The sequence below is a fragment of the Ostrea edulis genome, chromosome 8, assembly GCF_947568905.1.
Source record: "Ostrea edulis chromosome 8, xbOstEdul1.1, whole genome shotgun sequence".
NCBI classification, from domain to species: Eukaryota; Metazoa; Mollusca; class Bivalvia; order Ostreida; family Ostreidae; genus Ostrea; species Ostrea edulis.
In genome coordinates, this window is record NC_079171.1 from 8,210,789 (window position 1) to 8,354,967 (window position 144,179).

General features: G+C 35.2%; 2 protein-coding genes and 1 long non-coding RNA gene across 6 annotated transcripts; all 3 read left to right on the forward strand.

Moving 5' to 3' along the window:
* The first annotated feature begins 48,597 nt into the window (after positions 1 to 48,597).
* On the forward strand, positions 48,598 to 67,372 carry LOC125661093 (uncharacterized). Its single transcript, XM_048892983.2, has 5 exons — positions 48,598 to 48,811; positions 59,704 to 60,027; positions 61,843 to 62,007; positions 64,716 to 64,832; positions 65,373 to 67,372. Exons 1-5 carry the CDS (start codon positions 48,763 to 48,765, stop codon positions 65,495 to 65,497), a joined length of 780 nt encoding a protein of 259 aa, XP_048748940.2. The 5' UTR covers positions 48,598 to 48,762; the 3' UTR covers positions 65,498 to 67,372.
* Positions 67,373 to 74,252: 6,880 nt separating this feature from the next.
* On the forward strand, positions 74,253 to 107,132 carry LOC125661095 (uncharacterized). Of its 4 annotated transcripts, XM_056148100.1 has the most exons (6): positions 74,253 to 76,568; positions 101,153 to 101,491; positions 103,412 to 103,591; positions 104,824 to 104,940; positions 105,296 to 105,440; positions 105,871 to 107,132. In XM_056148100.1, the coding sequence occupies exons 1-6, from the start codon at positions 76,445 to 76,447 to the stop codon at positions 106,019 to 106,021; spliced, it is 1,056 nt and encodes a 351-aa protein (XP_056004075.1). In that variant the 5' UTR covers positions 74,253 to 76,444; the 3' UTR covers positions 106,022 to 107,132. The 4 variants fall into 4 exon arrangements, 3 of the variants coding, with proteins under 3 accessions (XP_056004075.1, XP_056004076.1, XP_056004077.1); XR_008798244.1 differs by lacking the exon at positions 105,296 to 105,440 and having other exon boundaries at positions 102,271 to 103,591; XM_056148101.1 differs by lacking the exon at positions 105,296 to 105,440.
* On the forward strand, positions 81,568 to 89,465 carry LOC130049890 (uncharacterized). The gene is made up of 2 exons (XR_008798245.1): positions 81,568 to 82,027; positions 86,706 to 89,465. It is a non-coding gene; the product is annotated as an uncharacterized LOC130049890 (long non-coding RNA).
* Positions 107,133 to 144,179: the final 37,047 nt, after the last annotated feature.

Genomic DNA, 144,179 nt, shown 5'->3' on the forward strand with positions numbered 1-144,179 from the left:
TTATTGTTAAATAATGATAAAAGTGAAGCAGATGAAATTCACATGACTGGTAAATAATTAGAAGCTGCTCTTTTGCACTTAAGACTTTTTGGAAGAGTTGTCTTTTCTTTCTAAGAATAAGAACATCTAATTTTCTTAACATGTGTGTGGTCAATGATTAATTTTGTTTCATATTTTCATAAAAAAAAATGTGTATGCAACTTTCTACCAAGTATGAAAAGATAATTTGTTTTTAAAACATTGTAATAAAACATGCATTTCCCATATACTTCAATGTTAAATTCTAGGTGAAATAAATCAAGCAGTAAACAAAATTTTGAAATTGCCTATGGTGGATTATTTTTATTTGATGAACCCTTCAAAATGATACCATTATTATGAATTTCCCACCGTCCATTTATTAGATATGATGCATGGTCATTATACATTGAATACCTTAAGTTTATTATGAATCATGCTTTTTGTAGGTACGTATATCGATACTATGTCATTGACAGATGAAGATAACGAACATTGATCAGTCTCATAAAAGCAGTACAAAAAGAGAACTAGGCAAGCACGCATCCCTGGACATACCAGACGTTGGATGAGATGCCTAGGAGGAGTAAGCATCTCCTGTTGATCATCAACACATTTTGCATATATATATATATATATATATATATATATATATATATATATATATATATATATATATACAGTAAGTTTAAGTAACTTATATACAGTAAGTTTATAAGATATTTAACCCATATATTTCTGATGTTTTATCGGGGCGGTTATCGATATTGAACCTACACTTCTTAGACTGTACCTGATTCATCTGTGTCGACATCACTCCATTAACAAAAACCAAAACAAATAGACACCAAAAATTCGTTTCCATTCCGCCACAGAATCACGACAAAGTATCGAACGGATGCAGTACCACAGAACCACGACAAACTCTGTACAAATATCCTCTCTATCTAACAGATGCAGTATCACAGAACCACGACAAACTCTGTGCATAAGTGCCCTCTTTAATTACCTATTGTAGTTATTAACAGAAAAACGATTTGTAATGATGTTCTAACGACATACATTACCGCGACCTTTCACGGCGGACTCTTACTGACCATTGACCGTAGTCGTTGAAGATAATCGATTTAGGTTCCCTCCATGAATATTGCTTCTGTTGGATTTTCTGAGCGCATGGCATGATAATGAAAAGGAAGAACAACATTTCGTGTTTTATTGTAAAGAACTCTCAAGTCGTTACATATAGATGAGTGCAACTGACATAAATGACCAGATAAATGAATGTATATGGAACGGTTTACTGAGAACAAACGAGGAAATATCACCATGACCTTTGTATATTATTTACATGAGGGAGTTTTGTGTAGTACACATCAATAAAAGAAATGAAAAAAACACCCTCAAATAATAATGAAAGGTGGAGGTAACGAATAGCAATCAACGTCATAGCTCCTGTAAGTGGTTCGAAATAGAGAGTTCGGCAAACACAGACACCTGGACACACCAGAGGTGGTATTAGGGACCTATGAGTAGTAAACATTCCCTGTCCACCATTCACACCCACTGTGACCCCTATATATTGATCAGGCAACCGAATTTATCCATAATCAAAAAAGTGTGCTAAAACGTTCTAACAATCGCTATGAAACACGTCAGACAATATTTAACCAAATGATAGGTTATAATGACAAATTAAATCGTTATAACAACCATAGAATTTTCTAAATAATAATGTGTCTCGATATGATATAAAAATACCTTGAGGTGACACATTTTGTCTTTTGATACATCATTCTGCCAAAAATAACCCTTTCATAGAAAATGTGTGCTTTGTTTCAGTCGGAAATAGGGACTAAAGGTACGTAGTCATTTCTTTATTATTGATATGGAATAATTATTTATTTTTCTTAACATGACACCCGTACTGCTACATAAACAGATATAAACACAATAATATTAATTTCAGGTATAAAGTTATATTTCAACAACGACCTCTTAAGAGAAGTTAGATGTACTGAAATCCTATTCTAATCCGGATCCCCATAATTTGAATCAGAAATTAGAAACACAAAAAAATGATATTATAATGTTGTTCATCAGCCGTATTCCGTTTGTATTGTCGGAATTTTCATGTGCACCAAAATGTGCTGACCAGGTTTGTATTCATATAAGGTTATACATGCAGAAAAAAAGATTCTATGAATGGTAAAGATACCAAACATTGACTAATCTCGTAAACTCATATAAACAATACAAAATGGAGAGATGGATAAACACAGACCCATTGATACACCTGATGTGGGATCATGTGCCAAGGAGGAGTAAGCATCTACTGTCAACTGTCACACCCACCGCATGCTATATATCTTGATACGTTAAACGGATATACCCGTAGTCATTTTGACCTTTAGATATATTGACGACATTTTTATCTCTGAACCATGCTTATCTTTATTTAAATGTTAATTTTATATACCCCATGTACTTGAACATTCTATTAAACATATATATCAAAGGCAAATTATTCACTTTGATTTACAAGATGAATTCGGCTTATGGTGTTTATCTCTGTCAATTGACATGATACGCAAAAGTATGGTCTGCACATAATCAATTGCTTGAATCAAAGCAGACTACTGACAACTAAGTCAATGCTCTACAGGTTTCAATTAGGTCATTATCATGCTTTCGTCATTATAATTATGCTGAATGATGTGCGAAGTACTTCTTAACAAATGCTAAGTCGTTCTTTACATAAAGACTTTGACCAAGGATTATTCCATTTACCTCATCAAAAATGAGACTCACGTCAGATGTAACCGGACTAAAGAAGATGATCACTCCTATGTGTCCATGTGCCTATACTAATCCTACCCTGACTTTTGTATTCCGTATAGAATTGATGAAATGCATCAATGATGTTTATCTTAAATTTTTATTATGAGTTATGAAATTGATCACTGTTCGTTATCTTCACCTTTCATCTTCGCTTTTTCTTTGCAATAAACTATCAGCAGCTGCATGTGAAGAACCACAACTTTAGACCACTGGTTAGAGATCAGGTGGTAACGGGATGGTTCCTTGTTGTGACAACTTCTGTCATGATAAGGGACCTCGGTTATTAAGGTCATATCCGAATGACCCTTTATCTTTACTACCAAATACCAAGTGTTTGCTGAAGGAGCAACCATTCCTTATGTATAAACCTTAAGTTTGATGCGGCCACGGGATAACTGGGACTCAAACTCACGACTTTCTGGTTATGAAGCGAACGATTTACCACCCCCTGCGTTACCGTATAGGGAAAGGCAATCACTAAAATGTGATAAAAGACTTCGCTTTCAGAGGTGGGTTAATGCTTTTGCCGGTGAACGATTTGTTTTAAAATTAAACATAACGGAGTTTGCAAATATTTGATATACTGTTATTGTGCTGTCATATAATTTTTATCTCCATCGGGTTCTAAATTCAGATTGAGTCATTACCCTTCCGTTCATGCACCGTGTTTCATAGCCAAGTATTTGTTTTTCGCTTGCCTATTTCACAGAATCACAAATGTAAGTAGTTTGTATTTTTATTACTAAATAAAGTACATACTTTATTCATTATACCCGGATGAAAAAGTAATGATAAAGACCATCGATCAATCTTATCAATCCTCCATTTTTTTTGTATATTTATTGAAGTCCCGCTCGAGAATAATTCTCATGTATAATCTAAATAAAATCTATCTGGTGAAAATACAACAAAAACAGGCCACGACATCATTGTCGGTGAAGGGCTGGAAACTGCAGACCTGTGCTCGTCAATAACGACCTTTGAGCAGGGAGGAAGCTTTACCTAGCCACACCTATTGTGAAACGGAGCCTGAGTTTTTGCGGTATCATCCGAATACCGCCCCATTAAGTCGTTTCGAACGACAAACAAAGGGTACCGAAGACCTAACCAGGATGCCCACGGGAATACAAATCCTTTAAGAATTTTATTTTTATGAAACCTGTCAAAATGAAATTGACAGTAGGGAAACACGGAGCACTAGTCACACCAGAAAATGGGTGTATTTGATAACTATACACTGTAGCGTGGTTCACCTCTTATTTTTGGTCGTCTCCACATGCGTGTTTTTATCACAAGTGGGTGATATTTTGGGTGTGTAGTATTATGTAGTGTATATCAATATGAATGGCATAAAGAATAAACACTGAAGATCAACAGAAGTATCCGTGACTGTGTGAACTTCCTGTACAAAGGCGCAACAGTTATGTGTGCTTTCCGTTGATACTTAACATTACAAGGATCGCATTGACTATTTACTGCAGCGTTTGGTGAAAAGATGTGTATTTTACATCGAGAAAACAAATACATTTGTAACGAAAGTATTTTATCATATAGTAGCAGCCTTACAACTTAACAATGCTGCTATCAAATTTTACCAAATGATGTGTGTGTGTGTTTTCAATGTCCTCAACCAGTTAACTATAGTGTACACACGGCTACATATGTCCTAAATCATAGTCTAGCGGTTATACAAGAAAATTCGTTTGGAGTGTTTCCGGTTATGAGTTTCATCAAGAAAGCAGAAGCGTTAACTGAGGATTTGATAATTAAATGCCATGCAGAAGTGTTTGACATTTACACCATCCATTGATTTTCTACATATTCATGACTCATAACATAGATAAGCTGCTTATATACACCTTGGAATTGTACACTCTATCTTCTTCAGTTCTCTGCACCTACTACACATACAGTTTACAAGTTACCTGGGTCCATGTATGATTGACACGTCTTTGGTTCTGGATAAACAGCTTATTATATCATTATGGGTTGGAAATTATAGCCCGCCCGACCGCCCGAGAGGGTCTGTTTCTCAGGCGGACGGGAACAAAATTTTAGATGACAGTCCGGTGATCGGACTAATTTAAATAGCCAGTTCCTATTTTTAAACCGATAATTTCTATTTTTAAGTTGTTTTATTTTACCTCATTCACAAAAAATGTACATATGTTATCCGTTGTTAGATTAGGTATAGTTGTGAATAAGGTACATGTAAGACGTAGGCATTGTAATCTATTCGTTTATTGGTCTGTCTGAATGTTATAGCCAATCAGCGTTCGCAGTACAAATTACGTTCGGCATTATTACAAACGTGCGAGTGCGAGATCCGCGAGATGATGTTAAAGTTTTTGGGGTTATCAACCCCAGAAAAGCATACGACCAAAACAAAAGATGACGTACGATTGTTCTGGGATGGAAAGTGGAGTTTAGATGGCTGATCAGTGACGAAACACATGGGAAGCTGTATTGTAAACTATATCGGGAGGTGTATGGACCATTAGCAGTTAATAAGAGCGCATCCGACAGAATAAAGCGATATGCAAGTGGTAGGTTCAACAAACCTTAGACATGACGCACTTACAACGCATGAAAAGTCAGAAGGTCACAAATACGCTGCTGAATTTACAGATTCTAGAAACAAGCCACTAGGCGAAAGCTCTGCAGAAAAAATGCTCCATTCATTAAACAATGCTACTATTTTAAAACTTGAGAAACTCTTTTGAAATGCACATGCCATAGCCAAAAAAGTCTAGACCTATCACAGATTATGTGTGGTTATGTGAACTTGATGAACAGAAAGGTGTTGATATCGGTAGTACTTATAAGAACCACAAAGGTTGTAAGGAGTCCATGGTTTCCATAGCTGAGGTTGAAAGGGACAAGATAGAGGAAAAATTAGCTCAAGTTAACTTCTGCACAATTATGTCCGATGGGTTCACAGATATTTCAGTGTCTAAAAATGACATAGTGTACATTCATTTTTGCTCACAGAGGTGTTCCATATTGCTTTTTTCTTGGGCTGGTTGAATCTGAAACAGCAAATTCAGAAGGAATTTACAATGCAATTAAACAGGCATTGCATTTTAAAAACATTTCTGTAGAAGATATTCTTAAGAAAACTATTGCATTTGCTGGGTATGGTGCATCGGCGAATATAGGATATCTCAATGGTGTAATAGCACATTTTCGCAGAAATATTAGTCAGTCCATCATCATCGTCCAGTGCATGTCTCACAGAGTGGAGCTGGAGACATATTTCTTAGTATGAAATTTTGATGTTTATTAAATATTTGTATCACATGTTATCAGATTTGTTTTATTCCCCTCCAAATTTTAATATTGGATACCATTGTTGCCACTTTCCAATCTTCAAAATTTTTGTGAACGTTCAGAATGATTACATGATTATGACATTGTTAGCAGGCTTATAAAAGAGGATTTATACAGATGAATAGTTTAATTTTTAAGCATGCAAGACTTAAAAATTACATCCTTTGGGTAATGGCATTATGCTTAGGTATTGTTTCAAATACTTTGTAAAGGGTGAAGATTTCCAGGGGCCTGTGTTAGAAATATTAATATTAAGCTTTATTCATAGTACATTCATAATAATGAATATTTTTTATCCGGACTGGCAGATTTTGAGCAGGGCTGGTAACTTTTAAAAGTAGCCAGCCCTGTGACTGACTGCTTTTTTCAGTGAATTTCCATCAGTGAGCATCTTTTTTTCTTTAATCTTGATGAATATATTCATGAATATACATATAAGAGTACAATGCATGTGCATTGAAAAAAAAATATCTAAAGTTTAGACATTTTTTTTTTGCATGAAAAAGAATAGAGATGAAAAACGCTATCAATATTTCTCTCCCCAACACGACTAATATCTTCAAATACCTTCGTTACAAATAAAAGAAATAAATTTCAATAAATTCTAATTCATACATTAACTGATTATTACAAATCCAGAATCGTACATACTTAATTGCTATTGTGAAATTTATAAATTCCTTTCAAAATTAAGGATCATCCCCCCCCACGCATAGCTCTTATCCATAGACGAATTTGACTCCACTTTTTTGGCACACTGTTGTTCCCTATAACACCTTTAAAACTTCATTGTTATTTCGGATTTCAAACATTTCGGTTGAGCATCACTGAAGAGACATTTTTTGTCGAAATACGCACCTGGTGCATCAAAATTGGTACCATATAAGTTTTACACTATGACTCCTGGGTCGAGGCCTCTGTTGCTGGACTGCTAGTCTCCGAGGGTCTGTACAGCCCAGGAGCTAAGTACTTCATTACTAGCTTGAAAATACCGATGTATATTTATTTGCTGTTAAAAAATTTATCAATTCATTTCAAAATTAAGGATTATCTCCCTCACGTATAGCTTTTATTTTTAGACGAATTTGATTCCACTTTTTTGGAACTCTGTTTTTCCTATAATAGCTCTAAAACTTCATTGTTATTTTGGATTTCAAACATTTCGGTTGAGCATCACTGAGGAGACATCATATGTCGAAATGTGCATCTGGCGCATCAAAATTGGTACCGTATAAGTTTTATATACTATTCTAAATTACGTTACATAATTGCTGTACATGTATGTATCTACCAGCTGGATGTGTATTAAACAATGTTTTCCTCTAAATCGTAAGCAACCCATTAGATTATGACTTATCCCCTAAAGCATTACTTCACCCGTTTGGATAGGAATTTTGGTAAAATAAAAACACCAACATTAAAATACTAGATTATTTTAATTCCAACATCCACACACCGTCCCCAGAGTGGTCAACTTATTTCTAACGGTTTGCTGATTGAGCCGATATTGACCCTGGCAATAGAGAGTCGTAAAAACTCTTCAAAATTCAATCTTCTGCTCTCGGAAAATCAGCTTGTGTCGTCTTGCCGCTTTCAATATGGGTAATTGTGTTTTTTTTTCCGTGTGCTTTAATCATGTCTACAGCTGACTACATTCCCCGATTTTCGTCAACGGCAGTTAATTTATCATAAACATGAAAAACGCAGATCTACCTACCTGTCAAAGCGGTGTGTTGTTCTCTAGTAATGCATAACCGGAAGTAATCCAAACGAATTTTCTTGCATAACCGATACATTATGATTTAAAACATGGGTAGCTATGATACAAAAATACGGTTTAGCACGTTTCATGGCTAATTAATCCAAATTTGCTTGTTTTGATAGTATTTCTAATGGAATTAGAAGCTGGTTTGATGCACCTACTTTATAAGGAATTTAGATAGTAAACATAGTTCTGGGGACACTATTGTATACGTTTTCTTGCAATGGGCACACACCCCCTGTCAACACCAAACACTACTTTTGTTCTTCAATTGTTCCCTTTACAAAGAATTTAAACAACCTAAATTTACTTGTGAACGTAATTTTAAAATGTAATTACACTAAAAAGGTAGTATATATTGTATAACTTGACTTTATTTGGGAATACACCCCCCTGTCCACACAAAACACACTACTGTTTTAGTTCTTATTTCCTAGTAAAGCTTGTTTGAGAATTATATTTTAAATGATTTAATATATTACCTGCCCAATTTTCCTTTAAATCCTGTTCACTCACCGACCATACATCTTATTAGGTAGCTTGAATCAGTCAGGTGGTATATTGCTACTCATGCCTCGTCAACATCCTCTGTAGTAAACCTTTGAATATTTCTATTTATATTTGAAATAGCTCAACGGTTTTATAAAAAAAAAAGTTATATGGGATATGCATATTTCTCAATGTTGTTGAATTCCCGAGGATAAGACTAAATCTTCTGAAATAAGTATTATATCAAATAACTCTTACCCATCGAATTAAAAAAAACTCGAAGCATGATTATACTGAGAATGGATGTATAAAAAAGGGAAGCTGGCTTACACGCTTTTTGCACACAACGCATAATGTTAGTACTATGTAGGAAGTCGTTCAATACTTATGAAAGGGGAAGATAATAAACATTTGTACAAAGATATTATACATTTGCTATCCAAACCCATCCACTTGACCTTTTCAATATTGATTCGCATTTTGAAGTGGTTTGGAAAGGAGTATATTTTGTTGTGAATGAAATTACTAATTGAAGAGCTCTAAATATGCACGATTTTAGCCTCTCTGTTTCATTCAATACATTGTCTAATTTGTGTATACATGTAAATACTGGGCCTTAGATGTATATTCTAATTTTGTAATTTATGATACGCGGTAGTCAAGACTTGGGAATACTTCAAATTTTGTAAATTTATAAATCTGCTTGATGAAAGGCGAAGATAACGAATATCGATATATCTTTTCAAACAGAACACCGGTTCTATAAAAGCATCTATTGTGTGGAAATTTGTATTTTTGTCAAATTCCAAATGATAACAATTCCGTTCATCAAGTGTAAACGGTCATTTTGGGGGGGGGGGGGGGCTGAATGTTTTGTGGGTTTCAACATTTACGCTTAAAAGTTAATATTTTGCAAATTGTATGGTCGATTTGATGATCTGGATTGCAAATTCAACCTTTCATTATGTCGAATGATGTAATCCATGTTTCCTTCTAATTAGCAGGCCGTTCTTTACACATTCATTTTGACTAAGGATTACCCCGTGTACCTGGCCCCAGGATCATGAAACATCATGAAACATCTTAAGCTTAAGTCAAAATCTTAATATTGTAATGAAATGATTGAGAAGTCGATCATTCAAAAATAATAAAATTGCTATTCAATATTGTTTCATTGGATTTCTAGTGTCTGCAAATTAAGAGTTTCAGTTAAAAGTAATGAATGTTTTACATGTGATTGAAATTTTGACTTAAGTCTGAGTTTGTTACATGATCCTGGCGCCGGCTCAAGATGTAGGTCTCATGGCGGGTGTGATCCATCAACAGTTGATCCTTACAATGTACCCCTCTTAGGCATATGATCCCACCTCTAATGCATACCCAGGGATATGTGTTTCCCAAGCTAAATTTATAGTTTTTTTTCAAGGAATTCTGTAATTGATCACTGTTTCCTATCTTCCTATGAAATTTTCAAATATCATCACCTGCATATGCCGTTTATATCTCTTAACCGATTCGATATGTAAAATAAAACCTTCTTTGTATGAATAAGTTTCTAAATCGAGGCAGACTATTGACTTCACATGGATTTCAAAATTCTCCTTTAAATTCAGTATTTTCAAAATACTATGGTCGTTAAAACGATATAGCTTGTCAATACATTCTAACTCTCGTGTTTCAGACTGATAGTTAAGGCTGTATTGTGACTTCGGATTATCCCGTTTACCTGATCAAGCACATTTAAGCATCCCCTGTCGGCCGGTCACAAACACCGTGAACCTTATATCTTGATCAGATAAACGGAGTTTTCAGTAGTCAAAATATGTGTGCCAAGAACGGCCTAACAATCGGTATGAAATATCATATAGCATTTGACCCCACGATAGGTGGTATTGGCAAATTAGATCGTTATAACGACCATATAAATTGCGAAATTCTGACTTTAAACGAGACTGTTGAAACCACTTTACCATCAACTTGTTTGTCAGTAGTCTTACTCAATTTTAGAATTGATCATGTACAGATCAAGCTCATGCATATCGAATCTGTTGAGGGATATAAACAGCAAATGGAGGTCATAATGGAATATTGCTACATAAATATTGGAAGTTGACGATATAGAAGCTGAAATCACCCCGTTTGTCATAAATTCGAGATGCTAGTTTGCCGTTGATGTCTACTTTCAATAAAATATCTAAGTATGAAACTGAAGTGGGCGACTCTGTGGTGTATTTTATTTCAAGTTCACATGGACATATCGAATCAACATATGAATGTAAATTATTATTCTTAATAGGTAATGCGTCGTCGATATATCTAAACATCGAATTAAAGGCCACAGTAAGATATTGTTTTATTCCCACGTAGAAGTTTTTGAATATTATCAAATCAGATGAAATGGTTAATATATACGATTAGAGTAGGTGCTCAATACCCCTTGCTTGCACTAAGAAATTGCTTAAGGGGCTCGTCTTTTACGTGAGATGATGAAAACATTAATCTCCTTTCAGAACATGTGCTACACGATCAATATCCCCCCTGCTCAATGGCCAGAAGCACCGGACATTTGCCTAATGTTTGCAACCCTTCACGAGTTATGTCCAAGATACGATGTAGATACGATATCGACGATATCGACAAACCATACATGATGTCGTACAAATATCGATAAGTATCATTTCTGACTATGTCATGTCGATATCGAATCATGACCGTTATGGTTATATGGGGAGTAAAGTAGGTTTGATTTATCTTCCTGTCAATGTCGAACCAAGATCATTTTAAAAGTAGTGTTCAAACTGAAATAGAAATCATTTTTTCCTTCTGTCAATATTGTCGACGACATCGTGTCGATATGGAATCATGGTAGTTTTTTCTAATGGTTTTATTATGACTAGATAGGCATAAGTTATCTTTCTGTCGATATCGTCGATATCGACGATATCGTGGCGATATCGAACCACGATAGTTTTGCTTAATGTATAATTTACATTATGCTGTGTGGACTATGACTATCAATTCAAACACATTTAAAATATATATTGTCGATATCGATAAATCAATACGATATCGTTGTGAAAATGTCGATATCGACAATATCAAAATCGTACGTAGACATTGTGTTGTGTATACTACAATTATTAATTCAAACCCAGTAAGAATACAAATTATCGACACTGATATGACATCGTTGTGAGAATATCGATATCGTCGATATCGACTCCGTAGGCAGACATTGTGATGTGTATGCTAAGACTAAAATTCAAACGCATTTAAAATTTTAAAAAAAATGTCGATTTCGTTACGATATCGTTGTGGGAATGTCGATATCGAGGAAATGGACAACGTAAGCAGACACGACGATACAAACTTAATATTAATTTGATATTGTCTATATCGACGATATCGAAATCGGATTAGAACTTGGACAGCGATACCCTTCATCGGCAATAGTGACGACTCCATCAGAGTTAAAGATTCTCGAGAGAGAGGTTAAACAGTAGACAACCAATCATTGAACAGTGATCAAAAACGGCAGATTGACTGGTCGACACTTTCCTATCTTCATTATGTAAGAAGAGTACTTCGTAGTAAAAACAGTGTGAAAATATTTGTTTCAATTGCTATGAAACAAATCAGACATAATCTTAATCATGACATATCGTATGACATTCGGCAGGCTGACTTCTATTCTGTCCTTGTGTACATGTATGTGTAATGTTTTTTTAAAAGTCGTATTTCTTTCTTCTTGAAGATATGAGACAATCTCAGAAAAAAACCAAGCTGTTCAGAAACGGAAACAGACAGTAAGGATGTGTTAAGTCAATTCGTTTAGTAACTCTATTCATATATTGCTATTGCTCTTCTTCTGGCCTTCGTTTTGTGACTTTATTTTAGAGGCAACATCACTTGTACTACAAAGCAATGTTTTTACATTCAACAACAAACACTATCTTCAAGATAAAGGTACCGCTATGGGAACCAAAATGGCTCCAACATATGCCACACCTACACTCGGCTATTTAGAGGAATTATTATACCAAAAAGTTAAAAAGTCATTTGATGAACAATTCGGTCTATATATAAGACAAAACTGGAAAATATACTTGGATGATTGCTTCATTATTTGTAACAAAGACATTACGGATTTGAATAAATTTAAGAACATTCTAAACGAATTGGATATCAATTTCAAATTCACAATGGATTACAGTACATCTTGTATACCATTCCTGGATGTTTCTGTTATCAAAAAGGACGATAAAATAATTACAGATATTTTTTTTACAAACACACGGACACTCACTAGTATTTACACTTTTCGTCCTCGCATCCAAGACACACAAAACGTGCCATACCTTACAACCTCGCCAGAAGAATATGTACCATCGTTAGTGAAGAACCTACCAGAGAACAACGTTTAGGGGAATTAAATAGTTATTTACAAAAACAGAATTATCCAATCATACTTATAAACGACGGAATCAAGAAAGCCAGAGAACTCAATAGAGAAAATCTTATCAATAAATCCAAAATCAATCCCACAACAAATTCACACATTTTACCGTTTGTTACAACACACAACCCAAGGAACTCTAATGTTACACCTATCGTTCGGCAACTCAACGACCTACTAAAAACAGATGAAAAAATGGGGGAAATTATGAAGAAATATACTTTTATCAACAGCAAGAGACAACCGAAAAATCTTAGGAGACTGTTATGTAAATCTAATTTTCAGGAAAAGTCTAACAAAAAAAATTTCACCGTTACCAAATGTGACGATCGGCGATATGGAACGTGCCCATACCTAAGAGAAGGAAATTCGTTCAAATTTAACAACAAGGAATTTACAGTAAATTCAGATATGACGTGGTCCACCAGAATTTTAATTTATGTTATAACATGTGCTGGCTGTGGAAAACATTATATCGGTAAAACTGGAACTACTCTGCGAACTCGTATACGAGTTCATAAACAACACATTTCAGCCCCCGAATACAGAAAAATTAAAGTTAGTGAACACATAGATGTGTGTAACCACGAAAAATTCAGTGTATTTCCGTTTTATAAACTGTATACAGAAATTACTATTCCCGACGAGAAAAAGAAAGACAATTTATTAAGACTTTAAAACCGGCTCTCAATATCTTACTATGAAATATGTTTACTGTTATTATCTATGACGTCATAATATGCTTAACTTAAAAACCGTTTCCCTTCATTCGTTTATGACGTCGTTATGTACGTGAATTGTTAGGACGCCTTTATGACGTCAGACCATTTCAAAACTATTTTAAAATGTAACGCCTGAGGATTATAAATGAAAGCGCTTGCGTTAAATTTTTACCTTTTTTGTACTGTGTATTCTATTTCTTTTAATATTTTATACCGGACACTGTGATTTTTTAAAAACGCAATTTGGATATATAATATATATATATATATATATATATATATATATATATATATGTGTGTATAATAATCAGATAATTCAATTTAACCTTTGTTCAACATCACTCTTATTCGGTACAGATATTCCAAAGCTGATATTTTGACTGATTTTGACTACGAATAACCCCGCTTACCTGATCAAACTATAGAGTTCATGGCAGATGTGACCGGCTGACACGGGATGATTACTCCTCGTAGGCCTGATCCCACCCATGGTATATCCAGAGATCTGTATTTGCTCAACTCATTATTTTGTATTGCTTATAAGAGATATAGGACTGACTCATTATTGGAGTCATGAGGTTTCACGTTTTGTTATAGGATATATCAGAATGATCATTGTTTGTTATCTTCATCTTTCATTGAACATATGTTGGAGTTCCTCATCGGTTATATCTGCCATAGGCTTTGGTGATCAGCTCTTGCAGCATTATGTCGGGATTTCCCTGGGAACAAATTGTGATCCATTATTAAGTGACCTGTTTTTGTTGTTGTATTCTCACTAGGTAGATTTTATTTAGATTATAGATGAGAAAGAACAAAATGTTGATAAGATCTTCAAATAGGAATTTAGATATATTGACGACATTTCATCTATCAACGATGCTCATATCCATTTGTATGTGAATTTCATATATCCCATGTTGATAAAAAGACATAAAGGATTCCTTTGTATCTGCATCATATCTAGATATATTATTGTACTTAAACGTCAACGGTAAACTAACAACGCAACTTTAGAAATCTGCGTAGCATTATTCCATCACCCTTTGCATGGAAGGTGAAGATAACGATCAGTGATCAATCACATAACCCTTATAAGCAGTACAAAATAGAGAGTTGGGCAAACACGGATCCCTGAATATACCAGAGGTGGAATCAGGTGCCCAGGAGAAGTAAGCATCCCCTGTCGACCGGTCTTACAAGGGTGCCAAAAGCCTTGTCTAAAGTCAGCATTTCGCAAATTCCATGGAATTTATAATGAGCTAATTTATTAATACAATCTGCAATAAATTCGAATATTGTCTCATTAAGATGTAAACCTCAGAGCGGCTGTAATCAGACAATAAGAGATGCGTTTTCGGGGTCCGTGGTTGTCCAATCTGTATTCTTTATGGGAATCATAAGATTACTCCCTGTTCATTATCTTCATTTTTCAAACAGATGACCTGGTTGAAGACTCAGCGCCGTATTTTGGAGGAGAGCAGCAGTTCACGGATGGCCATGGTAAGTATTGACGATAGTGCATTGTGTAGTGTAGAACCTGATAAGCATACTGAAATAATTTCAAACAAGGTTTTGATCGGGCGACATAGTAAGATATTCCTTGATTTAATCCCCAAATTTCTTAATCTTTAGGATTTTCCAACAAAAAGCATCCTTTACCAATTTACGACTATTTGCACCGAAAAATATATATGGTTCATGGCAGGTGTGACCGACTAACATAGGATGCTTACTCCTCCTATGAACCTTACCCCGCCTCTGGTGTGTCCAGGGGTCCATGTTTGCCCAAATATTTATTTTGAATTCTTATAGTAGTCATGAGTGTGATCACTGTTCGTTATCTTCACCTTTCATTTCAACATTTGTAAAGGAGAAACTTCACGCATACTGTTCCATAACATATTTGAAAAGAAGTTTAAAGCAATTGTGGATTCTAAGCCACCCCCCCCCCCCAAGTTTAGTGAATTTGAAATCGGAAATATTTTCCCCAAAGGAACAATACCAAAAATTGTTTGACTTTCCACTTTACACGACTTTAAACAGTAATGGTGACGTCTCCATGTCAGTGAAAAATTCTTGAGCAGGACAATATAAAATAAACCAATAATCACCATCATGAACGACCACTACTCATAATGAATTCAAAACCAGACTTTTGACATCATAAACAGCTGCGTCTGTAATAGAATTGGAAAACAAATATCTTGCAATCAGTCATCCAAACCAATACTGCTAAACACCATCTGATTCTACGCACGAGTTTCTTTAAAGTTCATAACAAACAGATGTTGGAAATCCTTGCGTGGGAATGTTAAGGCAGGTTATGAAAATCTTTACTAAGATAAAATTCGCGAAACAATGTGCGGTCATAATTGAAATAAGTATATCAATAAATATATATCAAGTCAAGATGTAATTTGTATATAAGTTTTATTTGTGCATGAAATAAACCATGCAGCTACTACAATCCAAACAAATATGGAATGTTACACTGTTGTCGTCTATTTTGTTTGTTTGATCTATATGAAAGTAAATTGATGACGTCATAACTATAATAGTGCCGTAACCTTTAATTCGAATATGTCAACGAGATTAGATATACAAACAAACAACGGTCTCCTCTGTATCTACTCCATACAGCATATTGTATTGCACATAAATGTCAACGGTGAACTTTGCACTTCGGTGTATGACAAAGTAGATGATTCTCCATCGTCAACTTCCCCTATTTATCTAGCAATAGTCCATTATCACCTGCATATGATGTTTCTATCTCTCAACGGATTCGATACGCAAGAGTTTGTTCTGAATATGGTCAGTCTTTCAATTGAGACAGGCTACTGACAAACAAGTTGATGGTGCATGGGTTTCAAAAGTCTTGTTTAAAGTCAGTATTTCGCAAATTATATGGTCGTTATAACGATTTAGTTTGTTAATACAATATATCGTTTGGTCAGTTGTTGTCTGACGTGTTCATACCGATTGTTCAACCGTTCTTGGGACACTGCTTTTGACTACGGATTGCTCCGTTTACATGATGAAGATATAGGGCTCAGGACAGGTGTGGCCTGCCAACAGGGGAACCTTACACTTGATCCCATCTCTGGTAGATCCAGGAAACCGTGTTTGTCCAACTATACATCTTGAATTACTCATAGGAGTTACGATATTGATCACTGTTTGATATGTTCACCAGTCATAGATAACATATATCCTGTGGATTCGTTCATCATTGAGGTCATTTTCGGGAACATTTTTGTTTTAAGAGTATTTTTTAAGCACTGCTGTATTAAATTTCAGCTTATAGGTATATATGCAGAACAGGAATATCATAATAGGTTCCATAGTCTATGCAGCTAGTGATATTCGTAACTAATACTCAAGTGATAAGCCTTGTAAAGCTCTTGTCCTTCAAATGCAATGAGGTCACTGAGTTAAATCATAGGAGTTGTGAGACTGATCACTGTCCGTATTCTTCACCTTTTCATTGGCATGTTCTTTTGCGTGGGTTATTTAACCTTTATGAAAGATTTTGGAATTATTCCGCTTTAGCTTAGTTGGTGGTCCATGTGATATATCCTAATCAGTTCTTAAAATATATCTTCCATCCTGTTCTTTGCCGTGACAAAATTCATTTTGATTTATCATTTTATTACTGTTCAGATCAGACAGGAGCCTGTGTACAAGATGCCATTTTTAGAAGAAGAGGTTCATTGTGTTTGTTCGCGAAAGTTGTTGTTTCCCTTTGATAATTTTTCATTCGTATTGACACGTCATCAGTTCTGGGTGAAATACCATAAATCGAGATATATGCTAAACGCTCAGTGTTGTAACAGTGAGTGTTCTTTAAGATGGCAAAGCTTGTCGAAAAATGGGATCCGTTTAAGGTCATATTAAATAAATTCGTGATTCTCAATTTTAAATGTCCATCGTTTGGCAAAGGAGCAATCACTACTTATGCTAACGTCTTAGGTTTGACACATCCATGGCACGAGCGCAACTCGTACTCATGACATCCCGTTCTCAAAGCAAACAATCTACCTCTGGGCTACCGCGACCGGTAGAAAAGAAAAGAAAATATTCATTGAATTGTTTCATTCTACACTGTAGTCACGAACATGCGTCGTTATTTTTTGACTTTATGATGAGTGAAAATGATAGGTAGCAATAGATATGCATGGCAGGATTATATCGTAATAAGTTATGTCATTATATCAAAGAATATAAGTTATGCCATTATACCGAAGAATATAAGTTATGTCATTATACCGAAGAATATAAGTTGGTAACGCCATTGGTAATAAGGAAGCACATTGGAATTACAGTTGAAATTAAAGAAGGAACAAAATGTTGATAAGGTTGTTAATGTCCTCAACTAATTTGATACATTGAGACGTGTTAAGTGTAGGGTGATTTTTAATCATGACAGATTGACAAAGAAGTTTATCTTACAAGAGTGTCAAAAGTCTTGTCTAAACTCAGCATTTCGCAAATTCCATGGAATTTATAATGAGCTAATTTATTAATACAATCTGCAATACATTCGAATATTGTCTCATTAAGATGTAAAGCCTAGTACGGCTGTGATCAGTCAATAAAGGATGCTTATTCGTGTGTCAATTCAGTATTATCTATGGGATTCATAAGATTACTCACTGTTCATTATCTTCATTTTTTTTCCAAACAGATGACCTGGTTGAAGAATCAGCGCCGTATTTGGAACATACATACTGGAATAATTTCAAACAAGGTTTTCATCGGATGACATCGTTAGATTCCCCTTTATTTAATCCCCAAATTTACTAATCTTTTGGATTTTCGAAGAAATGGTAGTCTTTACCAATTTACGAGTATTTGCGCCACATAATATATAGGATCACGGCAGGTGTGACCGGTGAACAGGGGTGCTTACTCCTAGGCACTTGATATTATTTCGGGTGTGTCCAGGGTTCCGTATTTGCCCAACTATCTATTTTGTATTGCTTATAGTAGTTATCAGATTTATCGCAGTTCGTTATCTCCACCTTTCATTTCAACATTTGTGAAGACGACACTTCACACACACTGTGTCACAGCATATACAAAACATATCAGTGGTGTAACAGTGGGTGTTCTTTAACATGGCAACGCTTGTCACAACATGGGACCCGTTGTAAGGTGATTAGATACATTCCTGATTCTAAATTATCAATGCTTATCGTTTGGCGAAGGAGCAATCACTGCCCATGTTAACGTTTTAAGTTTAACGCAGCCATAACACCAGCACAACTTGAACCTACAACCTCCCAGTCACAAGGCAAACGATCTACCACTGGGCTACCGCGACCGGTAGAAAAGAAAGACAGTGTTCATTGAATTGCTTTATTTTACACTGCTGTCACGAACATGCGTTGCTATTTTTTGACCTTATGATTGTATGGGTTGTTTAGCCTTTACGAAATATTTTGCAGTGATTATGTTTTAGCCTAGTTGGTGGTCCATTTGACATATAATCAATTCTTAAAATTTATTGGCCATCCTTTTCTTTGCTGTGACAAAATGCATTTTCATTTATCATTTCATTTCTGTTCAGATCAGACAGGAGCTGGACTACAAGGCCAAAATTTCAGAAGAAGAGGTTTGTTTTGTTTATTTCTCTTCCCTTTGAGAATTTTTCATTCGTATTGACACGTCACCGGCTCTAGGTGAACTACAACAAATCTAGATTTTTGCTTAACGCTGAGTGGAGTAACAATGATGGTTCATTAACATGACAACGCTTGTCGAAACATTTTAAGGTCATATTAAATAAATTTATGATTTTCAATTTTAAATGCCCATCGTTTGGCGAAGGAGCAATCGCTATTTATGCTAACGTCTTAGGTTTGACGGATCCATGACACGGGCGGAACTCGTACTCAATTGAATGTTTGGTCCAGGCAGAAAAACAGTTTGGAAAGTATATTTTCATAAACTACATAATTAACAAATTTTAGAATATAAGGTAATTACTTGAAGGATGTAGATACAACCCAACATATACATGTAGCTGTTTTAAATATGTGTTTGATATAATTAGCATTTGCTACCTCCTGCGAAAGCATGTTCATCACTTCTAAGTCAAACAATAACATGCCAAACAAAATGGTCGTGAACATTCTTAAATAGTTCTTAGAATTGCTCTTAGATAGCGAGGAGTAATCAATCTCATAACTTTGATAAAGAATACAAAATTAAGAGTTGGGCATTTAAAAGAATCATGGACCTATAGGAGCCTCCAAGGCTGAGTGGTTAGAGCATCGCGCTCAAAATCACACGGCCTCTCACCTCTATCGACGCGGGTTCGAATCCTGCTCGCGCCGGTAAGTGAGAAAGTTTCCCAGTTTACTTTCCGAAGAATGATGGTCTCTTCCCAGGTATATTGTATCTGGGTTATCTCTTCCATCAATAAAAATTAAGTGCCACCATATAACTGAAAGATTGTTGAGTGTGGCGAAAAACATCAATCAACCAATCAATCAGATATGACCTTAGAATCATATACCCTGTATTGTGGCAGACGTTGGCATGATAAAGAACCCTCACTGCTAAGCCCACCAGCACCTTGAGTAAGTTAAAATCTGAGGTTCTTCAAATGTGAAAGTTTCCCGAATGCGACAAAAACAAAAGCAAATCATATTTCTATGGTTTCTTTGTGTTTCTTAATTTCAAGATGTTTTTCTCTTATTTTGCAGCGAGCGTTGTTGTACTACATGCAACGTCTGATCATGAATTGACAGGACGCTTTATTGACAGATTTAAACGCTACATACCAAACGTAAATATTTATTCTTACGAGGAGTTTGCCCATCTTGGAAGAACAGTGTTCGGGAACTTTGAAGAATATTTAGAACATAATCAATTACTGCTTGTGATAGTAACAAAAAATCTCGATGAGGAAATTGTTGATTACTTGACGGAAATTGCTTTGGTTGACAGTCAGACTAATAAGGATAAGAAAGGAAGAGTTATCCCCATATGGGGAGAGGAGAATGCAAAACGTCTGTATAAAAAATTTACTCCTTTACATGGATTCGATTATCATGGTAAAGGTGATTTTTCTAAATTAGGTAAAATCATAGAAGAGCTTCAAATGCACGAGGACGAAGAATTCGATGATCTCAAATAGGATGATGAGGGCAAGATGACTGTATGGTCTAACGATCTGTGAATGAAGGACGTTGTACACTTAAGGCATTTCATGCATTCTTATTTCAAAAAGCACCTGAGTGACTCGGGTGACTTAGTGTCATCAGTCTGTGCTCATCGTTGTCTGTCAACATCTGAACAGTTTTGTTTGATAACTACCCTTTCAATTCTTTTCAAATTTACAATAAAAAAATGTTTGAGACAAGGAACACATACACCGTCAATTTCAGAAGTCCTGTATTTCTCGGACCTTAGGGGTGAAACTAAAACTTTTTTTCTTTACAGACTGAGTCATTTATCAATTAATATTTCAACTGAACTTGGAAGTTTCACACAATTACAAAAATTAATATTTTTTTGAATAGTTTATATTCCGACCGTGACGGTGAGGTTTATCTATGGCAGTAAGCTGTAAGATTGTATGTATTACACTAAGCTGTTAGATTTTATGTTTTACAGTAAGCTGTAAGATTTTATGTATTACAGTAAGCTGTAAGATTTTATGTATTTCAGTAAGCTGTAAGATTTTATGTATTTCAGTAAGTTGTAGGGTTTTATGTATTACAGTAAGTTGTAGAATTTATGTATTACAGTAAGTTGTAGGATTTTATGTATCACAGTAAGCTGTAGGATTTTATACATTTGGCAGGGGATTGAAACCAAATATATATGCAAAAGGAGCAGATATTCCTTTGCCACAATTGTGAATGTCATTACCCAAGCGTTATCGATTAAAGTTATCATAGTCATGACTGTGTATTGTCTTTATCATTTTAAAAGATTTATTTAAATTTGCTGATACGAAAACTAGTACATCCTGCATTGTCAATCTTGCAATACCAGTGGCAGATGTTCCAAATCAAGGGAGAATGAATAAATATAGATTCGGTAGCCCTTGGGACTAACGGTACCTTTAACTAATACCCAGGTGAGAGATCAGGTCTGGGAGCCTCGTATTGTGTGTAACGCTCAGTGGTCATTGTATATTTATCACTGACAGAGGAATCCTGTGGTCCCATACTGATATCATATGTGGGCTGGTGTTTCTGATGTTTCATACAACGTTATCTTTGTTTTAACGTCAATTCCAAGCTATGTTTTATAAAATATGAATTATTTTTCTCTATGAAACATTGAAGATTCATGTTTACTCACGGTCCATATCGTCTTCTTTTTTTACCTTTTAGTTGTCATACTAATGAGCGTCCGTCTTTTCACCATAATTTCCTGTTTTGTTTCTTGTTTTCTTCTTTACAAACCTGGATCACTTATCAATTAATATTTCAACTGAACTTGGAAGTTTAACACAATTATAAAAACTAACATTTTTGAATAGTTTATATCGGGATAGTGGCAGTGAGGTTTATTTAGCGTACTAATGGCTGCCACGACACGGGCTCCCAGTTACGAATGTCTGATCCGAAGGACGCGTGATTCTCGCTTCTGAATTCCAAGCCTTTTGCGAAACATGCAATCATTTTACTCCCGGTTATGAAGCGAGCGCTCCATCACTTAGCTATCGCGTCCGGTCACTGATGAACAAAAATAATGGCAGATGATCAGAATATTACAATGGTCAACACAGGGAAATAAAAAAAAATCACCGCAAGATGGTGGACAGGGGATGTAACTTGCGGCAAGGTGTATTTCTTATTTTTGTTTTGTTTACGTTCTTCTCAAAATGTCAAGACTTACCTCAAGACAAAGTTATCGCTCTTTGACAACAATGCAATCCTGCAAAACACGTATACACCGTGGATTATTTATAAACAGCCAGGAGCAATGGAGAACCAATTGTACATAAGTTGGAAACGTGTGTGAGTTCTATGAAAAATTAACCATGCAAGGTCAAACCAGGGAAGCAAGGAAAAAGAGAGCATTTTGACAATTTCGTAAAAGATTCAAGATTTTTTTTATTATGGATTGTGATTATACAAACTAACATGATATTTTCATAGATGATATTACTCCTGACGTCAGACACATCAAAGTACAGAAGAAATTGATAGGTAATGATTGTTCGTTAGTCAAAGCTGTTGGCATCGTTGAATATTATGAAAAGTCAGAAAAAACAATTGAAACTCATTCGTAATTGAGAATCATTTGAGTCAGTCTCACGAAAGAGGGTCAGTCAGCAAAACGCCCTTCCGTCCTAAAGCACAAACAAATAACGACCACACAAGAGTTAAATCTGAAATACAAAACAAAAAGGATACCAAATAAATGAGTATGCAGTAAATGCAGATGTCATCCGAAAGTAGGACCAAATTCAGGGAAATGTCCCGCCATAGGAAGTGGGTGCAAACATTGACATAGGAAAAGGATAAGGAATGAAGTGATGGCGATAAAGAATGAATGCGAATCTGAAACCATTTGATATTCGTATTACAAATTCAATATTTCCTCTAAGAACCAGCCCATTTCAGCACACGACACACTCCGTTCATGTTGACCATGAACGGATCGTGAACTAATTCAAAACACGTGACTTTGAGAGCGTAATAACTTTCAACATGCTACATGCGTTGCGAAGATTTCGCAAAAGTCACACCTTTTACTAAGATTGTGAAATTACGTGGATTATCACCCCAATCATATGGTTTCCTAGCTTCACAATACAGTGCATATTAGATATAATGTTTCAACTAAGTGCAATGCTGATAAGCATGTGTGATGGCATGTCTACTTTTTCATGTATGTCATAATACGACACGACAGAGGCGGGCCTAAGAATTTCGCTTTAAGCAACAACAGTTTCAAATACTCTTGTTTGCGTCAAAAATAAGAAGTGCAAAATTACATTTGCGAGTTTCAAATCTTTTCCGCTATTCAGACCGAAGAAAGAACCTCTGTAACATCCCCGAATCACTTAAAATCAGGATAAAATGTTAAAGTTCTTTTTTTTTGTGAAGTTTTTTTTTTAAAGATTATTTTCCTAAAATACGCATTACATTTGATGAATTAACAATTAATTTTGTTCATTCTATGTGCACTATATTTTGACGTACAAGTTCACATTTTAGGACGCTATTCCAATGAGGAAACTTCCTCCGAGAAATATTTCATGACATAGATTGAATGTAAAGAAACGATCGTCCATAAAATAAATATAGATATAGGAATTGGACAGCACGTTTGGACTGTTCATGGTCAAAACAATCGGATTTGGATTTCAGTCAAACTCTTTAGGAATCGCTAGCATTCAAGGGCACTTTTGGACTGTTCTTAGTCAATATGAACAGATTTGGATTTTAGGCAAATTCTCTATAAATCGCGCTAGCGATTAACAGAATGTGCCTCAAATTCAACTCCGTGCATATTGACTATGAACAGCTCAAAAGTGCTGTACATTTCGTGATTGTGTTGATAAAGTAATTGCAATTTTGATAGGTCGAAAAATTCGTTTGATTTCTCTATTAAAGAAAGAGGATACGTGTGATGTGAATTATACTGTGATAATAACCCATTGAATAATTGTATATCTGTGTTTCTTATACTACTGGTATAATGACATGACGCTCAAAATTTGCAAAATCTTGTTTCTTATTAACATAATTCCATCTTACATTTACATTATGTAGTTGATTCAAATTAGAACAAGTATATAATGTTTGTATTCAAACCCAGCATTTTTTTTGTTTTATTTTGATTATTAGAAGATGGGTATAACGTTTTCCTTCTTAACCTTGACAGAAACTTGTTTTACATTACATCGTGTTGTTGATACATTATTTAGTTGTCAAAAATTAAATTATTGAGTGGTTTATTGTACCACCCATGGACACACATCTTTGTAGTCTTTCTTCTTTTTCAATTATTGGAATTATTTTGATAAATCCTTGTGTAATAAACATTGATACATTGTGCAGTTATCTTTTTCTTCCGTAGCTGTGTGAGGAAAGGTGAAAACAACGAACAGTGATTAATTTCCAAACCTTTAAAAGTAATATAAAATAGAAATCTGGACAAACACGGACCCCTGGATATGCGAGAGGTCGGACCAGGTGACCGGGAGGAGGAAGTATCCTCGCTTGACCGGTCACACCCGCCGTGGATTTTATATCTTGATCTAACAATCCGTATGAAACACGTCGGACAGAATGTGACCCAATGATAGGTTGTATTGGCAAACTAAATCGTTATAACGACAATGTACTTCGCGAATTGCTGACTTTAAACGAGACTGTTTAAATCCCTGTAACATTAAGTTGCTTGTCAGTAGCCTGTCTGCCTCGATTTAATAACTGACCCTACACAAAACAAGCTCCTGTGTATCGAATCAATTGAGATATATGAACCTCATATGCAGTTGATAATGGAATACTGCTACATAAATATGAGAAGTTCAAGACGAAGAAGCTGAATAATTGTTGATGTATATGCAATTACAATTAAGTAAAAGTCACGGGAACACATTTTCAAGGTGTCTGTTTTAAAGCCTATTCTACCAAATCGATATATTTAAGCTATCAATGGGTAAAAACTCTTCCATTATTCATATCGACTATACAGCACAGTACGTCGTGATAACATTCCAGGTAATGTCACACGTTTGCTCACAATATGACTCTCGGGTCTTAATTATTACAGTAAGTTGTCGGAATTTATGTATTACAATAAATTGTAGGATTTTAATTATTACAGTAAGTTGTAGGATTTTGTGTATTACAGTAAGTTGTAGGATTGCATGTATTACAATAAATTGTAGGCTTTTAGTTATTACAGTAAGTTGTCAGATTTTATATATTACATGAAAAGAAAACCTGTATCGGGCTTCGCCTCGCCCGATACGGGTTTTCTTTTCACACCATGTATTTTTCCGTATCAGGTCACTAACTAACTCTGTAACTAATAATATTCCATTTCAACGTTGGATGTATTATTTCTATCATTTTGAAAAATAGTTGTAAACAATTTTTGATATATATTATTATACATATAGTGATATTATGTATTCTATATAAATTATGTACATTTCTTACATAGAATGATAATGATGATAAAATATTATTCAATCCAGTAGGCCCATGGTACCGTTGATGACAATTATGCGGACTATTCCGAGGATATTTTATCCCAACTGACATTATGTATACTTTCAAATAAATGATTCAATTATAAAAAGAAGACTTAAAATCCCTGTGTTCCGAGCTTCTCTTGTATTATAACATTCCGGTAGACTTAACAAATCACAACCCCGTGCATCCTATTCGCCTGATCCTTGGCAGTGTCCTGACCCTGTTGTTTGTAAAACAGATTTCATGAGAAGCGGTCCCCAAGATTCTCACACAATTACTTCATCTATACAATTTACACTGACCTGGTGTACACGAACGCATCATGATGTAGTGCTTTAAACGATGACTCACCTGTAATACCATATTAGATAAAACTGATTTTGCCTCCTGTTTTAAAATCAAACGTTATTTAAAACCGGTGCTCTGTCTTGTAAACAGTAGAAGAGCGTGTCATTTTGACCTACTTAGCACATTTGAAATGAGAACCAGTATATTTTTAGAATTTAACACTATTGTAATATATCGCGGAACAGTCTTAGCGTGTGTATTATTTGTATACAATATCGTGAAAATGTGGGAAAATACACGAACTACCTTTATCTCAAACCTGACTGATCGTTACTATTGACGAATACTTTAGATACGAGCTTCCAGATTGTCTATACTTTAAACCCCTAGGTAACTAGAGGCATACTATTTTGATATGCACTTTAAGGGGCATTAGCCGTAAAAGTGATGTCAAACTAATTCCCTTTAAAACTCTCTCAATGACACGCGAATAAATAGATGACTAATTAACACAATTATTTTGTACACAAAGAAGAAACACCTAACAAGTCTAGGTAAGATAATCACTTTTAGTGCAAACAAATATAAAGTTCTTGTTTTGCAAGACAATAATTATCTAATCATCAAAATTATATATTCATGTTCCTGTTTTGAAGTTGAAGAAAATGTTTGAAATAATTAAATACTAGTATTATTACTGAACTATGTAATGCAGAACAATTTTCATTAAATATAGTTTATGGTGACAAACTTACTACTATCACGGGGGTATTACTGCTTGATTAATTTATTTTATGTAAATGATTATCTAAATGCAATGTGTCTCTGTTCCCGTTCTGTTGGCTCTGTGAATTTATTTTCCGGGGAATAAAATTATTTATTTCTATCAATAGCTCATATTTATGGTGTATGCTGAAATTGTCCGTTTCGCTTTATATTATCTTGAATAACTTCATCTTTTTAGCTGAAAGCTCAAGTGAGCTTTTCTGATCGCCCGTTGTCCGTCGCCTGTCCGTCCGTCCGTCTGTCCTTCTGTAAAATTTTCATATTTTCAACTTCTTCTCCAGAACCACTGGACCAATTTCAACCAAAATTAGCCAAAAGCATCCTTTGGTGAAGGGCATTTAAGTTGTTTTTTTTTTTCAAATGATGGGTAATGTCCTTTTGAAAGGGGAGATAACCACAACCATGCAAAAATTAGAGTGGGATCATTTAAAAATATTATTTTCAAGAACCACTGAGCCAGAAAATCTGATATTACATGAAAGCTTCCTAATATAGTGCAGGTTTAAATTTGTTCAAATCATGCCACCAGGGGGGGGGGGGGGGGGGTGATGGGGCCATAATAAGGGATCAATGTTTTACATACAAATATATAGGAAAGATCGTTAAAAATCTTCTTTTCAAGAATCGCTGAGCCAGGAAAGCTGATATTTAATGAAAGCTTTTTGACATAGTGCATATTTCAATTTATCAAAGTCAAGGCCACCTGGGGTTTAATGGAGTCAGAAAGGGGATCAAAGTTTTGATACAAATATAGGGAAAATCTTTAAAAAATCTTCTCAAGAACCACTGAGTTACAAAAGCTGATATTTACATGAAAGATTCCTAACATAGTGCATATTTACGTTTGTTCAAATCATGGCCCCGGGGTTAGGATGGAGCCGCAAGGGGAGGGGGTCAATGTTTTGCATACAAATATGGAGAAAATCTTTAAAAAATCTTCTCAAGAACCAATGAGCCAGAAGAGCTGCGATTTACATGAAAACTCTCTAACACAGTGTTGATTCAAGTTTGTTCAAATCATGTTCCCGGGGTTAAGTTGGACCACAATAAGGGCTCAAAGTTTTAGATAGAAATATATAGGAACAATCTTTAAGCATATTATTCTCAAGAACCAATGAGTTAGAAAACCTTAGATTTACATGAAAGCATAATGCAAAATCAAGTTTGTTCAAAGTATGGGCCCCGTTGGTTGGATGGATAAAATGAAGAACTGTTTTAATTATTAAGACGCTAGAAAGCAAGTATATCAACATATACTTATACATTAACTCGGGAGTATATAATGGAAAACTCTTCCATGTGTGTAATTTTAGGGGGTGGGGGAATTATGATTTAAACGGGGATGCGCAGTGTTACACTTAGAGTTGTGATGCGCTTTGACTTTTGAAAAGTGAAGACGTTGAGGACCGACTTTGAAAGATATTCTGTGGATATTACAGAGTTAACAGAAGACTGAGATGGAGGAACATGAAGAACAGGACGGCAGTCGTCAGGTGTAGGCAAATTATTTATAGACAGGACAGCTCGACAGAGGACGCAGCTCAGATGATCGATGAATATCCGGAAAGAACTGAACATCGCAGAGAATGTGGAACTGCACGAAGGTAAGGGACGGTTTGGATTTGGATATGTAATTGTTGATAAACATGAGCTCACTGAACGCTTCTTTTGACTCGATAATTTTTTGTAATAGGTTTTTAACGACGCCTCGCTTCGATGTTCCGACATAAACTTGGAAACCGACATCAAGCACTATGGCTGCTGTGGCACGGAAGCAGTGTGGTGTGTAGGTCTTAATGCACTTTGACGACTTATCGGCCATACATCCTGTGAACGACCTTTTTGTTAAAGCCTAATGTCTTCGTCTAGCAGTAGGTACAATTCCGCATCACCGATGACCAAGGTGAAGTTGTAGCAGACGAAATTGTAGACATACATTAGGCCTAGTAGGCTAGTAACTAAAGACATTGTTTACAGTTATGCTTTTATCAATTATTGATGAAAGTCCACTGCTTGGAATACAAATAAAACCGTAAATACATTTTGTGGTGTTGATTTCATCTATTGAAAGATTTCTGTAGTAAGTGAAAGCGATTGCTAGATGTATATTGCCTTAGTAAAAGTAGTACCCGTTACCTACTTTTAACAAATGTTCATACGCACAGCCGTGACCTCTGTTGACCCTGTAGTAGATTTATCCAGAAATAAATACGTATTGCTCGTAATAGTGTTATGTAGGAGAAAACAGTTGCAAATGTAAGTATATAGAAATATATAGGGAAAGTGTTCAAAACTTTTCTTGTAAAGAACCATTGGGCGAAAGAAGTTGACATTTACATGAAAGCTTTCTGGCATAGTGCATATTCAAGTTTATAAAAATCATGGCCTCAAGGGGTAGGTTGGGGCCACAATAGGGACTAAGGTTTTACATGCAAATATGTATGGAAAGTCTTCAGATATGGGCCAAGGTGACTCAGGTGAGCGATGTGGCCCACGGGCCTCTTTTTAAATCTCATTCCTTCATTCTTTTTCCCGTATATTATACATTTTCCTCAATTTTAAGATTATTTTGGCATATGTGATTGCAGAAACTGTCGTCACACTGAGAGTAGGTAGTATGACGTCACACTGAGAGTAGGTAGTATGACTATATCACACTGATAGTCGATACTATGACTACGTCACACTGAGAGTCGAAAGTATGACGTCACACTGAGAGCCGTTGGTATAACCTCACAATGAGAGCCGTTAGTATGATGTCACATTGAGAGTCATTAGAATGACGTCACACTGAGAGTCGATAGTATGACTGCTGTCACACTGAGAGTTGGTAATATGACGTCACACTGACGTTCAGTATTATGTCCGGATTGTAATCTCCGTGTTTTGACTTTTAAACTTGTGTCGGGAATGAAAATATGTACCATGTCATCATCAGTGCTACTATCTGTAGAGATATGGTACAGGTTTATCATCAGTGTCACTATTTGTAGAGATCTGGTACAGTTTTATCGTAATTGCTACTATCTGTAGAGATATGGTACAGGTTTATTGTCAGTGTCACTATCTGTAGAGATCTGGTACAGGTTTATCATCAGTGTTACTATCTGTAGAGATCTGGTACAGCTTTATCGTCAGTGGCACTATCTGTAGAGATCTGGTACAGCTTTATTATAAGTGATATAGAATATTTGCTATTGTATGTTTTTCACACTGGACATTGTACGCTCGTCTTTAAACACGTGGTTTCTGTGTGATAATTCTAGTTGTGGTTGATCATTGTTATGATTTTAGTCGGGGTCGACATGCTACCCTGCCGAACATGCATCGTTTTTAAGCTTTCGTTTCATTCATTAATGTATCATACATTAGTATTTAGTTCAGTACATATACTATTACATTTTGTCTTCATTCAAGCTCAGACAGGTAGATTTAGAGGACAGGATTCCCATCTCTCATTTATTTAACAATGATGAAAATCTGTTATTTTCATATACAAATAGTGATATGTTGGGGAGGGGGTGGGACTACTGCTCCACCATTATTATTAGTGAATATTAAGAATGTACGCTTGTAATTTTCAATTGAACCTATGGTACATAGTAATCGAAAGTTTGGCCTTTGAGTTAATTTAGTCTTGACATTTCCCTTACCCCCACCCTCCCCGGCCTTTTGGATTTTGAAAATGGGGCAAACATTGTTAATGTTAGTTGATAATATTTGATAAGTCAACTTTTAACTTCTCCGATTGAGTATCCCTCCTTTGAAACATGCTACGACTGTCACTTAAAGTGATCTACTTTAACATATGTCATACAAGCTTTGAACATTGTAAATCGGAGTATCCGTTATAAGAACTAAAATACAAAGTGTAGCTTCAAAATGATACAACAGGAAAACGTGATACCAATCAAAGAGATATAGCTTTATATGTGCCCAGTTCTCCAATCAGTTCTATTTGATTTATCTGACCTGTAGTTATACATAATGCTGTATGACGTGTTATACATCAGTTGTTAGACAATGCTTGGCTTATTGGTTTTGACAACGAATAATTCCGTTTACCTGATCAATATATAGGCCTCAAGGCAGATGTGACAGGTCGACAGGGGTGTTTACTCCTCTTACACACCCGATCCCACCTGTGGTGTGTCCGGGGGTCCGTGATTACCCTACTCTATTTTGCATTGCTTATATTAGTTGTGAGGTTGATCACTGTTCGTTATCTTAACCTTTCATTGGTCGTATTCCTAACACAAGTGTTAAAATTCTGAATGCGGGAAACATCCCAATGATTGCCGTGTATTAGAGTCAGCTAGTGTATTTTTTAATATAAATATTATGATATTGTCTTCCTTACAGTTATTTTTTTCCGGTCTGCTCAGTTTAACATGGTTCAGCTTTCTCACTTGTTCATCGACATAGATGTTAAATGTTTCAAGTTTAAAAATTCGACTTTGTATTTATGATTAAAACGATTCCATTTATCACAACACTGTACATGAATTATTAAGTAATGCATTGAAGAATTTTAGGAAGCCAATAAGGAATATGATATCTTGAATAAAATACAGTGACCAATCTCGTGGGTTTTTTTTTAAGAATATAAAGAAGATTAGGACAAAAACAAAGCCCTCTAAAAGATATTCTCTAGTGGTATTCAAGCCAGTTAACATCAAACAGCACACCGTGTATGACTGACTGACTCTACTCTAGAGAAGGGAAAGAACCTCCACACTGTGGATGTCTGACTAATTGTAATCTGGGGAAGAGGGTGTGGCATTTCAGACTCATTCATGCCCGTTGAAATTGACCAATACCGTGTTTTTGAAAAAAGTATCAATTCTAAGCCTTTTTATGATTTATTTTCATGCCGTAAAATATATTTCTATAATAAGTAAGCACGCTTTAAATGTTTGTATACCAATCAATATTGAACATAAATATGACTTCTTCTTTATTTAAGTTTCAATAAGCTGTCAACTTGACATTTTTAACTGATATAAAGTCGACATTTTGAAAATTCTATTGTCGTTATAACGATATAGTTTGCAAATACAAGCTACCATTGGCTCAAATGTTGTCTGACGTGTTTCACACCGATTGTTAGGCATACTGATTTTAACTACGGATAACTCCGTTTACTAGATCAAGGTATTGTGCTAACGGTGGGTGTGACCGGTCGACATGGGATACTTACTCCTCCTACGCAACTGATCTCATCCCTGATTTGTGAAAGGGTCCGTGTTTGGTAAACTCTCTATTTTGTATTCCTTAAAGAAGTTGTGAAAGTAGATATTAATAGCAAACTAACAACTCAACTTTATGATAAACGGGATGATATCAGTTTCTACATCGTCAATTCCCCATATTTATGTAGCAATATTCGATTATCACCTGCATGAAAGATGACGATAACCAGCAGTGATCAATCTCATAACTCCTACAAAACAAGACAATACAAAACAGATGGTTGGGCAAACACGGAACTCCTGGAGACACCAAAGTTGGATCAGGTGACTAGGAGAAGTAAGCATCCCCTGTCGACCGGTCACACCCGCCGTGAGCCCTATATCCTGTTCAGATAAGCGGAGTTATCCAGTAAAAATCAATGTGCCAAGAACAGTTTAACAATCGGTATGAAAGACGTCAGACAGCATTTGACCCAATGATAGGTTGTATTGACGAACAAGATCGTTGCATATGGTGTTCCTATTTCTTCCATGCATAAAAAGTTGTTCAACGTATGGTTAGTTTTGAAATCGAGGCAAGCCTCTGAAAATACATTGATATTACAGGGATATTGATCTACGATCTTGTTTAAAGTCAGCATTTCGCAAATCATATGGTCGTTATGACGATATAGGTTAACAGTTCAGCTTAACATCGGCTAAAAGGATGTCTGACGAGTTTCATACCAATTTAATTGTTGGGTCTCTCTCTACACAAATATTTTGACTACGGATTGTTCCGTTTACCCTATCATTGTATGGGGCTCATGACGGTTTTGAACGGTCAACACAGGGCATGCTCTCCTCTGGGCATCTTACCCCACCTCTGTTATATCCAAGGGTCCATGTTTGCTAACTCCTAATTTTGTATTTTTTATAGGAGTTATGGAATTGATAGCTAATCGGTGTCTTCGCACTTTATTCTAATGGAAAATTCAATGAACATATATATGCAAGACGAAGATAATGAAGAGTTTTCAATCTCATAACTCCTATAAGCAATGCAAAATATATAGTTGGGCAAACACGGACCCCTGGAAACACCTGGCCTGGAGGTTATAACACTTTTTGAGTACATTCTCATACTCAGACTCAAACTATGTTCTGTGAATCGTACATATACTCAAAAGTGAAGGTTACAAAAATTTTATAAAATCTTTCTCACACTCAAATGAAGTACATGCTCAAGATTTTTCGAGTATGTTTCAAAGCTTGTTCAGAGTTATACCCAAAACAAAAATAGCCGAGTTTGAGTATGAATACGATAAAAAAAATTATAACCTCCAGGCCAGAAGTGGGATCAGGTGCCTAGGAGAAACAAGCATCCTCCATCGACTGGTCACATCTGCCGTGAGCCCTATATCCTGATCGGATAAACGGAGTTATCCGCAGGCAAAATCAATGTGCCAAGAACAACGATTAAAATTGTCGCTAAGCAATTGATTTTTTTCTGACATCAGTATCATAGCCGACACATAAGGTGGGTAAACATTAGACCTATTGACTAAAGAACAATGGGGGATCATCCCTTAACGATAGAGGTGGGCAAGGGTGACATCCTCATGACCTTGAGGAGAAAAAGTCACGCTGGCCTACTTTAGAACCTCCATATTCTGTAGGAGGTGATGATGGAGTTCAAGGACGTCAATGGATGGATGGCAAACGATGGGGGCGGGGGGTTGAAAACTCAATACAAAAAACTGCTTCTATCTTGGGGTTTTCATCTCCTTGGGAATTCCAGTGATGTGTATGTATGGATTACGCTGTGGAGAATTGCAAAGGTTCATTAATCGGTGCCTTTCCGTTCCCATCCAGGTTTTTAGAGATGATTAACACACAGTACAACAAAAACGTGGGTTCCGACTGGAACTTTGATAAAACATTTGGGAACAGTGATCCCCTACATTGTTGGGCCATCCATATCAAAGGTGAAGATAACGAACAGTGATCAATCTCATAACTCTCATAAGGAATACAAAATAGATAGCTGGGCAAACACGGACCCCTGGACACATTAAAGTAAACATCCCCTGTCGACCGGTAGTAAGTAGTAATGTTTTTTACTTTTGTGTAAAAACATAATGAGTGAGATTATGAGGAACGGCGTATAGATTTTAATGCCACCTGCAACATACACAGATATGTACACATCCACGTTCAAAAATTGAATAAAAATCTCTAGTAGTAAACTAGTTTGTTCATGGACCCTGGGTATTAGCCATAAAAAACAAATATTGACAATGAAATGTCCTTCCAACAGCAGTGGTCTCCTTTACACATCGATGGTAGAGTTGTTGTATACATTTTATCAAATGGGAATTTAAAATCCGCCTCCAAATATATTGCATAAATGTTTTGAATTTCATTTATACAGGATTTTAATTTTCTGTTGGGTGTAAACGTTACATATAGATATATATGATGCATGAACTCCACTCCCCAATAATTAAAGAAAAAATTAGAAACATTTTTGATGAATTTTATTTTTCTACTATTAGATACAGCTCTTTCATTTCGGCCTCATAGTCTGGAGTAATTAAGTGCAAAAAAAGCAACAACAAAAAAACCAAACAGTTGGCAAAAGGGTTTCGTGTAAAATGTTAAATTGAAGATTTCGGTGAGTAGAACTCGGCCCGGGGTGTTGTCCGGGGTCGTTGAGTGCAAATAAAATAATTTCCCGAAGGGTATAGCGTAAAATATCAACATGAAGGTATCAACGAGTAGAGTTCGTGTATTTTAAAGTTTATAAACGCTAGTAATATGATGAAGCATTGCTCTCCACAAATACAGTGTGTCCGGGGGCCTCTAGCGGCCCAGCGACCCGGGCTACCTGTGACCAGCTTATCGATACCCAGGAGTACGGCCACGAAGATTTCGGATACCGGGTCACCGAATCCCTGATTTCCCGCCGTAAAATGGCTGAACTATTGCCAAAACGGTGTAAAACAATAATTAATCAATCAAATTATTTCTCAAAAACTGGAGAGGCATAGAATCAAGTTCTTCAGGAAATTTTTTCGGTGAAATATCACACGTCAGAAAGAACAACGTTATAAGAAATTCAAGCATAGTCTTACTTCATTGTAAAATTATATCTTATTTGATATTTTTGTGTAAGACAAACCAGGAACGTAGTATTGATTATATTTTGCCGTTTATATTCAAGTAGGGGGTTAGAAAATGTGGACAAATGATAACAACAAGATAAGTTGACGTATAAAATAATGAATGGGTTGACACCGAGACAATTACAATCCATTACCCCCTCACAATGAAGACCTACACCCAGACAACACTAGAAATACTTACAATCCATTGTTCCTTCACAATGAAGATATACACCCGTACAATACAATAAATACTTACAATATATCGTCCCCGTCGCAATGAAGACTTACACCCGTAAAATACTAAAAATGCTTACAATCCATCGTCCCCGTCAGAATGAATGCATACACCCTTGCAATACTATGTATTTTTAGAGTATATCGTCTCCCTTACAATGAATACCTTCACCCGTACAATACTAGAAATACTTACAATCGTTAGTCCCCCTCATAATGAAAATCTACACCCGTACACTACTAAAATACTTACAATACCCACTCATAATGAAGACCTACACCCGTATAATACTCGAATTACTTACAATATATCGTCCCCTTCACAATGAAGACCTACACCCGTACACAACTAGAAATACTTACAATCCTCCCCCTCCCCGATAAAAAGGAACACCTGTACTATACTAAAAATACTAATAATGTATCGTCCCCCTCAGAATGAAGACCCACAAACGTACAATAATAGAAATATTACAATCCATTGTCTCGATCCTCAAAATGAAGACCTCCATGCGTACAATACTAGAGATATTTAGAGTCGATTGCCCCCCTTACAATGAATACCTCCCTCCCTACACTACTAGAAATGCTTACAATACCTTCCCCCACTAAGAATGAAGACCTACACCCTTGCACTACTAGAAATACTTACAATCCCTTGCCCCCTAAGAATATCGCCCCCTCACAATGAAGACCTACACCCGTACATTACTAGAGATATTTAGAGTCGATTGTCCCCCTTACAATGAAGACCTCCCTCCCTACACTACTAGATATACTTACAACCCCCCCCCCCACTAAGATTGAATACCCACACCCGTGCACTACTAAAAATACTTACAATCCCTTGCACCCTCACAATGAAATCCTACACCGTATAATACTAGAAATATTAACAATATATCGTCCCCCTCACAGCGAAGACCTACACCCCTACAATACTAGAGATATTTACAGTCTTTCGTCTCCCTTACAATGAAGACCTACACCCGTACAATACAATAAATACTTACAATATATCGTCCGCCTCACAATGAAGACTTACACCCCTAAAATACTAAAAATGCTTACAATCCATCGTCCCCGTCAGAATGAATACATACACTCTTACAATACTAGATATCTTTAGAGTATATCGTCCCCCTTGCAATGAATACTTAAACCCGTACAATACTAGAAATACTTACAATCCTTAGTCCCCCTCACAATGAAGATCTACACCCGTACACTATTAAAAATACTTACAATACCCACTCATATTGAAGACCTACACCCGTATAATACTAGAAGTACTTACAATTTTTCGTCCCCTTCACAATGAAGACCTACACCCGTACACTACTAGAAATACTTACAATTCTTTATCCCCCCCTAAAAACGAACACCCATACTATACTAGAAATACTAATAATCTATCGCCCCCCTCAGAATGAAGACCAACAACCGTACAATACTAGAAATATTTACAATCCATTGTCCCCTCAAAATGAAGACCTCCATGCATACAATACTAGATATATTTAGAGTATATCCTCCCCCTCACAATGATGACCTACACCCGTGCAATACTAGAAAAACTAACAATATATTGTCCATCTCACAATGAAGACCTACACCCGTACAATACTAGATACATTTAGAGTCGATTGCCCCCCTTACAATGAAGACCCCCCTCCCTACACTACTAGAAATACTTACAAGCCCCCCCCCCCCCCCCCCCCCCCACTAAGAATGAAGACCTACACCCGTACACTACTAAAAATACTTACAATCCCTTGCACCCTCACAATGAAAACCTAAACCGGTACAATACATGAGATATTTACAGTCTTCCGTCCCCCTTACAATGAATACCTACACCCGTACAATACAATAAATACTTACAATATATCGTCCCCCTCACAATGAATACCTACACCCGTACAATACAATAAATACTTACAATATATCGTCCCCCTCACAATGAATACTTACACCCGTAAAATATGAAAAATGAATGACTACACCCTTACAATACTAGATATATTTAGAGTATATCGCCCCCTTTACAATGAATACCTACACCCGTGCACTACCAGAAATACTTACAATTCATAGTCCCCCTCACGATGAAGACCTACAACCGTACACTACTAAAAATACTTACAATTTATCGTCCCCCTCACAATGAAGACTTACACTTGTACACTACTAGAAATACTTACAATCCTTTCCCCCCCCCCCCCCCCCCCTAAAAAGGAACGACTGTACTATACTAGAAATACTAATAACATATCGTCCCCCTCAGAATGAAGACCCACAACCGTACAATACTAGAAATATTCATAATCCATTGCTCCTTCACAATGAAGACCTGCATGCGTACAATACTAGAGATATTTAGAGTCTATCCTCCCCCTTACAATGATGACCTACACCCCGTGCAATACTAGAAATACTGACAATTCAACGTCCCCCCCAGAATGAAGATCTACACCCGTACAATACTAGAGATATTTAGAGTATATTGTCCCCCTTACAATGAATACCTCCACCCGTGCACTACCAGATATACTTACAATCCCTTGTTCCCTAAGAATATCGCCCCCTCACAATGAAGACCTACACATGTACATTACTAAAAATACTTACAATCCCTTGTCCCCTAAGAATATCCCCCTTTACAATGAAGACCTACACCCGTGCACTACTAGAAATACTTACAATCCCTTGCACCCTCACAATGAAAACCTAAACCGTACAATACTAGAAATACTTACAATACATCGCCTCCTCACAAGGAAGACCTACACTCGTACAATGCTGCATATATTTACAATCTGTTGTCCCTCTTACAATAAATATTTACATCCGTGCAATACTAAAAAATACATACAATCCACAGTCCCCCTCACAGTGAAGACCTCCATCCCTACACTACTACAACTACTTACAATCCCTCCACTCAGAATGAAGACCTACACCCGTACAATACTATGAATGCCTACAATGTATCGTCCCCCTCCCAATGAAAATCTACACCCTTGCAATTCTAGAAAAAATAACAATCTATCGCCCCCCTCACAATAAAGACTTACATCCGTTCACTACTAGAGATACTTACAATTCATTGTCCCCCTCAAATGAAGACCTACACCCGTACAATACAATAAATACTTATAATATATCGCCCCCCCCCCCCTCACAATGAAGACCTACACCCGTATAATACAATAAATACTTATAATACATTGCCCCCCTCACAATGAAGACCTACACCCGTATAATACAATAAATACTTATAATACTTTGTCCCCCTTACAATGGATACCTACACCCGAACAATACTAGAAATACTTACAATCCTTTGCCCCCTCCCTCAGAGCGAAAAACTATACCCGTACACTACTACAAAAACTTACAACCCCTTCCCCACCCCTCATAATGAAAACCTACACCCGTACAATACTAACAATACTATCAATCTAACGCCTCCTTCACAATGAAGACCTACACATGTACAATACTGGAGATAGTTACAATCAATTGTCCCCCTTACAATGAATACTTACATCCGTACAATACTAAATAAACTTACAATTTATTGTCCCCTCACAATAAAGACCTACACCCGTCCGTACAATGCTGAGAATACTTACAATCCCTTGCTCCCCTTCAGAATGAAGACCTACACCTGTACTATACTAGAAACCCTCATGATGGATATCTACATCCGTGCAATTCTAGAAATACCAACAATTTATTGCCTCTCCCCATCAAAATGAAGCCCTACACCCGTACAATACTAGAATACAATATATCGCTCCTCTCACAATGAATACATACACCCGTACAATACTAGAGATATTTACAATCCATAGTCCTGCTCACAATTCAGACCTACACCCGTACAATACAATACAATAAACACTTACAATATATTGACTCACTCACAATGAAGTCTTACACCAGTACAATGCTACAAATACTTAAAATCGATCGTTCCCCTCACAATGAAGACTTTCATCCGTACACTACTAGAAATGCCACAATCCCCCCCCCCTCAGAATGAAGACTTACACCCGTACACTACTGAAGATATTTACAATCTATTGTCCCCCTTACAATGAATATTTACATCCGTACAATACTAGAAATACATACAATCCATAGTCCCCCTCACAATGAAGACCTCCATCCCTACACTACTAGAACTACTTACAATCCCCCCCCCCCCCTCACAACGAAGACCTACACCCGTACAATACTAGAAATACCTACAATGTATCGTCCCCCTCCCAATAAAAATCTACACCCTTGCAATTCTAGATATAATAACAATATATCGCCCCCCTCACAATCAAGACCTACATCCGTACACTACTAGAGATAGTTACAATTCATTGTCCCCCTCACAATGAAGACCTCCACCCGTACAATACTAGAAATACTTACAATCCCTTGCCCACCCCTCAAGATGAAGATCTATACCCGTACAATACTAGAAATAATAACAATATATCGTCCCCCTCAGAATGAAGACCTACACCCGTACACTATAAGAAATACTAACAATATATCGTCCCCCTCACAATGTAGACCTACACCCGTACAATACAATAAATACTTATAATACATTGTCCCCCTCACAATGTATACCTACACCCGTACAATACTAGAAATACTTATAATCCATTGTTCCCTCACAATGAAGACCTACACCCGTACACTACTAGAAATACTAACAATGTATCGCCACCCTCACAATGAAGACCTACACCCCTACAATACTAGAAATCCACACCATTTAGTAAATGTAAATATAAGAACTTATAATGCAAATATATTTATTCTACGTCTACCACACGCCTTTAGAAGAAACTTTCAACTATTATTTAAGACGTTAATATTCTTTCAATATTTGAAACACGCATTTACCCCCAAACATTATGTCCTTAGCGGATTCAATATTTTTTAAAAGGTGGAGTAGGTTCTAGCATTACTTTTGGTTTTCTAGCAGAGAGTCCACTATCATAATGCGTTATTTTAACCTTTTAAACAGCAGCATTACAAATCAAGTCCAGCGATTATCAGTACTGTCAGTACTTTCATTTTAAGCAAATGGTTTTGACAAGAGGGGGATTCCGGACCTTCATCTGGATCCGCCCATGGTCCCATATATTCCAGATGAGGCTAAGTCAACCAGTTTGCGAATGATTTGCAGTTCTTTAAGTTAGAAGTATATTAATATTAGCTACATCGTCATACATTTAAGTTAGAAGTATATTGATATTAGCTATATCGTCATATATTTCTATCGCTTGAATTTCGTGCCATTCATGCATTGTTATTTTTCATGTTTTAACTTTCTGCATTATTGCTCAACTGTCCCCCTATGTTAATTGTAAGTATCCCAGTTGATTTTTCTTCTTCTGTTCGTCAGCTCTTGTCAACAGACTCTTGTAATGATGAGAGAAGAATTCATGTAAGTGCATATACACTTGTTTTCCAGTCTCAACAATTCAAATGATATGTATTTACTCATTTTCGTGTTTCCTTGTTCAGGTAGGGAACACTTCCCCTATATAGCGATATATTATCGCTAAAACGCGATTTTCCCTCTCTAGGGAGAGTAAATATATCCCGTACAACCGAGAAAAACACCCGTGGAAAACATCTCTTCGTGTTTCACGTGAAAAGAAGAAAAAGTGCTAAAATGTGTGATACTTCTGCAAATATATTAATCAAAACCAAAACGCTCACGATGGGTATTGGATTTCAGACTTCTCTCCTACGCAGCAACTTTGATATGAACTTTCTTCACTATGTTGTCAATTTCATAGAAACAATTCGCTTCATGTTTAGTGTGTGTCGCTCTTATTCAACGTTGCACAGGATTTGCCATTATTTTCAATATATCGTTATAGGGGAAGTGTTCCCAACCTGTTGTTATGAATAAAGTTTGAAAGTAAAACGATAGGCCATTTAAAGGGATAAAGGCCAGAGTTATGGCATACGCGAACCACATTGATAGGTTCAAGCCCAGTATTCCGACGGTCCGATAGTCCGACGGTCCGGTAGTCCGACGGTTCAATATTCCGACGGTCCGATAGTCCGACATGTTGACCATCACCAAAAATTTTAATTAATAGAGTTAAGATTTATTCATGTTAGGCATTATTTTATGGAAATTACTAGAAACCGCCAAAATCGACAAGGCCTGATTATAAATCAGACAATCAATTTCCGACCAAAATCATTCAAGTGTGAACCTACGGCGAAGTAGAAAGGCCATATATAAATATATCATTCGTTCGGACGAAATAGCTATTTGTTCGGACGAAATGGAAAATCGTTGGGACAAATTAGGAATCTGTTCGGACGAATTAGCTATTTGTTCGGACAAATTAGTAATTCATTCGGACGAATTAGCTATTTGTTCGGACAAATTAGTAATTTTTTTTGGACGAATTTGTTATTAGCTATAAGACAACCCATTGCCGTAGTCAAACATCGTAAAGTGTTGTTAGGGGAGCACAAAACTTAGATTGGGGCACATGCTAAAATAGGATTCAATTCCAAAATTTTCCATATAAACGTCATGAAGATGGCGACGGTAACCTACATAATCACCCCAACCCCTGAAATAACAAGCTAAAAATGGTAGGAATCCCTACACCCTGCTCAGTCTTAAAAGTTTGAAGTAGGCCTCAAGTCCCCCCCCCCCCCCCCCCCCCCCCATCTCCGGGCAAAAGTTTATTAAATGAACATTTTTTGTATAACGGGACATAACACAATCAATAAGGAAATCAATTTTTGTATGGGACGACAATAATGCAATTATGCGCCAATCGGAGCCTATTTAAATTTTTCAACGCAAATCTGGATATCCGAATTTTATACCAATTTTATGGTATTACCTTTCTTTATAGCAAATAACAATTTTTGAACAGAAATTTCTTGCACTAGAATTAAGGGGAGGATGTTATCAAACAACATTTATTATAAAGATGAGGATCTCGTTTGGGGTCCCAGAAGTGTAAGGAGGGGGCACACACAGTCTCAAATACATACTCTTGTCCCCACCCCTACATTTGAAAGTATTAAGGGGCACGAGCAAGCGCGTGGCCTCGTTTTTGAAAGGGAGAAGCTGGGGGCCAGCCAAAAACGATTGGTTGGGGGGGGGGGGGGGGGGGGGGGGGGGGGCAGCCGGACCAAAAAGAGTTTTAACATGTAAAAAAAGAAAGGAAAAATTTTAAAAAGTGGAGAGGGGATCACCCCCCCCCCCTCTGTCGCTACGTCCCTGACGAGTATCCGCTGTCAGCCCTCCCTACAAGCCTATATATATCTTTATATATATGTATACCTACATGTATTTACATAGCTCTCTATAAAGTCAAGATGAAAATGTTCCTTAAGTTCAGCATACATACAGACAGACAGACAGACATACAGCGAGTAGGAATGAATGAACCCACGGGTGATGGAGAAAGGAACGAAACGTAATTAAGCGTGGGTTTCCGACGATGCCTAAATATATACATGTAGATGTAGGTGGGTACCTGTAAAGTGCGAAACGAAACGAAATCTACCGAAACGAAACCCACCGAAACGAAACGAAACAGATTGTATAACCGAACTCTTTTATTAGAAATGGTATCTTAGGCTCCTGTGGAAATTACCACATATAAATAAAATTCGCCTCCCATTTGATGTAGGCTTTCAGCTTGACTGATACACAGTTTTGAAAGCGGGAAAGGGGGGGATGTGGTGAGTAAGCAAAATGTACATATCCGAAGTTGATCAAATACCATGTGCAATTAACTTCTGATCCATAAATTTCAGAATTTAATCAAACTAAATCTAAAAGTTTCATTGACAAGTGAAAATAAGTTCAATAAGACACAATTAATTTGTTTAAATGGAGATTGTGATCAGAATATTAAAACTTAATTGTTTACAGTTAAAGAAAAAAGTTACGAATTATATGTTCCAATCTGAATTGAAATTAGACTGGTATATTCGACTCGTCTTCGGTACACCTCAATACAAGGAAGTGTATCATAGAGAAGTGGGATTTTTTTCTTTTGCCATTATTTTGACTTGCACAGCAATTTATATTTTTAGCCTAAATTTCAAATCATAATACATATTTGTGCATGTGTCTGCTTTCAGTGTACTTTTTGGGGACTTTGAGTGATTCACCACCCTTTGAACAAATGTATTTTGAGAACCTCAAAGGAATCCTAGATTTGTCAAGGTATCACATCTTCCTATAATTGAATGTAATGATTATGTTTTCAAGATTTTAAAGGAGATTATTCTGTCTACAAAGCAAGATCATTTTATCTGTCCTTAAATTTTTAACCAAGCTATACACTGCATGCAGATAATTTTGTTTCTTAAAAAAATGTTATAGTATTTAAACATCTTTTTATGCATGGTTGTATATGTACATGTAACAGAACTTATGAAGTACATGTATATGTGTTCAGTGTTTTATTATGTAAAATCTACTTAGGGGTACAACTACAATTACAAATTGTGTACATGCATACAAAGGCACAAACACAATTTCTACCTCAAAACTTTCATCAGATACAAGTCAAAAAATTTAAGATTATAAGAATTAAGCTAATAATTATACATGTAGCATATCTTAGAAATATTTTCTTGAAGAGATACATTATTGCTTATGCTTATCACTTTTGCCTGTCTTGGTTGAGTATATAGTACACTTGCAGATGACACACACTGTGTCATGGAATACTGAATCTTAATTACTGACAAATCGTATAATTTCATAATATTACATTTTTTGTTACATACTAAATAAGTGCATGCTGTTTTTCCTTTTATAAGCCATGTTTTAATTGCTGCCCATCAAATAGTACTGTGTCTTGCATGTGTAAATTGTAAGTATTCAATGTCTTAGTATAAATCGTTAGTATTTTGAAGCATGATGTTACAGTTAGTTTATTATGTCTCCCCTCTTCCAGGGGGATCGAGACATTGTTTTTGTATTTTCTGTCTGTCCATCTGTCTGTCACAAATTCTTGTGAACGCTTCTCCTCCTATATGGCTTATCCGCTAGACTTGAAACTTTGTACAATGCTTCAATGCCATATGGAGATGTGCATATTGTTGGGACAGGAGGATCCAATTATTTTCCTAAAAGTTATAGTGGATCTAAGAGGGGTGGAAGATGTTTAAATAGTTTGTGAATGCTTCTCCTCTGATATGGATTATCAGAGTTAGACTTAAACTTTTCACAATACTTCAATGCCATTTGCAGATAGGCATATATTGTAGGGATAGGAAGATCCAATTGTTTTCTTAAAATCTTGGGGTGGAGAGTATAAAATAATTTGTGAACACTTCTGTATGGCTTATCGGAGTTCATAAATGCTTATATGCTTCTGCATATGCTTTCTCCTCAATACCATACAGTACAATAAGGGGCAGTTTCATTTGGAGAACTTCCAATTTGGGGAGCTCAGGGAGACATTTGTATTTCCTAATAAACAATCTTTAGTTTCAAATTGTGGTTATGGTATTTTTGTTTCTCTTCTATAAAATGTTAATTATATTAAATATCTATTTTGAAAAAAATCATAAAATATATATGTAAAGTTATAATTAAAATTTTTCTTTCTGGTAAAATAGGCATAGTGTATATGCAGTGTAGGTAGAGATAAATCACATAGCAAAGAAAAATTCCAAATTGATTTTAGCTCACATGAGCTGAAAGCTTGAAAGAGCAATTCTGATCACTTTTTGTTGTCATCAGTCCATCTGTACAACCTTTTCAACTTCTTCTCCAGAACCATAGTGTTAATTTCAGCCTAACTTGCCACCCTTCACAGGGGAGATAATAACAAAATAGGGTGGATTCATTAAAAGTCTTCTCAAGAACCACAGGGCCAGAAGAGCTGAAATTTACAAGCAAGCTTCCTGGTATATTGTACATTCAGGTTTATTAAAATCATGACCCCCCTAGGGATAGGATGGGGCCACAATAGGGGATCAAAGTTTTACATGCAAAGGTATAGGGAAAATCTTTTAAAAATCTTCTCAAGAACCACTGGGCCAGGAAAGCACAAATTTACAAGAAAGCTTCCTGACATAGTGCAGATTCAAGTTTGATAACATCATGGCCCCCGGGGGTAGGATGGGGCAACAATTGGGGATCAAAGTTTTACATACAAATATATAGGGAAAATATAGCATCTTCTCAAGAACCAATGGACCAGAAAGTAAGACAAAAATTTATATTTACATGAAAGCTCCCTGACATAGTGCAGATTCAAATTTGTTAAAATCATAGCTCCCAGGGGTAGGATGGGGCCACAATAGGGGATCAAAATTTCACATACAAATATATAAGGAAAATCTTTTGATTTTTTTTAAAGAATCACTGGGCCAGAAAGTCTTATTTTTATGTCAAAGCTTGCTGACATAGTGCAGATTTAAGTTTGTTAAAAGTATCCCCCCCCCCTCAGGGGAAGGGTGTGGCCACAATAGGGGATCAAAGTTTAACATACAAATATATAGGGAAAATCTTTTTCTCAAGAAGCCATTGGGATAACGAAATTTACATTCACATGAAAGCTTCCTGACATAGTGCAGATTCAATTTTGTAATAATCATAGTTACGGAGGTAAGTTGGGGCCACAATAGGGATCAAAGCTTTACATGCAAATATACAAGAACAATCTTTAAATATGGGAAACTCATGTGAGCAATGTGGTCCATGGGCCTCTTGTCTTTAATGCTATTGATACTAAATTGAAACAGAATATATATCTAGAAGGAGTAATTAAGACAATCAATCAGTATTCATATTTCATACTGGAAAATAAAATTTAGATAGCTTATATTGATCATTGTGAATTTTTTTTTTTCTTTCAGAGATTCATTTTGAGGAAATAGCTGGTATGCAATGCACATTCCTAAATGAATTCATCAGTTTACATTAAGGATCTACCTTCAAATCCTGTAATATGGGGTGCTCTAAAGTGCATGTCACAGACTAAAGTTATAAAAATGACTTCCAAGAATTTTTAAAAAATTGTTATATACATGTATACTGATATTGAATTAAATTTTATAAAATTTCAGCATCTGATTTTATGTATATATTGACATATTGTAAAAGTTTTTCACTCTAAAGGTTTAATTTCTTTAATATTTAAGACTTTAAAAAAAACTTTTCAAGATACAGTGGTGACACATTATCTTACTTTCTGATCAATACATATAGATAAGAAAACTATGTATATTTCAATAAATGTGGAAAATTTTCAACCATTGAATTTCCATGTATGAGTACTAACTTGTACATAGCACTTCTTAACCAACTTTGATACTGTATAACTATAACTACCTGCTTGCATGCATTGCAGAGCACACCCGTAGTAATAATTCACATTTGCTGATGAATTGCTTTAGCATAAAGAGTAAAATTAGTACGTTAAGTTCTAAATTTATGAAAATGCATATTAGGCTTTTCACAGATATTTCTTAAGATATATAGAAAATATGTATATATTTATATAATTGTATAAATCCTGCTAATCTAGCTTCTTCCTAAGTGAGGTGTATGGCACACCATATTTATACAATGTATCTACTGGATATTCTTTTAAGGATTTCATATATAATTTATGAAATATCTTCTATTTCTGATAAGATATCTAATAAATCTTATAAGATATATATCTCATATAATATATAGTTTATAAAATATTTTAGATATATATTATAAATTATGAAAGATATCTCCTAAGCTTTATAAGATATCTTGTATATCAAATGATATAATGTTTAACAGATATCTTATAAAACATAAAATATCTTAAATGTTTTATAAGATTTCTCGCAAGCTTTATAAGTTATCTTACATATCTTATAAGATATCTCATAAACAATTAAAAAAAAATATAGCTCAAACTTTGATATATCTTATACATGCAAGATATCTTATATGTTTTATGATATATATCTTATAAAAGTAAATTCGTATGATACATTATAAAGTTAACAAGATGTCTTATAAAATTTTGTTTTTGAGATATCTTATAAAATATCTTATTAAGTTTGAGATATCTTAAAAGACATAAGATATATGTTTTAGAAGATAACTTATAAAATATATAACATATTTTATCATCTTTTATCAGATATCCAATTATAAAGGATACAATTAATATATTTCATAAACTTTAGAAGATATCTTGTAAGTTTAATAAGATATCTTATAAAATTTATGAGATATCTTTAAAGAGGAATAAATCTAAAAATAGCATGCTATAGAAGTGTAGTAATAGAATCTAACAATAACATCAATTTCATTTTTTCTGTGACATTGATGATTAACTTATAATGTGATATATTATTTTGTGCAGTTTATATGAGTCGCAATTATACTATAAGGGAGAAATCGCACATTTTCTTCACCAATTCTATTTTCAATGCAAAATATTCTCTTTTTGTAACCAATGCTGAAGATAACTTGATTTGTTAAAAATCCTTGACAAGAGAAAAAAAATTGTTTTGTCCTGTGACTTGCCCACTCTACAAAATCCTAAATCGGGGAGGGGGAACTTTTCTCCTAAGTTCGAAAAAAATTCATGATTTCTTAATTCGGAGGGGGGAGGTGTTAGAAACTTACTACCAAAGATAAATTTTTATACAAATTCTCCATGAATACATGTATATATGTTTGCAGTTCTGTCTTTACCCAAAATACCACTATAAATGAAAAATGGAAGAAAGCAGTCTCTCCAATTTCTTTATTTGCATATGTTATAAACAATGGAATTATTACCGTTGCCCCCCCCCCCCCCAACAAAAGAAGAAAGACCCCCCCCCCCCTCATGACACGACAATAAGACTAAATATCTGGCAGTTAAACTACAATCTAAATCTTTAAATGACTTTAACTTCCTGAGCTTTTCACTATTTCACAATCATTGCTGGTATGGCAGTACTTAATTGAATTTTCTAATTTGCATTGATGATACATGTCTATTACAGTATATAGAAAATGACTATAGCTTTGGCAGATTTATTTCCGGTTTCCTTCACTGCGGAATTTGACCTCACCTCTAACCTTTTAATGGTCAAAAAACCCACGTGGTGTAAATTTAAATAACAATAACGTTAGTAGGGGTGGAGTTTACAGGTAAATTTTATATGTCCATACTAACGACGGTCGACGTAGAGTATGTAGGACAGAAAATAGAAGCATGAGTGGGATTTCGTGTATGAATATGGATATATTTTTGGTTTTGGTTTGATCACTGTTTATGTGAACTAGTAAACAACAGATGGATTTCAAAGTAGCCGTAGTTTTCCAGTTGTGCACTCTACTACAAGGTACGTTTTTAATTCTTGTTCAGATGACGATACTGATAAATTAAGTTCGAACTGCCTTTTACAATGACCTGTCAAGGCGTTTAGATTTTGACCTCGTAACATATCTAATATTCTATACGGCGTTTTTCGGTGGCGGATCCAGGGTTGTGTGTGTGTGTGTGCCTTTATAGCTTGACACACAATCTGACTTCAGCAATAAAGGACGAGATCTCGTGGTTGTTTCAAGGTAACTTTAAATTTCGAGAGATTTGTTTTTGAAATAGAAAAGCGGGTGCGTTTATTTCTAAATAATATAGCAAAAATATTTACTTCTGTTTTAAATGATAGGTTGTTAAAATGGTCTTACGGGAATAATTCTGTGTCAGATGCTCAGTTTGGTTTCAAACCAGGTTTTGGCACTACAGACGCTATATTTGCATTGCAAAGTGTCATTAGTAGAACGTTATCACGCAAAAATAAGTTAATTTGCTGTTTTGTTGATTATGAAAAGGCTTTCGATAATGTCAACCGAAACAAGTTATTTTTTAAATTATCACGCTGTGGCATCACTGGTAAATTACTTACAATCATCAAATCACTATATAGTAACTTAAAATCCTGTGTTAGATTTCAATCCGAATTATCGAACTTCTTCTCATGTACAAACGGATTAATGCAAGGTGAGGGGTTGTCCCCCTTTTTGTTCTCTCTCTATGTGAATGATTTTGAGAATGCATTTATTAATAGCTTATGTGATGGAATTGACTTTAAAGATATATCACTGTTTTTGCTAATGTACGCTGATGATACTGTACTTTTTTCTGAATCAGCCACAGGATTACAAAACATGTTAAATACTTTATCAGTTTATTGTAACGAATGGGACCTAAAAGTTAACATTCAAAAAACAAAAGTTCTTGTCTTTCGTAACGGAGGGAAAATAAATGCCGCCAGCAAACGGTTTTACAATGGTAGTGAACTAGAAGTTGTTGACAGTTTTAATTATCTTGGTCTTACTTTAAATTTTAATGGTAAATTTTTAAAGTCTCAGTGTATTATCGCCGAGCAGGGTAGAAAATATAGGTACCATATTCTTCGAATTTGTGATAATCTGTCACTGAATATTGTAACAAAACTTCATGTATTTGATACTTATGTTTCAAGTGTTTTGAATTATGGTAGTGAAATTTGGGGTTTTAACCCAGGTAACGATGTTGAAAAGGTACATGTGGACTTTTGTAAGCGAATTTTACATGTAAAGAAGTGCACTCCAAATTATATGGTTTACGGGGAACTTGGTCGTGTGCCAATGTATAATTTACGTATGATAAAAATTATCAAATATTGGTTGAAAGTTATCAAAACCGACAATTGTATCCTTCAATCTATATATGATGACATGTTGATTTGCAATCACAAGAACTGTAATTGGCGCTGCCAAGTTAAGCATTTATTATTATCGAAAGGATTTGGTGATGTATGGTTTAACCACTATGTTAATAATGAAGTTTTATTTCTAGAATGTCTCAAACAGCGTTTAACTGACAACTTCATGCAGTCACGAGATGAATTTTTTGTTAATTCACCCAAATGTATTCTGTATAGACACCTTATTGATAATGTTACCATTCAATTTTACTTGACAAAATCTATTCCGGAAAATCTTATTAATCTTTTAGCAAAATTTAGATTGTCTGCTCACCAGCTTAGAATTGAACAAGGTAGATACAATGGCACAGCAAGACAAGAATTTTGTAATTTGAACGAAGTTGAGGACGAATATCATTTTATTTTAATATGTCCTTTGTACAAAAACCTCAGATCTGCATATATAAAAAATATTATTGGTCGCATGCTTCTATGTTTAAACTGGTACAATTGATGTTAATTCATAATAGAAAACAAATCTGTAATCTGGGTAAATTTTTAAAAGGTGCTTTACGCTTACGATCTAGCCAAACTATCGTCTAATGTATATGCTGGTTTTTGTTGGTTTCTTTTTTATGTAAACTTGTCTTATAACTCTCTTCATGTATGTCCATCCTCTAATAACCACTCCACTTTTCATACTGTATACATCTTTTTTATTTATACTTTGTAATTGAATATGTATTATGCTGATGAGCCGTAAGGCTTAAAGCCAATAAACAATACAATACAATTTCTAGACTTGCAACACGCAGGAAAACAAGAACTTTTTTCGATTATACTATGACTCAGAAATGTACAGCTACTTGGTTTTCAATTCAGCTACTGATTAAGTCACTTAATCACTCGATATGGAACTATTTACACAAGCATGATTGGTTTCGATATCATTTTTGATTGGACATAAATAACTCCTGAGACGAAAGACGTGCTTTCTGCTGACAATAAATGTCCATTTCGATATTTATGTAGATTTAAATTCATGTCAATGCAGTGTAGTTACATTAGTTATACGAACAGGGATCAGTCTCAGAATTCCCAACCGGAACTCCTTGAATGTCTTGCGCAGTCGATGAGAGAAATTGATGCATTGTTAAAGTTTTATGACGTCACGGCATCTTGCACTACGTTGCAATGTATCGAGCAGTTCCGATTGCACAATTCTTACCAAGAGTACTAATACTGACACCTGTATTAAAGGTGGGGGCAGAAGATAACTCCGCCGTGAACTCTTGATCAGATATTTAACGCTGTAATCTGTAACGAAAATTGATATGTAGAACGGCTTAATACTAGGTAAATAATTCACGAGACAGCATTTTCTTTTTACGGAAGATTGTATCTTTTTTTTTAATCAAATAATTATATTGACCAAGGAATTTGCGAAATGCTGACTTTTAAAATTTCTTTGAAATACATTGTGTATACTTTATTCCTTCGCCAATGTGTATGCTATTATATTCCATTTCAACGTTGAATGTGTTATTTCTATCATTTTGAAAAAAATAGTTGTAAACAATTTTTGATATATATTATTATACATATAGTGATATTATGTATTCTATATAAATTATGTACATTTCTTACATAGAATGATAATGATGATAAAATATTATTCAATCCAGTAGGCCCATGGTACCGTTGATGACAATTATGCGGACTATTCCGAGGATATTTTATCCCAACTGACATTATGTATACTTTCAAATAAATGATTCAATTATAAAAAGAAGACTTAAAATCTCTGTGTTCCGAGCTTCTCTTGTATTATAACATTCCGGTAGACTTAACAAATCACAACCCCGTGCATCTTATTCGCCTGATCCTTGGCAGTGTCCTGACCCTGTTGTTTGTAAAACAGATTTCATGAGAAGCGGTCTCCAAGATTCTCACACAATTACTTCATCTATACAATTTACACTGACTTGGTGTACACGAACGCATTATGATGTAGTGCTTTAAACGATGACTCACCTGTAATACGATATTAGATAAACTGATTTTGTCCGCTGTTTTAAAATCAAACATTATTTAAAACCGGTGCTCTGTCTTGTAAACAGTAGAAGAGCGTGTCATTTTGACCTACTTAGCACATTTGAAATGAGAACCAGTATATTTTTAGAATTTAACACTATTGTAATATATCGCGGAACAGTCTAAGCGTGTGTATTATTTGTATACAATATCGTGAAAATGTGGGAAAATACACGAACTACCTTTATCTCAAACCTGACTGATCGTTACTATTGACGAATACTTTAGATACGAGCTTCCAGATTGTTTATACTTTAAACCCCTAGATTACCAGAGGCATAATATTTTGATATGCACTTTAAGGGGCATTAGCCGTAAAAGTGATGTCAAACTAATTCCCTTTAAAACTCTCTCAATGACACGCGAATAAATAGATGACTAATTAACACAATTATTTTGTACACAAAGAAGAAACACCTAACAAGTCTAGGTAAGATAATCACTTTTAGTGCAAACAAATATAAAGTTCTTGTTTTGCAAGACAATAATTATTTAATCATCAAAATTATATATTCATGTTCCTGTTTTGAAGTTGAAGAAAATGTTTGAAATAATTAAATACTATTATTATTACTGAAATATGTAATGCAGAACAATTTTCATTAAATATAGTTTATGGTGACAAACTTACTACCATCACGGGGGTATTACTGCTTGATTAATTTATTTTATGTAAATGATTATCTAAATGCAATGTGTCTCTGTTCCCGTTCTGTTGGCTCTGTGAATTTATTTACCGGGGAATAAAATTATTTATTTCTATCAATAGCTCATATTTATGGTGTATGCTGAAATTGTCCGTTTCGCTTTATATTATCTTGAATAACTTCATCTTATTAGCTGAAAGCTCAAGTGAGCTTTTCTGATCGCCCGTTGTCCGTCGCCTGTCCGTCCGTCCGTCTGTCCGTCTGTAAAATTTTCATATTTTCAACTTCTTCTCCAGAACCACTGGACCAATTTCAACCAAACTTAGCCAAAAGCATCCTTTGGTGAAGGGCATTTAAGTTGTTTTTTTTTCAAATGATGGGTAATGTCCTTTTAAAAGGGGAGATAACCACAAACATGCAAAAATGAGGGTGGGATCATTTAAAAATATTATTTTCAAGAACAACTGAGCCAGAAAAGCTGATATTACATGAAAGCTTCCTAACATAGTGCAGGTTTAAGTTTGTTCAAATCATGCCCCCCCCCCTCCCCCGTAGGGGGGGGGGGGTGATGGGACCATAATAAGGGATCAATGTTTTACATACAAATATATAGGAAAGATCGTTAAAAATCTTGTTTTCAAGAATCGCTGAGCCAGTAAAGCTGATATTTAATGAAAGCTTTTTGACATAGTGCATATTTCAATTTATCAAAGTCAAGGCCACCTGGGGTTTAATGGAGTCAGAAAGGGGATCAAAATTTTGATACAAATATAGGGAAAATCTTTAAAAAAATGTTCTCAAGAAGCACTGAGTTACAAAAGCTGATATTTACATGAAAGATTCCTAACATAGTGCATATTTACGTTTGTTCAAATCATGGCCCCGGGGTTAGGATGGAGCCGCAAGGGGAGGGGGGTCAATGTTTTGCATACAAATATGGAGAAAATCTTTTAAAAAATCTTCTCAAGAACCAATGAGCCAGAAGAGCTGCGATTTACATGAAAACTCTCTAACACAGTGTTGATTCAAGTTTGTTCAAAACATGCTCCCGGGGTTAAGTTGGGCCACAATAAGGGATCAAAGTTTTAGATAGAAATATATAGGAACAATCTTTAAGCATATTATTCTCAAGAACCAATGAGTTAGAAAACCTTAGATTTACATGAAAGCATAATACAAAATCAAGTTTGTTCAAAGTATGGGCCCCGGTGGTTGGATGGGGCCACGATAGGGGATCAAAGTTTTACATACAACTATAGAGGGACAATCTTTTTAAAAATCTTGTCAAGAACCACAGAGCCAGAAAAAGCTGATATTTACATGAAAGCTTCCTAATATAGAGCAGATTTAAATTTGTTCAAATCGATCCTCCGGTATGGTGTGGCCACAATAAGGGATCACCGTTGTATATACAAATATAGAGGGACGCTCTTTAAAAGTCTTATCAAGAACCACTAAGCAAGGAAAGCTGAGATTTGCATGAAAGCTTTCTGACACAGTGCTAATTCAAGTTTGTTCAAATCATGGTTCCCGGGCTTAGGTTGGGATAACAATAAGGGATCAAAGTTTTACTTAAGAAATAAGGTATCATTTAAAAATATGTATCGGGATATAAATACGGGTTGGTCACGTGATCAAATTCCATAAAGCCCGAAGGGTTTTATGGAAAATTTGATCATGTACCAACCCGTATTTATATCCCGATAAACATTTTAAAATGATACCTTATTACTTATATTTACATATTTGGTCGGTAACATTGCTGAATTATCTTAACAACACGTTTCCATACATTTCAAATTGTTGACGTCCACAACGAAGCGTCATAGATGTTCAAAATGACGACAACACAAAACAAAGTTCTATAAACTGAAGAACTGTTTTAATTATTAAGACGCTAGAAAGCAAGTATATCAACATATACTTATACATTAACTCGGGAGTATATAATGGAAAACTCTTCCATGTGTCTAATTTTAGAGGGTGGGGGAATTATGATTTAAACGGGGATGCGCAGTGTTACACTTAGAGTTGTGATGCGCTTTGACTTTTGAAAAGTGAAGACGCTGAGGACCGACTTTGAAAGATATTCTGTGGATATTACGGAGTTAACAGAAGACTGAGATGGAGGAACATGAAGAACAGGGCGGCAGTCGTCAGGTGTAGGCACATTATTTATAGACAGGACAGCTCGACAGAGGACGCAGCTCAGATGATCGATGAATCTCCGGAAAGAACTGAACATCGCAGAGAATGTGGAACTGCACGAAGGTAAGGGACGGTTTGGATTTGGATATGTAATTGTTGATAAACATGAGCTCACTGAACGCTTCTTTTGACTCGATAATTTTTTGTAATAGGTTTTTAACGACGCCTCGCTTCGATGTTCCGACATAAACTTGGAAACCGACATCAAGCACTATGGCTGCTGTGGCACGGAAGCAGTGTGGTGTGTAGGTTTTAATGCACTTTGACGACTTATCGGCCATACATCCTGTGAACGACCTTTTTGCTAAAGCCTAATGTCATCGTCTAGCAGTAGGTACAATTCCGCATCACCGATGACCAAGGTGAAGTTGTAGCAGACGAAATTTTAGACATACATTAGGCCTAGTAGGCTAGTAACTAAAGACATTGTTTACAGTTATGCTTTTATCAATTATTGATGAAAGTCCACTGCTTGGAATACAAATAAAACCGTAAATACAATTTGTGGTGTTGATTTCATCTATTGAAAGATTTCTGTAGTAAGTGAGAGCGATTGCTAGATGTGTATTGCCTTAGTAAAAGTAGTACCTGTTACCTACTTTTAACAAATGTTCATACGCACAGCTCTGTTGACCCCATAGTAGATTTATCCAGAAATAAATACGTATTGCTCATAATAGTGTTATGTAGGAGAAAACAGTTGCAAATGTAAATAGATAGAAATATATAGGGAAAGTGTTCAAAAATTTTCTTGTAAAGAACCATTGGGCGAAAGAAGTTGATATTTACATGAAAGATTTCTGGCATAGTGCAGATTCAAGTTTATAAAAATCATGACCTCAAGGGGTAGGTTGGGGCCACACTAGGGTCTAAGGTTTTACATGCAAATATATATGGAAAGTCTTCAGATATGGGCCAAGGTGACTCAGGTGAGCGATGTGGCCCACGGGCCTCTTTTTAAATATCATTCCCTCATTCTTTTCCCCTTATATTATACATTTTCCTCAATTTTAGGATTCTTTTGGCATCTGTGATTGCAGAAACTGTCGTCACACTGAGAGTATGTAGTATGACGTCACACTGAGAGTAGGTAGTATGGCGTCACACTGAGAGTAGGTAGTATGACTATATCACACTGATAGTCGATACTATGACTACGTCACACTGAGAGTTGAAAGTATGACGTCACACTGAGAGCCGTTGGTATAACCTCACAATGAGAGCCGTTAGTATGATGTCACATTGAGAGTCATTAAAATGACGTCACACTGAGAGTCGATAGTATGACTGCTGTCACACTGAGAGTTGGTAATATGACGTCACACTGACGTTCAGTACTATGTCCTGATTGTAATCTCCGTGTTTTGACTTTTAAACTTGTGTCGGGAATGAAAATATGTACCATGTCATCATCAGTGTTACTATCTGTAGAGATCTGGTACAGGTTTATCATCAGTGTCACTATCTGTAGAGATATGGTACAGGTTTATCGTCAGTGGCACTATCTGTAGAGATATGGTACAGGTTTATCGTCAGTGGCACTATCTGTAGAGATATGGTACAGCTTTACCATCAGTGTCACTATCTGTAGAGATCTTGTACAGGTTGTATAATAGAGATCTGGTACAGTTTTATCGTAATTTCTACTATCTGTAGAGATCTGGTACAGCTTTATCATCAGTGTCACTATGTGTATGATAGAGATCTGGTACAGTTTTATCGTAATTGCTACTATCTGTAGAAATCTGGTACAGCTTTATCATCAGTGTCACTATCTGTAGAAATCTGGTACAGGTTTATCATCAGTGTCACTATCTGTAGAAATCTGGGACAGCTTTATCATCAGTGTCACTATCTGTAGAGATCTGGTACAGGTTTATCATCAGTGTCACTATCTGTAGATATCTGGTACAGCTTTATCATCAGTGTCACTATCTGTAGAGATCTTGTACAGGTTGTATAATAGAGATCTGGTACAGTTTTATCGTAATTTCTACTATCTGTAGAGATCTGGTACAGCTTTATCATCAGTGTCACTATCTGTAGAGATCTGGTACAGCTTTATTATCAGTGTCACTATCTGTAGAGATCTGGTACAGCTTTATCGTCAGTGACACTATTTGTAGAGATCTGGTACAGTTTTATCGTAATTGCTACTATCTGTAGAGATCTGGTACAGCTTTATTGTCAGTGTTACTATCTGTAGAGATCTGGTACAGGTTTATCGTCAGTCTCATTATATGTAGAGATCTTGTACAGCTTTATTATAAGTGTACTTATATATTATTAATATCAAAATGATATAGAATATTTGCTATTGTATGTTTTTCACACTGGACATTGTACGCTCGTCTTTAAACACGTGGTTTCTGTGTGATAATTCTAGTTGTGGTTGATCATTGTTATGATTTTAGTCGGGGTCGACATGCTACCCCGCCGAACATGCATCGTTTTTAAGCTTTCGTTTCATTCATTAATGTATCATACATTAGTATTTAGTTCAGTACATACACTATTACATTTTGTCTTCATTCAAGCTCAGACAGGTAGAGTTAGAGGACAGGATTCCCATATCTCATTTATTTAACAATGATGAAAATCTGTTATTTTCATATACAAATAGTTACATGTTGGGGGGGGGGACTACTGCTCCCTCACTATTATTAGTGAATATTAAGAATGTACGTTTGTAATTTTCAATGGAACCTATGCTACATAGTAATCGAAAGTTTGGCGGTTTGAGTTAATTTAGTCTTGACATTTCCCTTACCCCCACCCTCCCCGTCCATTTGGATTTTGAAAATGGGGCAAACATTGTTAATGTTAGTTGATAATATTTGATAAGTCAACTTTTAACTTCTCCGATTGAGTATCCCTCCTTTGAAACATGCTACGACTGTCACTTAAACTGATCTACTTTCACATATGTCATAAAAGCTTTGAACATTGTAAATCGGAGTATCCGTTATAAGAACTAAATACAAATTGTAGCTTCAAAATGATACAACAGGAAAACGCGATACCAATCAAAGAGATATAGCTTTATATGTGCCCAGTTCTCCAATCAGTTCTATTTGATTTATCTGACCTGTAGTTATACATAATGCTGTATGACGTGTTATACATCAGTTGTTAGACAATACTTGGCTTATTGGTCTTGACAACGAATAATTCCGTTTACCTGATCAATATATAGACCTCAAGGCAGATGTGGCAGGTCGACAGGGAGTGCTTACTCCTCTTACACACCCGATCCCATCTGTGGTGTGTCCAGGGGTCCGTGATTACCCTACTCTATTTTGCATTGCTTATATTAGTTGTGAGATTGATCACTGTTCGTTATCTTAACCTTTCATTGGTCGCATCCCTAACACAAGTGTTAAAATTCTGAATGCGGGACACATCCCAATGTTTGCCGTGTATTAGCGTCAGCTAGTGTATTTTTGAATATAAATATTATGATATTGTCTTCCTTACAGTTATTTTTTTCCGATCTGCTCAGTTTAACATGGTTCAGCTTTCTCACTTGTTCATCGACATAGATGTTAAATGTTTCAAGTTTAAAAAATTCGACTTTGTATTTATGATTAAAACGATTCCATTTATCAAAACACTGTAAATGAATTATTGAGTAATGCATTGAAGAATTTTAGGAAGCCAATAAGGAATATGATATCTTGAATCAAATACAGTGACCAATATCGTGTGGTTTTTTTTAAGAATACAAAGAAGATTAGGACAAAAACAAAGCCCTCGACATGCCAGATATGTGAGCAGGTACCTAAGAAGAGTACGCGTCCCCTATTAATCTGCCCCTTGATGAGGCCAAAATCAGTATGTAAATAACGGTTTAAGTGTTATAAAACACGTCAGGCAGTGTTATGCATCAAGACAGGTGAAATGAATCAAATAGAACCGGGCACATGTATGGATACATTACGAGGAAATCACCCAGTGATCCATTGAATTGTTCAGATATACTTTCCCTGTTATGATGCCTTGTGGTAACTACAGCAGAATGACCTCTGTCAAAGTATGGGTTATATTGTAAGTGATAGGCGATGATAACGAATAGAGCTATATTTCATAACTCACATAAGGAACACAAAATAGGAATGTCGGGAAATACGGGTCCCTGGATATACCAGAGGTGGGATCAGGTGCCTAGAAGGAGTAAGCGTCCCCTGTCGACCTGACACATCCACCCTGAGCCATATGCCTTTATCAGGTAAACAGAGTAATCCGTAGTCAAGATACGTGCACCATGAACAGCATAACAATCGGTATGAAACATGTCAGACGGAAGTTAACCAAATGATAGATTACATTGACAAACTAGATCATTAGAACGACTATAGAATTTGTGATATGTTGACTTCATTCGATACTGTTGAAACCCCTGTGACATCAATTTAAATTGTCAGCAGCCTACCACGATTCAAAACTCCTTTTAAAACTTGCATGGTTTTCTTACCATCCAAAATATCTGGAAGCTAAAATTACAAAGTATTACTGGGACATTTTTGACAAAACATAAAATACGTTAGAGAATATAATTGAAAACACAAATTGTTTATTATTCAATTTTTAACGCAGGGATCATTTCTGAAGTCGTAAACCTAGAAGAGTTGAATAAAGGTTTCTGCCATAAGGACAGTAAGCCAGTGCGTGTTGCCTTAAGATGTGACATCCACAATGCTACAGTCACAAATGAAACATCTGAAGACTTATTTGTCCAATGTTCAAAGATGTTGAAAGGTGACGTACATTGTCATTCTGGAAGGCATGATAGAATTAATGGAGTACTCGAATATAACTTCACGTTTGATCATTCATGGCATGCTGGAAAATTACAGTGGATAAATTACACGTGTGACAACGGAACGCAGTTTTCGGAAAGCCTTCGTTTGTACCCATGCCGTAAGTATAATATCTACATGATTCTAACGATTGGATACTGAATTATCAGATACTAAGTATATAAACGTACATATTCTTACTGGAATATGAAGATCTATCTTCTCGTGAAAGGTGACGGACCGCCCCGTTCAGTGGTCTCTTACGAACAGAATCAAGATGCCGATGGCGATAAACAATACTGATAAGAATAATAATAAGAGTATACACTGGTTGCTAATTACGATATTATTGATAATTGTATAAGGTAATGACAATACAGAAAATTACAATGATATAAACATGCTACTACAGTGATGAGTTCGTATTACTTTAATGGTAATATCATAATGAAGGCAATGACATGAAAATATTGTAATGAAAATATGACAATGGTAATTGTAATCATATCATAATACTATTTGTCATACAACAGTACTGTTCCCAGGTTCATAACGATATGAACTCGTAGCACAGGTTCATAATTATGTAAAGTTTATACGGTACCAATTTTGATGCACCAGATGAGCATTTTGACAAATAATGTCTTTTCAGTGATGCTCAGCCGAAATGTTTGAAATTCAAATAACAATAAACTTGCTAGAGCTATTTTAGGGGAAAACAGAGTGCCAAAAAAGTGGAGTCATATTCGTTTAAGAATAAGAGCTATGCATGGGGGAGATAATCCTTAATTTGGAAATTAATTTCTAAATTCAACACAGCAATTAAATATACATCCGTATTTTCAAGTTAGTAACGAAGCACTTAGCTACTGGACTGTAGAAATCCTTGGGGACTAACAGTCCACCAGTTGAGGCCTCGACCCAGGGGTCATAATTTAAAACTTATACAGTACCAATTTTGATACACCAGATGCGCATTTCGATAAGTAATGTTTCTTCAGTGATGCTCAACCGAAATATTTGAAATTATGCAATGAAATAATTTTCCAGTTTATTCATATCGTGACGTAGCAACGCCCTTACAAGCGAATTGAAAGACCAAATTTCTGTTGTGAAATAGACAGTAAATTAGAATGTGCGCTTAATGATAGATGTGTGATGAATAGAATCAAGGCTCAAGAAATACGAAATCCAGTAACTAATTTCATAAATTCCACATGCCATAATCACTTGTTCAAAATCTTCTCTAAATGCAATGGTGATATAATAATGAAAGTGCTATGATGATGATAACATAATGATTATGATATGATGCGGGTTTTTTGATCATATATTGATAATGACACAATGATAATGGTATTAATAAGAAAGGTGAAGATAATGAACAGTGATCAATCTCATAATTATAATAACTCTATGATGATATAAGAATGATATGAACACAAAGATAGTATTATAAGGGATTATAACGATGATATGGACGATAATACCAATGGTGGTAATATTATGATACATTCGATAGAGATACTTGGACGTTATAACGACCTAGCTTGCCGATGCAGCTTATCATTGGGTCATATTTTCTCTGACTTTTTTCATACCGATTATTAGGCCTTGCTTGGTACATTGATTTTGAATATGGATAACTCCGTTTACCTTATTAAGATACACGGCTCGGGGCGGGTGTGACCGGTCAACAGGGAATGCTTACTTCTCCAAGGCGCCTGATCCCACCCCTGATGTGTTAATGGGTGCGTGTTTGCCTAACTATCTATTTTGTATTGCTTATAGGAGTTATCAGATTAATCACTATTCGTCATCTTCACCTATCATGTAGTAAAATTATTATATTAAATTTATGATAATATAATGTTAATACTATAATAATGAGAATTTAATGATACATATTGATAATGAATCTATTTGTTATTTCAAGTGTCGGGATTTACTGCATATGGAACCCACAATGGCACACATGTAAACATCGAATGTAAACACATCCTCTTCAATATGTCAAAAGGGATCAGCATCGTCGATAACAGTGCGGGCAACCATTTAATTACTTGTCTAAATCGGAATCAATGCCATCCGCAATACAAAGGTAAGTCATGCAGCTAAATATCACCAAAAAGTCAGATTGATCAAACTAGTGAAGTCAATTATAAGTCATTATCCGGGTATTAAAGTAAGCAGCATTATTAAGTCAGATTTAAGTCACTGCCTATTAAAAGTGTGTTATCAAATCAGAAGTAAGTCACCGTCTCTTCAAACTTTGTTATCAAATCAGAAGTAGGTCACTGTCTCATCAACTCTCTTATCAAATCCGAAGTTGGACACTGCCTCATCAAACTCTGTTATCAAATCAGAAGTAGGTCACTGCCTCATCAAACTCTGTTATCAAATCAGAAATAGGTCACTATCTTATCAAACTTTGTTATCAAATCAGAAGTAGGTCACTGCCTCATCAAACTCTGGTATCAAATCATAAGTAGGTGACTGTCTTATCAAACTCTGTTATCAAATCAGAAGTAGGTCACTGCCTCATCAAACTCTGTTATCAAATCAGAAATAGGTCACTATCTCACCAAACTATGTTATTAAATCAGAAGTAGGTCACTATCTCACCAAATTATGTTATCAAATCAGAAGTAGGTCACTATCTCACCAAACTATATTATCAAATCAGAAGTAGGTGACTGTCTTCTCAAACTCTGCTATCAAATCAGAAGTAGGTCATTGTCTCATCAAATCTGTTATCAAATCAGAAGTAGGTCAATGTCTCATTATGAAACTCATCAAGTCAGAAATAGTTCACTGTCATCATCCAATCAGAATTAGGTTATTATCTCACTAAAAATCTGACAACATTAAGTCAAAAATAGGTCACTGTCATCATCAAGACAAATGTAGGCCACTGACATCATCCATCAATTAGTCAGACGTAGGTCACTGTCTCATTTTTAAACTGACATCAAGTCAGAAGTAGGTCATCATCTCATTAAAGATCGGGCAGCATCAACTCAGAAGTAGGTCAATGTCATCATCAAGACAGATCTAAGTAATTTTATTATATACCCATCAATGTATCGTTCTTTGAATTTCACAGAGTGTGATCCTGTTTTCCAGATCACCACACTGTGGTTTTCTGATATCGTATCAGTATCATCTGAAACTGATAACGTCACAATGACGTCACAATGCATCACCGTTACGTGTTTTTTGTGTTAAAAATATTGACCGCCTCACAAACAAAACTTCGTGCACAAAATATAATTTCACTGTATGTCTGTATTTTGGATAAGTTTGATTACATTTGTTATCTTATAAATGTGGATTTAAAATGCATAATGGGTTGTATAATAAATCTATCATTACTACAGTAACTTGATCCGAAGAGTTCGATCACGTCTCATTGACAGGTGTGGATCATCAGATCAAACTCGACGCTTCGCGTCTCTTGTGATATGATGATCCGTTCCTGTCAACGAGACGTGATCCGATTCTTCGGATGAAGTTACTGTAGTAATAATATATATGTCTCATTATCAAAGTGTAATCAGGTCAGAATGAAGTCATTGTTTTATTATGAAATTGCTACTGCCAAGTCAGATGTAACTTAATGCCTCTTTATTAAACTAGTTGAAAGTCATATGATTACTATATCTAATGATTATGATATGCTTATAAAACGATTATGATTTTAATATCATAATGATATAATGATAATGTAATAATGACGATATTATGATGACAATGTTAAAATGATAATATGATTACGATATACATATGATATATTATAATGAAATAATGACAATACTATAATGTTAATTATACCATGATGATACTGATAATAATGGTGATACTTTACCATTCAGTCATCTTTCTGTAACCGTTAGTCATATCTTTGTAACCGTATAGTCACCTTCCTGTAACCGTTCAATCACCTTCCCGTAACCGTTTAGTCATTTTTCTGGAACTGTATAATCACATTCCTGTAACCGTATAGTCACCTTCCTGTAACCGTATAGTCACATTCCTGTAATCGTTCAATCACCTTCCCGTAACCGTTTAGTCATCTTTCTGGAACTGTTTAGTCATATTCCTGTAACCGTTCAGTCACCTTCCTGTAACCTTATGTCATATTCCTGTCACCATATAGTCACCTTTCTGTAACCGTTTAGTAATATTTTTGGAACCGTATAGTCACCTTCCTGTAACCGTTTAGTCATATTTCTGTAACCGTATAGTCATCTTCCTGTAACCGTTCAGTCATCTTCCTGTAACCGTATATTCATCTTTCTGTAACAATTTATTTACCTTTCTATAACCTTTTAGTCATATTTCTGAAAACGTTTAGTGACATTTCTGTAACTGTTCAGTCACCTTCCTGTAACCTTATTGTCACCTTCCTGTAACCATTCAGTCATATTCCTGTAACCGTTTAATCATCTTTCTGCAACCGTATAGTCATCTTTCTGTAACCATTCCGTTACCTTCCTATAACCGTATATTCATCTTTCTGTAACAATTTATTTACCTTTCTGTAACCGTTCAGTCACCTTCCTGTAACTTTATAGTCACCTTCTTAAAACCGTTTAGTCATATTTCTTTAACCGTTTCGTCGTGTTTCTGAAAACGTTTAGCAACCTTTCAGTAACTGTGTATTCACCTATAACTTGATTGAATGGTATAACTTTGTGCCGTGGACATTCCTCGCTATCTTCACTAGCGACGGTTTGTCTCATATGGACGGTTGTCAGCGTGAGTAACGGGTAGCGAGGGGTACTTAGAGCGTGAATTCCATTTCAGGACACCCCAATGGTATACATGGTTTCATTAGGGAATACAAACCAGGATCGGGTTTCCTATGTACTATGGATGGTCAGAGTATTGAAGTTGATCTTCACGTGGATAATACTATACAGGGTACGAAATGTTGAAAAAGAAACATTTTACGATCATTTACTTTGTTGTGTGATTTTTAGTTTTCTTTTATTGATGTTTAGGTTTGTTCTATTGTGTTTGCCTTTATTTTATCTATTTCTTTTATTTTATTCCACTGTCTTTTTAGTTCTCCTGTTGTTGTTGTTCTTTTTTTTTTTTTTTTTTTTGGTTTATTTTGTTGATATATATATTGCTGCTTGTTTTGTTATATTGTGGTTTAGATGTTTATATTTTGTTTCATTATCAACCACTGAAATTCACATTAAGTTAATAACTCGACATACGCAAAATTCCACTTTGATGAATATATATATATATATATATATATATATATATATATGTGTGTGTGTGTGTGTGTGTGTGTGTGTGTGTGTGTGTGTGTGTGTGTGTGTGTGTATGTGTGTGTGTGTGTTTAACGAACGTTCAAGTTCACGGTATATATATTACTTATGCCTTCTACTATATAAACACATATAGTATCTCGTTATTGAACTGTATATACACTACTATTATATTCCACAGGAACAGCAAAAACAGGATCCCAGCCCGAAGGAAATGGAGGTGGTCATCTCGTTTCCTACCTACTGGGTATATTTTCTCACTTCTGTGTCACTGTGATGCTCAAGTATACTGTTATCAATGTGTAGAACTACAGGCACCAGAAAAGAAATAATGAAGGATTCCTACGTTATCTATTGAATGAAATTTAAACACTTGCAATGGACAGGTGTCGAAATCTGTCCATAGGTGATATTACAGAATCAAGTCCCCGTATCTCAGCGAGCATGTCAGGATACCCCCCCCCCCTGCTTAAAAGTTTACTGTGTCAAATTAGCACACCTTCACTAGCAATGGTGAATTCTCGAGCTGAACGTTAAACAATATATAAACAACCAACTATCATAAAGCTATATATCTAATATATATTCCTGATTAAAATATGGAGCTCACGGCGGATGTTAGCAGTCGTCACATGATCCTCACTCCTACTAGGCACCTATTCCTACCTCTGGTAGACCCATAGTTCTGTATTCCTTATAGGAGTTATGAGACTAATCATTGTTCGTTATCTTTACCTTTCATATCTTAATGTAAAATAGAACGTGTATAGAGATGAGTGTGTGTGTGTGTGTGTGGGTGTGGGTGTGTGTGTGTGAGTGTGCGATGTCGTTGTATTTGTGATAGAAGTTCTGAGAGACGTTGTAATATATGATAAGAATTTTACAATAACATTTTGTGATACATAATTTCAGAGAGACATTAGAATCATAATTTTGTTAAAATGATATTTGTATTGGTTATATAATTTCTGAGAGATGGTAGAATTATAGGTTTGTTATAGTAAATTGTATGCAAGGTGATGATAACGAACAGTGATCAATATCATAACTACTATAAGTATGTGTAATATAAGTTATGAAAGACGTTATAATTTATAAAAAGTTTGTTATAATGTAACAGACATACGGTACCAATTTTGATGCACTAGATGCGCATTTCGACAAATAATGTCTCTTCATTGATGCTCAACCGAAATGTTTGAAATCCGAAATAACTATGAAGTTTTAGAGTTATTTAGGGGAAAACAGTGTGCCAAAATTGTGGAGTCAAATTCGTCTAAGGATAAGAGCTATGCGTGAGGGACATAATCCTTAATTTTGAAATGAATTTCTAAATTTTGTAACAGCAATTAAATTTACATCCGTATTTTCAAGCTAGTAACGAAGCACTTAGCTGCTGGGCTGTAGAGACCCTCGTGGATATCATATATTCTAACGTCTCTCAGAACTTATTTTACAAATACATTTTATTATAACAAACTTATAATTCTAACGGCTCTCATATATATAATAAAATTTGATTCTGTGATATAATTTGAGAAACGTTAGAATTATAAATGTGTGAAAATAAAATGTTGTATTGTGTGATATAATTTCTGAAAGGTGTTAGAATTATGGGTTTGTTACATAAAATTTTGCATTTGTGATATAACCTATGAGAAACCTTAGAATTACAAGTTTCTTACAATAAAATTGTGTATGTGTGATATAGTTTCTAGGAAAATATCATAATTTTTTTACTATAATATTTGTATTTTTGATATGATATTTGAGAGACGGTAGAATATATAATAAGTTTGTTACAATAAAATTTTGTATGTGTGATAAAAATCAAAACTATAAGTTTATTACATTGAAGTTTTGTATTTGTGATATTGGTTCTGAGAAACATCAGAATTATAAATATGTTGCAATAAAATTGTATATGTGTGATATCAGTTCTGATAGACGTTAGTAATTATGATAAGTTTCTTACAATAAAAGTTTGTATTTGGGATACAATTTCTGAGAAAATTAGAATTATTTGTTTTTGGCAATATAATTTTGTATTTGTGAAATAAGTTCTGAGAGATGTTAGGATTTATGATAAGTTTTTTTTTATAATAGCATTTTGTATGTGTGGTATAGTTTCGGAGAGACGCTAGAATTATGATTTTATTACAATAAAAGCTTTACATCCACTATGATGGTGTTTTTCATATAGATAGCACATGATTTGTATTACACACAATGGACACATAAGGAACAATTATCTACAATTAGGAAAACAGCCCTGATCATTTCTTCGCCGTTGCCTAAAAGACACGGGTCGTTTAGATTCAATAAAACAGTGATATTTTCAAATGCACATTTCATATAGATACGTTAGATCATAAACAGTAAATCACAGACAGGGCGGATCAAACTTACAATTAAATATAACACAACATATGAGGTGGATCTAACATATAATTAAACATTAGACTTCAAACAGTGCGGGTCTTAGCCAACATACATGGCGGATCTAACTTGCAATCAAACATTAGAAAAAAGACAAGGCAGGTCCAGCTTACAACTAAATATTAGACCACTAAGCGGGCGGACCTTATTTACAACTAAACATTAGACCACTAACAGGGCGGATCTAACTTACAACTAAACATTATACCACACACAGGATGACTCTAGCGAACAATTAAACATTAGACCACACACAGGGTGGATTAAGCTGATAATTAAACATTACACCACACACAGGGTGGATTTAGCTGATAATTAAACATTACATCACAAACACGGTGGAATTACCTGACAATTAAACATTAGACCACACATAGGGTGGATCTAACTAATAATTAAACATTAGACCACACACACGGTGGATTTAGCTAACAATTAAACATTAGACCACACACACGGTGGATTTAGCTAACAATTAAACATTACATCACAAACACGGTGGAATTACCTGACAATTAAACATTAGACCACACATAGGGTGGATCTAACTAATAATTAAACATTAGACCACACACACGGTGGATTTAGCTAACAATTAAACATTAGACCACACACACGGTGGATTTAGCTAACAATTAAACATTAGACCACACACATGGTGGATTTAGCTAACAATTAAACATTAGACCACACACACGGTGGATTTAGCTAACAATTAAACATTACATCACAAACACGGTGGAATTACCTGACAATTAAACATTAGACCACACTTAGGGTGGATCTAACTAATAATTAAACATTAGACCACACACACGGTGGATTTAGCTAACAATTAAACATTACATCACAAACACGGTGGAATTACCTGACAATTAAACATTAGACCACACATAGGGTGGATCTAACTAATAATTAAACATTAGACCACACACACGGTGGATTTAACTAACAATTAAACATTACACCACACACAGGATGGATTTAGCTAACAATTAAACATTAGACCACACACATGGTGGATTTAGCTAACAATTAAACATTAGACCACACACAGAGTGGATTTAGCTAACAATTAAACATTAGACCACACACAGAGTGGATTTAACTAACAATTAAACATTAGACCACACTTAGAGTGGATTTAGCTAACAATTAAACATTAGATCACACACACGGTGGATTTAGCTAACAATTAAACATTAGACCACACACAGAGTGGATTTAGCTAATAATTCAACATTATACCACACACATGGTGGATTTAGCTAACAATTAAACATTAGACCACACACAGAGTGGATTTAGCTAACAATTAAACATTAGACCACACACAGAGTGGATTTAACTAACAATTAAACATTAGACCACACACAGAGTGGATTTAGCTAACAATTAAACATTACATCACACACACGGTGGATTTAGCTAACAATTAAACATTAGACCACACACAGAGTGGATTTAGCTAATAATTAGACATTAGATCACACACACGGTGGATTTAGCTAACAATTAAACATAAGACCACACACAGGGTGGATCTAACTAATAATTAAACATTAGACAACACACACAGTGGATTTAGCTAACAATTAAACATTAGACCACACACACGGTGGATTTAGCTAACAATTAAACATTACATCACACACACGGTGGATTTAGCTAACAATTAAACATTAGACCACACACAGGGTGGATCTAACTAACAATTAGACATCAGACCACACACACGGTGGATTTAGCTAACAATCAAACATTAGACCACACACACGGTGGATTTAGCTAATAATTAAACATTAGACCACCCACAGAGTGGATTTAGCTAACAATTAAACATTAGATCACACACAGGGTGAATTTAGCTAACAATTAAACATCAGACCACACACAGAGTGGATTTAGCTAATAATTAGACATTAGATCACACACACGGTGGATTTAGCTAACAATTAAACATAAGACCACACACAGGGTGGATCTAACTAATAATTAAACATTAGACCACACACACGGTGGATTTAGCTAACAATTAAACATTAGACCACACACACGGTGGATTTAGCTAACAATTAAACATTAGACCACACACACGGTGAATTTAGCTAACAATTAAACATTAGACCACACGCACGGTGGATTTAGCTAACAATCAAACATCAGACCACACACACGGTGGATTTAGCTAACAATTAAACATTAGACCACACACAGGGTGGATTTAACTAACAATTAAACATCAGACCACACACACGGTGGATTTAGCTAACAATCAAACATTAGACCACACACACGGTGGATTTAGCTAACAATTAAACATTAGACCACCCACAGGGTGGATTTAACTAACAATTAAACATTAGACCACACACACACACACGGTGGATTTAACTAACAATTAAACATTAGACCACACACACGGTGGATTTAGCTAACAATTAAACATTAGACCACACACACGGTGGATTTAGCTAGCAATTAAACGTTAAATCACACACAGGGTGGATCTAACTTATAATTAAGCATTACATGACAGACAGGGCATATCTAGCATTCAATCAAACATTAGACCACAGACATGATTTATGAAACATCGGTCGAGAGGCGATGTTTGCTCATCCTACGCACGAGATCCCACCCCTGATGTGTCTAGGTGTCCGTCTTTGTTCAACTCTCTTTTTTGCATTGCTTACGGGATTTACGAAATTGATAATTGTTTGTTATCTTCACATTCCACAATTAGTTTCAACATTCATCGCATTTAGTGTTGAGAGGGAGGGTTGTGTTGGTGAAAAATATGTGAATATGGTTTTCTTGTCAAACATTGATCTCGCGCTAAACATTTGAACTCTTTGTTTTTCTCAAACCCCATTCTCTGAATTTTTTATTTGACTGGCGTCATGAGAAAAGGGCCCTTATCTTTCGACGTCACAATTCACAGAAAACGACGTCAAAGTTCGTGAACTTGAAACGTCAAAATCGCGGCAACGTAAAAAAAATAATATGTTTGTTGGTTGTATTTGTTTACATTCTGGATGCATTAATTATATAAATAATCACATGGCAGTTCCAACATAGACTCTGTATATGTCCGAAAAGAATTCTAGTTAGATATAACATGTCATTAATTGTACTGAACGGGTACAAATACCTGTGTTTGTTAATACGTACGGGTTTCCATGCTGAATCGTACCGATATTTGTTAATTATCGTAGTACATATTGTTCTTAGTTTTGATGCACCTTTAATTTTAGATTAAATATATACATGTATTTATATCCATACAGTATTTAATTTATCTCACATTTACAGATATATGCACAATCCTGTATACTTGTACCGTACACACACGTAAGAACTCATCGGAAGAAACAATTTATTTTCCGAAACATACTGATATGTTATATGGAGTTGTAAAATTAGATTTCTGATAAGCCACCATTTTAATTCAAATTGAGACAAACATTTCAGGTCAAATAATGATAACACAGTTACTAATTATTTAGTGGAAGTTTTATGTCTAGAACCCAAGAGGTGTAGTATTGTATATTTAATATCGCCATTTAAAGTAGTAAATAGTATCTATATATATTACATGTAACGATAACGAATATCAAATAATTTGATTTCAGCTTATAATAAGAAAAAGTGCTTACGATTTACCATAAAGTCACGTAGTACAAAGCGCAGGGGGGGGGGGGGGGGGGGGGGGGGGCTTACGGAGAAGTTGGCTAATATTATCGACAAGCCACCAAAATTAAAGGTCAAAATCCCGGGGGAAAAGGGGAAGTCCAGGGCCGTAAATTACATGGAAGCGGAGGAGGCAGCTGCCTCCTCCAACTTTTGAGCCAAAAAAAATTTTTAAAGTTCATTAGAATTTATGTTGTTTCCAATAACTAAGAACATGATACCTCCCTTAAAAAGCATTCCAAATCTTTCTTTTAGAATGAGTTAGTCAAGTAACATCTTAGAAGGCCCTAGAATCAAGGATTTTGCACGAAACGTGTTCAGTGTGCACAAAATGTGCTCAGCGTCTGGGGGCCTGGGCGGCCCCCAGACCCCCGCCGAATTTCCTGCCTCCTCCAAATTGAAGGTTAATTCACGGCCATGGAAGTCACTAAATAGATTTTGTTTAATGTAAAAATAACTATGCATGTAAAAATAGCGGGAAATGAACGTTCTGAAAACAAGGGGGACAATGCATAAGGATCGTAGGGCTCTTGCATATTGTACTTGTAAGAGTACGTACTAGCATTATGTATAAGATTTTTTCGTTGTGCATGATATTTGTATGAAGCATGTGAAGAATGAACTTCCAAGTCACAGGACAACAATGGACTCGCCATTTCGTTTCCGCACGTGATTTTCCAATACAGTGAATACGGATTGCCACTCCCTGCAGTACCCTATGTCAAATATACAGCCCAAATCTCATGCACTTCTTTTGCCAGCATCCTCGAAAAAGATATGATTTTTCACAAGATACAATTCTGTCTGTGAGGGGAGCAATGGTAGATCTGTCATAATTCATGTTAGATGCGGAACTGTAGCTAAATTCATGTTTATTGGTAAAGTTCTACAAATTTTAAAAAGAATAATTATTTAAATGATATATTTAAACAGTTGCTATGGTGTCCTGAAGATATTGGCAAAATAGGAAAAGAATTATATCAAGATTCAGGTGGGATTTTGAATTTAAGCCAAAACATGCTAGTTTTCGATCCAGTTCGCCTCCCCAATGTCAAATACTTGCGGATGCCCCGGTGCATGCATGTCTATGTAAACTTTTACTATTTCACGCACACAAACTGAATAAATGCGACGCGTGAACAGCGAATTTTCACACACAACCGCTACATGTATTTCATTTTACTATTGCATGTCCGGTGGTTACGTTGCCATATTGTGAAACATTGCATCTATATATTTAGTGCAAATTAAGATGCAAACAAAACAACAAGTAGTAAGGTGGGGCTGTCAACAATTTATGTTTTCCTTACATTAAAATCGCCCGTCTCAGATCTAATGTTTGTCTAAAATGTAAATCTACTTGATGCCGCGTGTTGGTCACTGTCTCAAAGGAGGAGAAACAAAATTTCTCAAGGTACAGTCATAAACAAAAGTAAAAACTTCTTCACGCGATTCAAAACACATTCAAATTACCACACCATATATGACTGCTGTATTTCAGTTTGATTTTTTTTTATTCACATGACTACTTTTTTTGACTTGGGAAAACGGTTTCTAAGTATTACAAACGATCTATTGCAAAATAACGGAATGCATTTGTGTTTTCAATTTAAGATATAATTCCATGGGTATGAAGTTCTAGATATAGAAATATTTCTGCATCTCGACTCGCAGTTTACTATGAATGTGTAAACCTCACTAGAGAGAATAGCACGTATACGTACACGCCGTCCGATGCCTCTTGCTCAAAACAACGGTCTCAGGTTCATTAAACCTTGAATTTCTCCCCAAAATTCTAGACAAGAGGGACCCTCTAGTTCACAACACCAAGAAAAAATCACTTTTTCGGGGTATGTATGTACGGGGCGGTAAAAATAGTAAAATCACTACCTTATTCATGAAGACTATAAGATCGGCGTCGGTGGTTCAAATGCCGTTCCATCGCCCTAACACTGTTTTATTCATGGCACATCATACAGATGTCATATCCATTCGCGATAGTTGTGCAGGTTAAATAATACATGTATATACTTTCTCTGTAATTAATTGATAAACACATTTTGTGTTGGATAGCGCTCTTTTGTATCAAGTCTGATTCTTTTATTTTATTAGACCAGAATAAAAACTATTACGTTATGCCTTACTTTTGTTGTGCATTTTGGTCCTACCATATAAAGATTTCATCTGCCTGACCACATAAAAAGTCTAGCAGATACTGGATGCTCGTACATTTATTGGTATCTCTCAACGGCAGTAGTTTTAATGCTTTATTTGGTTAAAATATAGTTTACATTTGCGATAGACAACTGTTTTCTTTCAAACCTGGTAAGAACAGTGTAAAGTGAAATGCACGCGCGTAGTCATCGCTCACAAAACGTTGCTGTAGTGGAACTGGAATACACCCATTTTTGTAATCTGTCGGGTATTTCAAAGTGTGCTATTTCGAAATTTTCACTTTCATTTCCGACCGTGTATGACGAAAAGCTAATTACATTGTGTCGAAACAGAGCTGTTGATATATTTAATAGGAGACTACCGCGGGTTTTAGCTAAAGGTGATATAGCTATATATCTGATTAAATACAAAATGGAACTTATATTATCATGAATCAAATTCATAAGACAGAAATACATACAGGCAAGATCGTTTGTAAAAGACTCAGTGAAAGATGTACCATGTCTCGCAGTGGCGGATCTAGAGGGGGGGGGGGGGGGTTACGGGGATTGCAACCCCCCTTTGGATTTGCTAAATTAAAAAGAGAGACAGTGAGTGAGAGAGAGAGGGGGGGGGGAGAGAGAGAATGACTATAGAGTTATTAAAATCCTAGGCGATGGAAATTGTTTATACAATTGTGCGTCAACATTTCTATCAGGTGATGATAATTCAAATTATCTTTTATATAGTTTGAATCTGTTATATTTCATTTTATTTTTTTTTAAAAATATAACGAATTACTGGGAGTAAATTGGAATGCATTTTAAAACGGGATTCGTTTTAAAATCAAAAGTGATAGATCTACGTCTGATAATTATACAATACCATTAATCCAAATTTGAATTTAGAAACACAAATTGATAGCATTCCTGTTAAGTTGTCGTTTAACTATGTTAACGTACGTTATAACAACTCTCATTTCAGTGGCGGATTTAAAGGGCGCAGTCGGCGCCCCCCCCCCCCCCCCCCCCCTAAAATTTTCAAATTTAAGGTAAATCGTGATATCTTGTTTAGACAAATGTACTAAACGATAAAAGAAGCAATATTTTCTTTCACTCCCGGAGAAATGAATGACAAAATCTTTTTGCTTTCTTGAATTACTTCATTGGGAGAACTTAATTTTTTCCAAAAACCCTTAAAATTTGCGTCATTTTACTAATTTCACCTAATTAATAATGATAAAAAATAGTAAAAATGGCTTAAATAGGAGACATATTTTAAGCCCTATAAAATCTGTAAAATCCCGGAGCTTTCGCCGCCTGGACCCTCTTGGGGCCTCAAGGCGGCCCCCAAAACTCCTGCCTCATAAAGTGGCGCCCCTCGTAACAGCAATTCCTGGATCCACCCCTGCATTTCCTCTTCACCCCTCCCCCTTTGACAAATTTCTAGATCCGGACCTGTCTCGCTCTGCCTGAGGAATGGATTCTCGCCGACAAGTAATGTCACTGAACTATATTTATTCATTTACTATTTAACCTTAAATTTATTCATTCATTTATGCATATTTGTGTTGAAAGTGAGTTCTAAACACATAGGCATAAGTAAAATGATTGCGTAAATGTGACCTTAATCTGGAATGGTAAAATTGATGCTGCGTCTTTCCGTGCGAATTCACCGGTGTTCAGGTCGTTAGAAATTAAAATATTACCATTTCTATATAATGTTTCTTTTTCCCCACAATATAAGATCAAATATTTGTGATTGAAATTAATATACGACAGTAATCGGAATTGAATTCATGGACACGCAATATAATCAGCATAATATTTGACGTATGACGGTACAATTTCGTTACGTTGACATTTCTAATATTTTTACAGATGTGTCACAAAAATTGTCATTAAAACGTTAAATAACGTGATATCAGCATAAATTTGGTATTTTTGTGAACAGAAAATGATACATTATAAAATTCTAGGAAAAACTAAAAATGTGAAATTTTTACCGTAAGGGTCCTTTTCTCATGACGCCAGTCATTTATTTCCAAATTGTACACCTCCATTAAATTCAAGATTATTTTGGCATTTGTAACACAAAACTATCGTCACACCAGATTGAAAGTCAAAAGTACAGTGCAATGCTTTCCTGTTTGTATTTTCTGTATTCGGAGATTGGTTTTTAAACTTGGGTGAAGAATTTTAAAATACTTTAACTTCAGTGTTGGTTTATAAAGGAGAGGGGTCTGTTAAAGGAGTTTAATTGCTCATCCGCAGGTTTTTAAATGAATTGTCATATCAAAAAATACCGTCTCCATCGACATTGCTTTCTCCTCGTTCAAACCTTTTCCCGTAACAACTGACAATTTATTAATAAATGATAGAACATTTAATGCTAAATATAAATCTTAACATTTTGGTATTTTAAGTAGTGTTTATGAATAAATCATATGTTAAGAGGTTACCAATGGCGTTTGTCTTTTTTTTTTATATCTGCGGCACGATGACGAGTTTCTTCAATTAGTATTTGTGCTTTCATTGCTGGTTGTCCATGGGACATCAGACATAGTATCTATCTTTAGATAAGCACGGACATTTGGGTAACCAAGTTCCGCTAATCTGGATAACTGTATGTCTTAAGTATTGACGCGGAGAAAAACGCACACTTCAAATCTTAATAGGTTCCGTTACAACAAAATATTTCCGTTGACAATATTGGATTGATATTTTTTGACGAGCATTGTCTTCTAGAAAACCAAACAAAGGACACATTATGTACATCTGAAGAGGTGGAACAATTATACATCAGACAGTACTCTGTTTCTGTTACAATACATACCTATAACGACTGCATTACAAACTGATTCTGATTCATTGTCACGTGGATTTTTGTGTTCATGTGTTAACTTCAAAACCGAAAGTAGAAGGGGATTCCATTGCATGTAGATTATTTATATCTGAAGTAAATCTAATGTTTTGTACTGCTATTCAACGTTTCGTTTGGAGTTGTGCTTTAAATCCTCGATTTTTAAAGACATCCGACATGGCGATTATCATCATTGTGATCTGGATTGCTCTGTTTTTCCACGTGCGAGGTAAATATATGTTGCTCTGTTTATATGGAAAACAACCATTTGTATACAAATACATTGGGAAATTATGTTCTATTTATATCACAGTTGAAAGTAAATAATTTTTGACATGTATAATTTTACGCAGTTAGATATAATCTGATATGGCAACTATGCAAATTATTAAGAGTAGATTTTAGTCTGAAATATTCTGATTCGCGCATTGATCAATACCGTACTTGTGAATTTCACGAAGGTTTACATGATTTTTTGATTTTCATCTCTTGAAGATGACCCTAGTCATCTTATTGTCTGCTCTGTGTTTTATTATAGGAATGATATATGTATTGGTTTAATGATAGCATCCTTCATTCGAGTTTTTTTTTTTTTTTTTTTTGTTAGACTAGGAATTAAAAAACAACAACAACAGAAAAACATAGGAGGTAAAACATATGGTTTTTGACATGTGGTAAAGCTTTAGGGAAAACATTCTATGGACTCACAAAAATAGAAGTTGATAATTAAAACAAAACACAAAGCAGTCCAAAGAAAAGTAGCTACACCATATTTGAATGTAAAACTTATACGGTATCAATTTTGATGCACCAGATGTGCATTTCGACAAATAATGTCTCTTCAGTGATGCTCAACCGAAATGTTTGAAATCCGAAATAACTATGAAGTTTTAGAGCTAAATATAGCCAAAAACAGCGTGCCAAAAAAGTGGAGCCAAATTCGTCCAAGGATAAGAGCTATGCATGAGGGAGATAATCCTTAATTTTGAAATGAATACATCGTCCACATGGAATGTTTACCTGCAAATGCAATTGCATATATATATATATATATATATGTGTGTGTGTGTGTGTGTGTGTGTGTGTGTGTGTGTGTGTGTGTGTGTGTATGTGCGTGCGTGCGTGTGTGTGTGTGTGTTTGTAAGCCCTGTCAATTGAACCAGTGAATAAGAAGGCACACGTGTAAATCAACACGGGGTCGGTCAAAGGAACACGATAATGGTGGTGTTCAGTTGGATTTTTATAAAAATCAGCATAAAATCATTAAATAGTTCATCTACCATCAAAATCCTGAAGTGTTTACTTAACAGGATTTATGAGATGTGTGTAACAGGTGTGTAAAGATTTAGCACTCGTCCATCTTTTTTCCTTGCGAGCATGGCTTACACACTTTCGAAGTGCGCATGCTCTGTTTTGAATGACGTAATTTGTGATGTCATCATAATGGAGTTTTCCAGGGAAAGAAGTTGGCCCATCTGAGGTAAGTAAACACGGTTGAAAGAAAAAATTTGCATATTAACAATGAGTTTTTTATTAGATAGACTGATTAAATGGTGTTTCATACCGATCGTGTTATGTACAAGCGACAGAGTACCCGAGTTACTGAAAATTCCGATGATGAAAGTGATATATCTAGTACGTGAACTGTTTGGTTTTTTTTCTAAAATTTAATCTTTGCAGTTAATGTACTCTGTATACTAAAAATTCATATTGATTTTGGATAGAATTTCACATTTAAAAACAAATAGATATGCGCCAAGTCCTTAGGAATCTACCCCACCCCCCAAACTCCCCGTCGAGGCCTCATTACGTCACAGTGCCTACGAATAGAGCAAACTTGTGAGCAAACGAACTCTGGTGGAAGTTTGCCCCACCCCCACCCCTCCACACGGGACTTTTTTTTGGATGATTGGACCGTATCCCCCTTTTCATCTGTCTCCCTACTTTGAGGTTTTTTTCCCAACGCCATGACATAAATAGATAAATAAATAAAATGCAAAAATAAAAACGAAAGATATATATGTATTCGGATTGGCATGTTCCACTTTGTCCGGGTTGAAATCCCCGAGGATGCAAATGTACATTACGCCGCACTGTTTGCAGTACGTACATGGTACAGGTGTACCGCATAGGTATGTAGATACTAAGACTATAAACCAAACAAAATATCATATGTAAAACTATTACTCTGAATGCATTTTACTTGTTTACAATGTAGCCTGTTGGGGTGTGGTGCATGTCACACGCGTTGTTTACACGTGCACTTTAGGTGGCAGTGGAGGAAATTCGAACCATGTATGGATTATTGTCTCCTGATAACTTTGGCAGTTAACTTTTGATTTCAATCTACTTTTTAAGAATAATATAACCCTCGCTAATCATTGTCAAGCTGCATTTCGATCTTGGCAGAATGATCTTCAGCTACAATTCAAAATTAAGGGGTGATGTTGTGTACTGAGTTTTTCTTGATTGTTTACATCTGTGACTGTTTATGTGATGTATCAACTGATCAAGCTGTACAGTGTCATGACATATAGTGGCACAGCTTCCATTTATGTACTTGCGCATCATTTTGTCAGAAGAAGAAAATTCTAAAATGATAATTAAGATTTTTAACATGTATATGAATATACATGTATGTGTATGTTTGATTTTAGTATAATACCTGTAGAGAATATTTCAGTAATATGAAGTGCCACACATTTAGACGCATGCATGTGGTGTTTAAAGGTCTCATCTGAAAGACCAGCAACTTTCTCTTTTGAATGCTAAATATGATGATGGAGCATTCACCTCACTACCTACATTTTCACCCTAAATAAAGTACAAGCATGGCTCGAAACCATGATTTCTTGATCCTGTTACCAGTCTTCACGAAAAACGTTGTAAAGCACAGGCCCTTCGGGCCTCCCAGTATAATAATTGTGCAAGCCCGAACAATATTTTGCAGACCCAAAATGTTTATTTTCTAATTTGATCTCTTGTTATTTGCTGATTCTACTCTATAGACACATGCACAGTTCTTTTACTGTAGGAAAATACAGGTCAAGATGATCATAGTTAAAGAACAACTGACATTAAAAGGATTATATTATTTTTCAACATATTAATCCAGTATATGCGAAAGTTTTTGGACCACACAGGACATTCAGTCCAGTGTAATCAATGAACACACCGGACTGAACCAAATTTTGTCAGACCGAAAAACCTAATGTAAAAAAGTGAAACACGTGAAAATGCAAAACCAAGGGAATCTTTTTTATTATACTAGTAATACTATTCCAGGAATCCTTCCCGTATAATACTTTAGACAGTCCATGCGGTTTTAATCAATTCATTTACGTATTTGGATGTGTGCTATTTTTTTTACTTATAACAAACTCCGCATCAAGATAGTAAAGCTCAAAACCGGACATTGAGACATCTGACATTCCGGTCCGGTGTAAAAAATGATGCATCGGACCTGAGGCACTGCACATCGGTTAGGTCCGACGGTCCGATGTCTTTCGCATAGACTGATTAATCTCGCAGATACATCAGCAGCTCATGTTCAACTCTGTTTTGTATACACCACGTACAAAACATTTTTTAAATGTTAGCCAAGGCCTACCCTCGCAGTGTTCGAAATTGGTTTAAAACTTGGTATAGACCACAGGTCTATGCCAAAATAAGATGACTTAGACGTACCTCATCGAATTGGCATAGACCACAACATTGAAAAAATAATAACACAAATTTAAAACATTTTCATTTACTTCTAATATACTTAGAAAGTGTATTTTCTTTCCATTTCTGTAATATCATCCTTTCCTCATAATGTTTATCAGACGTCGACTGACCATGCAAGGCCCTCTTGGATAACTTTATTGCTTTAAATCTAGAAAATTGGCATAGACAATTTGGTCTATCTCAATTACAGTTGGCTTAGACCAGTGCCATTTGACATATACTCGGTCTATGGTTAATTTTGAACACTGCCCTCAGTCCAATGGGGCATGAATTTTCGTTTTTTTCTCCTCGTACGACAGGTTTTTTTTGGGTTTTTTTATCGGATGGTTGTGATTGTGAAATACGCTTTGGTGGTTTTGAATTTCCCGGACGAGCCCCCTCCCTATACTTCAGAAAAGGCAGCATGGTTGATAATTTTTCTATGCGAAATTTGACTACTAAGTCATGACATTTAGTCTGAGTCAATCTCACGCTTTATTTGTAATATATACAGAACATATAAGAAAACATTTACAGGCCCATCGGACTCCAGGGTTTAATATTTTAAGAAGCCCGATCCCGATTTTACTGGCCTCGGGCATCAGGCCACTGGTTAATGTCGAAGACTGTGTTACCACTGAGCTACCATGACCAATTTTTATACGCCCGTCTTAAGACGGGACGTATTATGGTATGGCGTGTCTGTCCGTCCGTCTGTTAGCTTTTTCGTGTCCGACCCGTAACTTAAATACTACAAGGCCTAGAATCATCAAACTTTGTCTGTAGATACATCTTGGGTAGAAGGTGTGTCGCACATTAAAACCAGGTCACTGTGACTTTTCATTAAGAAGATATGGCCATATATGGCAAAAACTTGTCCGGCTCATAACTTGAAAACTATTAGACCTAGAATCACCAAAATTGGTCAACTAATGCATCTTAGGTAGAAGGTGTGTCGCATCCTACTTTAAGGTCACTGTGACATTTAATTAAGGTGATATAAAAAAAAAATGTTTTAATGGGTACTATCTATACTGTTAACAATATGTGACGGGCGTATCATGTGCCATGGCGGTGCACTTTATTTAACATGAATTCATAGCTAAAAAAAAATTATTACTAATTTTTTGGTTAATTCCATAAATATATTATTCTGCTCTCTAGACACAATTCTGGGTTACCCCCCTGCCTTTGGGGGTATAAGCACCTCATTTCTTTCAGAATGGCACAATGTCAGGAGAGCTTTTGTTATTTGTTATACTCTTAATGTTGATGGCATGCATCTATGAACAACAGGATAATTTTTTAAATTATTATTTCTGATATATTTGTAAATTGTTTATGAGGGGTTGTTAAAAGTTTGTGGACAAAAGGACGCACTTATTAAAAATTCAGAGTTATCGTAAGTGAAAAATATAGGAGATGTGTAACAAGATTGTATATTTGAAGATTTTAATTTTAATTAATTTTTATAAGTATTGATTTCAGATACATGTATGACATTGCATGCTTGGGGGGGGGGGGGGGGGGGGGGGGGGCTACAGTTAGATAATATTCTGGTCAGCACATTCGATAAACTACATGGAATTCATTAAATCACTTCTTTTTCTTTCAGTGGTCTTCAACTTTTAATCTCCAAGAAGGAAATGTAATTAAAAGATGAATAAAGTATCCCTAAGAATACCAGAATGTATTGAGAAAAACAGCCCTTCCTCAGTACCTCAGAACTAGATGATAGCCCTTAATTGTTACTTTATGCTGAATATGACACAGTATAGAAGATCTGATCATGAAGAAGTAACACCATTGATACACTTGCCAACTGCCAAAATTACTTTCTGATAGTATGACGAGATTAGAAGATATCATGGTGTAGTCATGACACAAACTGCAAATCAAAGAATTAATTGTCTTCCCCAGAGGATGAACAGAGCATGATGGCTTCACATGGATAACATTTCCTTTCGAGTTTTGAAATTAGTAAGTATACAAAATATTTTAGGCCACATAGGGCCAAAAAAAAAATGTTTGTTATAGGTCGCCTCTGATTATTAAAAAAGGGTTGGTAGGTAGGTTTATTTTATTTTTTTTTAAATATTTTTTTTTTATAAAAATAAATAAGTGCCTTCGAATCAATGAAAATTTTATAGTTAAAGTTGTAATATAATGTGTTTAACAGATAAAAAATGGGTTCAGAGCACAATGTTTAATTGACAAAATACACAGTATGTGATGGAGTTTTAATATTACAATTATAGATGTCTTGGCATTTCGGGTAATAGTTCGTATATCGATGAATTGAAATCGGAAAATTGAAAAAAATTAATAGGGTCGGTGGATATATTTAGGGTCGGGCAGGCGACCTGAAACAAACACATTTTTTATTTTGGCCTAGTCATAAAATTATTTTTTAGATTTTCATCTTTGTTTGGAAATAAAAATGGGCAGGTGGTTGGAGTTTATTTTTATGCCCCCCTTTGAAAAAGAGGGGGCATATTGTTTTGCACCTGTTGGTCGGTCTGTCGGTCGGTCTGTAGACCATGTGTTGTCCGCTCAATATCTTGAGAACCATTCACTTGATGATAATGATATTTCATATGTGGGTTAGCAGGGTTTGACATTTACTTTCTTGAGCACTAGACCAGTCGGGCTACTTCAAATAATATTTACTAGACCTGACCTTACATCCACTAGCCCTGACCAACTTTCCAGAGAAAAGAAACCCTGATGGTTTCTCCATATTTAAGTACTTAATTCAAATGACAAACGTTAAGTTTAAACTAAAACGTACTTAATTGTCTCAAAAACATCTTTAGTCTCGTCATTCAATTTGGTGCTTTTATTTTCAAACTTCCCAATCTACTCCTTTTTTTCTCTCGGAACATCCTTCCTTGAGGACGAGAAGTCGAGACATTCCCGCACATGTGTCAACAACGAAAAATGGCTATTTACGATTTAATTTATTCATTTGATACAGGCAACGAAATTAAGGGGAAATACTCGCTAAATGCGAGTTAAAAATTGAATTTGCGAGTAAAAAATCACAAGTGATCGCAACTTTTTGCGAGTGAAAAACCCCAATCTTTTTCCCGGATTTCCTTGGTTTATTGGCTGTACTTTGAAGTTTACAATAATCTTGTCTTGTGCATAGAAACTCTTTACAGAATGAATATACAAGTATTGAAAAAGTAAACGTGGATCGAATAAATAACTAAGGCCAAGGTCATCTCAGTCGATGGCCTACTTCATACACACTTCGGATGTCTCAGAGACGTCTGATTTAAATAGCAAGCATATTGATCTCGTCCGTGTCTATATAAAACAACACATGACAGTGTGTCACCATTTCACGCGGTGTCCTTCTGTACTCTATAGTCATACACTTCGAGTTCGCGGGGTTTTCTTTTCAACTAGAATTTTTTTAGATGAAATTTCCAAAAGTTTTGAACATATAGTTTAAATTGGCGCAAACAGTCTTCAAGATTTCAATCCATATGATGCTGTTAATAGGTGGTAGATCTCTGGACAGCGAGTACGCCGCACAAGTGTACCATATGACCCGCACCATGTATGTTGTCTGATAATTCATTGAATTTTAAATGAAAGAATTCGCAATCTTATTTTTATTATTGCACTTTAAAGGAGATTTTAAAAGATTTTCCCAAAATTTTGATAAAGAGACATGCTTGTTTTCTTAAATTCATGTAAAACAGTAATCGATTGAAAAATGCTAGTAAAAGCTCAATTTTGCTAGTTGGAAAATAATCCACTAGCTAAAATTTGCTAGTGGTGAAAAAAGTTAATTTCGATCCCTGTGATAGACACTTTCTTATATTCAATTAAAATAAACTGGGGTTTTTTTCAAATGAAAATAAATTCAGTTTATATATATTTATCCGAAATATAACTTTACACCCATTAACAAAGAGTAAATGTCGTAAAACATCACTTCCGACAGCGACTATGTATTCGAACTAAAAATAGAGATTTTGTCATCACGCGGTTCAAAATTGCTCGCAAACTCTTTACAGTTATTTTTTAAAGTTAAAAATAAGATATCTTATGGTTTAAAATAAAGTTTCTTGTTTATTTTTTCAACATGACCAGTCGGACTAGTAAATCGACATTTTACCCGACCGGACCTATCATTTAGTAGACTCGGTCGGTCGGACGTGCCTTAGTGTCAAACCCTGGTTAGTTATGAGTAGAAGAGGATCCTTATTGTTTTTCAGGTCAAAAGGTCAAGGGTCAATCTACTCTGGACATAGGAATATACTGTCCGTTCAATATCTTGAGAACCCTTTGCTTGACAGACATCAAACTTGGTACACTAGTACGTCTTCAGGAGAAGATGACCCCTATTGATTTTGAGGTCACGTGGTCAAAGGTCAAGGGTCAACTGGACATAGGAATATACTGTCCGTTCAATATATTGAGAACCCTTTTCTTGACAGACATCAAACTTAGTACACTGATATGTCTTCAGGAGAAGATGACCCCTATTGATTTTGAGGTCACACGGTCAAAGGTCACACTGGACATAGGAATATATTGTCCGTTCAATATCTTGAGAACCCTTTGCTTGACAGACATCAAACTTGTTACACTAGTTCGTCTTCAGGAGAAGATGACCCCTATTGATTTTGAGGTCACATGGTCAAAGATCAAGGGTAAACTGGACATAGGAATATAATGTCTGCTCAGTATCTTGAGAACCCTCTTCTTGACAGACATCAAACTTGGTACACTGATACGTCTTCAGGAGAAGATGACCCCTATTGATTTTGAGGTCACATGGTCAAAGGTCAAGGGTCACACTGGACATAGGAATATATTGTCCGTTTAATATCTTGAGAACCCTTTGCCTGACAGACATCAAACTTGTTACACTGGTACATCTTCAGGAGAAGATGACCCTTAATGATTTTGAGGTCACATGAGCAAAGGTCAAGGGTCAAACTGGACATAGGAATATACTGTCCATTCAATATCTTGAGAACCCTTTGCTTGACAGACATCAAACTTGGTACACTGGTACATCTTCAGGAGAAGATGATCCCTATTGATTTTGAGGTCACATGTTTAAAGATCAAGGGTCAACCTGGACATTGGAATATACTGTCTGCTCAATATCTTCAGAACCCTTTGCTTGACAGACATCAAACTTTAAATAGTACACTGGTGTATATTCAGGAGAAGATGACTCCTATTGATTTTGAGGTCACATGGTCAAAGGTCAAGGGTCAAACTGGACATAGTACTATACTGTCCACTCAATATCTTGATAACCCTTTTACTTGACAGACATCAAACTTAGTACACTGGTACATCTTCAGGAGAGGATGACCCATATTGATTTTGAGGTCAAAAGTCAAAAGTTGAATTGGACATAGTAATATATTGTCTCCTATATTTTAAGAATTATTTGTTTGATTGACACATACCAAACTTGGTACACTGGTACAGCATAAGGAGTAGATGACCCCTATTGAATTTTAGGTCACATGGTCAATTCACTCTTGACATAGGAAGATATTGTCTGCTCAATATTTTGAATTGATGATAATACTATCAATTAAATGAGGTGTGTGTATAACCCTTTTCAATTTTGCACCATGGGGGGCATATGTGTTTTACAAACATCTCTTGTTTTTTTTCTTCAGAATATATATTTCACGTTCATTATTCTCACATGTTGCTGTAGAGTGTAGATTACATCATTTTTTTTACATTGTTTTCTTTGGACAGAAAATTTCCATACAGCAATATTATAATTGTTGTTGAGTGATTTTGAAGTACATTTTCATGTAACACTGAAGTTGAACATTCTTTTTCCCTGTTGTCCATCTGTCTGTAAACTTTCACATTTCTGACTTCTTCTCAAGAACCACTGGGCCAATTTCAACCTAACTTGACAAAAAGCATCCTTAGTGAAGGGCTTTCAAGTTTGTTCAAATAAAGGGCCACACCCCCTTTCAAAGGGAAGATCTAATTACAAAATTGCAAAAATAGGGTGGGGTCATTTAAAAATCTTCTTCTAAAGAACCACTGGGCCAGATGATGTGAAAGTTACATGAAAGCTTCCGGACAAGTGTAGATTGAAGTTTGTTCAAATCATGACCCCCTGGGGTAGAATAGGGCCACACTAGGTGATCAAAGTTTTACATGTACAAATATATAGGGAAAATCTTCACAAGAAGTAGGAAAATAACAAGGCCAGTAAAATACAAATTTACGTAAAGGCTTCCTGAAATAGTGCAGATTCAAGTTTGTCATAATCATGCCTCCCAGGGAAGGTTGGCCGAGGCCACAATAGGAGATCAAAGTTTTACATTCAAATAAGTATAGAGAATTTTCAAGAACCATTAGGCCAGAGCAGTTTACATTTACATGAAAGCTTCCTGACATACAGCTCTGTAGTGCAGATTCAAGTTTGTAAAAATAAAATTTCCAAAAGGTGTCGCTGTGTTTGGTGTAATTTTTGTTCGTTCTGCACAAACTAGCTCATTCAGCTTGACACAGCCTAGGTAGTTTACAGCTGATCATTTGATAAACACTTACTTTGTAGAAATAGAAATTATGATTTTTATCTATTTATACATTTATTGCTATTTCTATGAAGACCTTTTACTAATCACTTCTCTAAATATTTTTGCAGATTTGTCAGAATGTTATGCATCGTTATCAACAGAAAAGAACTTCATAGGTAGACCAAAGCTGACATGGGATGAGATCCTAGAACAAGACCTAGAGTTTACAGGATTGGATAGGATCAATCCACTGGGTCGCCAAGTGTGGAAGTACAAACTTCAACCTCGACAGGACAGCCAGGCCTCACCCTTGCAAAAAGATTAATTTGGCCTGGATAGTCAAAATGAGTGATGATGATTGATATCAAGGTCTGACACTGGAAGCTCAGTAAGGGTAGATGCTGGCAATGGAGCTGTTTAGCAATAAAACAAACAAGTTTAACATTAAACATGTTTGTATACTTTTTTGGCTCACCTGAGCCAAAGGCTCAAGTGAGCTTTTCTGATCACCTTTGCCTGTCGTCTGTCTGTTTATAAACTTTTCACATTTTCATTTTCTTCTCCAGAGTGAACCACTGGGCCAGTTTCAATCAAACTTGGTATGCATCATCAATAGATAAAGGGTATTCAAGTTTGTTCATATAAAGGGTCATGCACCCTTCAAAAAGGAAATAATCATGGAAATGCAAAAATAGGTTGGGGTCATTTAAAAAACCTTTTCAAGAACCACTGGACCAGGAAAGTTGAATTCACACAAAAGGTTCCTGTTTTGTGCAAATCATGGTCTCTGGGGGTAGGGTGGGGTCACAATAGAGAATCAAAGTTTTACATTCATATATAGTGCATATTCAAGTTTGTAAAAAGCTCACAGGGGTAGGGTGGGGGTCACAATAGGGGATTTAAGTTATACATGTGAAATATATACAAGGAAAATCTTTTAAAATCTTCTCCTCAAAAACTAGATGCAGAACCGTAGCTCTTTGAAAAGAGAGCTTCAGATGAACCCCTTATAAAAAAAACTTCAATTTATGGCAGAGAAAAAAAGTGCATGTTTAAGTCCCTCTATCACTGCATTCCTGCATCGCTGTCTCATGAATTTAATATTAAATAATTCCCAACATATTTTCCCACTATACTTGTTTCCAAACATACTTTCAAATATTTTCTAAACCCACATATAACCCCAAAACAGCTTCAAGTGATTTCAATTTCTTTGTTGATGTAGCCATGTTAAGTAGCCAGTCAATTTGAACCCCAGTTCATTTCCATACTCATACTCATTTTGAAACATAATGTCTGTGTGAACTAATATCCTCACAAATATTTTTAGTGAAATATTTTGGATGAAATCATCCCAGTTGGGTTAAATACTTATTATTCAAATACTGTAGGTTTGAATATTGAACAAATCTCACAGCTTTCTTAAGTTTGGTCCCCATCCCCGCCAGTCTGTTTTTACGCTTAACTATTGAAATGGAGTGTAAGGGATCAGACTAGGCTTTTATAGCATTATTAATTTTCAAAAGCTTTAGAAAAATTATACAATTTTAGGTCACTTGAGTAAACTCAGATGACATATTGCTATTGATCTGCATCTGTTGTAGTCCGTCGACATTAACAATTGAACATTTTTAACTAAATTCTATAACTGAAAGATGAAGATACCGCACAGCGATCAATCTACGATTCAAATAACGGAATTCTTTTCAAATTTAGTATGAAGCACACAAATTTACATTAAACCTTCTTGACATAGTGCATATTCAAGTTTGTTAAAATCATTTCCCCGGGAGTTATGGTGTGGTAACAATAGGGGGTCAAAGTTTTATATGCTAGCTGATATAAAGGAAAATTCTTTAAAGATATCTCTTGAACTATTTAAGCTAGGGCTTTCATATCTTGTATATACAATTTTTATGGCAAAACAAATCTGACCTATTCAGTATGTCCTGAACTACATTGTGTTTAAGGTAGATCTTTCATATATATTATATATTATGAATTTCTTATGATAAAACCTTTCATCTTGTTGAGGAGCCTCTCACCTCTGGTTGGCACGGGTTTGAATCCTGCTCGCACCGATAATTGAGAAAGTTTCCCAGTTTACTCTCGGAAGGTCGGTGGTCTCTTCCCAGGTACATTGTATCTGGGTTCTCTCTTCCACCAATAAAAACTGGGCACCACCAGATAACTGAAAAATTGTTGAGTGTGGCGGAAAACAGTTAAAACAATCAATCATATTATGTTATTTGACCTTGTGACCCTGAATTCTGAGTTTGACATACTTTTAAGAAAGTATAACATATTAAGTATATCCAGGACTATTTTAGATAGGGCTTTTATGTTTTGTATATTGATTACTTATGGCAAGGTCTTTCATATCATACCAAGACCTACGACTTTTTACCTTGGTCTTATCCAGAACAGCAATATCATGCTAGTCATATCTTTGTCTTATATGATTTCATTTTAGTAATGTTGTGTTCTTTAGAGCTAGGTTTGGGTCACATTATTCATGAGAATAAAGATTGATAAAATAGCATTTAAAAATCAAAACAGCAGGGCCAAGATGACTCAGGTGAGCGATGTGGCCCATGGGCCTCTTGTTGATTTTGATATTTCTACCTATATCATTTGTATGAGAAATGGAACTCCTTTTTTTCTTTTACAAATACATGTATTATCATATGAATCCATCTTTGTTGATTATTTAATCAAAGGACATATTCAATTCATTCAATGTATTAAATGTAAATTTATGGATATGTCTGTGGTTAAATTACTTATGTATGTATGTATACATTTTTCTCGCACATGCAATTACATATATGATGTATATATATTTACTAATTGTACATGTAATATCCCCTGTTATATAATAAAATATATGACTGAGAATAAAAGACCTGCTGTTTTCATTGCTACCATGAAACATTAAAAGATTAGAATAATTCAAATATCTTAATGAATTATGTAATATATGAATTTGATATTTGTATATGATTGCCTCACTGGTGTTCAATGTGAACTTTGGTTTATTGTTTCAGTTTGCTCGATCTTTATATCAAATTAAAATTTAAGACAAATAAGGAATTATTTCCGAAATTGGTTAATATGGTACATTGTAGTAAAATAATCAAGAGTTTATTCATATGAGATAGCTAAATTTCACATGAATAACCAGTGACTGATTCTTGATTGTCAACATTTTCACCGAACAGTTCAGAAATTACCATGGTACATGTACATACTATTAGGGGATCATAAAATTCCTTAAAGAGTGACAAATTTTTAAATATCACCTTTTCAAGGAGAAAAATCCTCTTACGTATATGAATACTATGAAGAGATTAAAAGAGAGGTGGCTAGATCACTTGTATGGTGAGATTCATTTGTGGCAAGAACTGGTATGATGTCTTGAGTCAGAAAGCACTGGAATCCACTAGGAATAGTTTTAGATCTATGGAGCGCCAAAATAACAAACTCAGATATTTGAAGATATCTTTAATTATTTGAAGATATTATTAATTCATTTCATGCACGCAACATTGCAATCAAAGATCTCTTCAAATAATTAATGATATCTTCATTTGAATTGAATTATTGATATCATTATTTATTCCACTGAATTGATGCACACAATAATTTAATTATTGCTCTCCTCAAATGAATTATAATTTAATGATACCAACAATAGAATTAATGCATGTTACAATTCAATTGAAGAGAGCAATAATTCATTAATGCTAACATCACTTAATGTGCGCAATAAATGGATTATTGCTCTCTTCTATTGAATTAATCATATCATTAATTAAATTGATGCGTGCAATAATTATGTTAGTGAGAGTAATTATCTAATTGAGATATAATCCTTAATTAATTCGACATATCCACAACTGAATGAATGATTTCTTTAATTGAATTGTTGCTCTCTTTTTAAAAACAAAACAACGATGTGCGCATTAATTACTTATGAAATTGCCCTGTATATATAATTAAAAAGATCTATTGAATTAAAAGAGATAATCAAGTCATTCATACAGAGCTCTAAATTAATTTTTGCAAGCAATATTTCCACCACATGGATATTATTGGACTTCAATTATTTGAGCTTATGTAAAACATTAAGATTTTAAAAATCATCCTGGTGAATTTGTATTACAAAAGTCATGAGAGGACACGTCCAGTTTTTGAACAAAAACAGAAAGTAATATATTCCCTTGAATTTGGTCATCCCTGTCCTCAGTGTGTTTCAGACGTGTTTAGTGGGAGGGGGGGGGGGGGGGTCCAACACGTTTAGCGGATATTTAGTTGTTGGCATGTGGCGGGAGCGAAACCAGGAATTATCCAAGGGGAGGACGTAATGAGTGCCTAAAGCACGAAATCTCTAAACAAAAATATCTAAGATGAAGGAAAATCGTGATTTTTGGGGGTTTTCTATTACAATTTTGTCCTCATATTTCAAAGTGAGATGATAGTCAAAATTGACATAATTTCCATGTACATATCATAAACATGTAGATATTTTTGTAACAGTATATGAAGGAATCTGGAGCAAATCCTGATTCTGAAGTTATATAAACTGGTGTTATACACCGGATTTTCAAACAATTTATGGTTTTTGCAACGTTTGATTAAAGTTTTCTGTAAGGCCACATCTATGTAGTTACATTTACACAGAATGTTCATGAAAATGTTACCTTTTGGAGTGGAATTAAGATATCGCGTAACATTTTTTTTTTACAAAGATATCTAATTTTTATCTATATCAAAAGTCAACAAAAAAACTTAAAAGTAATACAAAAAATGTATATAATTATTAATACTTCTTTTAGATCTTTTAGGCACTGCATTATACAGAATTTTGATTTTATTTATCATACTTTTCGGTTGAATTACTACCGAGTCTGGCCCGTACAGCATGTATTGACAAACGAGGGAGTCTATAATCATAGAAGTATGTATATCAGGGAAGTCGTTGTGGCCGAGTGGACTTACGCACTGGTTTGACAATCTTGCTTGGTGGTGGGTGCCGTACGTCGCTGGTTCGACCCCGGGCTGGGGCGAAAATTTTCAGTACCTAGTTGTGATTATTTAGTGCTTTATATATATATTATATATATATATATATATATATATATAATGATAATTATTATAAGTTATTATTACAATTAAAGTTATCATTATGGACACTACTACCCCTCCCCCGATCGGTCGCGGTAGCTCAATGGTAGAGAGTTCGCTTCGTAACCGGGAGGTCGTGAGTTCAAGCACCGTTCATCCGCAAACCCAATTTTAAGACGTTGAAATTGGTAGTGTCAGATTGCTCCTTCGCCAAACGCTCGATATTTAGAAGTGAGAATCACGGATCTTTTAGATGTGACCTTATAAACGTAGACCCCTGGTCGTACATGTAGTAGGTGTTCGCACGATATTTCAAAGAACCCTCACTGCTACGACCTTGAACCCTATGGATACATTGGATAGGTACTCCGCTTAAAGCTGGTTACGTCTCAATATGAATAAAATATTCTCGACGGGACGTAAATTATATAAGCAATCAATCAATACTACCCCCCCCCCCCTTTTGTTGTTGATTTTCTTAAGGCGATAATTTCAACGAAATGTGTGGATTCCCTGTCTATCCCATCCCAATTTCCATTTATGTAATCGTTTCACACTTTTTTGTAAGTTTTAGAGATTGGCCTTATGTATTTAGCGTGGTGAGAATGATTGTTTGGATGTTTCAAAGTGTTTGATTGCCCGTGTGTATCAGAGTGTTTAACTGGCCGCGTGTTTCAGAGTGTTCAATTGCCCGTGTGTAAAGGAAAGTGTTCAATTGACCGTGTGTAAAGGAAAGTGTTCAATTGACCGTGTGTAAAAGAAAGTGTTCAATCCCCTGTGTGTAAAGGAAAGTGTTCAATTGCCTGTGTGTAAAGGAAAGTGTTCAATTGACCGTGTGTAAAGGAAAGTGTTCAATTGCCTGTGTGTAAAGGAAAGTGTTCAATTGACCGTGTGTAAAGAAAAGTGTTCAATTGCCTGTGTGTAAAGGAAAGTGTTCAATTGACAGTGTGTAAAGGAAAGTGTTCACTTGATAAGCAAAAATTCAAGGAGTGAATAAAACTATATTTCACAAATTTCGACCGCAGCAATGTCTTCTATGTTGTTTTTAGTACCAAATAGTAAATTTTCGTACTAAAATACCAATAACTGTAGAAGTGTTCAGTTGCAGGTGGGGAGTTAAGGTGTTCATTTGACACGCGTTACACGTATGTGTGTGTGTATCACTGTTTTCATTTTATTTTCACATTCGTGATGATTTCAGTTGGATGTATATTCAAAACAATATTTGTTTCTTCTACTAATTTTTGTTTCAATGACTGATATTTCAATGAATACTGAAATGTTTTTCTCTCCACGTTCTACTGGTTTTCTGGAATATACCATGTTGGCTATAATGTGTTTTATTTAACTAATAGAAAAAAATATACAAAATACGGTGGAAATTGTAAATAGTTGCTTTAATTTTACTGCAAAAACATAAAGGAAAAGAGGAAGAAATCGACACACATGCACATTTCTGCACGTATGTACACATGGTTTATGCTATCACTATTGATCTAGCTGCAATAATGTAGCCCTCTCTGATTTTTTTTTTTTTTTTTTTTTTTTTTTTAGGGAGAGGGCTACAACTCCTTAGGATCTCCGTAATGGTGCAAATGCGGGAGTGATTCACTCCCGCAACATTTGCGCTCATTCTAAACATTTCCTGACTTTCTTTACGTAAATAAAATGATATTCTATGTTTCTTAGTCAATATATAAATTTACAACCTGCAACTTTAGATTTGTGAGGCTCTATTCTACCGTTTTCAACAATTTCGATAAATCCCAGTTTCTCGATTCATATTTATGCGCCATGTTTGATGTACTGAAGTTTCAACTTCCGGTTGTCAAGTCATTTGCATATGCCATATAAGGTGGTATTTACATCAATGGACAAGTATGGAGGCGAAAGCTATTTCGTCGGTATTGAGAAGGTTTGAATTTAATATCAAGTTAAAAACCGAACAGCAGAGTGTAAATTCTTTCTGCAACAATATGATTTTCTTTCCTTTGTCGAAGTGGCTCGAGTAACTACATTTTCGCGCTGATTGTCAATGTTTAGGCTTTTCATTAGATCCACCTACGAGATCTCGCGATAACAAGCATGGCGGAGCAGACGAAGAATTTTGCATGCTGTACATTATATTTAATGAAAAACACCTTTATTAGACATGCCCGAGCACAAAGTTGGTACTCCTTTTGGTGTAAACAACATTTGGGACCAATACACAGAGTTTATTATCGGTTATTCATAAAATTATTTTGCACCATTACGGAGATCCTATGGAATTGTAGCCCTATCCCGAAAACGTCAGAATAAAAAAAAATTGGATTGGGCTACATTATTGCAGCTACTATTGATCTTACATTTTATGTGACCTTGTTTTCTAGTTGAATTTCATTCTCCCATATTCTTTAACATATATCAAAAATATGTGTATATTAAAAACAAAATAATGACACTATTGAATATGAAGATGATGAAAGTTGTGATATGTAACATTATATTCCCCATGTCCGAAGTAAAGCTCTCTTGTTCTGATTCTATAAAAAAAACTACTTGTGTTAAAGTACTTTGGAAAATTTGAAGTCTATCTATGTTTCAGTTTACTCATATTTTAAAAATGGTTTGATGGGTATGGATACATATATTAAGTCATTTATTACTTGTTACGAGGAAGATATGTTTTTCTCTGAAAGATGCTTATTTACACAACATATATGAAGTTTGTTAATTTCCAAATAATTGTCACATGACCCTGGCCGTGAAAGTGTATATTAAGCGATTCATTATAGAATTAGCATCTATTTGTCTATTGCTAGCATCCGTCATTTTCACTTCAGTTGTGAATACGGAATATCGGAACCATTATTTCGTCTCCAATTCCGTCGTGGTTTTAATATCTGGTATGTCCAACGAAATCGCGTTTTTTGCGTGAACTTGGGCAACTTTTTCAGTAAACAAGCACATGTAACTTACTTACTATCAGATATAGTGAGTTTAAGAACAGTTTAAAGTCGTATTTGAAAGTTGAGGGGTGGGAAACAAAAGAGGGGAAAAAAGCGGCACCCGTTATATTAATATGAAAAATCTTAGCAAGAAAAGCAGTTCTGCCCATACTCCTAAATCATAAAGGGGGTACCCTTTAGTACATGTATGAGTTCCATCAATTTAACCTTGCATTAAACACTACCATTCAACGCTAATATTAACTATATCAAATGACCAGTTAATAAATCGATCTTTGCATGTACTAATAACAAATGTATGTGATAATTTAACGCGATGTCAGGAAAAAAAAAGGGGGGGGGGGGATCTGGAGATCTTTTGTTTTGTCTACGCTGTCTAACTTCAGTAATTTAATCCAATCTATCATGTTTTCGTACCAGGGCATTCATTTGCAACATTCTGAAAAGTAATCTTCAAACCAGGCAGATATTTTTGTATCAGAGATGAGTTGTCTTTAGCCATCACCAATTTGTATGTACAAGAGTTGCCCAAGTGACGCATAATTTTTACAACTTCTTTTTCTGAAGAGTTCCAAAAATTTCTAGTTCCGATATCCCGTATTGCTGAATATCATTATGACCGTCAATATGTATATACCCCGTGTTTATGATAGGAATAACATATTGGATCATGAAATTTACAATTTTGGTAAAGGACACCTGTTCTTATTAAATACCTATAATCAGAATTTAGTATCAATAGCATTACCACCGCTGCAGTGGTCCAGAGGTAAAGTGTTCGCTCTGTATGCGGGCGGTCGGGGTTCTAATCCCGGCCTCGACAGACCTAGTTCGTTAAACAGGTAGTGACAGTTCCATCACCAAACTCTCGGCATCAGGTGTGAATGTCACGGGTCCTCGGAGATGACCTTTAAAACGGATGTCCCGTGTCACAGTAGGTGTGACACGCTAAAGAACCCTCACTGCTCAATGGCCGTAAGCGCCGAGCATAGGCCTAAATTTGAAGCCCTTCACCGGTCTTGGTGACGTCTCCATATGAATTAAAATCATTGAGAAGAACGTTAAACAAGATACAATCAATCAATAGCAATTAAGGCTATGTTATTCAAATATTTGACAAATGAACACTTTATACCCTGTTTAGCTCCCACCAATCTCCCCAAGGCAAGGGTTTCTGATCCGCTCTGCTCCGCTCCCCGGATAATTAAATGCTCTACATGACTATGAATTTTTTTCTCTTACAGATGTGATGTTATAGAGAAGAACATTTTTGGTAGAAAATATGAAAACAGTTGTAATGGTAGTTTTCGGTATAATGTGTTCAATTGTTATTACTCAACTAACTTACTGTTGTGTTCCAGTTAAATAGTGTATGAAATATTTTAGAATACAACTGAAATGAAACAAATCAATAGTTTGATACATATATGTAAGTCACTTATAATAGACTGGAACAAACAAACTGGACAAAAAAGAAAATTACACATAACCATATACACTAACAAATGCCACATGTCAAAACACACCAATAATGCAGGATTATGAAACGCTTTACATCCATTTCATTACCTTACCAGAAATCATTTAAATACACATATAAACATGTATCTGTATGACTTGTACTACAGAATCCAGTGCATAATTATCTGTAAATAGCAATCATACCATGAAAGTGGAATTGTTTTTTGTAATCAATAATTAAGTTATTTTCAATTCAAAATCAGGTTGGAGAGAATCTGAATCCAAATAAGTCCGATACATACATGTATAACTGAAAACAAAATTTAGGACGTTATTTAGAAAAGATGTTCATCACGCAATATTACTTTGAAACTGAATACTTCGTCATCAACAAGAGTGGAGATAGCTCATTTTTAGCATGAAAGTTAGTGCAAGAGGATATACTAATTCAAATATGATGATGAAGTAGACTAACATATAAGGATGGATTTACATGTAGCAATTGTAGTGATTGTTTGTTATACGTACATCTAAAAAAACAAAAACAAAAAAAAAAACAAAAAAACCCAAGAGTTTGTACACAGGTACATTAAACGCTGTACTCATCAACTTGTGTGTATTACACTTCTTGTGTAAAAGCTCATATTCATATTGCAAAGGAGACTCATCCGTTTGTCTGAATGAGACATAATACACATTGCTATTGTTCTAATTTTATAAAATGCTAATAACCTTAGCAAAAAACCATAAGATTCGAAGCTTGTGTAGGAGTTCTGATATGAAAAAAAAAAAAAACGTAACAGAAGTGACTCGCAATAAATTTGCTAGATTTACAACATGTAAATGTAGCTGAATGAGAATCCCAAATTAGGCACTGAAAAGTTACAAAAGTAATTGTCAAACGGTAATGTTCAAACAGCTGTTAGAAATAATGAAGAGGCATCTCACCAAAAAACTAAATGCATCTTTTTTATATGAAAATATCGTTTCGCGAAAACAAAATGTGGGGACAGGTAACAACGACAGTACATCCATGCCCCTCCCCTTCTTCATCATTTGTACGTTCGGAAATAAATGTAGCATATGCATGTCATTGTCAATTGTTTGTTTGAAGTACAAAGAAATGGAAAACACGATTACTTTTCGTTGTATGTAGCGTGCTGTGGACAGCAAACCATTTCACATTCATGCTTGACACAATGGCAATGTTTATCTAACACTTGTTCTAAACATATGTATTTCAGTATACAACCCTCGTAAAATTCCACACTGTGTTTTGAATACTTGAAACCGGGGTATTGTCTTCCATAATATAATATAATATAATATAATGTTGTACCTTTTATCTTTTCCTTGCCCCAAGACTATTATTTTTAGTCTCATTTTTGAAACTAAATCACGAAATCAAATTTGATTGTGTTGACGATGATTCTGAAGAATATCTTGGTCGTTTAGAAATAATAAAGTAAGCTAAAGTTACACCGTTGGATCCTCTAAATTTCTGCATGACCGACTTACATATATGATCGGGGAAGGTGTAAGCAGTTACGCAATATCATCCTTCTGAGACACCGATCTCTGTCCTTCGCTGTCAAAGCATAATCGTGCATAAATTCTTTCTCGTTCACAATGGACGCGGATCAGTTAATGTTTTACTGGGGCATACCTAATTGAAGACCTACGGGTAATTGAAGACCTACGGGTAATTGAAGACCTACGGAAGACTTACAGAAGACCTACAAAAATATGGGTTATATACATCAAAACTTATATGATTTTCTGATTAAGCATGTCTCAAATATAAAATAAACACAAACAATTTCGATAAAAATATATTTATAAAGCTCAGTATGAGTTTTTTCTATTAGACGACCTAGTGCAAGAGCGATAACTCTCGTTAATATATATCTACAAATCAGCTGTTCCATTGTTATTCATTTCTGTTATTTTTGGATATACAATTTTGAAACATTTTTCCGATCTTTTAACAAAGAAATGATTATTAATTGAACAGCTGATTTGCAAGTATGACATTTATACGAGTTATCGTTCTTGCGCTAGGTCGTCAAGAGAAGAAAATAGTTGCCCCTACCCATCTTTGAAAATACACTTTAAAACTTATTTTTATCAAACATTTTTGTTTATATTAGATATTTGAGACATGCTTAATGAGAAAATCATATTAGTTTTGATGTAAATAGCCTATATTTTTGTAACTCTCCCGTAGGTCTTCAATTACCTGTAGGTCTTCAATTAGGCAGGCCGGTTTTATTGTGCTGCACACATTTTTGCTGCGTCGGACAAAAATTTTACTGAGTCGGAACAGCAGCCAAAACACACGTGGAAAACCCTCCTGACTCGTGTATAGGTTAATGCCGTGGCTTCTAATTATAGATTGCACCATGCAAATTGATTTTTCTGGCCTCTAAGCGCCATGCGAAGGTAACAATGCAAAGGCACCCTAGCTAAAACGGTTTCATATACATATTTTTATTCAATTTTAAATTTTGAATCACTTTAATTATTACAGACGCAGATTCAAATGGGAATTTTAACTGAAAAATGACCTGCATCTGTGTGTCACTTTCCCCAAGAATGAGGACAAAAATATCACCCTTTTTCTACATATTTTATTCACTGTTCAACGAACTGTATTTCCGGAAAAAATGCAAATGCAGATATGAATGTTATCCCCGTGCTAGATTGGTTGCAAAATTACGACTACTTTAAACACTACTTGTTGACTACAACGATGCATAATTCGCCTATAGGTGGCGATAAACCGGAAACATGATGACGAAAGCAAAATCCAACTGGCGGCAATAAGCGCTTAAGCTACGCTTAGCGCTTAAAAAAGAAGTCTCATCCAAAGCAATTTTAAAAAGGCTATACAAGCCTTTACATTGATCATTTTTAACCCACCATCTTCATATTGCTTTACGATTACCTCTGTTTTAATTCTATGTTGAAAATGACTCCACAAGAAAGAAACGAATAGTTTATCTATTTCTTTACAATAGCTGTCATCAGGATTTGGAATAGGCATAAAAATATTATTTAATAGAGGCAAGACCAGAGTTTTGATAACAGTAACTTTTTCTATTGATGTCAAATGTCTTTTCTCCCATTGATTTAAGATTGATTTTATTCTGCTTAGCTTTGGCTGATAATTTAGTTTTGACATATTCTGTAACTCTACATCAAAATTAATTCCAAGTAGAGTAAACTTATAAGTCCCCCAATTTAGATGAAAGTCTTTAGAAAGGCATTTAGAAAATTTATAGAAGTCAACTTCCCACTTCTCTTCCGGCTGATTCCCCTCCTTTGGAAAACTATGTTGTGTGCGTACAGGAGATATTATTTCTTTCTTAGATCTATATCATTTACATATGTCATAAAGCATTGTACATCCCTTAGAAGATTTAACTTACAGAGCATGTTTTGTACATTCTAATGGATACTACATGAGAGGTGTGGTATTTCCTCTGTCTGCTTATTCACTTTTTTATCAATGGATGTTGAGTGTACATGAATCAGTTTAAACTATCAACTGCAAACTTACAGATAAAGGATTGCATTTATCACAATTTTTTGTTTTTTAATTCAGTAATTCATTGAAGAAGTGCATGGTGACATGTAGAACGCCCCAAAGAAATCTTAAATCAAACAGCGAATCCTACGAAAAGGATTTCTATAAAGAACAAAAAATTAAGACTTGGAGTAGGAAAAAACCCACAAGTCCCTGGACACACTATTTCTGGGATAAGGTGTCTAAAAGGAGTAAGCATATCCTGTTGACCGGTAATACTCATTGTGAACCTTTTATCTTAATGAGAGAAAATGAGTAATCCGCTATCAATATCAAAATTGAAAGAACGGTCGAACAACTGATATGTAACACGCCAGAGGTCATTCGGCATAACGACAGGTCAAGAGAATCGAATAGAACTGATAGGAGAATTGAATATATCTATAGGGATATATCTTAATTGAATTATTCAGTAAACCATTAACTTGTTTAGATATACTTCCTCTGTTATGACGGCATTTGATAACTTTTCATAGTACAATGTTAAAAGATCAATGTCAGAGCAAGGGGTATATTGTAAGTAATTTCCAACCTTGCACGTGTACTTCCGATTTGTCTTCAGCAATATCCAAATTCTCAGTGCATAATCTGATATTGATAATGTTTCTCAAAAGACGTCATGACGGTTTTTTTTTTTTTAAAAAGTGACGATAACTAACAGTAATTAATCTCATACTGGTATAAGGCAACCAAAATAGAGGGTTGAGCAGATTCCATCCCCTGGATATACTAGAGGTGGGACCAGGTGCCTAGAAGAAGTAAGCATCTCCTGTCGACCAGTCACATCCAACTATAGCCCTGTCCCAATCATGTAAACGGAGTAATCCGCAGTCAAAATCAGACTATAAAAAACGGTTTAACAATTGAAATGAAACAGATCAGACAATTTTGACCCAATGGAATGTTGTATTAGAAAACTAGATTGTTGTAATGATGATGGAGTTCGCGAAATACTGACTGTCAGTGGTATTGTTGAAACCCCGGTAACATGAACCTGTATGTCAGTACTTTACCCCGATTTAAGCTTTTGTGTGTCTAATCAGTTTAATTTGATTGATTAATTTGAACATATTTTATTGTATAAGTACACATACAAATTTATTCTATTCAGTTTAGAGACATAAGCACACTCCACAGGCTAGAGTAGATTACTGTAAACGTATTATAATTGGGGTGTACGATATTTGGCGGAAATCATTTTTTCAACAAGTTAGCGTAGATTTGATTGAGCGCATTCCTGAATTACTTCAAACATCTAGATTTACGGATGACATTTAGCGATGTACTTGATTTAGCGGAAGCTGCGTTCCGCCAAAGGCGCTAAATAGAATACACAGCCAAATGTAATACATTTACAGTATTACTACAAACATATGGTTGTTACATTGGTGAGTATCATTTCAAACGCAAAAGGATTGTTGTAATCTGTTATTATTTGATTTTATAGCAAGGGTCATCTCTAATGTGACAAACCTAGAGGAGCTGAAAAAAGGTTTCTGCCACCAGGAAAGAAAAACTGTGAGGGTTTCCTTTGGCTGTGATATCTACAAGGCTACTGTTACAGTTGAAACATATGAAAATATGTTTGCCCAATGTTCAAATACCTCGAATGGTGTTTTTTGTTCTCCTAGAACATACATGTACAATGAAAGTAATGGAATACTCGAATTTAACTTCACGTTTGATTATTCACAACACGCTGGAAAATCAATGTGGATAAATTACACGTGTGACATCGAGAACAACGAGACGGAGTTTTCAGAAAGCCTTCCCTTGCGCCCATGCCGTAAGTACACTGTGTATTACGTGATTATCGTGACAGTGAACTGAATTATCAGACAGTTAGTATACATATATAGTAAGTACAATTTATGTCACGTGATTATAGTGACAACGAACTGAATTATGAGACAGTTAATATACGTGCACAGTAAATACAATGTATGTAACGTGATTATAGTGAGAGCGAACTGAATTATCAAACAGTTTATATACGCACAAAGTAAGTAAAATGTATTTCACGTCATTATAGTGACAGCGAACTGAATTATCAGACAGATAGAATGCGTATATAGTAAGTACAATGCATAACACGTGATTATAGTGACAGCGAACTGAATTATCAGACAGTTTATATAATATAGTAAGGACAATGTATATCACGTGACTATATTGACAGTGAACTGAACTATCAAACGGTTAGTATAGATATATAGTAAGTACAATGTATATCACGTGATTATAGTGACAGCGAACTGAATTATCAGACAGTTAATATAATATAGTAAGGGCAATGTATGTCACGTGATTATATTGACAGTGAACTGAATTATCAAACAGTTAGTATAGATATATAGTAAGTACAATTTATATCACGTGATTACAGTGACAGGAAACTGAATTATCAGACAGTGAGTATACGTACATAGTGAGTACACTGTTTGTGGACGTGACATCATGTGACTCTTGACAGGGAACTGTATTATTGGATAGTAATTTTTCCTACATATTCATATTGAATTCAAGAACTTTTGAATTTGATGCCACTTTTATTATTGCATATAGATTACATGAACGTTGGACTGATTGGAACGGGGTACGACAATGTTAATTTTCTTGATGAATAATGCGTCTCTTAACACTTAATATTATACATTGCCTAATTTGTATATGACCAATAAGAGACGAGAATGCGAAAAAGAATTAATTCATATAATAATGCTATTGATACATATAATAATCAATATTGATACTGATACAAACCAAGAATGATAGATATAAATATCTATTTTGTATTGCTTATAGGAGTTATCGTTATCCCATAAGCAATACAAAATAGATAGTTGGGCAAACACAGACCCCTGAACACACCAGAGGTGGGATCAGGTGCCTAGGAGGAGTAAGCATTCCCTGTCAACCGGTCACATCCGCCGTGAGCTCTATATCTTGATCAGGTAAACGGAGTTATCTGTAGTCAAAATCAGTGTGCCACGAATGGTCTAACAATCGGTATTAAACACTTCAAGCAACATTTGGCCCACTATTGATGATGATAAATATTGACAATGCAAAAAATACATATTGATAAATCTTAATTTATGCTAAACATTGATAATGCTAAAAATTGATAATGCTAAAAGTTGATATTGCTAAATTGATAATGCTAAATATTGATAATGCCAAATATTGATAAGTATTGATAATGCTCAATATTGATAATGCTAAATATTGATAATGCCAAATATTGATAATGAAAAATATTGATAATGCTAAATATTAATAATGTTAAACATTGATAATGCTAAACATTAATATTACTAAATATTGATGATACTAAATACTAATAATGATAAATATTGATGACGATAGGTAGTGTTTTCGATAGATATTGTTATTGATAAATATTGATAGTGAAAAATATTGATATTGATATATATTTACAAAGATAAATATTGGTACTGATAATATTGATGATAATGAATATTGATAATGATGAATATTTATATCAATGAATGTTGATAATGTATAACATTGATAACGATCAATACTGATAATGACCATACTGATAGTGATGTTATTGATAATGATGAAGTCTGATAATGATACGTATTGATGATTGCTGATAATGATAAAAAATAATAAAGAGGAGTATTAATAATATTGATAACATTGAATATATTGATAATGAATTATTTACCATTTCAAGTCTCAGGATTTATTGCATATGCGACCCACAATGACACACATGTTAACATCGTGTGTAAACATGCCGACTTCAACATGTCACAAGGTATCAGCATCGTGGATAACAGTACAGGCAACCATTTAATGACCTGTCAGTGGAATCAAAAACTAAAACTGCCTCAATGCCATCCCCAATCCAAAGGTAAATAATTCAACTAAATATCACCAGTACGTCAAATTTGAGTGAATGGGTATCAAAAGAGATAAATATCAAACTAAGCGTCATCATCAAGTCAGATTTAACTCACTGTCTTATCAAACTGTGTTATAAAGTCAGAAGTAGGTCACTGTTTTATCAAAGTCAGAAGTAGATCATTGCCTCATCAAACTGTGTTATCAATCAGAAGTAGGTCACTCTCTTATCAAATTGTCTTATCAAGTCAAAAGTAGTTCACTGTCTCGTCAAATTGTGTCATCAAGTCAGAAGTAGGTCACTGTCTCCTCAAATTGTCTTATCAAGTCAAAATTAAGTCACTGTCTCATCAAACTGTGTCATCAAGTCAGAAGTAGGTCACTGTCATCATCGATTCAGAAGTAGGTCAATGTCTCATTATCAAGTCAGAAATAAGTCACCACCATCAAGTCAAAAGTAGGTCACTTTTATCGTCAAGTCAGAAGTAGGTCACCGTTATCCTCAAGTCAGGAGTTGGTCACTGTCTCAATAAGGCATTGTTTCATTATCAAACTACCATTGTGGAACCAGATTCATACCATTACATCTTTATCAATCTTGTTACAAGTCATATAGTAGGTATGGTTACATACTGGTAATAGCGTAATGATAATTATATAATGATTATGATTTGATTGTAAAATGACTATAATTTTATAACTATTATAATGATAATAACACAGTAATAATATAATAATGATAATATCATGATAATAATGTTAAAATGATAAAATGATTATGATATAGATATGATATATTATAATGAAATAATGACAAGACTATAATGCTAATAATGCCACGATAATACTGATAATAATGATACTGTTTTGCCATTCAGTAAGAGTTTAGTCACCTTTTCGTTACTGTTTGGTCATCTTTCTGTAATTGACTAGTCCTATTTCTGTAACTGACTAGGCCTCTTTCTGTAATTGACTAATCCTCTTTTTCATCACCGTTCTGCAACCATTTATTCACAATTTTGTAACAGTTTATTCTCTCTGTAACCGTTTATTCATTCTTCTGTAACTGTTTAGTGGCATTTCTGTAACCGTGTATTTACATATCTGTTGAGTGAATGACATAACTTTGTCCCGTGGAAATTCCTCACTATCTTCACTAGAGACGGTTTGTCTCATATGAATGATTGTCAGCGTGAGTTACAAATAAAAAAAGGTACAGTCTTGGTATGGATTCCATTTTAGGACTCTCCACTGGTATAGATGGATTCATTACGGAATACAAAGCAGGATCAGGATTCATATGTACTATGGATGGTCAGAGTATTGGAGTGGATCTACATGCGAATACTGATATACAGTGTAAGACTTGGTGAAAACGAAACATTTTACGATATTTTATTTTGTTTTAGTGATGTTTATTTTGGTTTTACTGATGTTCAGGTTTCTCCTATTTTCTCTCCTTTTGTTATATTTATTTCTTTTATTTTCTGTCACAGTCTTTTTAGTTTTCCTCTTGTTTAAATCTGTTTTAGTTTGTTTATATCTATATTATTCATTGTTTGTTACAGTGTGGTATAGATGTTTAGTTTTTGTTTGATTTTCGACTACTAAAATTCATATCAAGTTAATAAATTGGCATCCGGAAAATTTCACTTTGGTGAATATATATATTTTTTTGTTTTGATGTTTTCTGCCACACACAACAATTTTTCAGTTATATGGTGGCGCCCAGTTTTTATTGGTGGGAGAGAGAACCCAGATACAATGCACCTGGGAAGAGACCACCGACCTTCCGAAAGTAAACTGGGAAACGTTCTCACTTACCGGCGCGAGCGGGATTCGAACCTGTGCCGACAGAGGTGAGAGGCCGTGTGATTTTGAGCGCAATGAGCGCAACTACTCGGCCACGGAGGCCCCTAACACACACACACACACACACAGATATATATATATATATATATATATATATATATATATATATATATATATATATATATCTTTTATGTTAAGTTTTTGAATAAAATGGTCCGGAGTTTACACATCGATAAATTCTTCAAAAAAGTGTTTGATTCTTATAATTACAATACATTCACTTTATTAACAACTGCAAAATTTGAATAGTTTCCCCACACTATGTTATTTGTTTTCAGGCGTGTATGAATACATCGCGTTTTTGGATTTATTGATGTGTAAATTCTTGTTCTGCTTTATTTTTGTACAATCAAAACAATTGTAATAAATAACATTGGAATTATTGCACTTTATATACACTATTGTTATATTCCACAGCAACAGCAAAAACAGTATTCCAGTCTGCAGAAAATGGAGGTGGTTATCTCGTTTCCTACATACTGCATATATTTCCACACCTCTGTGTTGCTGTGTTTGTGCAGTATACTGTTATCAATGTGTAGAGCTACAGGCACCAGAACAGAAATAATGAAGGATTCCTACGTTATCTATTGAACGAAATTTCAGCACTTGCAATGGGAAGGTGTCGAAATGTGTCAATAGATGATACCACAGAAAGCAAGTCTCCGTGGTGCAGCAAATGTGGCAGAATAAAGACCCTCTGCTTAAAGGTTGTACGTGCCGACCATAGTCTCAGATTTAACACCCCTTCACTGGCAATGGTCACATTCTCGAGCTGGACGTTCAACAATATATACCAACAAACTATCATCAAGCTATATATCTAATATGTATCCCTGATCGGGACATGGTGTTCACGGCGGGTGTTAGCAGTCGTCATAGGATTCTCACTCCTCTTAGACACCCGATCCCACCTCAGGTATACCCAACGTTCTTTATTCCTTATAGGAGTTATGAGACTGATCATTGTTCGTTATCTTCCCCTTTCATATCTTGGTGTAAAATAGAGCGTGTATGAAGATGTTTATGTTTGTGTGTGCGATGCAGTTGTATTTGTGATATAAGTTCTGAGAGACGTTATACTTATAAGTTTCTTATAAAAAAAAATGTATTTGTGATAAAGCTCTGAGAGATGTTAGAATGTTTGATTAGTTTTTTTTTTAATAATAAAATTTTTGTATATGTGACATGATTTCCGAGAGACATTAGAATGATAAGTGTGTTACAATAATACTTGTATTGGTGACGTAATTTCTGAGAGATGGTAGAATTATAAGTTTTGTTCTAATAAACTGTTGTATGTGTGATATAAGTTCTGAGAGACGTTGGAATTTTAAAAAAAAGTTTGTTACAATAAAATTTGAGTTTGTGATATAATTTATGAAAGATGTTAGAATTATGAGTTTGTTTCATATAATTTAGTATTTGTGATACAACTCCTGAGAAACGTTAGAATCATAAGTTTGTTACAATAATATTTGTTTTTGTGTTATAATTTCTGGAAAAGAAAAACACACGTTAAAATCAAAAGTATGTTACAATAATATTTACATTTTTGATATCTTTGAGAGACAGTAGAATTTATAATAAGTTTGTTACAATAAAATTTTGTATGTGTGATATAATTCCTGAGAGACGTTAGGATTATGAGTTTATTACAATAAAATATTCACATCCACTATGATTGTGTTTCTCATATAGATAACACAGGATTTATATAACACACAATGGCGACATAAGAAACAATTATCTACAGTTAGGAAAACAGCCCCCCCCCCCTCACTTCTTCGTCGCTGACTAACATACATAGGTTTAAATTCAATAAAACAGTGATATGTTCAAATGCACATTTTCATTTCATATAGATACGTTATATCATAAACATTAGACAACAAACAGGGCGGATTTAACTTACCGTGTAACATTAGACCACAAACTTTACGGATTTAGCTTACAATTAAACACTAGGCAAAAGACAGGGCAGATCTAACTTACAATTAAACATTATACAACAGACATGGCGGATCTAGTGGCCAATTGAATATTAGTCGATAGACAGAGCATATCTATTTTACAATTAAACATTAGACCACACACAGGGCGGATCTAGCGTACAATTAAACATTATACATAGAGGGCGGATCTCACTTAGAATTAAACATTTGGCTACAGAAAGGGCGAATCTAACTTACAATTAAATATTAAACGACAGGGTGGAACTATCCCACAATCAGAGATTACATAACAGACAGGATTTATGAGACATCGGCCGACATGTGATGCTTACTACTCCTAGCCACCTGATCCCACCTCTGGTGTGTCCAGTGGTCCGTGTTTGCCCAACTATCTATTTTGTATTCCTTATAAGAGTTATGAGATTGATCACTGTTCTTTATCTTTACCTTTCGTAGAGTAAATCACTGATCACTTTCGCAAATTCTATGGTCGTTATAACGATCTAGTTTTCAATACAGCCTATCATTGGGTCAAATGCTGTCTGATGTGGTTCATACTGATTGTTAGACCGATCATGACACACTGATTTTGACTATAGATACCTCCGTTTACCTTATCAAGTTCCGGGATTCACAGCGGATGTGACCCGTCGAGAGGAGATGCTTAGTCCTAAAACGCACGAGATCCTACCTCTGATGTGTTTAGGGATTCGTGTTTGACTCTTTCTTTTGTATTGCTGACATGATTTATTAAATTGATCATTATTTGTTATCTTCACATCCCACAATTAGTTTCAACATTCATTGCATTTAGTGTTGAGGGAGTGGGTGTCTTGGTCAAAGATATGTGAATATGGTTTTCTTGTCAAATATTGACCTCGCCCTAAACATTTGAACTCTTAATTTTTCTCAAACCCCATTCTCTGATTTTTTTTTATTTATTTCCAAATTGTACACCTCCATTAAATTCAAGATTATATTGGCATTTGTGACACAAATATATCGCCACACCAGTACTGGGCTTGAAAGTCAAAAGTACAGTGGAAGACTTTCCTGTTCGTATTTTCTGTATTCGGGGATTGGTTTTTAAACTTGTGTGAAGAATGAATACTTTAACTTCAGTGTTGGTTTCTAAAGGAGAGGGGTCTGTTAAAGGAGTTTAAATGCTAATCCGCAGGTTTTTAAATGAATTGTCATATTCAAAAATACAGTCTCCATCGGCATTGCTTTCTTCTCGTTCAAACCTTTTTTCCGTAACAACTGACAATTTATTAATGAATGATAGAAAATTTAATGCTAAATATAAATCTTAACATTTTGGTATTTTAAGTAGTGTTTATGAATAAATCATATGTTAAGGGGTTACCAATGGCGTTCGTCTTTTTTATATCTGCTGCACGATGACGAGTTTCTTTAATTAGTATTTGTGCTTTCATTGCTGGTTGTCCATGGTACATTAGACATAGTATCTATATTTAGATAAGCACGGACATTTGGGTAACCAAGTTCCGCTAATCTGGATAACTGTATGTCTTAAGTATTGATGCGGAGAAAAACGCTTACCACAAATCTTAATAAGTTTCGTTACAACAAGATAGTTCCGTTGACAATAATGAATTCATATTTTTGACGAGCATTGTCTTCTAGAAAACCAAACAAAGGACACATTGCATGTACATCTGAAGAGGTGGAACAATTATACATCACACGGCACTCTATTTCTGCTACAATACATACCTATAACGCCTGCATTACAGATAGATTGATTGTCACGCGTATTTTTTGTGATCACGTGTCATCTTCAAAATCTAAAGAAGAAAGGGGATTTCATTACATGTAGAATATTTATATCTGAATTAAATCTAATGTTTTGTACTGCTACTGAACGTTTCGTTTGGAGTTGGGCTTTAAATCCTCGATGTTTAAAGACATCTGACATGGCGATTATCAACATCGTGATCTGGATTGCTCTGTTTTTCCATGTGCGAGAAAAATATACTTTGTTCTGTTTCTATGGAAAACAATCATTTGTGAAAAATATGCAATGGGAAAATATGGTCTATGTATATCACAGTTGAAAGTAAGTAATGTTTGACATGTATAATTTTACGCAGTTAGATATGATCTGATATTGCAACTACGCTGATTCTCAATAGTAATTTTTAGTCTGAAATATTCTTATTTACACATTGATCAATACCGTACTTTTGAATTTCTCGAAGGTTAACATGAATGAATTTTTGATTGTAATCTGTTAAAGATGATCCTGGCCATCTTATTGTCTGCTCTGTGTTTTATTATAGGAATTATATATGTATTGGTTTAATGATAGCATACTCCATTCGACCTTATGTTTTAGACTAGGAATAAAAAGAAATGTAAATAATGGTTTGGGACATGTGGTTGAGATTTAGAAAAAATATGCTCTGGGCTCACGAAAATAAAAGTTAATACTTAAAAAATCACGAAGCGGTCTAAAGAAAAGTATCTACATCATATTTGAATGCATCGTCCACATGGTATTTTGATCTGCACATGGAATTACTTTGTAATATCCTCTCTCTTTTTTTCCTTTTATTATCACATTCATGATGATTTGAATTGGATGTATATTCAAACTAATATTTGTTTCTGCTACTAATTTTTGTTTCAATGACTGATATTTCAATGAATACTGAAAGTTTTTTTCTCTCCACGTGTTACTGGTTTTCTGGAATATTTGACGTTGGCTATAATATGTTTTCTTTAACTAATAGAAAAACAGATACAACAGAGGTGGGATTATAAAAAGTTGCTTTAACTTTTACTGCAAAGACATAAAGGCAAAGAGGAGGAAATTGATATACTCGCACATTTCTACACGTCTGTACAAATGCATTATGCTGTCAATACATTTTGTGACCTAATTTTCTAGTTAAATTTCATTCTCCCATACTGTTTAACACATAACAACAAATGTAGGTTTGTTAAAAATGAAATAATGACACTATTGAATACGGAGTTCATGAACGTTGCTCTCTTGTTCTGATTCTATAAGAAAAACTATTTGTGTTAGAAATATTTTGGGAAAATTGATTGATTGGTTGGTTGATTGTATCTTGCTTAACGTCTCACTCGATAAATTTTCGCTTATATGGAGACGTCACCTAGACCAGTGAAGGGCTTCAAATTTAGGCCTATGCTCGGCGCTTACGGTCATTGAACAGTGAGGGTTCTTTAGCGTGCCACACCTACTGTGACACGGGTCATCCGTTTTTAAGGTAATCTCTGAGGACCAGTGACATTCACACCTGATGCCGAGCGTATATCCCTGTGAGCTCGAAATAAAAGACACCACAGAGTCGTCCACTTCTGCTTCATAATTAAATATTTTATTGAAAGTAGACATTAACGGCAAACTGACAACTCAACTGTATCACAAACGGGATGATTTCAGCTTCTCCATCGTCAACTTTCAATATTTATATAGCAATATTCCATTGTCACCTGCATATGGTGTTTATATATCTCAACTGATTCGATATGCAGGAGATTGTTCTGCGTATAGTCAGTTTTTAAATCGAGGTAAGCTACTGACAAACAAGTTGATGATACAGGGATTTCAACAGTCTCGATTGAAGTCAGTATTTCGCAAATTCCATTGTCGTTATAACGATCTACTTCGTCCATAGAATCTCGGATTGGGTCAAATGCTGTCTGACGTGTTTCATACCGATTGTTAAGCCGTTCTTGGCACACTAATTTTGACTGCGGATAACTCCGTTTACCTGATCAGGATATAGGGCTCACGGCGGGTGTGACCGGTCAATAGGGGATGCTTACTCCTCCTAGGCACCTGATCCCACCCCTGGTGTGTCCAGGGGTCCGTGTTTGTCCAACTATTTATTTTATATTGCTTATAGGAGTTATGAGATTGATCACTGTTCGTTATCTTCACCTTACATTAGCAGTAGAGCTACCAGATTAAGTCAAAGTAATTCATTATATATCCAGAGAGCAAAGACACAATATTTTAGAAGATTTTTTTTTTACAATTTACGACTCGCAGTTATGGAATAATATGCCAGAATTTTTAAAATATTACCCAACATTGGAAATTTTTAAACCCGCTTATCTTAGAATTTTTTTATTCGGGAAATTAAAATCATACAAATTTGTTTTTGATTATTTTCAGTTTTATTTTTATTTGTTTATTTATTTATATTGTTTTATTTTCAGTTTTAGATATGTAAATGACATACATGTATGCATTCAACGTACCTTCATATACTCTTTTATATTGAATCTGTATAATACTGCTGTCTGAATATATGTTTTCAGGACCATAATGCAAACTAGTTTTAAATAATTGTGCTATCCTGTTTAAGTAAAGGATATTATTATTATGATACTTAGATATTTTATTGAAAGTAGGCATTAACGGCAAGCTAAAAACTTAACTGTATGACAAACAGGAGGATTTCAGCTTCTCGATCGTCAACTATCCATATTTATGTAGCAATATTCCATTATCACCTGTATGTGGTGGTTATATTTCTCAACTGATTCGATATGCAAGAGCTTGTTCTGCGTATAGTCAGTTTTTTAATCGAGGTAAGCTACTGACAAACAAGTTGATGGTACAGGGGATTCAACAGTCTCGATTGTAGTCAGCATTTCCGTTATGACGATCTAGTTCGTCAATACAACCTATCATTGGGTCAAATGTTGTCTGTCGTATTTCATACCGATTGTTATATCGTTCTTGTCATAATGATTTTGACTACGGATGACTCCGTTTACTTGATCAGGATATAGGGCTCACGGCGAGTGTGACCAGGGCTCGTGGTTACCCAACTATTTATGTCGTATTATCTATGGGATTGATGGATGTTATCACTGTTCGCTATATTCACCATTCATTCAAATTAATATTGCCTTACTGAAAAAACGCACGTATAATCTAAATTTAGATCAAAACTAACATTACGATACTGCAAACAAACTGATAACAAGAAACATAATAGGAAGCATACGGTAAATGTTTGGGACAATTATCAATTATGGGACCCTTGTATTACTAGTTAAGTGTTGTCCTCACTTAGGGTAGCCGATTTTCAGAGTCGAATACGTGTAGTTCTATGATATTCATTTGAATTTTTTGGAAATATTCCTGTGAACTGCTGTGCAATGTTTTGCCATCCGAGGTATAACATTGTATTGATGTGAGGTGTGAGGTATAACGTTGTGTTGATGTGAGATGTGATGCTTACTCCTCCTAGGCACCTGATCCCACCTCTGGTGTGTCCAGGGGTCCGTGTTTGCCCAACTATCTATTTTGTATTGCTTGTAGGAGTTATGAGATTGATCACTGTTCGTTATCTTCACCTTGCATAACGTTGTATTAATGTGAGATGTGAGGTATAATGTTGTATTGATGTGAGATGTGAGGTATAACGTTGTATTGATGTGAGATGTGAGGTATAACGTTGTGTTGATGTGAGATGTGAGGTATAGCGTTGTGTTGCTGTGAGATGTGAGATATAACATTGTATTGATGTGAGATGTGAGGTTTAACGTTGTGTTGATGTGAGATGTGAGGTACAACATTGTGTTGATGTGAGATGTGAGGTATAACATTGTGTTGATGTGAGATGTGAGGTATAGCGTTGAATTGATCCGAGGTGTGAGGTTAAACGTTAGGCTGATATAAAATATGAACATTTCAAAAGTTTATGTTGGGTGTTTGTTGCTTATTTCACATTCATATTTCAGGTACATATTTTTGTCTCTCGTCAGAAACATAATTCTTTTTTTTAGAGAAGAAGATTACAAAGTCATATATAACAACTGAAATTATTACAAATTCATTCAAAGTTCATAAAAATCAGTGAAAATGCGTGAAAGTTGCAGGTCATAGATTTTTTCCTTCATTTTACATACAATTTGAGATTGACTCTGTGAAGTGCAATTATTAAGGAAGAAAACTCATAAACACATCACCAAAACATTTGATATTGTGCAGCACAAAATATTCATATCGTTAGTCATTGTAGATTGACAGACATAGCGTATCAAGAGTTATACTTTGTGTGCGTGTATTTTAGTCATTATGTTCATAAACATTGAGTTATCAAGCATTTGGTACATTCAGGGTCTTATCTTTGTTTTTACATTCAAGTATTAACAAGTTATTATATTGGAAATATTCTCAAATTAACATAACACTGTTTACAACATATCATATTTTTCCCTATTATTCGAACCATTCTTCGTGTGTTTTTTTTTAAAATGTAAAGCTTATACGGTACCAATTTTGATACACCATATGCACATTTCGACAAATAATGTCTCTTCAGTGATGCTCAACTGAAATGTTTGAAATCCGAAATAACAATGAAGTTTTAGAGCTATTTTAGGGGAAAACAGTATGCCAAAAAGTGGAGTTAAATTCTTCTAAGGATAAGAGCTATGTGTGAGGGAGAAATCATCCTTAATTTTGAAATGAATTTCAAAATTTTGTAACAGTAATTAAATATACATCCATATTTCCAAGCTAGTAACGAAGTACTTAGCTACCAGGCTGTCGAGACCCTCGGGGACTAACAGTCCACAATCAGAGTCCGCAAGACTGTTAAGGGCTCCAATAGAAATAATACGCAATAAATATGCATTAAAATGCCCACATATATACCGCCGCTGTGTTAAACTAACAATACTACACAGTTTTCCCTGTATATGCGATGATGATCCTACAAGATCTCCGGTGTGCAACTGCATATAACTTTATGCATTATCACGTGTCTGTCACGTGACATTGGTATTTATATACACTTTATTGAGTCAAACAATATATCGGGTTTTAGAACGGCATAACCCACACCTAGGTTCAAGTTTTTTGCTTCTGTAAATGCATTAATATATACTGAATATGAAAATCATTGCTGCTTCGTTCGGATGAAGTTTACTTTACACATAATTCACGGAAAAGTATTGTATTTACACATGTCCGATGACATGTCTTACACATCGGTACTGAATTCCAATAAATCCGGCGAACTGAATGATCCAGCATCAGTTTTCAATTTTATCTAACCCTCCGTAAACTGTTTGCGAAGTATCAAATCAATCCATGCAGGTTATGCCCTTCTAAAACGTGCAGAAGTGGAGTCGTTCAAATTTTCCTTAACTTTACCCCATTTTCAAACGCAGCAGCGATTCAGATATTACCACGGGCACATAACTCTTTTATTTACTAAGGGCGGGTAATTTCAAAAGAATTTCGAATAACGCATTTACTATTTGCTTATTCGACCCCACGACAAACATCATGCCATTTTTTTGATTAAAATAGACCCTTTTTCTTTTTCAGATAATGACTTGCCATATTTGAGCGGATACGACAGAAAACGGGAGCTAACTGGCTCTTGCCCGAGTCATGGATCACATACTTCGTATTACTCGTATTTTGATACAGGAGACATTTTTTTTTTAATTCAGCTTCATATTTTGTACCTTTTAAACCAAATTTTTCAATAAATGATGGACACATTTTATTTTACATGTTTCTTTTTTCAATACAGTTGATCTAAATGCAAAAGAAAGCATATTGCGGCCTGACTACCCCCCCCCCCCCCCCCCACATCATTTTCACTTTGAAACGACTCAACTTTCATTGATAAATAACAAGACACATTTGTCAAAGTTTCATTTTTAATGAATTGAAAAGAGCAATTTAATGGAATTTGTAAGAAATGCACATATCTACAGAGTAAAATTGGAATTTAATCTCTAAGCAAAATTGCGCCGAATTGAATTACTAAACAACTGACTGAAACAAAATTGTAAATGCATGACATCATCAAGAAAAGCCAATCAAATGATTTTCAAGCAATTGAATTTGGTACTGAATAGTTTATAAGTACATATTTTCAATATGAGCCAAATGGTAAAATCATAAACCATAGATAAAATTCAAAATAAAGTGTAAATTTGACTTTTAAATGCAAGGTGAAGATTAAATAAAAAGGATGGGTGTTTTAATACAAATAATAAAAATTTTAAAAAAATATCTGAAAGTTTAGAATTTATTTAGAGATTAATTTCCATGATGGCAGAATAACCTTCAAAAATGTGCCCGTTATATACATCATAGAAACACCATGAATTTCTGTAATTATGCAAAAATTATCATTGCAAGAAACTCCAAAGACCCACATTCATCAAATACGACAGGAAAAACAGGACAACAACAGCTAAGTAAATTCAGCAACACCGTGCCAGTGGCTAAGAGGTATGAATTTTACCAAAATGTCATGCAGAAATACCCCAAAATGTATTTACCATTCACATCATTTTCCACAAATCTGCCACGATTACAAAAGTATATAACAAATGCTAAATATTGGAAACAAGGAAACAGAAATGGGGAAAAAAGCCAATTTATTCAAACTTTCAGCTTACAATCTTGGTTGAAATTACCAGAAAGAGAAAAACAAATGCATACTTTGAAAAACTGTGTTAAGTGTGAGGCCAAAAATCCAGAAGTTGCATCCATGCATGTGTCTGTAAGTGAAAGTACAAAAAATATTATTGCTAAAACAAATGACCTGGCGCAAGAAATAAAAATGTTGCATTCAGATAGAATGGTTGATGGAGCAGAACAGTTAGTGAAAATAATTGAACCAATTATGGAGAACACTTTTCAAAAAAGCCTGAAAAACACAGTAACATCGAAGTACAATTTAACAGAAAAATTGTCAAGCGACAAAAAGCAAAAGCAAAAAATAAAATCAACAAGGGAGAACAGCGAGAAGATTTCAAGACTAATATCCAACAACAACAATGAGGTCACGTCATTCCTTGCATCAGGGAATTCATACAACAAGAGAGATCGGGAACGAATGGATATTTACTTCGAGACCACAGCAGCTGCTCAAATCAGAAGCACCTCCAAAATAAAAAATCTGAAAGCCGGAGTCCATAAGCCAAAAAAGCATATTGGAAACCTGGAAAACTACCTCTTTAAAAGAGATGAATTCAAGAAGTTTATGACAGCACTTCCGTCAGGATCAAAGGTAAGCTGGAGAAATTTGGGGATCAAGTTTGACGTTAGAAACAAATCCGGAGCACGGCCGAGCAATGCAGGTCAGGTGTTAATGGAGGCTGCAAAGTCCATTGGAATAAACATCACAATGTTCAACACTGAGAAAAGAGTAAGTGGCAGAGATTACATCCAGAGAGTGAGACGTGCCCGCCATAAACTGTTGTATAAAAAGGTATCCATTCCTGCATCACAACCTACACGGAAACTTCACACTGAGATTCGCAGAAGATTAAACAACAAGGATATTTATGTAGGAGAGAAAATTGCCCCTAAAACATACAGCAGGAACAGAATCACATCAACTGGCGTACTTCAGGAAACTGATGTGGTGGTGTACGGAAGAAAGATTCCCCTTGAAAGGATCCGTCGCCAAATGAATATTGACCAAGGCTCTTATCTGAGATGGAAGAAGGAAGATTATGAAAACATTTCATCAGAAGAAGTACACAACAGACTACGTAACCTGAAGATTGATGTGCCCAGTGAACCAACATCTGCGCTGGATGAACTGATGAAAGTGGAGCACACACGAAATCTAAAGATCTGGCATGATCATTCAGATATACTGAACCACAGCTATGTCAGCTTTATGATATCTGCGCTGTATGATCCTGCAATCTTCCTGACAGATGAGGAATTCCAACAGAAGTACCCCGACAACCCTCCAGTTGATGTTCAGTCTGTAGTGGAGAAGCCATACTTGTATATCTTGGGGCAGTCCAAATCCAGTGATGTTGACCAGCTTTCCTACACATCAACCAGACTAGAAGACATCAACTCCATCCACCTTCCCACTTATCATCAGGGCACTGCAATTCATGATGTTCTTCGTGTATTCAGTGGTGATGGCCCTGCCAGACAGTTTGAGGCTGGACATCAACGCGGAGGTCACTATAGCTGTCTCCGTGGTATTTCTGTTAGAGAACACCCCAACTTAGAGTGTGCCTTCCAATTCACACCTCTAACACTTGGTAGGAGAATGGAGATCTTCAGAGCTGGAGTTCATTGGAAGGATTTTTCAAACACCAACATAAATCCTCTCACTCATCTGAAAAAAGAAGAACTCATTGATGAACTGGAGGCCAGGGGTTTCGACACCTTTAGGAAAGCTGTAGGAGAAATGAGGGAAGAACTAGCAACAGCTCTGCATGGAATCCAGAGACCTCCACCACTCTTAAGCAGCGACATTCATTCTCTTTCTTTGTCTAAGTATGAGATACCACCATGTGAACCGTTACACGACCTGACAAACATTGTTCAAAACTTGATAACTGAGCTTCCATCACACATTAAGGACAAAGTGGTTGAAAATAAATTTCAGAAGTTTGCTAATGCTACTATAGGCGACAAAAATCAACTAAAAGGATCTGATGCCAGACTTTTTGCTGTTAAACTTACCAAATTTGCCCATCAAAAATTCACAGCAAACTCCATTTCTAATGACATCTTCCTTCTCTGCAATTCTTTAGTTGAAATCATATCAATATGCTACAGCCACTACAAAGAAAGATCTCCAAAATCAATCCTCAGATTATACAATCAATGCTTTCTCTTCAGCACTCTATGCAAAACAGTCATCGGCAATCCCAATAAGGTAACCCTCCGGAAATTCTATGGATGTCATTTTCATTGTTTAACTGTCCATGCTCCTCAGATATTCCGAATCTTTTGCCTGAGATCTCTCATCCCAGAACAGCAAGAACGCTCCTTCGGAGACATGAGAAGAATTTCTCTAAACACCTCCAACCGACAATGTGGGAAAATAATAGACAATGCCATTGTGAGGTTCAATGCCCAACAACAACAAAACAGATTCTCTAGCTACAAGAAACAGGAATCAACGATAACACAACAGGCTCGTTTACTTCCTGCAGCTGAAAACACTAGATTTCCAGTTGAGATGCTAAGGGCAAGACCATATCTGTTTCAAACACTGTGAGAGAATCGCCGATTTCCTGCTAGAAGGAGAAAACATCTGGTGGCATTTGGATGGAGATGAGATCGTTTTTCACGATAGTCCTAATCATGGTGGTCCTTATCAACTTAATACTTCATCTCAACATTTCCGTACCGACACCTTTGCTGACACTACCAAACTCCTGGAGAATTCATGGGCAAAATGTGTAGCTGCATTTGGAAAGGGGGACATTCAATTGCCACTGTTGAAACTGAAGACATTTAGTGGGAAGAAGCCAAAAGTGATTAGAAATGAAAGTAAGCACAAATTCAACCTTGAACTAAAAACTGAATTTAACAAATTGAAATAAAAATAATTTAAAACAAAATGATAAAAACAATAGCTATGAATACAAAAATGTTGTCCAATTACAAAAACAAAATGGTGGATACTAAATGTGCATATATATTTTCATCTAGTATTTCACGTCTTGTTTATTAATCTCCAGGACTTCTTGAACTATGTCTTGAGGACAACCTCCAGATGAATAAAGATCAGCGCATGGAAGATGAACAGGAAGAGACAGCTTGTCAGTCAGTGCAAACAGTGTCAGGTATAACCTACAATGTTGAACATAAGAATAACCATCCAACAAATATTACATGTAATTGCATTACTCAGTCTAAATTATGTGACAATTCAACAATATAAAATCATATAATCACTACATAGAGACCTTTTAGGCAACATGTGGGCAAATCAGAACATATCTAGATTGCCAACAGTGATGAAAATTTAGAGTTAACTTTAAACGCTTCATTTAAATCCCATTTATAAACAGAACACAACTTATGTTTAATTTACCCAGGACTCCATGGAACCATGAATCATGAAGATGTTGTTTCCTCCAAAGTTGAAGGCCCACAAAGGATTGCCCTTGACATGCCGTTACGAGGAATTGCTGGTATTAATCTACAATACATCATCGTACATCTTTAAATACATTCAGAAAAATTATAAATGAAGTAATATGAATCTTATAAGAAATCAAAAATTTCAGTCTTGATTATGAATGAGAATACTATATTAATTCTTCCCAGTTTTCAAAATACCTTGCTACTGCAAGTAAATATTCCTACAATAATGAATCTACCCAGTTCTTCACTAATTTCAAAACCTTTTCTCCTCAGATGCCTACATTAATGCCATTTGTGTCAATGGTCAACCAAACTCCCAGGATTCATGCACGCCCCAGAATCCTGATGGTAAGACTTTCATACTGTGATATCAAATATTCCTACAATAATGTACCTACCCAGTTCTTCCTTCACTAACTAGGAACTATTTCTCCTCAGATGCCTACAGTAATGCCATTTGTGTCAATGGTCAACCAAACTCCCAGGATTCCTGCACGCCCCAGAATCCTGATGGTAAGACTTTCATACTGTGATATCAAATATTCCTACAATAATGTACCTACCCAGTTCTTCCTTCACTAACTAGGAACTATTTCTCCTCAGATGCCTACATTAATACCATTTGTGTCGATGGTCAACCAAACTCCCAGGATTCCTGCACGCCCCATAATCCTGATGGTAAGACTTTCATACTGTAATATCAAATATTCCTACAATAATGTACCTACCCAGTTCTTCCTTCACTAACTAGGAACTATTTCTCCTCAGATGCCTACATTAATACCATTTGTGTCGATGGTCAACCAAACTGCCAGGATTCCTGCACGCCCCAGAATCCTGATGGTAAGACTTTCATACTGTGATATCAAATATTCCTACAATAATGTACCTACCCAGTTCTTCCTTCACTGACTAGGAACTATTTCTCCTCAGATGCCTACATTAATGCCATTTGTGTCAATGGTCAACCAAACTGCCAGGATTCCTGCACGCCCCAGAATCCTGATGGTAAGACTTTCATACTGTAATATCAAATATTCCTACAATAATGTACCTACCCAGTTCTTCCTTCACTAACTAGGAACTATTTCTCCTCAGATGCCTACATTAATACCATTTGTGTCGATGGTCAACCAAACTCCCAGGATTCCTGCACGCCCCAGAATCCTGATGGTAAGACTTTCATACTGTAATATCAAATATTCCTACAATATTGTACCTACCCAGTTCTTCCTTCACTGACTAGGAACTATTTCTTCTCAGATGCCTACAGTAATGCCATTTGTGTCAATGGTCAACCAAACTCCCAGGATTCCTGTGCACTTCACAATCCTGATGGTAAGACTTTCATACTGTAATATCAAATATTCTTACAATAATGTACCTACCCAGTTCTTCCTTCACTAACTAGGAACTATTTCTCCTCAGATGCCTACATTAATGCCATTTGTGTCAATGGTCAACCAAACTCCCAGGATTCCTGCACACCCCAGAATCCTGATGGTAAGACTTTCATACTGTAATATCAAATATTCCTACAATAATGTACCTACCCAGTTCTTCCTTCACTAACTAGGAACTATTTCTCCTCAGATGCCTACAGTAATGCCATTTGTGTCAATGGTCAACCAAACTGCCAGGATTCCTGCACGCCCCAGAATCCTGATGGTAAGACTTTCATACTGTGATATCAAATATTCCTACAATAATGTACCTACCCAGTTCTTCCTTCACTAACTAGGAACTATTTCTCCTCAGATGCCTACATTAATGCCATTTGTGTCAATGGTCAACCAAACTCCCAGGATTCCTGCACGCCCCAGAATCCTGATGGTAAGACTTTCATACTGTGATATCAAATATCCCTACAATAATGTACCTACCCAGTTCTTCCTTCACTAACTAGGAACTATTTCTCCTCAGATGCCTACAGTAATGCCATTTATGTCGATGGTCAACCAAACTCCCAGGATTCCTGCACGCCCCAGAATCCTGATGGTAAGACTTTCATACTGTAATATCAAATATTCTTACAATAATGTACCTACCCAGTTCTTCCTTCACTGACTAGAAACTATTTCTCCTCAGATGCCTACATTAATGCCATTTGTGTCAATGGTCAACCAAACTGCCAGGATTCCTGCACGCCCCAGAATCCTGATGGTAAGACTTTCATACTGTAATATCAAATATTCCTACAATAATGTACCTACCCAGTTCTTCCTTCACTAACTAGGAACTATTTCTCCTCAGATGCCTACATTAATACCATTTGTGTCGATGGTCAACCAAACTGCCAGGATTCCTGCACGCCCCAGAATCCTGATGGTAAGACTTTCATACTGTAATATCAAATATTCCTACAATATTGTACCTACCCAGTTCTTCCTTCACTGACTAGGAACTATTTCTTCTCAGATGCCTACAGTAATGCCATTTGTGTCAATGGTCAACCAAACTCCCAGGATCCCTGCACGCCCCAGAATCCTGATGGTAAGACTTTCATACTGTAATATCAAATATTCTTACAATAATGTACCTACCCAGTTCTTCCTTCACTGACTAGGAACTATTTCTCCTCAGATGCCTACATTAATGCCATTTGTGTCAATGGTCAACCAAACTCCCAGGATTCCTGCACACCCCAGAATCCTGATGGTAAGACTTTCATACTGTAATATCAAATATTCTTACAATAATGTACCTACCCAGTTCTTCCTTCACTAACTAGGAACTATTTCTCCTCAGATGCCTACAGTAATGCCATTTGTGTCAATGGTCAACCAAACTGCCAGGATTCCTGCACGCCCCAGAATCCTGATGGTAAGACTTTCATACTGTGATATCAAATATTCCTACAATAATGTACCTACCCAGTTCTTCCTTCACTGACTAGGAACTATTTCTCCTCAGATGCCTACATTAATACCATTTGTGTCGATGGTCAACCAAACTGCCAGGATTCCTGCACGCCCCAGAATCCTGATGGTAAGACTTTCATACTGTAATATCAAATATTCCTACAATAATGTACCTACCCAGTTCTTCTTCACTAATTAGGGAACTTTTTCTCCTCAGATGCCTACAGTAATGCCATTTGTGTTAATGGTCAACCAAACTCCCAGGATTCCTGTGCACTTCACAATCCTGATGGTGAGTCTTTTGTCTTTCATGCTGCAAAAAAGTATGTTGTCTAATTATATTATGGAGGAAGTAAAGTTTCTTGACAAGAAATTCTTTTGATATATATATATATATATATATATATATATATATATATATATATATATATATATATCATTACTACAGTAACTTGACCTAAAGAGTTGGATCACGTCGAATTGACAGGAGTGGATCATCAGATCATACGAGACGTTTTGCGTCGGGTTTGATCTGATGTTCCGCACCTGTCAACGAGATGTGATCCAACTCTTCAGATTAAATTATTGTAGTAATGATAAATTTATTATATACCCCCTTATACATTTTAAATCCACATTCATAAGATACTAAATGTAATCCAAACAAGAGGTACTGTGAGCAATGCTCACTAAGAATACCCCCCGCTTACCCCAATCTCCCAAAGGGTGTTGTTAATAGGCATAAATTACCTCTTTCCTGAGTGCAAAAATATAGTATGCCTTTGTAGAAGGAAATGGAAGATATAGTCCGAACACAAATCCATGGCATAAACCTATAATTTAGACCTTGAAATCAAAGGTCAAGGTCATAAATGTACATGACACATAGTCTCATGGTGATACACTCATGTGTCAAATATGGTATGCCTATGTCAAAGAACAAAGAAGTTATGGCCCGGACACGAATCTGGAGACAGACAGACGGACAAACGGACGGACAGACAGAGTGATTCCTATATACCCTCCAGAACTTTGTTCGGGGGGTATAATTATCAAAAAAACAGACATACTATGAAATTATGTTTTGTGTACGCAGTTTTGTTAATTTAAATATAATTTAATATGTAATCATTTAATATTGTTTTAATGAAATTATGGTGATTTTGATTTCTGCATCAAAGAGACCGGATTTTGACTCTATGTTATGTATTGATACATCATATGAATTTGAAAACAAAATCATGTTTTATTATTCAAACTCGATGTTTTAAAATATTGAATGATATAAATTAAATCAATCTCATAATTCTTTTATTGATGACGGTATCATAGGGAAAACTGTACAGGACACTTTTTCATTAATGCACAGTGATAAAATTTTTCATCCAATTTTCCACAACTTGATACCTGCATGATGCATCATGATAAGAATTACAAGATTCATTTCTTAATAAATTATAGTTAAAATAATAAAAAAAAAAATTACCTAAAAAGCCCCAAACCCTCGAGTCTTGCCCCTTGGCCCCCCACCAGTGGACTTTAATGCAGTCCCAGACCCCCCAACCTATATAACCCTACCATTTAACAAATTCTGGATCCACCACTGCATTGTTTCTTGGCTAGTTAGATGTCCAGGTTACATGATGCTTGCAGACCATGATAGTTCATGCAGTCATAACATTCACTGGCTGTAACCTGAAATATGCAGAATGATGTTTACAAATATTATCTTATTGATAGAACCTCATTCTTATGGAAAATAATTGAATACTCATGTACCGACAAATATGCACATCCACAAATAGTAATGAAGCATTATACAAAGTTTTAGTCTATCGAATAAGGATGAGAAGCCAGGAGCGTTCACAACATGTAGTGATTGACAGACAGAAAGTACAAAATCAATACCCCCCCCCCCAAGAGAGAAATAATAAAATCTTACCATGAAATTCAGTTTTCTACTTGTACACATATTCAACAGTGACTATTAGTGTATATAGTTTGCAGATATTTGCTATTTGCAGATATTTGCTATTTGCACAATCTAACTAAACAGCTAAATTATCAATTAAACAAGAATTATTGTACACAAAAAATGGTTTTATTATAGCTCATCAACATTCAAATTTATGCTGGCTCTTATAAATAGTTTAGTTAAGTATAGTAAACATTAACCCGATGTCCATGGGCCACATCTTTCACCTGAGTCACCTAAGCTCACATTCAAAGATTTTTCCTATATATTTGTGTGTAAAATTTTGATCCCCTATTATGGCCTCGCTTTACCCTTGGTAAAAAGATTAGATTTGAAAATGTTCAATTGCGGTAGTGAAAATTAGTTGCTGCAAATTAATTTCATCATTGTTATATTGAAAAAGGTAACCATGTAAACAAACGGGGCAGGAAACAACTATTTCTGTCGGATGGAAAACAGACCCCCTGTTCCAAGCGATTTAAATCAAGTAAGAACACATGCATGTATACATATTTATATTGATTACAGAGCCTTTTGTCTGTTTGAAATATCAAATGAAACTTGTCATTAAAGGACACATGTCATGTTTTCAAAGTATACAAAATTACATGCATTTTGTCTTCTTTATGCTTTTAGTAACTAATTCTAATAGTTCGTTCGCCGACGTTTTGCGATAATTAACCACAATACAGACTTAAATCTAAGTCCTGATTTTAAAAAAAGTCTAGTTAATTAGGTAGGTAGTCACGTGGTACAGTGACGTCACATGCGCCCTTCGGATTGTGAAAGTACTGTGACATATTATTTAAAACTCAGCTTTTAGGGGCCTAATTTATTCACCATGCATGGGCAACATTTAAATTGATGTGCTTTTTCTCTTACTTTTAGCATCAAAATACACCACTGATGACCTAGTGAACATTGTTTTGGGACATGTGAAAGAAGTTGATGAATTCCATAAGTACAGAAGGCTAATCAAAAATGACAAGTCCTTCCAGCAATCCTATGACAAGTCTCTAGCAACAATACAAATCATGATCAGTAAAAAGCATAGAGAACTTAAGGAAAAACAATGCGCTGCTGATATGCAACATATGATTTATGCAGAAATGCTTTTGAACCACTGGGGGATGTATCATTAAGGCAAACCAAATAAACTAATGGTTCTAGTGTTTTTCAAAAAAGTGAATCTTTTATTATGATTAATATGTACACCACATTTTCTATGACATTCTAAAGTGAATCTTCAAAGATACATGCATATATGGAAAATAGTTTTTGCACATGTAACACACCATGCTAGGTCAAAGGTCATGGGGGAAATTACAACCACATCCTGTTATATACATACATGTGTAAAGTATATGTATAAAACTGTTGAAATTAATTTTTTGTCAATTCGACCAGTTATATTGTTCAATAACATTCAGTAGTTTTAACTCTAACAATTTGAAATGAATACTCATACTCTTTTAATACTTTTATTAGATAACAATGTGGAATAGAATGATACACAAATTTGATTTAAGTGCATTTCAGAAAAAATGATATATTTTTCAAAAATTGACTAGGAAAATTACAATTACTGATCTTCAGGTAATTTATTAAATATATCCAATATTGACAATATTTGTGTATTTGGGGTGGGTGGGTGGTAATGTGTGCGTGTGTGTGTTTTATCAATTACAGTATGTATACTACAATTATTAAAGTGTAAATGTGAAGCATGAATATTCCGATACATGTAATTATCTTCATGCATTTCTCAACTAATTCTCGTTAAAGATCATAAACTCACCATTTTAGAAATTTTATAACATCTTTGTTTTACTGTTTCTTTTTATGCGGCAATTTCAAAGTGAAAAGTACTCAGATGATAATTAAGTACCTTGAAGTAAATATTAACAGCTTGGGGGAAATCAAACAAATAGATTTAACAACAACAGACACAGATTATTGATAAATTATACTATGTCAGCGGAAGACCAAGCTAATACTTTCCCTACCAAACCCTCTGTTGTAATTTTGTATTTTAAATAAAAGTGATGATGAATTTACTGAACTCAAACACTGGATTTTCACTGAAATCTTTGATCTTACATAAAAAGACAGGAAGTTCAGTGTTTATGTGAACAGGTCTTTTTGTCTGTGATACTTATACTATCTATTACAAATTCATTAATTTTTGCTGATGCATCTCTTGGATTTTAGACCAAGCAAAATAATTGTAGAGATGTGTTGTATGAAGGGGCGAGTTATCTCAAAAGAGGGGGCGAGGTGTCTTAGGGGTGAGTTACAATATCAAATAATTTTAATTATAGGTGACCAATTCATAAATAAATCTTACTTGTTCATATGGGAAATTGGAGCTATAAAAATTTGGAACACTTCAGAAAAAGAAGTTACGCAAATGAAGTGTCACTTGGACAACTCTTGTAGTACATATAAATTAGTGATGCTAAAGATGACTCATTTCTCATACAAAACTATCTGCCTGATTTGAGGAATTTTTTCAGCAAGTCGCTTGCAAATACGTACCCTTGTACAAAAAACATAAATTATAATTAAATTTCTGATATTTTATTCACAGTTTATCTCCTTTACCGTATGTAGGTACTTATACTTAAAAGCGAGATTTCCTCAAATCAATACAACAACAGACCACCATGTCATGATACAATTTTAGATGTATTACATGTATAGACAGGAATGGCTTTTTCTTTTTTGGGGGGGGGGGGATTGTAGGGAGCTGTAATTGATTACAAGTTAAGATACCTGTAATATAATTCAATCATTTACCTTGATTACAGCTACAAATTTTACTTTAATCATGATTATTTTCTGATCACTTTTTTTTTTTTAGAAAAGTTATGATTAGGATGAAGTAATTCTAATTTAATCAATTTCTACTCATAAAAGAAGCAATTCAATTGCAACTGTAATCATGAAATTTCAAAATTATTATTCTTCAATTACGCTTGTTGTGGAAAAATAGGAATAGGAAAAAGTTACTTATTTTTCAATTTGGAAGGATCCTTCTATCATGTCTATCAGACATGATTTAGAGAGATTGATGGTCTTTAATGAAAACACCACAAGTTTAAATAAGGAATGCAATGTTCATGATCTTGACAAATTCTGCTCTGGAACTATATTTAGTTTTTTAAGAAAGACTTAAAATTTCCAGATTTTTATCGTCAATAAAATATTTAGGATGGACAGTGAAAATGAAGGTATAGGGTTTGGGAACTGGAATCATGTACATCTATTTTATTTTGATCTTAAACAGTCCCTTCCATGAACTTTAAAATATATATCTAAATAGGTTAATCAGTATGGTGTTTTGAGTAAAACAGGTCACATTTTCTACCAAAAACTTGTTGGTGCTGCAAATCAAAAGGATCATGCTGCCACTGCTGTTACTCAATGTATTTATGTTCCTATACATCTACTTTTTGACTACAACATTTTCCTTATTTACCATGTTTACCTGTATTTTCAATTGATATTTAAGATATTTTCTTATCTGTACCTTTGTATTTTTCATAGCATTCGAATTAACTGATACATGTACAGCTACCATTTTATTTGTTATATAAATTTTGAAATTGGCAAGAATTAATTAGTGATGGGACATCAGTTAATTTTTATAATTAATCATTGGTTGTTGCTTCCCGTGCAATTTTACCAATTATTTTTCTTATATTAATATGATTAAAAAGAATTAATCAACCTAACAAATTATTTCATGGGTTTTTTCTTCATATATATACATATAATATATACAGGGCTCGAAATAAACATATGCTTGTCCGTCTGTGACTGGTTAAAAGTCTGTCGGACTGACATACATTTGTTTTAGTCAGTCCGATGGTACTGGTTAATTTTCTAAAGCATCATTTTGGAAAATATACTTATGAAATTTTATACACACATTTGGCATGATTCGATCTGTAGTATCAGACGAATCTGAATTGTAAATATAAATCCCACATTTAAGTGTTACAATAGTCTGAGGCATATCGAGTTATATATCGATCATTTTAATAACATTAACGAAATATGTTTAATTATTTCTGGGAAAACTCTGTTGGAGTGGTAAATTTTTCTGCGGACTAGTTGAAATTATACTCCATCAGTTCGTCTGAACTGATGACATAAAAAGTTAGCTTCAAGCCCTGTGTGTATATATATATATACACAATAATAATAATGATACATAGTTAATATGATTCTTTAAAAGTTCATTGCTATATTTGTGCTTAATATACAGGTGACTCATACCGACTTGAACTTCGGTCTCTCAAAATGAAATTTGGGTCCCATAAAACATAATTCACTGGTTTTCACTCTTGATCTCTCGAACTGATGGTAGTGTATACACATCATCACTAATGCATATAATCATTTCTGCTTAGAGCTAACCTGGATAACACTGAATGCCAGGGCTAACTCAGCTGTGTTAATTAGTTGGTTTTATGGGTAACATATCCCATGTGTTTTCTTGTAGGGTGGATAGTTAATTGCTTCATTGGTTAACTGAACCCTCCTACTGCAACTTGTTTTCCTTACAATTCAAATACAGCCCACTTTATAAGGCTAGAATGAAACAGTAATTTTGAGAATAAAATTTACAAACATGTCAAAGAATATTTGTAATTTACTAGAATGTGTGCTTTGTGCAAGTGACTGAAAATTGTGATGATTGTGGTCTGTGTAGTCAGTCACAGCAATTAAAGTCATTATGGACGAGACACGACAAAAATGAAGAAAAAAAAAACACATTAAAAAATATTCTTATAAATTTATGCAAGATAACATTCCATGTACCTGAAATATGAACCTTGGACAATGTGTCAAAACAATGCCAGAATGCTGTAAATATGCACTCAGGTTGTTAATAATGGTGATTTCCAGATTTGACTCAAATTTTGATCTCTCGAAGATTTATAAAGGACCCATGAACTTCCGAGTTATGAAGAGTCAAAATCTTCACCAACCGACACCCCCACACCACTATGTAATATGCCAGAAATTACATGTGCAACCAACACATACAATTATTTACTTGACACAATCCTTACATACTGCGGACACAAATAATTTATGTACATCAGGTGTACTGAATGGAACATGTTATTATATTGTATCCATATAAGTCATATTTCTGTTGAAATCTGTTTTCTAATGTACACACGTGATTCAGTATTTTGAAAATTAATTTTTGCGTAAATCAACTTAACCAAAAGTACCCCCCCCCCACCCCAAAACCATCAAGCATGAGAGGGGCTGCCATTTTTCTCCAACAATGTACTTTGTAACATTTCTTCAATCATCAACGGGCCTTGGCATATGACTACTTGCGGTAAACGACTGACATAATTTACCAATCTTAATGCAGCAAAATTTCTAAGGATTGTGTTGACTTTTTCATTGCACTACCGTCTCCAAAGCATTGTTTTATAGACAACACCAATTCCATTATCAATTGAGTGTAACAAACAAAAACACCTACAAGTCCAGTTCTAGTTTAAGTCATTACAAAATTGTTTTAGATAGTCAACTAAGTCTGAATAAGTGTAAATGATTGTTTTCAATGCCTAAGGGGACATGTAATTATTTTATTGATAAACCTCTTTCAACAATGTACCAGAATTCAGAACGATGCATATATTGTTCACTCATATAAGTTCTAAACTATATTTTTTTTTGTAATGGTATTTATATATCCAGTCTTAATTATTTTGAGACATATATATTATTACTACAGTAACTTGATCCGAAGAGTCGGATCACGTCAAGTTGACAGGCGCGGATCATCAGATCACACGAGACACGAAGCGTCGAGTTTGATCTGATGATCCGCGCCTGTCAACGAGACGTAATCCAACTCTTCGGATCAAGTTACTGTAGTAATGATAAATTTATTATATACCCCCTTCTGCCTTTTAAATCCACATTTATACGATAATAAATGTAATCCAAATTATCAAAAACACAGACATACCATGAAATTATGTTTTGTGTACGCAGTTCTGTTTTGTGACGCGGTCAATATTTTCCACAAATAACGTTGCGTTGTGCACTGTGACATCATTGTGACGGCTTCAGTTTCAGAGGATACCGATACGGAATCAGAAAACCACAGTGTGGTGATCCGGAAAACCAGATCACACACTGTGAAATCCACAGTATCAACGAACGATACATTGATGGGTATATAATAAATTTATATATAAAGAATGGAACCCATATGCTTTAAAAATCAATCATTTCATAGCAAATACACATTATTCTATTTGCTATTAAATAAAAGGGTGTCGTGTGGCTAATTTAAACCCCCCTATAGCCTTGTTTAAATATAGAATAGAGCGGGTCAATTCATGACGAGCCTCTGGAGGTCGTAAGTTTTTTTATTTTCACTTTTAAATACATGAAAATCCTAAAATAAGTTATAGAATAAGAAAAAATATAAAATATTGCAGTGAATGTTAAATATCGTGACGGAAAATGAAAACATTTCACAACCATATTCAACAACATTAAAACCCATGACAGTCCATGCTCTCCGATTCAGAAACTGACGATGCATCAACGCATGCCATGTGCTCACGATAACTTTCGGTAGGTCGAAGCTTTTGTATACATTGAAAGGACAGAAATACAAAGCATATAATATCAAAAGGGCATAATGGAGTAAAATGACATATAAACATACCCTTTTTGTCGGATGACAATCATGACACATTGCTGTAGCCGTAAACTTTGCAATAACACCAAGTGGCCAATGCATCCATCTTCTTCGACATTGTGTCGTGACAAGCTCGCATGAGACGCCGATTTCGAGGTGCGCATGCGTGGACTTCAACCGGGTGGAATGAATGACAAGGCCGTTTTAATGTTTATGTAGATTAATTATTTGATATACGAGCTTCAATATTATTTATTACATAATTGCATGATATAACAATAAAATTGTTCGTAAATTTTAACAACATCATCTCTTATTATGGAATATTTGTTATCAGACGTCAGAAATAAATCTGATTGTGACGTCATATTACCTATTTTCGCGGATTTTTCACTCTCATAATATCTAGACCTGCCTTAACAGTGCTGCGTCCTCGACCCAGCTGTCATAATGTAAAACTTATACGGTACTACTTTTGATGCACCAGATCTGCATTTCGACAAATAATGTCTCTTCAGTGATGCTCAACCGAAATGTTTTGAAATCCGAAATAACAATGAAGCTTTAGAGCTATTTTAGTAATTGATTACATTATGTCTGTTGATTGTTAGAATCTCATTGGAATTTTATCAAAGTAGACACCGGGTAGGGACATCAAAAACCAGTGTACTGTGGAACACTGCAGGGTGGACAAGACATGTTTAACATACATATGCACACTAGAAAGTGGAAAGGGTGAATCATGCATGCACTGGGACATCTTATTGAGTATACAGCGAGACAAACACGCAAGCTGTTACTGTGTCAAATGTTGTCTGACGTGTTTACTATCTATTGGTTGACGGCTCATTATACATTACGGGCTACTTCATTTACCAGATCAAGATATAGGGCTCCCGGCGGACGTGACAGGTCAACAGGGAATAATTATTCCTCCTGGGTACCTGATTGCAACGTGTGTTGAGGAATCTGTTTGCCATACTTTTAATTTTGTATTTTTATGGGATTTATGAGATTGATCACTTTTCTTATCTTGCAAGTTGCCCACAGGTGCCCCATGAGAAAACACACGTGAAGGGGATATGCTATCAGAATCAGATCACAATAGGTTCCAAAGGTTTCACATTTCTTTGAAATTAGAGCGTTCTTCAATTGCAGTTTTGTAATACTGTAAATGGGGAAATGATTGCGGTGGTTTTAATTTTGGTATGCTCACGGTTCAGGATTTTTCCGCGAAATTAAAACAACCGCAATCGTTTTGCAAATGTGACACAATACGTCTTGAACAGTTACTAGCAATCAAATAAAATTTGAATTCCACGAAAATAAAACTATCACAATTAGACCAATATGAAAAATCACGAACTTTTAACACCGCGAAATTAAAACCACTTGCGGTATGTTCATTTTGCTTTATCTACAAGAATGTATGCCTCGTTCCCATAGCTCATATTTTTCCATATTTCCTTGTCTGTGGCACGATTAACGTAGGTGTCTAACATAATCAAGTTCGTGTGTTAGTCATGACACATTTGTACAGCATAAAACGGCGAATGAGGTGGGTCTACCATACAGCGTAATACGAGATCCTAATGGATTTTAAAGTTTTCGTTATATACCATGAATGTGTTAATACTTATTGTTCTAACTGATCGAACATGGGCGGTCATTTCGGGGCTCTGCTTTAAAATACTAATAAAGCGACATGTAAAGTCTGAAATTCTAATTCAATATGTGAGATGTGGTCTTTGAGTATTTTAGGAATGATTTGTTTAAATGTGTTCTGTAGTTTAGTTGTGGAAATTTGATGTATGGATATCTTTACCTTCCATGAATGTCTTCCCTAAGTATTAAGTATTAATCACACGTGTAATGTCTACGTATACACTATAGGGCCTGGACATTTGCAGTGTATACGTATACTATAAGGTTATTGAACTTATATTGGTGAATATTGGCACGAGTTGGCTGTAAAAATACACGAGCTTGCGAATGGATTTTGACAGCCAACGAGTGCTAATATTCACCTATATGAGTTCAATAAACCTTTTATTATATAGCTAAATTATTCAGTTGTCAAATTATATCCATTTTCACTCAAACTACACCAAAATAGACGATAATTCATCAATATTGGCAGTGTGCAATAACATCATGCATTTCTTAACTGTTCAATATTTAACCAGTCATTAATGCATGAAGCAAACTGATTTTGTAAATGGGGACATCATAATTTATGTACAGTAAGACATTTTGCTTAAGTAAATATCAAATACCGGCTCTGTCAGATTCGGAGTACCGTCGTTTGACATTTTGGCTTGTTTACGTCGTTACGGTAACGTCAATATTGAACGCTCATACTCGGAATGTTTCTGGCGCATACAATTTACGCAATGCAAAGTTAGCGTTCAATAAATTCTCAGGATATTGAACGCTAACATTCTCTAGATTTTACGCAGATTTTATATTAAAGTGTTTATAAGCTATATAATAAACTGTATTATCTAGACTCATGATACTCATCCGAGAATCTAGTGTTTGATATTGATGTAATCACTCTTATGAACCAGTGTAATCATGGGAGGGAATAGAAACAAACGGCATAAGGATACACCGACACAACATCCTTGTCCAGGCCATTATTTTGAGTTCTGGATCACCCACTGACATTTCAAATATCAGCTCAATTCTTGAAAACGTTGCTAAGTACACCGAATCTCTACAGAAAAAATGTCAGTGTGATTCTCGGCAATATTGTGGCAAGAAATACAATAACAAAAAAAGCTTTTCAAGAAATCGTGAAAATCAAAAATCAAATGAAACATCGCTATCAAAGACTGGATGGTCTTGAGTATTACTCGCGAAAAAAGCTGCTTGAAATTTTCTAGAGTTTCCGAAAATAGTGAAAAGGAAAACACCGATGATATTATACTTAATGTTGTTAACAAGGTGGTATTGTCGGCGACAGGGAAAGCGTTTGACCCTGCACCCATTGGGAAGTCCCATCGCCTTGAAGCCCCGAGATCCAAAGGTGCATTGCCCAAGGACATCATAGTACAATTCATTAGATACCGATATTGTGCCATGGTGTTCGGAAATAAAGATTTGTTTATTAATGAGGCCTTAACAAAACCAAGATCAGAAATATTCAATTGACCCCGCATACGAAAACACAACGGATTGACTTACCCTTGCGGGAGCTTTGAGGGACACCTATATATAAAAAATCCGAAAGCAATAAAAAAAAAAATCAGCGTGAATGACGAACCAGATATTGTTAAAATTAACATCCGGCAATCAATGATTTCGTCGACTCCGCTGCATAGGTAGGCTGAAACGCTCTGCGATATACTGGACAATCTGTTCAACAATGTCATGATCAAATTATCAAATTATATTTACATTGTTTGTTTTTAAATATATTATTGTAAATATGTCTTTTTTTTAGTTTACATGTTTTATCTATTACTGGTCCAACTTCTCTTCGTTCACACGGCGATACAAAATTGTATAGTACTTTGAATTATACAAATGTTATACAGTTTTTAATCTATTTTCCTTATGCATATAAACCTCAAATTAATTGCATATGCTATACAATTGTGTAAATGTAAAGAACATTTTCGATCATTAGGAAACGTGTTAGACCTGCTACCCAATACCATCTAATTATTTGAGTCATTAAAAAGCGGTTCTATTAGTGACATGTAAGTCAATAACTATTTAATCTTTAAAGTTGTATTTATGCAGCTTTTTATATTTTATCTGTATGCGAGAAAGAGAGAAAGAGGGAGCAAGAGAGAAAGCAAGAGAGAGAGAGAGAGAGAGAGAGAGAGAGAGAGAGAATTTAACAACCTGGTTAGAGGTCAGAAAATGTGTTAGCATTTAAATATATCGCATGATTACCTGTATACAATAAGTTTAGATATATTGTATGATTACCTGTATACAATAAGTTTAGATATATCGCATGATTACCTGTATACAATAAGGTGGATTTTAAATCGACGTTACGTGGTTCTTCAGAGTTAAACTAAACAAAACTATTATACAGAGTTAAATATTATCTTATATTTGTCAACGGTAGAAGACAGTAGTCAATCTTGCCTTGATATCGTCAGTTGTTATATTGACAATGAATTACTTCTTGTTGAAAATTCAAGTTTGTCTTAAATCCGCGAAAAGGATATCAATGCTGTGTGTTCCATGATTTGTGCGTCGATTACAAAATTCACATTGGATCATTAAATCTGGACCATACGGGGTGTAACTATCAATATAACGCTGTGTACACAGTGTGTAAAAAAGGCAAAACACAACGAACGTAGTTGTAGCACCGTGCGTCTTAAAATGGCGAGTACCTCTGCAATCTATTATCCAAACATGTCAAATCGTTTTCGTGTTTTACGTTTGGTGTGCAAACCGTGTACTGACCAATTCCGTGACTTGCTGCGTCATTATGTTCCTCCTAATGTAATTACAGGAAAGCTGCACCAAGAAAAGAAGAAGAAAAAATCATTCTTACATAAGTTTCTGATGCTGTGTCCACAATCAGGTGTATACCAAGGAAGCTATGACGAGTTCGACATACCACTTATTTACAAATTACTACGGAATTTGTCGGGTATGTCCCCCCATTCTAACGGTTGGGGCAATGAACCAGATTCAAACGATCGATCAGTGGCCGCCAATATTGAACGAATCAGGGTTTTAAGAAATGACACAGTACACAAACATGTGTCACTCTCAGATAGCGAATTTCAAAATTGCTGGAGCGTGACAAAACAAATTGTCAAAGACTTAGATGCACATCTCTCAAACAATAGAAAATATGAAAACATGGTAGATAACCTACAATACCAATCTCTGGACCCAGAAGAAACAGAATTCTGGAGAAAAACTCTTTAAAAAAGACACAGAGAAGAAACAACATGTACAATAATTATGAAGAAACAAAGACGTGAGTAACATTTTCGGATTTGCTATTACAACTATCTCATATGGTATACTTCAAGGCCACGAACTAATACGTTTGAATACATTCAAGTGCTCAAAAACCTTTGTATATTATCATATTCAAACGTGTACATTAAATATTGATATACATGTAATAACAAAAATACTTAATATAGGATTAAACATTCCTTTTGAAGAATTTATCGATGTGTAAATTCCAGACATTTTAATTACTGACTGAATAAAAGTTCGAAGCACTATTGTGTAAAGTGCGTGAGTAGAATGCCCAGAGGTTACTCATCGATCTAGTCTTTAAAAATTGTTTTGATTTTTATAACTCCAATAGGCGTACTTGTTTCTGTGCCGGTATTAACACCGGCAAGACGGCACGGGCACTTTTTTCTCGACCGGAAATGCGCACGCAATTCCGGGCTATGCCGCTGTATGCCGCTGTATGCCGCTTTGAATTGACCGGGTAGATCGGCAACTGCAGATTCCAAGATGGCGTCAAACAGGTAGAAAACCAATATCTGCAATTAACTTTTGCAAATTAATGCGTTAATCTTTCGTTTTGAAACTCATACTAATTGAAAATTATTTACACACCAACTGAAGCATAATTAATCGACAATAAGCACATTATACACGTATCTAAATCGTTGGATGAGTCGCATGAGAAAAAAGTGCAAATTTTGATTTATATTTTATTGCATCATTTTCCCCCACAGTAACAATGAACTGCACCGGCTGAGGATAAATGGTTCCGATGGAAAAACTACGAGTATTAAAGTGGATGGACCGACTTTAGAAGCGCTGAGAAATAACGGTACGCACATACTATGATACTAGATGTCCCCCTCCCATCAAACATGCACAATGTCATGTCATTCTTACACACGGGCGTTTGACGTGATTAAAGAAATCACATAGGCTTCTATATATTGAGGAATAAAGACTATCTTCTACATGTATAAATAAAAATCGCCAAACTGCAATTGAATTGCCAAGCGCTTATTGAAGTCGGGGTTACCTAAGATTAGAAAAAAAGGGGGGGGGGGTGATGCTCCAGTATAAATTTGAATTAAACTGGTTTTGTTGTCATGTAAGTGCATTTATATTTGGAATCAAATAAGATTTCCTTGAACTTCTGTCACCCTCCTCCACCTCATTAACATTTTCAGTAAAAAAAAATTGAATTAGATTTAGGTATTGTGCAGTTTGTTACATGGTCATTTTTAGTTGTAACCCCCCATCCCCCGCGGGAAAAAACATGCAATACATATTCTGTAGAATTGATAACTTATAACTTCAGTCAGACATTTTAAGTACATGTTTATTTTTTTAGTAATTTTATATTTGTATTAATTTTTTTGTCAGACCCAACTACTACTGCCTTAATTCTGGAGGCAATTGGTGACCCCAAAATTAAGGGGGATGAGATTGTCTATTTAAAAGAAGCTACCAGTGAAGCTGATGGTAAATATATACATAGTGTACTTTCTGTCATTCTCCTGTTAAAATTACAATATCATACTTTGGAGGATACCATATGACTTGATACACATTTTTAGAGTAGTAAAATACATGTTTAGATTAAAACCTTAATTAACATACACAGGTTATTCACACAAAATATTGTTTGTGACAAATCTCACTAATATTTTGTTTAGTTAATTCTGAACTGCATTCAAAATTTCATGAAATCCTTGACACCTCCCCCTTGAAATTGATTGTAATTCTAATATGTAGTTAAATTGAATGAAATCTTTCCTGCATTATTATGAATACTTTACAGCTTACACATTGTAATGTATATAATCATTACTCCATATTGTTCTAATCTTGGTTGCATTGCTTAAAGAGGTCAGAATTGTTTTAATATATCATGACTGAACACTATAATTTAAAATTAAAAGCCAAAAGGTTATCAATTGATGCATTTCATGTAAAAGTCCTGAAACTTTTCCAGTACAAGTTGCCAGTACACAATGGACAGCAGAGGCTGAAAGTGCCTTAATGGACATATTCCGTGAAACTGATGAAAAAGGTCCTGTCAAAAACAAATGGGCCAAAATTTCACAAAAACTGAAAGATGCTGGTTTCCATTTTTCATCTGAGCAATGTCGATTAAAGATCAAATATTTGAAAGAAAAAATTTCTAAAATTTCCAAACAAAGAACAAAAAGTGGGAATGGAACACGAGATACAGGTGTAAGTGATGAGATTGAGGAAAAGATGCTGTTGACGTTTTCTACCCCAGACTGCAAACCAATTTATGTTACAGAGTCAGGTAGATTATTTAAACAATATTGTGTTCACTAATAAGTAACAGAATCAGGTACTATTGATATTGGTGAATTCACAATGAAGTCATTTCTTTTTTATTTTTACTCTCAAATACACATTTCATGAAATTTATTTAAAGATATATAACAAAAAAGAAAATCAGCATTTCAATTTCTTTAAAATTAATTTAGAAAAGAAAATTCAGTCTAATGATGACGATGAAAACCCAGCAGCCAAAAAAAAAAAAGAGGAAGACATGTGGTAAGTTATTTGAATTTATATTAATTTGGCACTCGTCTCCATAGATAGGTACACTTGTAGCATCATAGGAGTCGTTTGTTATAAATTTCTAGGTCTTGGAATTTAAGATCCTATAGCATGTAAAGCCAAACTTTCTGCTTACCTAGAGAAACATTATGTACTACTGTAAAGGTTTTGAATTCAACTCTATATATACATATATAAAACATGTCACATATTATCAAAATTGATTCTTTTTTAAATTGATTCTGGGCAGAGAAAAACTTAATATATCCAAGAAGAACAAGTGCATGTCAGTGGTTGGGGGGGGGGGGTCACCACTGTCTTGGGGATAGTTCATGCAATGAAGGATTACTTGGCCTGATACTGAAACGTCAGAGTGCCAGTTTTTTACGAAACCCATGGTCTTTCATCAAAGCCAGTTATTTGTGCATATTTCCTGAGACCACACCTAGAAATTTTGTTATGAAACCTGGACAGTTAATTGAATTTAAATTTCACCCAAATTGTAAAAATGGATGTTAATGGTAAGCCTCTTTAACTTCATTAAGGCTTCCGAGTTGTCAATGACTGCAATTTTGGTTAACATTTGCAGCAATGCATGCAATTAATAGTATGTACTTTATTTTCAGATGAAAAAAAGACTATGGTGGAAATGCTAACAAAGTCGGAAGCAGATGCAGAAAGACGTCACCAGGAAAAAAAATGATTGTTTTGAAGGGATTTTTGGATTTGATGACAAATGTTATGAAGAAAGACTGAGTGTCGATCTATTATGATATAGAACATGAACATTTGACACGTGTTTCATATGCACCATTTATTTTTTAAAATGCCAAATAGCAATTTCATAGATACAATACACTGAAACCAATGTGACATTTATAAATATATGTACATATGTAATATTTACCCATTTTTTCCTCATGTGCCAAAAAGCAGGTTGTTTTATTTTGCTTCGATTGTGAAGTACGTTTACATTTTATTGCATTGTCAAATGTGTAACCTTCGAGAGACACTGAGAGTCGTCGGAGTCAGAACTTACATGTAGTGTGTGGCCTTGACACTAGACAAACAGATTGTACAACCCTGTTATGTTTAAGTCTTAAATTGTAACGGTTTATGATTTATTCAATTGTTTTCATTTGCATTAATTAAAACTTAAATTAAAACTTAACATTTTTGCTTTGTTTTATTTTTAATTACATACATTAGTTACTCAATGTATTTGTAATATTGATCCTTTTTAAAGTCCCTTCTGCATCATTTTCTGCAACGTTTAATGGGTTCAACATTTGATCTCCATCTTCATCATCCTGGTCCAGAAACTCCTCAATGTCGTCTTCATTCTGAATGGACAAATTATGCAGGATACATGCGGCTTGAATTGTATCACATGAACTTCGAACAGATCTATTGTTGATGTGTTCTAGTCGACGGAATCTACCTTTCAGAAGTCCAAAAGCTCTTTCAATAACTTGCCGCTTTGAGGAGAGACATTTGTTAAAATGTTTCTGTTGTCGTGTGAGATGTCCGTTATCTCGATATGGGGTAATCAGCCAGACTTTCAATGGATACGCACCATCCCCCAATAGATGATTGCGACCATAGCGACATTTTTGATACCCTTCTTCGCAGATGCTTGAATTTCTTAGAACTTTGGCATCGTGGACCCGACCTGGCCATCCAATGTTAGTGTGAATAAATTGTAGATTGTCTTTACAAATTCCTTGCAGAACAATAGAGTGAAATTTCTTTCTATTGTAATAGGAATTTGGATTTTCAACATGGGGTTCTATCGAAATGTGTGAGCCATCAATTGCTCCGATTACTCCTGGAAAATTGTGTGCACCCATGTCATTAAAATGGTCAGAAATAGTGTCCATTTCAGCATCACTGGGCCAGTTGATAAATTTATTGAGTAAATTGTTGTTAATACAATCTATAACTTTTCCTCTATATTTCAAGAATGTGTATTCAGTTACTCCAAATCTGTCACTAATTTCCATTGTGTTTTCTTGTGAAGCTAAGTATCTTAGTGTCATCAATACTTTTTTATCTGTTGCAAGCTCCCCACGGCCTCCCTTGTATTCACGTTTTTTCAGCTCCCTACATCTTCCCAGATGCTGACATAAAATTTCTGCTGTCCCTTTTGACACTCGAAAAAATCTTCGGAAACTGTCAGGGAACAAAGATGGCACTGTTTTTTCGAAGAACCCCTGAGTTTTTTCTCTTCTTTTTCGAATCCTGTCAAAGAGATAGAGTAAATTAATTAATTCAAAATAATTGGAAAAATCAGCAAAACTAGGTTCAACACTAGACCAAAATAAAATATATGTGTGTGTTTCCTATTTCACTCCCCCAAATTAGGTAGAGTCAAGATGTAAATATTGGTGGCCGCCACTTAATCTATATTAAGGCCGCCAGTTATTCAATTCTCTCTCTCTCTCTCTCTCTCTCTCTCTCTCTCTCTCTCTCTCTCTCTCTCTCTCTCTCTCTCTCTCTCTGACAATAAAAGGGATGCAATCATAAACTCAAATAATATAGATGCTCTCTCTAAAAGAATATTGCGCGCAATAAATGGATTAATCAATGACATAATCTAAGGAGCAATAATTCAGTTATTGCGTGCATCAATTGAACTGAATATTGAATTAATGCGCGCTTCAATTCATTTGAAGAGAGCAATGATTCAATAGCGCACTTCAGCAGAATAATTAATGATATCAATTCAATTAATGCGCAATAATTAAGAATGGAAGGCATCATTAATTATTTCAAGATATCTTTAATTGAATTATTGCACGCACTAAATTAATAGATGATATTTTCAAATAATCAAAAGATATCTGCTATGAACGTTGCTATGAGAGATAAACACGACTGAAGAAAATATATATATAGTAGTACGACATATCTATATCATGAATACTTAGTATCAAATGCTTACATTCCGTTTGACAAGTATGATTTAAGAAAGGAAAATATCGTGCAATCGTCGTCGTCCAGTAGTTCGTCGATAAGAAAGGGTATAGACCATGAAAGCATGTTATTGTCCGTCATATTAGATTATGCCGTATATGCCCAGGAACACTTGTTTCTTGGCAGTTTGCCGGTCTGCGCCGGTTACAGAAATCGGGAGAGAAACAAGTACGCCTAATGTGTTCTCCTATATTATGAATGTCAAGACTTTGTATAGTATTCCCGCTCTATTTTATTTATTTTAGGTGTGTATGCATCCATAGCGTTTTCGGAGTCCTTGATATGTAATTTCTCGTTTAGTTTTATTTTTGTCCAATCAAAGCAAAAGTAATAAATATGGTGTCCCGATAGGGCCAATTGCAAAAGCGTTACTGCGCGTTATTCTCAACCTGCCGTCACGCCAACAAGCAACACACTTTCGTGCTCTCATGCCGACAATCAACGCGCCTTTGTGGCGTCACGCCAACAAGCTTCATGCCGAAAAAGCAACGTGCCGTCACGCTGACACAACTTTACACAACTCGTATCAACACGTCACGCTGACACAATTTGCCTTTGCGCAGACAAGCGCGAGATGTGTAAAGTTGTGTTAGCGTGACTGGGCGTTGTTTGGCGGCACGAATGCGAGTTATGTAAAGGTGTGTTAGCGCGAATGCACTTTGTTTGTCGGTGCGAACGCGCGTTACTTGTTGGCATGACGGCGCGAAGGCGCGTTGCTTCTTGTCGTAAAAGCGCGTTACTTGTTGACGTGATAACTCGAAGGTGCGGTGCTTGTTAGCGTGACGGCGTGTTGTGACTAACGTGCAGTCACAGTTTGCAAATTGCCCTATCCGGACACCATAAATAAATGACATTGGGATTACAAAGTAATAAATACTGTTTTCGTTTTTCACACATCTATGATAATTATGTTAATGACAAAGTGAAGATAACCAACAGTGATCAATATCACCTTTTCTAAATGAAATCCAAAATCATTCATACGACAAACACAAACACATATGATCATGTATATGAAATGTAAAAGAAATATTTGGTAGTCAAAAATAGTATGTAATGGATGACCTAACAGTTGGTACGAATCACGTCAGACAGCAAGTTTACTAATTAAATCGTTATAACGATTGTAGAATATAGAGGGATGATGTTTTTCCTTTTTTATGTTTAGTTAAAATTTCAAACAATGTTTGCTTAAAACGTAAGCAACAGACAGTAAACACATAATCGATAAAAAAAAAAACTATGAGTAATACAGAATTACTATGATGTATTGATTCAAATCTGCCATTTAAAGTAAGCTATGGATTCGTTTAAAATGCGTTATGAAACTGCTTTGAATTCAACTTCATAATATTTTTTTTCAATGTTCACATTTTTGAAACATCCTCTCATTGATGCAAACCTCGGTATAGATCAGCGATGTAAAACTTGTTGTGCTTATTTATTTTTGCCTCAAAAGTATAGTAAGTTTTCATTTAACATACCATCGTGTCGATTTCTCTAGCGCATAGTCTATACATCCCCGATTATAATTAGTTGGTTGTGCATTGTTTACCGTCCTGCTCGAAAATGTTTCACTCTAATGAAGAGGTCACCATTGTCGGAGAAGGGCTACATAATTTAGCCCTATGATCGGCACCTACGGCGTTTGAGGAGTGTGATTGTGACATGATGCCTCGGTGTTCATCGTCTCATCTGATGGACCGTCCCATCTAGTCGTGTTTTACGGCAAGCAATGCGTACTGAGGACCTATTCTTACGCGGATCACCACGGGATCATCCCGAGTTATAAAGAATGTTTACTTATGTCGCAAAATACTTACCTCAAAGCAAAATATGAAATACGTTGGACTTACGAATTGTATGAAATATAAGTGTGGACACTCTTAAATGCTTATCATTGATTTACAATACCATTTACGCATGAATAACATTAACTTTTAAAGGTGAACATCAGAACTTGAAATCGGAAATACAAAAGATGAAGGAACATACGAAGTCAAGAATTCCTGAAAATATTCAAGGTAAGACATCTTTTGTAAATATTGAAGATGGCTGCTTGTTATGACTGCGTCAAATTAAGACGGAAATAGTATATAGGTAGTGATTGTATTTCATCCGTGCTCAACATTTAGAAGTGAGAATGACAGGTTTATTTCGGATATGACCATAAAATTTCGCTGCAGGCAGGCAGTGGTGCATTTCGGAACAATAGGTGCATTTTTCACTTGTAGCTCAAATATCTGCGATATTACTTAATTTCTTAGCATTTCTAGAAAACATGCAAAATAACCAAATGGAAATATGTTTTCTCTTTTTATATTCCGTGATCTTATTTCCGATTATATCAAATACTGCCTTACGTGTTTTAAACTAATTGTTAGGCCGTTATTTACAAACTGATGTTCACTGCGGATTACTCCGTTAAATGATAAAGATATAGGACCCACGGCGGGTGTGACCGGTCGACAGGGGATACTTAATCCCCCCGGGTACCTGGTCCCACTTCTCGTGTGTCCAGGGGTCCGTGTTTGCCCAACTCTCTATATTGTATTGCTTATATGAGTTATGAAATTGATCATCGTTCATTATTCAAATTTTCAACTTTTCAATTCTATACATTTCTTTACATATAGAAATCTAAAAAGGGGTTCACAATCATGATATATCAGGGATACTTTTAATTTAATAGAATTTTTCAGGGAACCTCCTCCAAATTATGTTGCTATCCTTGTGTTTTATATGATCATTTGGAAAAGGATTCACCCGATTGAATAAGTTTTTTTTTTCAATTCAATCTCAGACTCCTATGTTCGTATTTTCTCTCTCGTTGATGGCATTATAATTCGTGCAGTGTAAA

Coding starts and splice junctions, on each gene's coding strand:
- LOC125661093 (XM_048892983.2), top strand. CDS start 48,763: ATGGATTTCAAAGTAGCCGTAGTTTTCCAGTTGTGCACTCTACTACAA. Junction 48,812..59,703: donor GTTGTGCACTCTACTACAAG/GTACGTTTTTAA, acceptor TTTTTAACGCAG/GGATCATTTCTGAAGTCGTA. Junction 64,833..65,372: donor CGTGGATAATACTATACAGG/GTACGAAATGTT, acceptor TATATTCCACAG/GAACAGCAAAAACAGGATCC.
- LOC125661095 (XM_056148100.1), top strand. CDS start 76,445: ATGTTTTGTACTGCTATTCAACGTTTCGTTTGGAGTTGTGCTTTAAAT. Junction 101,492..103,411: donor CCTTCCCTTGCGCCCATGCC/GTAAGTACACTG, acceptor TACCATTTCAAG/TCTCAGGATTTATTGCATAT. Junction 104,941..105,295: donor TGCGAATACTGATATACAGT/GTAAGACTTGGT, acceptor ACAATTTTTCAG/TTATATGGTGGCGCCCAGTT.